Source organism: Mytilus edulis, chromosome 4 (assembly GCF_963676685.1).
Source record: "Mytilus edulis chromosome 4, xbMytEdul2.2, whole genome shotgun sequence".
Taxonomy (NCBI): Eukaryota; Metazoa; Mollusca; class Bivalvia; order Mytilida; family Mytilidae; genus Mytilus; species Mytilus edulis.
Window position 1 is genome coordinate 25,639,862 of NC_092347.1, and position 101,026 is coordinate 25,740,887.

Here is a 101,026-nt window from a genome sequence, read left to right on the forward strand (position 1 = left end):
ATAGGGGCTCGGTTAGCGGATATAAATATATTTCATAAGTTTCTTTTTTTTAACTATTGGCCGTATTTTGGGTTCATGACAATGATAGTAAATTGCATATTTCTCGTAAACAATGAAATATTTATTGATAACGTTAAAATTTTAAGACAAATTGACAGCGATACGACGAAAATTTGAAGAAACATGAATGTGTACCTAGTACACGGATGCCTCATCTACACTATCATTTTCCATGTTTAGTGGACCGTGAAAATGGGATAAAACTGTAATTTGGCATTAGAATTAAAAAGATCATACCATAGGGAAAATGTGTAATAAGTTTCAAGTTGATTTAACCTGAAGCTGGACAAACGGACAAACGAACAGACCAACGGACGAACGCAGGCACAGACCAGAAAAACATAATGTTCATAAATGGAGCATAAAAACATTAATAATACATATGAATATTCGGTAATCGAGCCCATGTGTATGGTTCCAGAGTTCCAGAGGAAGCAGATAAAAATCTTAATTTGTCTTGATATATGCAGGCGGAAACCCAGTTGAAATAGAACAAAAGAATTATAGCTCTTTGTAAGAGAAGGTGATAAATGTTTACTGTAAAGTATACTATAGTAACAAAATTTTTAAAAGTTATTAGAAACAAATATATAAAACGACAATTTTCTTCTCAATAACAAAGTGTTTAATTTTAAAAACACCATTTGCATAAGTTTTCAATTTATCTATTTCATAGTAATGCAGAACAATAAGATATCAAGTCGACGACATGGATACTATATAAGTTGGATGTAGAAAATGCATAACCTCCGATTTTTTTTTAACACAGACGGAGAACATATCAATCTATTAGTTCAGAAATGTTCGTGTCTGCTCAAGAAAAAATTCCCCAAAATAGGTAACGATTGTATCGAAAAGAGAAAATCGAGTGCACCTTTTTATGTTAGGGCGTGTTTGAGGTAATATATATTTTGTCTTTAAGGTTCATCATAACCTTTTGGCTAAAATGGCCGTATTTACACCCCAAATTTTACTCTGGGTACAGACTAACCTATACACCTGCAACAGTTTTAAGGGATGGCAGGAACTAGATATATAAATTTTAAATGCATTTTATGTTTCACAAAATTATAAAATTTTCTAGATTTTGCTATCCATTTTTTTTTTCCGTTCCTGCAGAAGGTGCAAAAATTAACTAAGTAGTGAAAACGATTGAGAAGCTCCCCTCATATAATCAATGTTGTGAGTAGTATTGATTTAAATGGACAATAGATGGACAATAGACACCTGTAAACAATAGGTTATTTAACAGGTTTAAACTGTGTAACTGAGTGGACCGTATCAAATGAAACTCGGGTGTTTGTTTATTTTGCCATCTTCTGCAGACTGGAAAAAAATGAACATCAAAATCCAGGTAAGTTTTTAATTTTCTGAAACGTAGACTTCATATAACTTTTATATATCTAGGTCCTGCCATGCCTTAAAACTTTCCTGGATGTACCAGTTTGTCTGTACTCATAGTAATTTTGGAGGTGTAAACACGGCTATATTTTTCAATTCCTTATAATGAACCTTAAAACGTACAAAGCAAGAGTATTTGATATAGCATCTCGCTTCAGATTCTATAGTCTATATCAAAGCTACAGGTTGACTTTATAACGTAAAAAATGACAGTACGAAAAGAAGAAATATATTGGTCAAGTGAAATACCTATCTGATGAATCACAAAAACAGAGTAGGTGTGTTCGAATAGCTATTTTTTTTTCTAAAAGCACTTGACGACAGCCTTTAAATTTGGATGATGAAAATGCATATCTTCGAAAAAATATTTTTGTGTCTGTGTGATAACTAGGGTTTATAATCTTCAACCACTGAACATTTTTAGTCTGCCCTTCCACGAAATATTTAATCAGATTTTTTTATATGTTTAAGAACTTTCGAAAATTCCACCTGACATCCGATTAGACAAAAGTTTGAAGTTGAATCAATGCAGACAAGATCATTAACTGATGCTCATTAGCTAGTAAATACATTTGTCCTTTAAAATACAACTGACATATAAGGATCGTACTGGTGCTATTTGGATAAAATCGACTTTCAAGAGCAAAATTGACAGCGCGTCATCCCTTCAATGGCTTCCATTTCTACGATTGTGAAAATGAACTGCCTGGCGTAATGGGGAGATAATTTTGACGAAGTAGAATCCTGACTGTATGAATAACATTTCTGTATATATACAAATTGACAACGTTCCCCCTTGTGATACGCTATTCGTACAAGACTATTTTAAGGATCTATTTTGCTGGAGTTCACCATCACTAGTTTAATCGTATGATATTTTCAAAATATTTTCTGTTATTTTATTTGCACGACAAAATGGAAGACGATATAATATCAATGGGTGTACATGCATTGGCATTTTTTAAAATGTGTATTTATTATACGTCATTAAAAGGAATCCAAGAAATTAAAAAAAATCTTTTGTCTTGTAGTTGGAGGCTGTGCACCGCATTTTTTTCATTATACTTGTAAGGTGTCATTTTTTCGCGCTTTTGTTGCATGGTTTCCCACTTGTTCATGTGCATGTCTTGTTGCAAATTAATTTTAAAAATTCAACCCTCTCAACTGTAAAAAAAAAAAGATACATATGATGAACTATGCATTTGAAGCACGTCTTAGTTTCTTCTACTTATAGGATAATACTCTCATATTAATACGTTTATACCAACACGATTAACTTCATTGGATACAAAAAGGTAGTTATATAAATACGGATATTTCTTAGAAATGACGGTCATCCTTTAAAAGTTACGGTCATCATTTACAAATTACGGTCATCTTCAAACCAATTACGGTCACCCTTGTTATGAATCGCTGATTCTGTTACGGTCATCTCGATTGTGATTTACGGTCATCTGTGCGATTTTTCAAATCGAAATTCCTGTTTCATGCACATTTCTCGGTAGTAATTAGTGATTTCCGTGTGAATCTTTTATAAATTTACATCGTTGAAATGTATGATTTGTAAAGAAAATGATATAGAAACACTTTAACAGACAATACAGATACTGACCTAATTTTTCATCCGACATCTTGTGATGACCGTGAATGCAGTTACGGTCATCAGCTTTACCCCAGTGAATATACTGAGAAAAAAAAAACTAAATACAAAATTATTCCAGCATTGACAGTACTATTGTGTAAATACGAAACGTTTTTTTTCTGTACATATATCAAAAAGTAAAATCACAAAAAAACTGAACTTAGAGGAAAATCAATTCGCAAAGTCCATAACCATATGGCAAAATCAAATAACAAAACGCATCAAAAACGAATGGACAACAACTGTCATATTCCTGACTTGGTACAGGCATTTTCAAATGTAGAAAATGGTGGATTAAACCTAGTTTTATAGCGATAACCCTCTCACATATGATTAATACCACTTCGCGAGTAAACAGTTTCACAGTATTTCTGAACACCCTCTTTCACTGCGGACAGAATTTTAGTCAATCTAATGGACAATTCTTTAGTGGAACATGAAGATGAGCCAGCAATATACCGTTATTTGTACGGAATTTTATGAAGCTTTGGTATCCAATACAAACAAGGTAAGTCCTCCGATTTGGTGTTCAACGTAATGTTTATTGAAGCCATGAAGGATTTATGATTTGCTAAAATCTCCTCCTTGTCAAATGATATGTCTTTGTATGTGGGATTACATGAGTGCTCCTTTATACCAAATTCTTTTACAAGACATTCGTAGTAATGCGATTTACATAGAAAGACAATATTATTTGAAGCTTTGTCCGCAGGAACGACAACCTACTTATCATGAAGAGATGATAGACATTTCATGGCCTCTTTGTCTCTGAAAACGGACTTTGGTCGATCGTTCACAGTTTTTCAACTTGTGAATGCGACGTTTTATCAGAGACTTGATAGTTTTAACCCATTCTGATAAAGTGTCCAGTTCAACTTCTTCTCGCTTATCCCATGCGCTGGCGTAGTTCTCAATGGAATCAATAATTATTTTGAAGTTATGGTTCCAATTGATGTGTTGGGGTTCTCTAAACTTTGGACCATGAGAAATCACCTTTCGGAGATTTTCATGTTGAATTATGTTTAGATCCCCAGTTATAACATGACCAGAGGGGCTGTAATTATAAGGCGAGTAGGAACAGTCACATGTCGGAGGGCTTTTTAGGTATTGTTCTAAGTCAAGGTCCTGCAATGCTTGTTTATAGTTAAGTATTTTAGGTGCAATGGTTTTGGTGTAACTGTAGGATACGATAGGAACAAACTGATTTTGAAAATAAATAGGAATTTTAGATGTTACCTCCTTGTGATGTAGAACGTTGCAGATATTGATTGCCTCAATTCTTCCATGGGCAAAATCAACAGGAAGGAATTTCCTCTTTTCCTCATGTAAAGGAACTGTATTTTGTGTTAAATGTTTAATGTAGCCTCTGATGACTTTAGTCATTGCACATGGTTACCTTAGAAAACATGTACCCATCATTATGAATGAGGAATACAGACACGTAAGGAAATAATTATTGTCTTTATTGATTACAGTTACTCTATCAGTAGTTTACAACATGACAGATTTTGTAATTAATTGAGGGAATGTGTGTTTGCAATGCTGGTTTCCGTTGCAAATGATGTCAATGAGTAAGAAACATCGACAGTGTTTTCTTTTCTCTTGCAGAGATATGTAAATGATACATTTTTGTTTTGTCTAATGTAATATTTACTTTTCTAGATTGCGATGATGGTTTTTATGGCGATTGGTGTAACAGGTGCGTGTCTCGTGGATAAATAGTCATCAGAAAAGGTAATCTTATTTTAAAGGACATGGAAACAAGTTCATGTCTTCTGAAAGTCTTGTTCATGATAATGTTATCTTATCTTACAGCCGTATATGCTACATTTTTGGGGTAAAAATTTGAAATTTACTCTTCCAGATTGTGATAATGGTTATTATGGCGAAATATAATTTGTTAATTTGCCCCTCTTTTAAAGATACGAAAACAATAAAAAAAAAAAAAAAAAAAAAAAAGAAAGGAAAAATACCGAACGCCGAAAGGGTTCTTAATAATAGAAATTGTCAATAGAAAGGTAAAATAAACCTTCAATGCAATAACCATAAAATACATAAACAGTCTTTTTACTTCCATTGAGCGCAAAAAAACAGCAGGGTGAAAATATTTCATAGGGCATGATGTTATGCATAATAGATTTTATTTGACCGAATTGATGACTTTGAAGTCCCACCCTTGGATGCAAGTTATTCTAGAGAAGACGAAAATCAAGTAGCATACGAGAACAACACTTTGTTTCCTTTCTGATACATGGGCTATTGGCAGGGTCTAAGAGAAAATAAATAGTATCACCAAACAGGAAACATCCAAGTTTTTACGTCCATCTTTATGGAAAACAAACAAGCTTAGCAAATATTGTAAGCCTGGTTACAGAGTAAAAAGACAAGACCAATTAGCTATTCAATGTTGTGCAACACCGCCACCAGAACAAAGTGACTTATCGAGTGCAGAAGACGTTCTGTTATTGAAACTTTGTGAATGGATTCTGGTCAATAACATTGTACGATACCGGTACATATTTTTTGCTATTGGACTCATTACATTATTAAATTAACTATGATGTTCCCTTGTATAACCAATCAGCCTCATACAAAGAATGATAGGGTTACAGATTGTAATTTTTTAATCTATCGGAAAATGCTCTTGAAAAAAGTTAAATTACAAATCATTACTTTAAGGATTTACTTAGGTGAGGTTTTAGATAAGTGCCAAATGTTCGGACTCCTTGGTGTTTTCAATACGAAACAAGGTAAAATATTTAACCCATAACACCTATTTATCTTTAAACATAAAGACTTAATAGCTGATAAAAGGTCATTTGACAAAATTTAAGCAGATTCTTGATTTTCTTTCTTTTAATTTGATACCCAAATAATACCAATGCAAATATAAGGTAAAAGTTCGAGTCAGCCTTTTCCCGCCATATTTTATAAACCAAATATCTCAGAAAGGAGCTATATAGCCTTTAAATATTTTTAGCTTATCTTGATCCTTAACTTATACTCTTCCAGCTTAAAGTGTCAGTATTTATTTAATTTTACCGTATATCACCTAAGTACATCCTTAAATAGCCAACGAAAAAACGTTTATAAAAACCTCTGCAAAACAATAATCTGTCAAAATTTTCTTTTTAAACGTAGGGTTGGTTTAAAGTTGAGTCTCTTGTGGAATAGCTTCTCTTGAGTCGTTGCTTGAATAAGATTCTTCGATAGACCATCATAATCTTTATTTGGTTGCAAGATGTTTTTCTTTATCCCGCTATGTACTCCCCGGTTATATACCCTCAAAAGGGATAAACAGTCCATACATATAAGGTAGAAACACAATATACTCATGATAGTTATACCGGTTGCACCTAAAGCCATTTTACTCGTGTGTCTTTCATAAACACTAAATAACATTCTACGTTGTTTGGATAAGGTTGATTTGTCTACAAGTAAATGGGAAAAATTGCCATGACCACCATTTGGATCATACTTCCAGTCAGCAACTGTAATAAAGAAAGAGAAAATCATTCATGCCATTAAGATATTTCTTTCTTCTTAAAACCCTTTTCATTTCGTTTGGATATATTTCCATTTCTAACATTAAAGACGTATTGCCTTCTATGTTAAGAAACTCTTTTTAATCCTGATACCTTTGATAACTATTTATATGTCTTCTTTATAATTTCTACATTATATCCATATTTGCATTATTTTAATCACCCAATCATTTTATTAAATAAGGTAGTAAGTCATGAACAAACGATGCTATCAATTCGGAAGGAGCGGCTTTTCCTGGTCGTTCTTTGTGGAGTCTGTCGATTCATTACCATGCACTGTAGGACATTGTTCTAAAACATATTGCCCTTTCCAATGTGTATTATTCATGTAAAAGTAAAATAACAAAAATATCGAACTCTGGGGAATATTCAGAACGGGAAATCCGTAGTCAAATGGCAGTTTAAAATCAAAAGCTGAAACACATAAAACGAAAGGTAAACATTTATCATATTCCTGACTTGGTAAAGGCATTCTCTTATAAAGAAAATGGGGATTAAACCTGGTTTAAAATCTTAATACATGTATTGCCTGTCTCTCTACTTTTTGTAACTTTTCCAATTATTTTAATTCATGTGGTTGAATTATGAGGCATTGTTTTAAATTAAAGATCTGTTGGATTATTGAACATGTTTTTAATCATACTCTATTCTTAAGGATGTACTTAGGTGAGGTTATGTGAAAATTAGTAAATCGACAATCTAAAATTTATACTATAAACTGTTAGATCATTCGTTAAGGATAAAAAAATAAGCTTAAAATATTGATAGGTCATGAACCTCCTTTTCGAGATATTTGAGATTTAAAAATACGGTGGGAAAAGGCTGACTCGGACTTTTATCTTATATTTGCATTGGTATTATATGGGTCTCAAAACAAAAGAAAGAAAATCAAAAATCTTCTAAATTTTTTGAAAATGACCTTTCATGAGCTATTAAGTCTTGTATGAAAAAATAAATGGGTATTATGGGGCAAAATATTTTATCTTTTATTGTATGGAAAAACACCAAGGAGTCCGAACATTTGACACGAATTCCAAAACCTCACCTAAGTACATCCTTAGCATCTATTTTAAACAATTTAGAAGACACCTACGTGAACATACTGCCTTTGTTCCGTTCCATAACCCTGAGCTGTTACATAGTCTAATTGCATCACCCGATGACACTGCGTATCCTACGTCACAAACGACGGCTGACAGGTTGGAATAATAATAATCCTGCACTACTAGGCGGGAATTGTTTGGTATATCTGGATTACCACATACTATAACTAATAAATATTAAGGAAAGAAGTAAGTAATAAAAAACCTGTAAAAATAATATTTGTTTTAGATAATAAATTAACATCCAAAACAGTATCAGTTAAAATTTTGAAAAGAAGGAAATTTGATTAAACAAAATTGAAACATAATGCTTCTTTTGATAACTATAAGTTATTCTCGGTATATCAATTATGTAAGTTCAACATATGCTAATGAAATCATATCATTCTATTATACTGAAGAAATCAAACTTTCCGTCCGAAGCGCTTATCTGGATTTGCCTTCATGAGTATACGGGTCACAATGCAGCTTTTTATAAGATCGTTAGAGAGACATGTTATTGTTTGTTCACATACTTTAGAGCAGTACAATCAATTTTCGTTTGTCTTTGTTTTCTTAGTTTTAAATTGTAAAGTTTGGACACATTATACTAGTTAGAATACATTTTTGAATTCCAAGAGCAGACGAATTCATTACAAATGTAATGGTTATTGTTAAAATCATGAAAAATTACGAACGAACGATAGTTTAAACACATTGGTCTTTACAACACAAAAAGAACTGTAATACGATGAAATATTGTACGCTAAAAAAACGACGTCGCTGCTGTCTAGGCTACCAGAACAAACTGTAAGACGTGTCTCTAGCAACCGTGTCAACAATTTATACATCAGAATTACTCACTCATAAACATAACATAGCCAAATATGTATAAAACACAGAAACGTTTGAATATATGTTACCAGAAATATGCTGTGTAAAAACATTAAAGCAACACTACTTTGTAACTTGTTATCATATTCTGTGAACAATCTAGACAAGTAGTACTGTCACATAAAATAACATAATATCATTAAAAAGTTCGAATATTTTATACATGTTAAAATCAGATGAAAAAATGTTTCAATAGTGAGTGTCAAGAGGATTTGTTCTTTTGTATGACAGAGATACAGCATGAAACCAGAATACAAAACTACTTTTTTTTTTTTCTTACGAGTATCGCAGCATTGTCCAGTCCATCCTGCAGTACATTGACAGGTATTACTATAACTTCCGCCATTATAACAGAATTCATTACATGTCTCCTGCTCGTAGATCTGGCTAATAGTTATGACACCTTTACAGTTTACCCCTAAACATGTGAGACCATCAGTTCCGGTGGGACAACAAAAAGTACGATGTCGTGTACGAGTCCCTCCTGCACACGAAGCTGTACAATCGCTCCAGGGATTCCAATTAAAAATTTCACATATCGAATCACACGTCGATCCTAGTAAATTAACATATACGATATATCATACAACTACAAATGTAAAATGCATAGTAAATATTTGTATCCTTGTCTTTCCTATTGCTAGTGTGCTTTGTCTGTATATGTCACTTGGTTTTTTTATTAGTCGGCGTATGTGTTTGTTTTATAGTAGTTCAGATTATAACACCATGCAGTAATATTAATTTGATTAGATATCAGTTTATGTTTAATGATGTTAGATTAATGAATCTTCTTTGGTATTCCCTCCTAACAAATGTCATATGTTTGATTTGGTACAGGTATTTTCTTAAACCGGGGTTTTTAGCTAGCTAAACCCCTCACTTGTATGACAGTCGCATAAAATTCCATTATATTGACATGGATGTGTAAACAAAACAAATATAGCAGGCAAAATGTCAAAAATAGGGAAACAGCAGTCAACCTTGTGTAATAATCTTAATTACTATAAAACCAAAGATATAAGTCAACATGTAAAAACAAAAAAGCATATAGACAAAGCACATTAGCAATACGAAAGGCAAGAATACAAAAAATTAACTATAGTAACACAATGAGGGGATGTTAAGTACCGAGTCAAGTCAAATGGATATTACAAAATAATCTAAACGCTGAAAGTAATAATCTTCAAAGACAAATAAAATGATACTTTATCACATCATTAAGGTGATAAATGCGATGCGCTTTTCTAGATTTACCTTCATCATAAGGCATGTTAAAACCCACAAATATAAAAGCCCAATGATGTATAATATTCATGCTAGTTGTAATAAAAAAACATTGAAGTGGCTGAGAATTGCCTATTATTATTAATACTATTGTACAGATGCTGGTAGAATGTTGCCAATTATAAAATGGCTGTATTTATGAAATAGTGTATTTCAATATAACGGGATGAGCGATCAACAATATCACCAAACTGTTAACTGTGAAAGACAATATCTATATAGCAGAATATATTTCAAAGTCTAGTGCTAGCTTTCTTTTCTATTGTTTTTTCTTTGGAATCATTTGTAAGAGGTCTACATTATGGGCAAAATATGGAACAATCGGAAAGAATATGCCAGTGTTAGTTAGGATTTGTTTATTCTTGAAACATGGTATTTGTATTTTTGAACTAGTTCGTTTTTATGAGAGAAAAAAAAGCTTTAGTAATTCTAGTGATTTAAAATAACGAGTAACTTTGTAGAGAAGAGAGGTCAAATTGTAGTACTTATTTAAATAGATTTAGACAATTTGAATGTATGTGCTCTTTCAAATCTTTAGACTTGATACACAACATTAGTATCATTCCTATGATAAGTGATTTTACAGTTGCTGTGAATCAATTATGTCGTCTTTTTTTTTTATAAAGTTACCAATTGCAAAAGTATGAATTATTCGAAATACGAAGGATTTTTTCCCCAATCATAGAAGTCCTTAGCTGTATCTGGCACAACTTTCGGAAATTTTGGGTCATCAATGCTCTTCAACTTTGTACTTGTTTGGCTTTCTGACTATTTTGATCTGAGCGTCATTGGTGAGTCTCTGTAGACGAAACGCGTCTGGCGTATAAAATTATGAGTCTGGTATCTTTTATAACTATTGTAAGCAGTATTAAAGATTTTTGCTGTTATTAAAAATAAATACTTTACCACCATTAGATAAGGAAGAATCTTTAGTGAGCATCACTCCTTGTATTGTAGTCTGTCCGCCCCCTCCGTTCCCTCCGCCCCCTCCGCCCCCTCCGCTCTGTCCGGTCAGCGTATAGTCGCCTGTAACGAAAACTGACATTTAATTATGTTTCTGAAAAGTCATTAAAAAATTAAGAAGGGAACAAATTGATTTCAAATTATGGTAACTGTGAGCTTTGTTTAATATTTTATTGATATTTATCATATTTGGTATCATTTGTAGTTGTTCATTTGTCTTCTGTTATACCCGAGACTACTATGTGTTCTAGTAGTCTAAGGTTATACAGACACTTTCAAGTTGAGTTTTTTTTCTACTCTGGTTTTCAGCTATAAAATACCACAGCATGACAAAATGTGAAACAATTGAAACGAAAAAAAAAATCGCAACTGCCTTTTGCAATACCGTTACAGGAAAAAAGAAAAGTAAAGATTTATAGAATGTCCTTCAAATGTTGGTTATAGGCTTAATTGTTAATCACTTGTGGAATGTTTAAATAACAGTTACCTCTGTAGCTATTCCATTACAAGCATTAAAATCTAAAAGTCTTCAATTCATACTGGCATTTAATATTATTATGTCTATTTCATGTACTTGAATATTTCTATAAGATCAAACGGTTATTCAGCAATACATGTTACTATTGAAGGCATTTTGATACAAAACTGAAAATATTACACGTTTTTGTTAAATTTAGCTTCTAACAACTTCACTATCAAAATCGAATTAAAGTGTATTCGAAAGACAAAACATAACTTTACTTGAAACATAATTTTGGTTTTTGTTAAGGATGACCTTCGTTAACAATTTTGGGATAAATTCTCAAAGTCTGATAGATTAATTCAAGGTTGCGGTTTTTAACATTTATTATGTGTTTATTGTTTGAGGGCTCTTAGTATGACTGTTCTGTATCCTAGATTTTTGTTTGTTTTATTATGGTGTTTGCCTGAATTTAAATGGTTATTCTACCTTGTAGAGTGTTTAAAGTTGGGTCGCACAATTCAATCGAATCCTCTAATGTTCCACCCATCAAAGAAGTGTCGTAGAATTGTATACAAGTTATGTCCCCTGTAAATGGCTGTTTATTGTCCAAAGCTTTTCCGATAATGATATCGCCATGTGCATCCACAGAAACTGAGTTAGTTCCGAGGCCAAAGGTAGAGGTCTTAGGTTTGCCATTATGAAAGTAAATTAGATCAATGTGATCATCATTTGTCCATAGTTTGTTGAACGTAAAACCGATGAATACCCAACTTCCATCTACCGGTATGGATAGCTCACTAGTAAAGGAATGTGGCGCATTATTTGTGTCTAAAAATGAGACAAATAATTCGTTTCCATTAATACCGAAGGTAAAACCAGGTAAAGCTGCGGAACCTGTGTATTGCAAAAGAGTTGCTGTCTGAGGTGACGTCATACGAACATAAAATACCCACGTCATTGCGTCATCACCATCCATGTTACCGTCTATGTTTTGGATAGTAATGGAGTTCCCGCTATTTACTTCCACATAACCAAAATCAGGAGAACTGTAAACACCAGGAACTCGAATAGATGGTCCATTCAATACAGCATACCTGTGAATATATTTAGAAAGTGTATATGTAACATTTGAAAATTAGTCTTCTTTGAAAAGGTTAATTTTATATCTGCTGTGATGTGAATCTAATTATGTATCCTTCCCACGCAAAGTAGTTATACATTTTGCAATGTTTTGGGTATTTGTAAAATGTTAAATTGTTATAAAATTAAAAGCTTTTTTTAATGCTTTTACCTAAAACAAATTAGTATACATTAATAGTCTTAATAGCAAAGCTGCAGAGACTTGCACTACCCTAATTTGTGGTCTGTTGTATTATTGCATTATTTAATGATTGTAACACATATCATTGTACAAGAGTCCATGAAGATTTCATATTTTGAGCTAATGTACAGTAATAATGTATCCTAAAATGTTGTCCTAATTAGTTATCAAAGGTACTACTAGGCTTATAATTTGATGCACAAGAATTATTTATGCTTTTGCAAACAGTTCATTCATAGAAATGACAATATGTCAACAGCGAAGTGCTGACTACTGGGCTGATCATACCCTTTGGGACGAAATAACCACCAGCAGTGGCATCGACTCAATAGTGTAATAGTTATCAAAGGTACCATGCTTATAATTTGATACGCCAGACGCGCGTTCGTCTACATTAGACTCATCAGTGATGCTCAGATCAAAATAGTTTGAAAGCCAAACAAGTATAAAGTTGAATAGCATTGAGGACCCAAAATTTTAAAAAGCTGTGTCCAATACGGCTAAGGTAATCTTTACCCGGGATAAGAAAATCCTAGTATTTCGAATAATTTTTACTTTTGTAAGTAGTAAATTTTTAAAAATGATAATATATTTGATATTCTTGTCAACACCGAAATACTGACTACTGGGCTGGTGACACCCTCGGGGACGAAACATCCCCCAGCAGTGGCATCGACTCAGGGATGTAAATAGATATCAAATGTACCAGGCTTATAATTTGATACGCCATACGCGTTTTTCGTCTACATAAGACTCATCAGTGACGATCAGATCAAAATAGTTTGAAAATCAAACAAGTATAAAGTTGAAGAGCATTGAGTACCGAAAATTTCCAAAACGTGTGCCAAATACGTCTAAGGCCAAATATGCCTGGGATAAAAAAAATCCTCATTGTTTAGAATAATTCATACTTTTGCAAACATTTAATTTATAAAAATGACCATATAATTGATATTCATGTCAACACCGAAGTGCTGACTACAAGGCTGGTGATACCCTCGGGGAAGAAGGATATATGTTCAATTAGATCAGGATTCCATATTTCAGTAAAATAAATGTAGGATTTGATTTTACTGTAAAACTATTCCCGGATATACTTAGAATACAAAATGAATTTACGGAGTATGAAGGAAATTACTTTTAAAAAATTGTATGGCCATCAAATTATACATTTTGCTTTACTCTGACATAAAGAACTACAAATACCCTTTTTTGAAAGTACAATATATAGGAAACAAAAGAAACTTTAAATGGCACAATTTAAGCAATGAAGAAAAAACAGTCATTCAAGTGATAGGTCTAGTTAGATATATAACCAAGTGTAATCCAAAGAATGCCTGTACCAAGTCAGGAATATGACAGTTGTTTTCCATTCGTTAGATGTGTTTGAGCTTTTGATTTGCCGTTTTAAGTTTCCCTTAAAGTTCGGTATTTTTGTTATTTTACTTTTTTTTAATTAAAATACATCTAATTGCATAAACAAAAGAAATGATACCATTTTTTTTTTTAATCGTTTAGATAAAGACGGGATATCATATTTTTGTTTATATTTGACATAAATTTTGTTTGCCGTGCACTTCTCAACTTCGTGAATAAATCAATTGTAAACATTTATTATCTATCATTGATTAAATAAATAAGTTTGACACATTGGTTGTATGGTCAGTCATTTTGAAATCTGTTTTGTCTACTCATGGAAGTAAAATTAAATCAATGTTAAATTTCCATGGTCTTCTTAATTAAATGTACAATAGACGTTCATGTTTGTAACACATTCAAACTTAATAATACTATTAAACCCAATTTGACATTACTTCAGCGACAAGTTACTTGCAAAATGTTATATATATATGACCATCTTTTTGAATATTAGTCAGACCGTACGCGTACGGTCCGACCATATGAGTATTTTGAAAAAAGTACGCATACGGTCCAAATACTCATACGGTCTGGAACATATATATAACATTTGCTTATATATATATATATATAGTGTCTAAAAATAGCAACAATCAACATTCAATCTATCTAGGTGTGGATCAGTTTGTAAATAAACTGTTTATATATATATATATATATATAAGTACGTCTGAGTCAGTGACAACCCTACAACAGATGTATCCATCGGATCGCCATCAATGATGGTGATACATGTCTGTGTACATAATGTATATACAACTCGTCTAAACATCAACCCAACAATGTTAGATCTGTAAATTTGCTTTCGCAAATTTTTGGTTCTTCCCTCGCCGGGATTCGAACCCATGCTACTGTGATATCGTGACACCAAATCGCCTGCACTGCAGCTGACTCAGACGTACTTATGAATATAATTATTTTCTGTGACTGTATCTTACATTAATTTGTAGGATCCTTTACTATAGATAATTTAGCTGATCTGTAACAATAACATCTTCATGCCTTATATATCATGTACTGTAGTACGCCGCTAGATTAAAACTGACGTGGAAAGGTAACACATGCCCACCGAAAGCTCTTTTTTTGAGAGCCCAGGTGGTCGTGTGGTCTAGCGGGACGGCTGCAGTGCAGGCGATTTGGTGTCACGATATCACAGTAGCATGGGTTCGAATCCCGGCGAGGGAAGAACCAAACATTTGCGAAAGCAAATTTACAGATCTAACATTGTTGGGTTGATGTTTAGACGAGTTGTATATATATATATATATATATATAAAAGTCTATAAAAAAAAGACCAACCAGCAAATTTACTATGTACCGGATCGTCTAAAATAGGCAGTACTATGCAGTTAAGGAAAAAATTATATCAGTCTAAAGATTTGCACAACGGTACTGATATAAGATGTTATATAATATGACACTTGTGACACTTGAAGAAGGCCATTTGTTGAGCCGAAATATTTGTCAACACGATTTAATAACAACATTTTCGTATTATAACATCTTATATCAGTACCGTTGTGCAAATCTTTAGACTGATATATATATATACAACTCGTCTAAACATCAACCCAACAATGTTAGATCTGTAAATTTGCTTTCGCAAATTTTTTGTTCTTCCCTCGCCAGGATTCGAACTCATGCTACTGTGATATCGTGACACCAAATCGCCTGCACTGCAGCCGTCCCGCTAGACACGAGTCTAAATTGAAAAATACGTTCAAACCTATGATTGCGTTGGATAAAAACCGCAATTTTTATACGTGTGCATGTAAAACAAATTTCGTTGTAGAAGGGTCTAAAAACAGCACAAACAACATTTTCCAAAAGACCAAAAAAGTGAAAAAGTATATATTTAAACAAAACGCATTTGACTAATAGGTCGAACAACTGATGTTCTTTAACCCTGCTGACTGCCATTGGCTATATATATATATATATAGAGAGAGAGAACTTTAAGGTAACTTTAAGGTGACAACTCCCGAAACGAAAGCTTATTTTTAATACAGTACAGGTTCCAGCCCCGGCGCCGGGGAGGAAGTTACGAATCAAATCTAGCCTTACATCGTTAGGTTGATTTTCTAGGCACTTTATATATATATATCTATATATATATATATATAAATATATATTGTCTATTACCACTTTTTATTAAAGCAATCACACAGTAGGTATAGTGTCCGGCTAGGATCGTGGTTTTTCGAGTGATTTGTTCGGGCTTTTTCGAGTGTGACCACTTTTTTCGAGTGAATATGATAAAAAATGTAAATAAACGGCAGAGTTCATTTCTGACAAGACGGGATATAAAAGCTTGAGATTAATATACAAGGTTATATAAGGTATATTAGTATTTGAGATAAAAAAAAATATATTATCATTCTAACATTTTTTTTTCGTAAAACTTTAGTCTTACAATGCTTTTTTTTTCCAAAAAAAACCAGAATAAAGCCATTCTTATACACATACCAAGGTAATTGTCGACGGAAATGCATACATGGAATCTATATATGCTTAGATATACAGACACTTTACAAAAAATATTGTTATTGCATTGAAAATGCTATTTTGAGACTTAATTCATTTATTCATGTCCGGGCTTTTTCGAGTGTGTCTTTTTTTTTATCGAGTGATTATACACATTTCTTATAGCTAAAAGTGTTATCTGTTGGTGTATTTATGTTTAAAACGATAAAATAAAGGTTCAAATTAAGTATTTTCAATGCACATGGCACAAATATTAACATTTGCGTTTTATAAACAAGTATCGTTATTCTTTTTCTCACATTTTATAAATTGCATGTACAGTATATATTCGTGATGTCAACAATCTAATGTAAGTTACATGCATATAGACAATTTGGATATATAAATCGTCTGCGTTTTGCTAATGCTTGTTAGATATATTTAGCTGTTCTTCTTGGAAAATAAATTGGAAATTGTATTAATTGTTCACAATGTGATAGTGATGAAAATGTTTCTTTGCCTGTACTTGTATGCTCGAGTAAAGTTCATTACGGAGTTCATTATATAAATCACAGCTAATAAGGAAATGAATTTCATTTTAAATTTCAATTTTGCTACACATTTTACATATTCTACTGTCCTCAGGTTCGCCACTAAAAAGTCCTGTTTCAATTCTTAGAGATAGAATTCTACATCTGAATTGAGCCAACATCGACCGTTCTTTCTGTTGTAGGTTAAGGTATGCGTATGCTTCAGCAGAGAAATTATTTTTAAAAGTTTTGTATGTTGACAGTTTTGGGTATTTATTTAAGTATTTAATTATAAAAAAAAAGAAGATGTGGTATGATTGCCAATGAGACAAATCTCCACAAGAGACCAAAATGACTCCGAAATTAACAACTATAGGTAACCGTACGGCTTTCAGCATTGAGCAAAGCCCATACCGCATTATCAGCTATAAAAGACCCCGAAATGACAATGTTAAACAATTCAAACGAGAAAACTCACGGCCTTATTTACTTATCTGTTCTTATAATATAAATTGTAAAATCTTCATATATATGGAGGAAATAAAGATAATCAATAAAGTTATACATGAAATTTTATTCAAATTTTATTTTAAAATGGAGTGGATTAAGTGTGTGTGGGTTTTTTTTAATTTTTTATTCATGGATTTTTTTGGGGTCGGGGGCAACCCTCTTCTAGTAGAATATCTTTCATTACATTTTTCTGATTCTTCTCTGCTGTCTTTTAGGTTTCTTACACATTTTTTAAATCTCCGGGGTTAACCTCAAGAAATATTATTAACTGTAAAATCAAAAGTAGCATGAAATGAAGTTAAAATGAATATGAGTTCCCTATACTATAAACACTGGAAAGTAGTTGTAAAACGCTCTCCGAACAGAAAATTTGCATTAAATTGAAAAAGCTTACTTTTGATCCACGAAGTAATATGTTTTTGATGATTAATTGGGAATATGTGATATTGTCCTTCACTTTATTACAGCTATATACTAGAAAATGTCATTTTTAAAAGTCTATAATACCTTTTTTCTTATTCAAATTTCTGTAAAACAACCCGGATCATTTGTTTAAAAACCCGGACGATTTCACAGTTGCTCTCGAAAAAAACCGGACAATAACAAACACTGAATTATTTGGTTAAATACAAGGAAAGTGTGCTTCTTTGTTGATCAAAACTTGTGTAGTATTCAATATAAGATGGGTAGTAATGTAAAAAACTATTATAATTACAAAAAATAGCAGTTAATTGAACTTGTCGCATGTTTTATCACTCGAAAGAGCCAGAACTACACTCGATAAAAACGGACCGAATCACTCGAAACACCACGATCCTAGCCGTACACTATACCTACCGTGAATCAGTAGAAAAACACAAAACTTCGGTATATCTTAAATTTTCCTCGTATAAATGTCATGGTTCTCGTACATCTTGTTGCCAAATATATACTAAAAAAATATCTGTTTGTTTTAAGTTTACCTCTGTCTTATTTTCTCAATTTGGTAATACTTGTACACAGATATATTATTTTTATCAGTCAATCATGAAATTTTCATGAAAAACACCGCATGAATTTCAATCAATCTTTCATGAGAATATTCGAGTTAGAATGTTCATGTTGATTTTACCGACAGACGACTGACTGACCAAAGATGTAAATATATAACGTGAATACCACTTTGCAGCCACGTAGCAAATAAAATATTAGCAAATACCATTGCTCCAACAACCCAAAACCTTTTATTGAGGATTGAACAGACGCAAATTACAAAAAAGAAATATTCAATAAAACTTTTAAGATTGCAATAATAAAATGCGAGCTCACCTTCAATTCGGCAACAAAAGGTGTACTGTCCAAGTATATTAGAACAAAAGACATACCTCCTATTAGACTGGGTAGTCGTATCGTGTAGATTGTTGCTGATTGGCCAAAATGAAATTGGGGAGGGTGGTTCCCTCGATACATTCAGAATGTTGGCCCTGTGACTTTTGGCATCCAACACTAAAAAAGTTAAACATGATGAGAAATAAAGATGATCGATACGTAAATTGGCGATCGCAGATAGAAGTACAAAGATATTGAGTGAACATTAATTTTATTGCCTAAAAAAATATTGTTTGACCTTGAATTATCTTTTTTCAAAAACCTGTTCATTTTTCGAAATGTACATGGCGGAGCTGATATATGCAGGAAAGGAAATTAGTGTGATATCGAATATACGTATTTTCCCCGAAATTGTTTGTTTCGTCCGAAACAATTTCATATAGGCAATTATAACTACATCTTCGACTGATGTCAGTTAAAAGGATGTTGACAACTAAAATTTCTCAGGTTTACTCATATCAGATTTATAATGGTTCTCGTCATACATGTTTTGCTAAGTGTATCAATGTGTTATACTTAAAAACATTTTTAAAAAAAGAAGATTTCGATGTACAATATATATCGATTGTTCATTTCAAACTTTTAAATTAATTGCTGTATGTATAGATATCAACTACGACCGTTCATAATTTGGACATTAAAGCAAGTTTATCAATAAATCTTGGTCGATGTCATTTGATGATTAAACTTGTACGTCTATCGTTTTCAAGCAATTTAATTATGAAATTGGTTTGTAATAAAGTATATACTGTTGTTATTTTATAAAATATTTACAACATGCACGGTACCAATTGTATTGTTTTCGTGAGAGAAGAAAAACATGCATCAACGAAATTGAATAACAAAGGTTGGTCTGTAAATTTTATTAGTGTCATTGAGTAAACAAAATAAGTCAAAATCTGTATAAATTTAATGACATTCAATGAACGTAATTAGTTTAAATCTGTATAAATGTCATTTGATGGACAAAATTATTCAAACCTGTATTAATGTCATTAGATGAACTTAATTAGTCAAAATCTGTATCATTGTCATTGAATGAAATAAATTAATCAAAATTTGTATTAATGTCATTGGATGACTAATTTAGTCAAAATTTGTATTAATGTCATTGGATGAACGAAATTAGTCAAAACATGAATTAGATTAGTCAAAATCTGTATTAATGTAATTCGATGAACTAAATAAATAGGTCAAAATCTGTAGAAATGTCAGTCGATGAAGTAGATTATTCAAAAACCTATATAAATGTCATTCGATGAACGAAATTAGTCAAAATCTGTATTAATGTCATTGGCAATGTTGGTTGAAGTCAATTAGTAAAAAATCTGTATTAATGTCAGTAATTGGCTGATCTAGGTTTATATATAATAATGTAATGCTCGAGGTCAAAATAGTTGAAAATCCACATCTTATAAAAAATATGAAGAGCTATAAACAAAAAAGGACCAAAAAAGTATAACCAAAGCTGGACAAGGAATCAGAGCTTCGCTTGAGGGAGAGAGAGACATTCTTTAATTCTAAATAATTTTAAAAATTAAAGAATGTATCGCAAATTTTATTAAAATCAAATTCGTATTTTCATGCCAATAACAAATCGTATTTCGACAAGCAATATCTCTTTAGCGATGCTCGAGGCCAAAATATTGGAAAATTCAAAGCCTTTTAAGAATATGAAGAGCTATAAACAAATGGCACAGGACATACTCAAAAAGTTCAGTTAATATAACTCAGTCCTGCATCAATGTCTTAAGATGAACTTGGGTCGTCATACATTATCGTTCAATTTCATCGCCATGACTCATAAAAGAACATGGCGGTAAAATGCAGATTTTTTGCTAATATCTATGAAACTAAAGCCTTTAGAACAAATCTGACAGGTTACAAATGTCCATCAGGTGAAGATCTATCTGCCCTGAAATTACTTGGCCAAGTTAAACCAAACTTGGCCTAAATCATCCATAGGGTATATCATTTAAAAAAAGTATCTGATGGCCCTGCCCACCAACAAAGATGGCCGCTATCCCAACAAATATAACATTGGTGTAAAATGCAGTTTTTGGCTTATATTTGAGTTATTATCTTTTAAAGTAATTTTCTGCAATTTATTGGTAATTCTTTTCAAAACTCTTCTACTTTTTATTTAAGTTCTGGACCAAATTTAACCAAACTTGACCTCAATCATTATTTGGGTATCTATTATGACTTTAACCACATTTTACATGATTTCCAAAACATAAGATACAAGTGAGCGAAACGGCTCTTGGGAGCTTCTAGTTCTATTTATTGTCTCAAAAAATACCTAAGGTTAAAATTTGCAAACAAGAAAAGTGTTCATCTTTATTTCAAAAAATTAACCGGAGTTACATATCCTTCATACAACGTGGCTCGGAAATTAAATATGATGTACAGCTAACAGTTGTGTCGAATTTGAGAATATATTTGAGAAAAACAACATTTTTATAAAAAAAAAAATATAAAGCATTTTCAAACGTTAATTCAAGTTTGATAGTTATGTTAATTGGGTTTTGTCAGTTTTTAACCGCTGATTTATAGTAAAACTTACCTAGTGCATGTATGAGTATCAGGAGGTGTGACGTTCTCCTCATGGTTCGCTAGACCTGGTAATGAAATTCAAATATATCTTATAGAAAAGAAACAGAAAGCAGGTTTATTGATACGTATTTGTTGTACTAACGGGCAACAAATAAAAACTTACTGAAATAGCACGATATAGTTCTGAAAGAGGCGTTAAACACCAACCGATCAAGCAACCAATCAATTGTATCACAGTGGAACTGACGATGAATTTTGATTTATTTTTTTTACCACCAGCTGCCTTACACAATTGAAAATTATTATTTACCAGGCACACCCTACATAATAACAAAATAATTATTGTAATCTCTCTTTTTGTGGAATATGATTTTAAACATAAGAATGGTCCAGCTTGAAAAATAAAATATACCTACCATGCTCCTAGGCTGTATTGTACGAATGCTAATTGAATATAGAGATTAAATTATATTTATATTGATGTTTCTAGTATTTGACCAGAGTAATACCATTAAGGACCATGGTTTATGTTGACATTGCAAAGTGCATTTAAACAATTTAAACAATATATACAGCAGCATTTACGTCACGTCGCTATAGTCGTACTTGTAAAACCATTTATACTGCACTCGTTCTATTTGAGCAGTCAAAATGCGTTGACTGTATATTTCTATGTCATATACAGTCACTGACCCGATATCACTTTTCCTCATGAATATTTAAATAGAAATTGCCGAAATAATATTGAACTATTCATACGACCTCTTCAACCTGTTCTTGTTTCAAATGCATACAACGATGCGTGGAACGACTCAACATTGTTTCTTTTGTAATTATTGGAAACATATTTAATTTGTTAATATTTTTTGTTTGCAACCTATAAATCATTATGTGTTATGCTTATGGTTGATATTTAATTCCATACTCAAACGATTTCGTTCACCATCGAGTGTTGGTTTCAACAGGTAAATGTAAATTTCATTGTGTTGTATATTTCTCCGCGAGCATGATGTGAGGCCTTTTTAAAGGATATTTCCCCCTGATATGAAAAAAAAAGTTAAATAAAAGATTGTGTTCATGGCAACCATAATTTTATTCAATATGTTAATCATACCAACTCTTTTAGTACAAAAAAATGTGAAGCAAAGAGTTTTGTTTAAGTAATGATTTACACATATTATTATGGTAAAAATTGGTTGGGTGTGGTGTGTTGGAAAAGTGGGATACAGTACCAAAGTGTCAAAAGAGGGAAAATATTGTGGATAAGAACAGCCGGGAACAGCAAGAAAGATGAGAAACAAAGAAAAATTAATGTATCATGTTTATGATAAAAGTGAATACTGATAGGAACTTTATTGAGCTTATTACATCTTGCTGATAGTTTGCCAAATCTATTCACATATTTTCAGGCTTGAAAATGTCACCTTTTTCAGCGGCACGTCCTATCACCTTGTCGATTATTGGCAGAGCCACACATCCCTGTGCTTGATACTATCACGGTTTTCCCACCAATGCGCCTAATATGATTTAAAAAATAAAAACAATACTGTATGGAATGCAATACTTGTACAAAATATTATTCTAATATTGCACAACAGTGTTGCGATCGACAAGAAGAGGCGGCCGGGGTTGTGCTCCAGATGTATCAAATAGTTTACTCAGAAAAGGGGAAGCTTGGTACTTATTTTTCTTTAAAAGATTCTTTTTAAAATAAGAAAAAAAATTCAGACAGTAGGATTTTAAAAAAGACAGTCTTATTCTTTAAAAAAAAAAGGTGCCCTTTATTATATCAAAAGAGAACTTTTTTCAATACATTTCTAACATTTGTTTTAATTCAAGAAAAAAAAGAAAATCTTCCAACTGTGTATGGCTCTTGACACAATACAATATATCTCTTATGGAAAACTTAAAATGGGCTGTTATATTGGAGAGTATTTGAATTAAGGAGATCAGGAATGAATATTGATACATTTTGTACCGGCAAGTCTAGTAAATAATTTTAGAATTAATTCATATAATGCATATGTAATTTTATTTTATTGTGCATTCACTATATATATTGTTGTTGGCTCTGATTCTGACCAATGCTAATAAACAAAATGTGCACTGTGGTGTCTATTGTTGTAATAATCAATCATAGCAAACATCTGATGAGTTTATGCCCTTCACGGTAATTTGGGAAATAAAAATATTCTATTCTATATTCTATTTCATATGTATTTTTAATAATTTTTCAAACTACAGTTTAAAGTATGGACTATCGTTTTTTGTTTTTATTTTTAAAGTTTTCTCATTTTTTGCGTGTTACCAAATGTGGAACGTCCAAAAAATCAATGCGGAAAATATCTCCTTCTCCGGGCATCATTTATATTTAGTTATTAGCTACTTCCGGTTGTCATGACTTTTTGGGTTTCAACTTTCTATTCATAAATATAACAGATTATCGGGTAGGTGTTTTAATAGAAAATATTGTTAAGGACATTTAACAATAGTGTATAGTCTTTCCTGTAGTTTTGAAGGTTCAGGAATCGGAGAAATTGAGAAGATATCCTTAAATTTGACCAAAATATTTGGACTTTGTCTTGGTCCTGGTCACTGGTGTCAGCTTGACAGACAAATGACTCATGATCACTGATTATTTACAAGTATGCACGGTCTTGCACGGATAGAAACAGCCAGCCCTCATATTAAGATCAGAAATACGTGTCAATGGAGTGGTATGCATTATTGATAGTACATTTATTTTATATATACATGCTACATTTAATATGTACATGTACATGTACAGTCTTCCCTTGCTTTAATTTAATGATTAACTGGTCAAGAGTGGTTGGTAGCTAAAGGTTTTAATCCCTTTTTGAAATTCTATATCTGAAGCAATGTTTTAATTTGACGGACCACTGAACAAACCTGTAGTCACATGAAACAGTCAAGAAAATTTAAAAGAGTTGCCACACCTCAAATCAATGCATGTACATGTACATGTGTACATGTATGTGTTACAAACTCGTACAAAATACATTTGTAGGCCTTACAAACTATTCACATACTCAGACTATTAAAAGATTTATGAAGTTATCTTCAAGATGTTATTTGCAAAAGAAATATGAATATACAAAAATGTATTTACAATCTGTATTTTTATTGAATTTCTTAATTACATACATGTTTGTATGAACACGTATAATTGCCCCTATTTTCCAATAATGTATTATTTCAATATTTGCTTTACTTGTTAAAACAGGGTCAAATTCTTACAAGTCGTCTGATGTCTCCTCCAGCCAAGCAATTAATTATATAATTAACAGAACAAAAAGCAAAAAATTGTCTTGAATTGGTTCACACTGCTACAAATACATGTATCCTCAGGCAGCAACCATTTGATTTTCTGGGGGGGGCTATGTTTTTTTTTTCTGGACAATCTATTTTTTTCACGACAAGTCGAAAACAATTTTTTTCTTTCAATTTTAGCATTACATATAGTGGCAGCTGAGGGTGAAACAAACAATTTTTTTTTCTCGAAATCAAAAACAAATTATTTTTTTCTCCAAAAACTGGAAACAAACTTTTTTTTCCAAAAACAACCATAGCCCCCCCCCCCGAAAATCAAATGGTTGCTGCCTTACTGCAGAGAATTAAACATTTGAAATTGTCTTATATTGTTTTTGTTTTTTTATTACACCGTTATTTTACATTGGACTAGTACTCCCTTCTGTATATGTTATTATGACTAAATTATTGTTGAAACATTAATATTGTCATGGAGGCCTGAGGTACCTTTTTTGGAATAAACTTATCTTAATTGTATATGCATCAGACATGGGAAAGATGTCCTACATGTACATGTATGATTACTGCTGAATACTGTCACATCTTCTGTTAACACCTTTTAAATCATCTGAACACTAAAATGAGAACATAAATATACATGTACATGCACTTGTTACTACCTATAATTACACATCCATCTAATATTAGTATCAATACATTGTTAATAACCAATGCAAATATCCAGCGACTTCACAGTACAGCTTTGATGGCCATGTGTGTTAATGCAGTATTTCTTATGTTTTTCTCTAATTTGATTTCAAATCTGATATAAATCTACAATGTATCTACATGTACATGCAATATACTTTGTAAAATTGATATTGTTTTCTCGTATCTGTGTCTATATGTGTTAAGTTGATCTTTGTCAGACTTCCTTGGATAATATAATCATAAATAAAGAAAACTTTTTTCCAGCAGATATTAACAAACAATACAATGTACATGCATACCAATGCTATCAACATTTAAACGATACTAAATACATTATCCTAATTAATTTAAGTTTAATTAAAGCATTCAAGCTTAAGGTTTATGTAAAATTTTACATTACTCTTTTGCTCATTGAAATTACTATAAATCGTAAAAATAATTCATTGATATCTCTTTTATTTTCTAAAATATTACTGATTTAAAAAAATCCTTTAGAAATTATTCAAAATTAGATGAACATTTGTTTTGAAAACACATTAAATTTGCAAAAAGGGTCAGTGTAAATATGGCAAGTATGAATTTTAAATGGAGGTAATTTGTTGAACATGTATGTAGCTCAATAAATGTAACAAAGCCTAATCTGACAAGCTATCTAAACTAGAAATTGCAGCGTTCCCCAAGTTTTGATGACAAATATAATATTTGGTTAAGGGTTATGTGGTATGATCGCCAATTAGACAGCTGTCCAACAGAGACCAATAGAATATGGATGTAAGCAACATTTGTTTTTGGAAAGATTGGAACTTGTTCTAAATCTTTCCTTAGGCACTGGCCTCCCTAACAACACGACAGGTTAATTAGCTACTATTACTAAATGTATTTACACTGAAATATAGTTCCCTATATATAGTTCTCATGTACATTGTATATATATGCACATAATATACATATAAACTGTAAACAAATGGGTATATTTTTAGAGCAGTTCATTCAAGAATGTATGTCATTAAGGTGTGTTGATGGAAAGGCATCTTTTTAAACATATTGATTAGGTAATTGAGTATTGATACAATACTAGATGATTGACAACTGTCATTATCATCAACCATTCAGGGACAAGGTGGACCTTTAATTACAATGCCCCACCTCCTAAACTGTCAATCAAATTGACCACATTACTTATCAACCTCAGTCTTACATAATTATACAGACCCTATTACATCTATGCTTCAATATACATCCCAATAAACAAATATCAATGAATATTTGACCTCATAATTGAATACACAAATGTATATATATATTAGATGTTTGATATATAAGGATGATAGATTTATTTATTGCCTATTACTTTTGATCTACATTACATAAAGTGAATCTGTAAAGTATGTCTGAATGATTAATGATTAATTAAGGATTTAATAACAAGATCTTTAAAAAAAAAATGAAATATAAATATAAGTACATGTATGAATATATAAAAGGTATTCAAGTAAGGCCTATGATTTATTTGATAAATTTTAAATAATCATCTGCAATTAATCAACAATTTAGGTTAAGTTCACTTATTTATTTTTTATCAGTAATTGGCTTGAAACAGTTTAAAAATTTTAAAACTTTTGATTATAACAAACCATTTTTTAGTAGTTTATTTCCCATCAATCATTATGTCTATAATATTTTAATCATTTGAATTTTTATAAGAAGTGAATATATATTTTTGCAATCAAGAAAAAATCCGCATTTCAATAAAATAAAGTTTTTTAATTTGTTTACCTTGAAAAAGTACATTTTCAATGCCCTGTTCTGAAAAATATAAATTGATCAAACATGTCAAAAGGCACTCTACAACTTTTAATCTTCAATGTCATATAACCTATGTTTTAACTTACAAAATGCCCCAAAACAACATTATAAGATTATTTTTGTTGACACTTTAAAGTTCTTAGCTTATGTCTTATAAGAGTAGTTGGTAACATTTACTAGAAGAATTTTCAGCAATAGTGCTTTATTTATGTTCTTTTGTCCCCACCATACCTTAATATGAAATAATCCAAACTGCTCTTCCAATTTTTCCATGAGTGATATCCATCACTTCGATTTCGGTCTACTACAAAATGTTAACTTTTTTAAATGAGAAAAATCAATCACTTGCCTGATTAAGATGTATATAATGTAAAACCTATATGTTTAAAATTTTGGTGTAAAATGACAAAATTTCGAATTTGCTACATGTACTTAAATAAGTGATTTTTAATCACTTATGAAATTTCAGTAATTCTCCTGATTGCTTAATGTAAAATGTTCAAGAAAAGTTTACAATATGGCTTATTGGCAAACACCATAAAGAAGAGACATTATATACACAGATCAATAAAACATACTGATTTACCTGGTGTGAAATACAGGGCATTCCAAAGCATCTTTTTTAATTTTTCTGTATACGTTTTATTTTCAGGATGACATGACAGAGAAGAAATCCTTTTTCAGACATTTTCAAGAAGGGGCACACAAGATGTCTAACTTAGCCTGTACATCTGTACGAACTGATGATGTTGATGTTCCGTGGTATGCCTCTATAGTTCATAACTGTATACACGATGATAAACTAAGCAAGCTCAAAGTCACACTACGAAAATTTTCTAAACAACAAAGGACAACCATTGTTAATCATAAAATAAATGGAAGTGGTGCCTTGTTCATTTCTAGTCTGAAAGGTCGGGTTCACATAGTAAATTATTTACTAGACGATTGTGGAGCAGATAAGGAACTGAAAGGAATTTATGAGGTAGAATTAGATCATTCTCGACATGAAGTATCACCTTTATGGTGTTCAGCAGTAGCTAATAAATTAGAAGTTGTGAAAGCTTTAGTTGAGCATGGTGCTGATATAAACAGTGCTTCAGATACACAATCAACTCCTGTTAGGTCAGCTTGTTTCATGACAAATATCTCTATCGTAAAAATTCTTGTCGAACATGGGGCTAACATACATAAACCAAACATAAATGGAGGCACTTGTCTGATAAACTCGGTACAAAGTGAGGAATTATGTGTGTTCCTTTTATCTAAGGGAGTGGATGTGAACGCCAAGGACAATTCTGGTAACCTTGCTTTACACTATGCCATTAGAGAAGGAAGACTAGACACAGTCAAGGTGCTTCTGAAGTACGGTTCTGACCATACTGCTAAAAACGATTTTGGTGATGATGCTCTCCAAACTGCCGCTTTGAGAGGTTACAAGTCTATTGTGAAATATATACTGGAAACAACAGATCAAACATTGGAAAAATCTGCCCATGCCTATGAATTGTTAGGGGCTAATCTGGTTGATGAGGTCCATGATATTGTAGGTGGCTTAGCTATGTGGCAAGAATCTATGAAGATTCGTTATCAAGATGAGAATAACCCACTCCTCAAGGAATTGCCATCTGATACAAACTATGCCTATCTGCATGCTCGTGAACCTAACAGTCTCCAAGAACTTCATCGTATCATTGATCCTGATGACGTGTACATGCAGGCTCTATTGATAAGAGAGAGAATTCTAGGGCCATGCCACAAAGATGTTACTTTTGGTCTGATGTACAGGGGTGCTGTATATGCAGATACTCATCGGTACCAGCGGTGTGTAGATCTATGGAAGTATACATACATATTGAGACATCGAAAGAATGACCCATTGACACACGAATGTTTGTTCACTGTGCAGGCTTTGGTAAAGTTATTCTGGGAAATGCAAGTGGAGTTAGAGTCAGGAACTACAGAAGAAAAGGTAATTTAATTAGCTTTCTGGGCAGATGCATTTTTCAAGATTGCATCGTTTGATTTATTTGGTCTCAACTGCAATGAGAGCTACTTTAAAAAAGAGGCTTTTTATTAAGATTTTTGCAGGAATATTCAATCCAAGTTTTGTTTTTGCTATTCATCATGTACATGTTAACCATGTTAACATTGAAACATTATAATAGCCTTTGTATTTTGAAAAGAATGTAAGAATTTGTTATGCATACAGTGTCAGTATTCTGGTAGCTACAATGTAAATTATTTTTAGCTATGGCCTGTAGAAAAACTTTGGTTAACTAATTATATATACATGTACATGAAGGTTTGTTTTTTAGTCAATGATAAACTTAAACATGAATAATTTAACAAAACTAACATGTATTTCAGAATTTATTATGATTGCAATATTCAAATTTGAACAACTAAACTACATCACTATTACCATAAAGTATACACCAAGTTTATTATAATTTAAACAATATTCAAATTGCATTAAATATTACAAAAATGTTTATGATTTGGTTTGTAGGTGAAAGTAGAGGATGCTCAAGAAGTATTTGAGATGTTGGTAGCACAGATAATAAGTGGACAAGAATCTTTAAAGAATTCTAAAGGCAATAACAAGGGGAATGAAGATTTCCAACTATTACTTCAACTTTCTCTTCATGTCATACATCTTATGGCCAGACTAGACAAAACATCACCACAAAATTTTGAGTTCAGAAAAGCAGTTCATCATTTAATTCTACAAGACCCAAGAGGACAGGAAGGTGGAAGTCTACTACATTTGTCTGTTGATCCTAAGATTTCTCTGACTAGTGAGGAATTTTATTCCCCCTTTCCAACCCTATCAGTTGTGGAGATTTTGATATCATGTGGCATTGACATAAATGCTGTTGACAGTAAGAGAAACACTGCTCTTCATAACAGTATCAAGTTTTTAACATATTCAGAGCTCCAAAATGAAGGGATTTTAGATTGCTTGTTACAGAATGATGCTCATGTTGACATTCACAATGCTGAAGGTCAAAGTGCTCTGATCTTACTGCAACATGCAGGTCTCCCAGTGTGTCCTCTACAATATCAAACATTAAAATGTCTTGCTGCTGAGTCTATCATGAAACATAAACTATCTTATGAAGGGGAAGTCCCTGTTTGTTTACTGCCTTTTATTCAAATGCATGGATAGCAGAAAATAAACTTTCTTCATTAATGAAAATAACATTTTAACAAAAGCATATTAGAGCCAAGATAGGTTGAAAGTTTTTTCAAGATTGACACATGTACAACTATATAAACTTATAAAGATAAAATTTGATTAAGGGATGTTCATAAGTTTTAAAAAATCACATTCATGAGATATTTTTGACTCATGCTTGTAGTGTATTGCGTTTTCTCTAAAGAAATTCCACCAATTATTTTGGTCAAATTTCAAATATTTTTTAAATGGAAGAGTTTGTTTGTATACTAGAAGTTTTTCAGTTAAAAGTTTCTGGCAATGTGTTTCCATGCCTTCCCTTAGCATGCTTAGTACTTTGTTTTCTACTCTGTATATGCTTAACGTTACCATTTTGTGTCATATGGCATTACAATGTATATCATATGATAGATGAGAAGAAATACTTTTGTGATGCTGCTATCAGGCATAGTACTAGTACATACTTCCCTGCCCTAACAGAATAATCAAGTTGCATTTTGTTATTATCAGATTGAGCATTTTATTTCAGAGTAGAACCTAATTATCAAACTTACCACATTACTAATCAGAGTAGAACCTAGTTGTGAGACAAAACCCTTTTCTTCAGAGTCATGAGAGAAGAATCTTTTTGTCCATGTTGTCAGGCATAATCTTTTACCTCAAAATAGAATCTAGTTGTCAGGCATAGCCTGTTCTTCAGAGTGTAGTCTAGTTGTAAGGCATAACTGTTACTTTAGAGTAGAACCCAGCTTTCAGGCATGACATTTTACTTCACAGTAGAACTTAGTTGTCAGACATATTCCTTTCTTCCAGAGTAAAATGTAGGTGTCAGACACAACCCTGTACTTCAGAGTAGAACCTTATTTTCAGGCATTGGTCTTTAACATTAGAGTAGAACATTCATGCATCCTTAGAGTTAGTATATACCCAGTGTTCCAGCTAGCATGAAATGGAGGGGCGCCGCGCCCCGCCCCCGAAATTTTGCGCCCCTCTGCCTTTTTTAAGCGCCCCTGCGCCCCTCTGTGCCCTTTTGAAAAAAAGTTTAAAAAACGATTTTTTTCCTCATATCGTCGCCATTTTGTTGAGTTCTTTATACACACACTTCATTAAGACAACAGATTAAAATTGTTGACACTTGTTACCTGTATATAATCACCTATTTGATAAGTCAATTACTTAAGCAGGTGAAATTTACGACCCTGTCTAATCCCTTTGCCCTGAAGCACCAAACATCTAAGTTAAATGAATTGATTATTTTAACACCTGACGATGTAAAATATAATTTATAAAATAAATGTGAACGGTGTTCATTTCTAATGTATTTGTTATTTATAAAATAACATTCATTTAAAAAGAATCATTCCAATAGGTCAACACGCAAAATTCCGACGAAAAAAAGAAAAATTGACCAACTCGGAAATGACAAGAAAAAAATATCAAAGACTTGCCAGTCTATTACATCTTTTTTCAAGAATAATGACCATCAAAAGTAAAAAAATAATTTAATTCTTTACCTTTATGAAAAATCGAGAAGAAGAAAGGTTTCTATCAAATATCGCAATTGTTCTTCTATTGTGAATTCCGCCGATTACGGAGCACTCGAAAGTCCGATTTTTATATCATTTTTTCTTAAATTGAAATCCGTTTTGACTTACTTTAATATTGATATTATTAAATACGCTCAACATGAAGTAAACGGAGATGCTTGTTGAATTGATAATAAACTTACAAAATTGAATCAATTTATTATTGTGCCGATTACGGAGCTCTCGAAATCCTGATTTTTGTATCAATTTTCTTATTGAAATCACAGGCACTTGTTTCTATCCATTGGAAGACCCCCTATCAACGTTTATTTCCGTAAATATACGTTGATAGGGGGTCTTCCAATGAATAGAAACAAGTGCCTGTGATTGAAATCTGTTTTGACAAACTTATTGATTTTATTAGATGCGCTCAACATGAAATATACGGAGATGCTTGTTGAATTGAATTGGCTTCAAAAAAAGGAACATTTAAGAAGCACATGTAACATTACTGACCCACCCCAGTATATTTTGACACTTAAGTCAAAGAGTGCTTTCTCAAATTACAATGAATTAATTGAAAATATAACAGTTAGATTTAAGAATGCTAACACAATCGAGCAGTTGGCCATTTTAGACCTTACATGAACAGACAACAGTGAAACAATGTATGGTTATACAGAGATAGAAGCTCTGGCAAGTACATTTGACATGGACCCTGAAACTCTTCTTATTCAATGACAGGACTTTATAGCTCTTGTGTCATCAGCAGAACTTACAGATCGTTCTATATCTAGTCTGCTAGAGCTATTTCATTCACCTTGTCATTAGGATAAAACCTATTATCTATGTACCCTCTTGTTGCAAAACTATTCAGTGTTGCAATATGACATGTACAACCACTCAGTACAGCAGAGGTGGAGAAAATAATCTCTCAGGTCAAATTGATAAAGACAAGTCACAGGGCAAACTTGAAAACACAGACATTAACAAAAATATTAACTGTAAAATTAAACTGTGATGAAACTAAATTTGAAAAAAATATTGATCAATGTGTGACAACCTTCTTCAAAAAGAAAAACAGAAGATTTGTCATTGTTGTTTAATATTTATTTGCATTTGAACTCTTCTTTGAAAAAATCTGTAGTTCTGAAAGAGAAATGAATATAGTAATGTCTATTATTGCTATCAGTTTGATTTTAACTTGTATGTTCTAAATAAATGATTTTTAAACTTGTATATAATAGCTATTTAACTTAGCTACATGCTTGCTAAAATATGTCTTTATGTGGTAATATTATATATGTATTTGATTTTTTTCAGTGAGAACACGCTAAAGTGCTCTTTTTAAAAACGCGCCCCTCTATTTTCAAATCCTAGCTGGAACACTGTATACCTGTATTATAGAAAATCAAAATAGATATTCAAGAAGTAATCTACATTTCATGTGATCTAGAATATGTGTTAAACAATCACAATGCATTTTCTTTTGTATGACTATTGTTAATGATTTGTTTTGTGACCCTTAAGAAAAAACGGAGAAATTCTGCATGATGCAATTATGATGGTTGGTAAAATTAAATAGACATGATGCAGAAATCAGCAGAATTTGTTTTTGAATAATGCTGAACACATTTGAAATGTAATTTATTTTAGTTGGTGACAAACATTTGAGTAAATATAAATTTTATAAATGTGTCCCAAGTTCACTTGTTTCATTTGTAAGACAGTTTTTTATTAAGTTTATTGAATCATTTTTGCAACTTTTCTAGTGCTTTGACTAAACCATGGCCAGGCAATTTGGTTTTGTCATTACAAATTCTAAGCATAAATCCTTAAATGGTATTATATTTAGTGCTTACTTGAAAGTTCTTCCACTTTTATTCAAAAATACATGTTTTCATAGAAGAATAGATGTTGCTGGACTGTCATTTTGATGCTCAACTCAAGTGCTTACTCATTAATTTTCAAGTAAAACTGTGCTATCATGTCAATTGAGTCTTGCATATACATGTATTTTAATTTTTATACATTTAAATAAGTGTAACAGTAACTTGTGTGTGTTATATTATATTGAGCCATACATGTACATGTGTTTTTACTATTGAAGTTTAAAAGTAAATTTTGTGTGCTATTTATTAAGCCATACTTATACATATACATGTATTAACTTACTTTTCATTTAGTGTAACAGAAACTCTTGTGTGCTATACATTGAGCCAAACATGTATTTTCATAAGTTAAGTGTAAAAATAACTTGTGTGTGCTATATATTGAGCCATACATGTACATGTGTTTACTACTTTTAATTTTGTGTAACAGTAACTCTTGTGTGCTATTCATTGAGCTATATAACTTGATTTATTTCACTTGACTGGGCGGAGTTTAACCGGTTGGCTCATTATAGACCAGTCTATCTATAGACAGGTGTTTTGGAATAAACTCATCAATGAAGTGTCCAGTTATGGTCATTGATCTGGTTAAAATATGTAAACACTATATGTTTATTTGCAAAATAAATAATGAGATGCAACCGTTAATTTTCTTGAAAAGCGAAGTTTAAAAACAAGTAAAAATTCTTACATTTTAGAATTTGTGGATATGAAAGTAAAACCATAACAACAGCAGTTGTGAAATCTGAATATAACATTATTCTATAATATTTTTACACTGATAGGTGATTAGAAATCAGTAATATAAATTATAACGGCAATCATCCTTATCAAACATATCTTCAATTAGACTATCCTTATGCATATTGAAACGTAAACTCCACCCAATCAGTTGAAAACACATTGGTAATAACTGTACATGTAAAAGTAACTCTTGTGTTCTATATATACATCGAGCTATAACTGTACATGTATTTTCATACATTGAATTTAGTCATGTAAGTGTAAAAGTAACTCTTGTGTGCTCTTAATATTTTCCAAGTGCTGGCTAAGTTCTTTTTAAGAAATGTAAAAATAATTTAATCTTGTTAAGAATCAAAAGTCAGATTTATAAAAAAAAATATGTTCTTATATTTTACAATAAGTAATGAATATGTGAAAAAACATTTTTTTCCCCTTTCATTTTAATGGATAAGGAAACTTGATCCTATCTATCAGATATAATGTTCAAGCTTTAAACTGAACAGATAAAACTAATGAAGAATAATCACCTAATGTTTAATTTTTTTGGCTTTTAAGCTTTATCTTCCCCCCTGTCCCAAATCAAATCATGACACTATCAATAGAAACAGGTCCAACAATTATTGATTATATATAATTAGTATAACTTATAAAGAAGTAAACTTAAGAAATCAACCAACTTTAAAATTGTGTTCTAAGTACCAATATACACTGAGATAATTAAGCTATAAAACGATCGAGGTGGATGACATTGGACCTCAGTAAAATGCTTTGATAAGAAAGTTAAAATTGAAAATGTTTAAATAATACAAAAATCTGTATTAATACATGTATGTAACAGTTGTCCTCACTGTTGTCAAACATGTAGCCTGCGACTCTTTTTACCAAAAAATCTTATGATTAAAATTGATCAAAAGTAATACTGAAATGTATATGGCTTGATAGTATTTTATTCTAAAGATTTTTTGGTGAAAAGAGCGGCTGATACTAATAATAGATACTTTTAATATAGAGAGGTGTCAAGTGATTAAGAATGAGATCAACTTTAAAGTGAATGTATTTTTAAGTTCTTTGTTTATTGTTGATACTCCATTACATATAATTATCATTTATAATCATGCATTCATTAGTTAATATTTGAGTAAAATAAGGATTAATAATTCAATTTTACATTGTTTCACAGTGTAATGCTGTGTGTTTCCCAGTGTGAAGCTTGCATCAGATATTTGTAACTTGTACCTGTTTGGAATCAATATTGCTTCATAAAACTAAAACCCAAGAAAAGAATTACGAAAGTCAAACAAGTCCACAAAACTCTACACAGAAAACTAGAACTTGAAACACAAAAAACCAGGGTTAAAAACAGGTGCTCCAAAATGCTCATCCTGCTCCACTCCTGAACATTCACTGCTAGTAAGAGTTCAGTTATTAGTTGCATAATCTCTTTAAGGTGGTATGGGTGTCTTTTGCCATCTTTGATTGTGGAAAACAGAGAATCTAAGGTCCAGATTTTCAATCAAGTTAGTAAAATTTGATGCAGGAATGCAGTAAACAAATGTGAATTTGAATTAAAAAGAAGGAATTTATAAGATTATAACTTATAATAATTAATATTTTTACCAGTGTAAATTATTTTAGCTTGATTTTTTTTTTATGTTTTTTGAAATTGCATTTTAAGGGGAGGTAACTCTGAAAAAGTGCATTTTCTGAAGGAATCTACATGGAATTTTGCTATTTTGAATTCTAGATGGAAAAAAACGCATGGTGACCCTATCTTTTCTTTTCATATTCTTAAACCATTTTCTAAAAGCTATCTTCTCGTATTTTATTTTACAATTCTATTATTTAGTATAGCTTCTAATCACATAATGCTGTTTTTTCCTGTATAATCCATACGAAATGTGTCATTTTTTCATGACCTGTAACTTGAGAAAATGCGCGGAGACCTATCATTTTTATTATATTTTTGAACATATATCAATAGATACTACGTTTTGGCAAAGTATGAACAAATTCTATCATTTTTAATTTAGACTCCCATACCACCTTAAAGGGGGATGTGTTGTTGCTACGGAGCATACATGTGATCATCTGTGCCACAGATACTGCATAACTGTCAACCAAATCATGATGGCTTTCCAAATCTTTCAAAGAAATGATTTAAACTTTACCATTCAAACCAATTAGTGTGCTTATAAGCAGCAACCCTCTATCAAGGATAACTTAATAGGAAATGCAAGCCCCAAAATAAATTTCATCTGGGAGATTCTCTTTTTCAAAACAATTGCTTAAATTTCTTTGTTTTTTAGAAAACCTTCATTTCAGAAAATGACCTCTTCATCACATGCTTATCAATTCTATATTTAAGAATATTAAGTATTTTGGAGAAAAAAAACTTGAAGTCTCACATGGTCATGGTGTTGTTAAAGTGTATACTTATTAAGGATTTGATTGAACTTTTACCAGGAAGAAAGTATTATTGGACATATTTCCCATGTATTTGAAAATTTAATTGTGAAATTATCTGGTCTTGTCTTGAAACTGGTTTTAGGTTAATTGTTTTAAAGTGTTAAATAAAAGCAAAAAAGATTAAGATATGCCCCGAGTCCTTAATCTGTGTGGTATTTTGCTTTCAAGATTGATGAAATGATCCATTGTTTTTTTTTATTGTGGAAATCAGAATCTGAAAATTTTGAACATTTGAATATGGATATTACTCTTAAATGCAGGAATCTTTATATAGAATATTCAGGCAATTGGTATAATTCTTTTTTGTGGACTGACACTAAAGGAGATTGTCCTATATCGTTATTTCATTTCATCTGTTTTCAAAGGGCCAGCTCAAATACTTTTTGTTTATGATGCTCATTACCATTTTCACACTTGTTTTTATGCCTTACCTTTTGTTCTGGTGCATGCACCCTGGCCTTTTACAGTAACAATCTACAATGTCATTTAACGTGTTGATGGGTTTTTTTTGTTTAAGATTATTCTTATACTAAGATTGAGTTATCAAAAATAAGCGGATTATCTTTTTTTTTGTGTAATAACATACATTTGTACATGTGCAGTTTAAGTATTTAATAGGAAGATCACTGATATCAATGAAAACAATCTGCAAAGAACAGAGATTCAAAATTAAAGTCTGTTAGAAAATTTCAAATACAATTCAGATGTTGACCAATTTGACCTAATGACAATTGAATTTTTATTTTTATACCCCCGCTTTAAAAAAGGGGGGGTATACTGTTTTCCCTCTGTCTGTCCTTCCGTCAGTCCGTCCGTCCCATGAATATTTTTCGTCGCATTTTTCTCAGATCAATCTGAAACACTTGACAACTTCCTGTTTACCGAACACTTGTATGATTTTACACATGATAGCCAAGTTGAAAATTTTCGTCACATTTTTCTCAGGAACTACAATACAAGGATTTCTGAAATTTGGTTTCAGTATTTATATAAGTCAGCTATACAGTGTGATGCATTTTCAGATTCATCACTCGACAACTTCCTGTTTACCGAACACTTGCATATTTTTACACTATTAATATTATCCACTTGCGGCGGGGGTATCATTAGTGAGCAGTAGCTCTCAGTTTCACTTGTTATTTCTATATACCTTTTAAAAGTATAAATTTTTTGTAACACATTTTTGTTTTTTTTTGGATGAAGGGATTGGTGTTGAATTGCTCTTTTTATTGAAATACACAAGACAATGTAAGACTGAGTACTATTATGTATGCATACAACATATCAACAGATATTCATCTGATACCAGGTATTCATCAATGTGTATGCAGTGATTTAATTGTTTTTACAAATGAGTATTTAAATTATTGTTCTATCTTTTCTAACATTTCTTTGTTTTGATTGTTGTTTTGCTATATAACTGTTGGATGTTATTTATTATACCATACATTTATAATCCATTACATGATTCATAATAAAGATAAAAACAATTATGAAAATTTGTTCTTTCAAGAATGTTTGTTTTGTTCACACATCATTGTCAATAAGATGGAATTTTATTTGACTGTCATACAAGTGAGAGTTTTAGCTAGCTTTGAAACCAGGTGTAATTCACCATCTTCTACATAAGAAAATGCTTGTACCAAGTCAGAAATGGAATTTTATTTGACTGTCATATAAGTGAGAGTTTTAGCTAGCCTGAAACCAGGTGTAATTCAACATTTTCTTCATAAGAAAATGATTGTACCAAGTCAGAAATGTGACAGTTGTTTTCCATTTATTTGATGTGTTTGGGCTGTTGATTTTGTCACTTGGTTGTGGACTTTGTTTTGAATATTCTACGAAGTTCAGTCTCTTTGTAATTTCACTTTTTGCCACCTCACATTTTAATGATGTTGCATACCCTCAACATTTAAGCATTCAAAACAATGTAGAATATTTTCAACAAAATATGGAGATTTCCCCTTTTAAAACATATATTGTTTGATTGTTGGTTGCTAAACATCCATCGATACAAATAGGAAAATAAGCTGTGTAAATAATGGCCGTAAATAAAGCATAATGTTTTTAAATTGAAAAAATTGATTTTTAATCTTAAGCAAAGGTCAAATATTAATTCTGTACGTGTTTAAGATTTATTTTATTTTAAAAGAGGAAATGGAAAAAGTGCACTTGGACAAAAATCAATAAAAAGCCAAAATAAAACACACAAAAGACTCGAGATGCCGATTCCATGAAGTTTTATAGATATGGGTTTAAATCTTAGTAACACAAAATTATAAACTTTAGATAACTATGAGTACTCTTTTGAGTCACTTATGAGAAAAAGGATTACAATATTTGACATACGGGTTCGCTTATACGTCTGCACGTCCGTTTGACACGGTTATCACCTTATTTCGTGAATCATTGATCAAGGTAAAAGTTTCTTAGTTCCTGCGAACAAAGCTTCAAATAATATTGTTATTGTATGTAAACTGTTCTACTACGAACGTCTTGTAAAAGCATAAGACACAAATGAGAAATTGGTTAATCGCACATGCAAAAACATATCATTTGATAAGGATGAATCAGTCCATTCGTTTTTGATGCATTTTGTTATTTGATTTTGCCATGTGATTATGGACTTTCCGAATTGATTTTCCTTTAAGTTCAGTATTTTTGTGATTTTACTTTTTTCATTACTTCAATGAACATTACATTGAACAGGGCATCCCATGACTTGCCGTGTGTCTATTGGATCCCTAAACTTCACAAAATTCCATACATAAACACGGTACATTGTCTGCTCATGTTCTACAAAGGATTGTCCAGTAGACTGACAAAAAAGGTATGTCCGTAATCAAAGAAGGTTTTAAAAATACTGTGAAACTGTTTACTCGCGTAGTGATATTAACTACATGTGGATTCTAACTTGATAATTTCAAATCTCGCTTTTGCTCTGAAATTAGTTCTAACAAAGCCTTTGATTTATCAACCCTCATATCATAAGTCCCGAAGTCTAATAATTCACGATGCTTTTCAATATAAAAATGGTAGTCGATTCGCTTTACATTTATCGCTTTAGTAGAAAACAAATAGGTAAAACATGCTATACCAAGGAAAAAGTTATCAGTTTGCTGAACTTGGAGGTAGATTTTTTCAGTAAGGTCTAGATCACTCACCTGCTGATAGAGCACCTGCTGATATAGCACCATCAGCTGGCGATACGGCACATTTTTTGGAAAATTTGGTTTGCCTCCCTTTGCACAGTGCGACTCGTTTCTTTCTATTAACAATCCAAACTTTTCTGATTGGGTTCCATAAATAGATCCTCCAGAACTAGAATTAGAAAACTAGAAGAGACGACTGCCTCATTGTTGATATTTTTACATACTACGTCTTTTATTTGCTCACGTCTTTTATTTGCTCACACAATGTTGTCAATATATTGAAGTTATATGCTGTTGTAATACAAGAGAGAGGTTTAGCTAGCTATAAAACCAGGTTTGATGCACTATTTCTACATAAGGAAATGCCTGTAATAAGTTAGAAATAAAACAGTTGATTTAGATTCGTTTGAGCTTTTCATTTTGTCATTTACCACGGGCTTTCCTTTTTTGATTTTCCTCGGAATTTCGGTATTTGTGTTATTCTTCTTTTCATTTTTAAACTTGTACCCCTAATCTGACAATAGCGGTCATCTCATTACCGGAATCTATGACCAATGAGACGAATGTTGACTGCTGTACCCGAATGTTTGACCTTTTAAACTCTTATATCTGTTTGCCTTGTTCACACATTGTTTTCAAAATAATACAATGATATGCCAGTTTCATAAAAGTGAGAGGTTTAACTAGCTATGAGTCTGCTGTAATCCACCATTTTCTACATAAGGAAATGCTCGACTTAGTCAGGAATATGACTGTTGTTATCCTTTCGTTTTTTTGTGTTTAAGCTTGTATATTCCATTTTCATTGGATTTCGTTATTTTTGTAATTTTATTATTTACGTGATAATGTCCGTTTCTCAGGTACTACAAGCAGTAGGACAACTATATGTAGTGTATAAATTGATCGAAAGAGTTACAATATAGTTTGTCAGGTTTGGCTGAACTTGACCTCATTTTCATGGTTCATTCATCATTGTTAAGTTTTAAACCGGATTTTTGTGACCGAAATGTCGGTTATTGATTTGGGGATGTACGGCGGGCGGCCGGTCGAGCGGGCGGCCGGTCGGGTGGGCGGCAATCAAATGTTGTCCGTGCATTAACTCATGAACCGTTCAACCAAAGCTTTTAAAATTTTAATATGTTGTTTCTGACAACTAAATGAAGGTCAAGTTCAATAATGGCGATTTTAACTTTTACCGTTCAGGAGTTATGGTTCTTGAAAGATTGAAAAATAGAGTTTCCAGTCGTGTCCGTGCATTTACACATGAACTGTTCTACCAAAGCTTCCCAAATTTTAATATGTTGTTACTGATGACAAAATGGAGGTCAAGTTCAATAACGACGATTTTGACTTTTACCGTTCAGGAGTTATGGTTCTTGAAAGATTGAAAAATGGTGTTTCCAGTCGTGTCCGTGCATTTTCATATGAACCATTCAACCAAAGCTTTTGAAATTTTAATATGTTGTTACTGATGACAAAATGGAGGTCAAGTTCAATAATGACGATTTTCACTTTCACTATTCATCAGTAATGGTTCTTGTGATATTGCCAGGACACAAATAAATGTTAATAAATATGTCGTTGTGACAGACACTTTCTAATCACACCATACACCTTATATAATTCCACCTATTGTTTATATTAAAATCATGATAAACCGACCAAAACACAAACACGTTACATTGACCAATGACCAATGTAAATTTGATCAAGTAATACTTGTGAGGTGTATATGTCTGTCTGACAGGGTTAATCTGAAATTGACCTCATTGTCGTGGGTCACTAAAATGATAAGTTAAGGTGATTTTTATAGTTTGCCGTTTATCGTTCAGACTTAAACATAAACACCAATGATCAGTTAAGCAGGTGACACATTCCAGAGTGTCCACTCTTGTTTTTAATTAAGGCATTGAAGCTTTTTTCATCAATATTTAAAAAAGAAGTCCATTGCAAATAAAAAATAGGCCATGTTACCAAATACTAAATAAACTCATCATAGATACCAGGACTAAATTTAGTATATACGCCATACGCGCGTTTCGTCTACAAAATAGTGACGATCGAATCCAAAAAAGTTAAAAAGGCAAAATAAAGTACGAAGTAAAATATCAAGTAGTTCAACGTTCTGTCTGTCTTACTTCCTGGCTTGTTTTTAAAAAAAGAATTTCTTGTTATAGCAATGCTAATGCTTTTGTTCTGCAAAATTTAGAAATTTTATAAAAGATCTTCAATATTTACTCCAACCAAGTTTGGTTCAAAATGGTAAAGTAGTTCCACAGAGATGATGAAATCATGGTTTTACAAAGTTTTCAATGGGAGAAATATATTACTAAAAAGGAAAACCAAGAAAGCATAAGAACCGAAACAGTTGCAACATAACAGCATAACCACTTGTATGCTAATCAATTATCTCCCTAATACATGTTTTATAAGGGAAAAAAATACCAAGGAAAAAGTGCATCTGGTATTCGTGTTTTTCAGCATATCAAACAAAATTACGACTATTTAAAGAAAACATGCTGTTTCAATTAACCAAGTATATACGGAAAAAGATGATAATACAGTTTTCTTATGTTTCAACGAGAACCTATGTGTCCTTCTTGTCGCCGTCAAGGTTATTCGATCAGCACTACTTTAGACATATGTAGAGGTCTCTCAGTTATCAAGTCTTTAAAGTTTGGTGAGAAAAATCAAATTAATATTCAAAGTTGAATTTAATTAGATGGAAAAAAGAATTTTTATCAAAATAAACGAAAATATAATACAAGATAACCTTACTTTTAATTGTCAATATCCAAATGTTCTTTGGTTTATTGTTAAGTAAAACAAGGATTAATAACACAATTTTATTTCATTTCTCAGTCAAAATACTGTTTTTAATTGACATCATATTATTTAAATTTGTACCTGTTTGGAACAATACTCATTAGTTTAAAAGTTAAAATTGCAGTAATAAGTGGCATTTGGTTTGATAACAATCTTGAAGAGGGTGAATTTGTGGTGGCTATGACAAGTGGAGCATATATATGGTCATCTGTGACACAGATACTCCATAATTGTCAACCAAAACATGATGGCTTCTAATATTTATGTATATCATGATAGGAAATGTAAGCCCTGGACTAATATTTCATCTGGAAGATTCTCGTATTCAAAACAAGTGATAAATATTTTTTTTTAGGAAACCTTTATTTCAGAAAATTATTTTTTCTTCATTATGCTTAATCTAATGTTTAATATAAGTTTCTTGGGAAAACAAATGTTAATAGTCTCACATGGTCATGTCATAAAAATGTATACTTATTAATAAGTTGAAAGTCTCACATGGTCATGTTATAAAAGTGTATACTTATTAATAAGTTGATCGAACTCTAACAGGAAAGTACTTTTTGGCATATTGCCAATGGATTTCAAAATTTAAGAGAGACATGTTTTAGTCCAGTCTTGAAACTGGTTTTTAGTTATAGTTTAAGTTTGTTATTTGCCAAGAAAAACCATGGTCTTTATGTTTGGTTTTACACAAACAAATATATTACATATATTTTGATGGCTCAATCTCGGTATAAGAATAATTTGAAAACAAAATTGTTGCGACATTAATATAAAGCACAACTGCCGCCAAAAGTTTGTTTTGTCAACAATCAGATAACATAAAAAAGTTTTAAAATACATACTTAAGCAATGGAAAATATCCCATAAGTTTTGAAAGTAAAAGTTACTTTATATACACAAAAAAACATATATGTCTTTTAAAAAGATATTAAACATATAAAGCAAAGCATTTATATTAAAATTGATATTCTTATTACATAATAATCAAAATATCCCATAAGTTATGAATCTAAAAGTAAAATTAAACAACTTCAAAATGTTTTACACGTGTTGCAAAACAAGTGCCTTGCTTTTGTCTTGCAAATGAAAATACTGACACTGCAGACATGAATTGCACGTAACACTGTAAGATGTTGAATGAAGGAAAATTTCACAAGTTTTGACAAGTTGGGGATATATGCTGCTTGTCATCTCAAATGCGTTCGGCAATTCGTAAATATATATAGTTGTAAGATAAAAACGAAGATACATGTTGTGATGAAACATTTCGATTAACCATTGGGTGAAGAGTTGTGGTCTTTACGCCATGAATACATCAGTAATTTGTTTGCATCATAGACTAGATCATTAGTTTTCATAAATTGTATAGTCCTTGAATCACGTTATCCTCCGTTGCATATATTTTTCCTTTTCAAATTGCTCTTAACCAGCTTTAGCTCTTCATGTGGAAGTATTTTGTCAATAAAGTGTAGTTTGCTATTTTCGAACGTGTATGGTTTCAATTTGAAAAAAAAAAATCTTTTAGTCTAAAACATATACCAGACTACGAAACGAACAAAAAACCAACTAAAAAAACAATTTCCAAATGTAACTCTAGTTCTAGTTTCATTCAACATCAAAATAATAAAACTTCTTTTTGTTTTCACAAGTATCTCCCGAAGCAGTATACATTGCCATGTATTCAGCAGCCTTTGTGTTATCAAGTGCCTTGTCTGAACGTTTGTCCTGACTATCAGACATTGGAAGGTACACAGGGTTGTCAAGGTTAATAAACGCAGGTTTCATTGTCATGTATTTCATTGCATTCCGGTCAATTAACGCCTGATATCCACAGTCGCCTCCATCTTTAGCCAGTCCTTGGTATATGTCCTCCGATTTCATAGCTTTGGTTCCTTTGACCTTTACAATGCCATTTTTAATAGAAGTCTTCTTTACGGAGGTTTTGTTCACAGATATTGCACTATGTATTTTCGAAATTTTGCTGTTGTTTTCCCCCTTTATGTCAAATGGGATTTCTTCGTAAAGGTTTTCAGGTCCATCCAATGCTGTCTTCCCTGACCAGAATTTTTCTTTGCCTAAACGAGCAGTTACCTTCGCCTTTCGTCGTTTTCGGCCCTTGATGTACCCATCTATCAAAATGATAATTAAAATCTGTACCATAAAGAAGACGCCGATGCCACTTCCAATAATGATATATAGACGCATTGACGTTTCTTCTTTTGAGACGCTATAACCTTCAAAAGACATTATAAATGAATGAGTTATATAAAAAAAAATACGTTTCCTGCTATCCGTCTATTTACATTTAAAATTGAGGATGAAAATAGGGAATGTGTAAAAGAGACATCAACCTAACTAAAGAAAGAAGAAAACAGTCCAATTGCCAACAATGAGTTTTAAGCATTGAGAGAAAATCCCGCACCTGGATTACAATTATGTTCGTTCGGATTCGGGATGTGTGGTTTTCAAAAATCCCTAACTGTTAATAACAAAATTGAATTATTTCAGATATGTGATTAAAATTATAATACAATTTTGACTGCTCTTCCCCTACTTTGACATTCTAAACTATTATGCATGTTTGTTTTGTTCATGCATTGTTGTCGATACAAGTGAAAGGTTTAGCTAGCTATAAAACCAGGTTTAATCCACAATTTTCAACATAAGAATATGTCTGTACCAAGACAGGATTACAACAGTTTTTATCCCTTCGTTTGATGTGTTTGCGCTTTTGATTTTGCCATTTGTTAATGGACTTTCCATTTTTAAATTTCCTCGGAGTTCGGTTTTTCTGTTATTTTACATTTAAACTAATAACATTTACATACACTATATTTGAACGTTGGTGGATAGTTGCCTCATTGGCAATCATTCCATATCTTTTAATTTTTATGATAAAGGTAACTAGTTGATATATAGACATGATATTGCCATTTCAACAAAACCATTATCTCCATTTCCTTAAAAAAAAGATACATTTGTCTGGTGACAAGAATTTCAGAAGTCTCGAACCTTTTTCCGTGTCCTTCAAGACTAGATAATCGTACCCGGTGAAACGACTTGCAGAATACGTTCAGTTGTTTCCATGTCCATGGAGACATCAAAATCTTACCTGATGACAAGACTTCCATAAGGCATGCTCCTGTTTCCATGTCCATTTACACTAGATGACCTTAGCTAATGAAAAGACATCCAGAATACAAGTACCTGTTTAAATGTCCTTGAAGACAATATAACCTTACCTGAAGGCAAGACTCCCAGAAAAAATGAATTATTTCCATATCCTTGAAGACAAGATAACCGACCCTGATTACAAGACATGTACCTGTTTCTTGTCCATGAAGGCAAGATAATCTTACCTGAAGACAAGATAACCATAAAATTAAAATTGAGAATGGAAATGGGGAATGTGTCAAAGAGACAACCCGACCAAAAAAAAAACAACAGCAGAGGGTCACCAACAGGTCTTCAATGTAGCGAGAAATTCCCGCACCCGGAGGCGTCCCTCAGCTGGCCCCTAAACAAATATATACCAGTCCAGTGATAATGAACGCCATACTAATTTCCAAATTGTGCACAAGTATACCTGATGACAATGCTTCCTGAAGACAAGCACCTGTTTCCTTGTCACATATTGCGTCTGTTTGACAATTGCAAGTAGAGTTACAGCCATCACCAAAATAACCATCATCGCAATCTGGAAGAGTAAATATCACATTAAACAAACAAAAATAAATGCAGCATCAACAAAGCTCAGTACGATAAGAAAAATAATTAATGTTTCTTACCTAATGGACAACATTTGCCTCGAAAACAAGTGTTGCAGACATACATTCCCTTAAATAATCCATATTTTTTGCTTGTATTATTCCATACTATGTTCTGTGCTTGTAAATTACTGATAGGTTTTTTTTATAACGACAATTATTTCCTGCATGTTTCTGCATACCTCCCCAGCAAAGACAGGTACATGTTCCCAAAGGTTACCATGTGCAATGACCACAGTCTTCAGAGGCAGTAAAGCGAAAAAATTCAAAAGAACAGCAACTGAAACAACATGGCTTTCGATAGATATACTGAAAACAAATGACAGTGTTTACACAATAACACACAGTCAATTTTAAAACAATTTTGTACATTGTATTTTGTTTGGTTTTTTCTCAATAGATTCCTTATAACTCGAACAGCTGTATACTACTGTTGACTTTATCTATAGCCTTTATTATATGGTTGGGTGTAGACAATTGAATAGCATTGCTTTAATACATTTTTCAGTACAATTTCATGATTAAAATGAGCCATTCTCTTAAAATTAAAACTACTATAATATACAGTGAAACCTGGCTAAACCGATTCCTGCATAAACCGAAAACCTGTCTACACCAAACATGTTCGTAAGCACCGTCATATCAAATTATGTGCGTTGTGAACCTGATAAAACCGAACATCGGCCGAAACCGAACAAAATTCTAAGTAACGAAGAGGTTCGGTTTAGTCAGGATTCACTGTATATGAATAACGCCCGATACGGAACAACTATAATCAATCGGGTAGATCACCCAATCACCATTTTCTTGATGTTCTGCATCACAGGCACTTTGAAACGGGAAAATAGAACCATATGTTTTAGTAGTTTCTATATACGAAATATTTGTAATGAAATTTCTTTATATCTGATCTTATTCCTCTTTATTTTAAAAGTATTCAAGCACATAAAATCATGAAACACATTTTATTTGCTATTACTGAGATAACTATCAAAGTTAATAAAGGTTATTATGTCCATATTGCTTATAGAATATAAGTTGACTAATGTCGATTAGTATAGAACTGAATGCTTCTTTTGTAAATTATTTGGATGTAAAAAGAGAGTAACAGTGGCTTTCATAAGAAAAAACGGAAAACTACAAATTTATAAGTGATTAATTTAAAAGGCATTCTTATATTTACTCTATTTTCGATCGCTTCCTAAGAAGATTTATTATAAAATATTGAAAACAACACGTTTAATAATTTCTTACGTATTTAAAAGTACTGTGATAAACGCATGAAGATGCAAGTCTCTGTCAAATTTGATCTTTTAGAGACTTTTTTTCAATTTTCAATTATATTGATCGGGTAAATACTGTTATGATTAGTTTACTGATTCATTTCTTGCCTTAAGAGTTCATAATACAATAACTGCGTTAGACTTTTCTTACTGTTAAGAAATTATTAATTCATGCTACATTTTTCCCCAAAAAAATTATGCTAGTAAGTTGTTCCAATGACAAATGTCCACATACTATTATTTCCATATGTTTTATACTTACTGGTCTCACAACATCTTCCCGACCACCCAGGTTTGCATTGGCATGTCTCGTTATATATACCGCCATTGTAGCAATCGAGATTACATGATCCTTTCCCAACTATTTCACTAAGATTGACAATGCCTTTGCATGTTTCTCTAGCACATGTATGGTAGTCTATTATCTCTGGACAACAGACCTCCCTGTATCTTATCCTCATACCTCCCCCACACTGCTGATCACAATTTCCCCAAGATCCCCAGTATCGTAGTTCACATGTTGGACATTCACGTCCCTTTGTACTATATAATAACAAAAAGACAGAGAATGTTTTGCACAGTATCATACTTCTGAGTATCTGCAACGGCTGTATGAATTTTTAAAGCATCTTTAAGTTGATGCTATCTTTATAATCGTTTACAGAAATAATGATAACATTGATAAGTGTCCCTTGTCGTATATTCAATTGTATATACAACACATTCAACTTTGTATTGTTTTAAGTTGTGTCAAGAATAGGTTTCCTGATGTCGATCCTTAATTATCTATTGTGGACAATTGGTGGTTCGGGTATATACTTTAATATCGGGAAATCATTTTAAATAATATAAGGTTTGAAAACTTGTTAGCTGAGCTCACATGTCCATTATCTCGTTCAGTTTTTTTTTTTTGGGGGGGGGGGGAGGAGGGGGGTCATAGAGCAAAAATATTTAGTTGCACAGTTGTATTTGGTACTGAAGATTGAACAAGATGGTTTTTGAAATCCGGTCTTTAATAATGTCAGATGCAAACATAAAAAGTATATCTTATTTTGAACATAACGAAATCTCTTGTTTTTAAAGAGGGATCTAATTAAAGTCTAAGATTGCAAACTAGGAGGAGATAATTACATTACATTGGTAATGTCTTTTGTATATTTTGATGGCAAACAAGTTTCAAAGTCTGAAAAAATTAATACAATTCTGGAAAAATCCATAATAGCATCTTGTTCCACTCTCTTGTCCTGTCACGACACAACTTCAATATATGCGTAATTTTTCTGTGAAGTTTCAGTGATCTAACTTGAAAACGGTAAGATGAGTACTCCGAGGAAAGATAAACAGAAAGTCCGTTATCAAATGGTAAAATTAAAAAGCTCGAACACATCAAAAGACTGGATGACTGTCATATTCCTTACTTGGTACTGGCAACCCTGTCAAACTATAATATAGATATAAGATGCTCTGGTATAATAGTCGAATAGATCAACAAAAGACAAGGATGTTAACAATTACTGATAACGGTACCGTCAACAATGACCCCCAAAAATGCCGAAAAAAATATCAAAGCCCTTTGTTACAAAAAGTGAAACAACTCAAAAGAGAATTCCGACGCTTGATCTATTTTGAATCAATGAAGGAATCAAATTATGTACATTAGGACACACTATGATTAACTATAATCATACGGTGTAGGTTTAACATCATGCATGTTGCTATTGAAATCCCTATTTTCAATGCATGTAATCATTTGAACCAGGATTCCACACGAATATAACCATTACAACATATATATCATAGACTCTAATTTAAGATCATAATACAATGTTGACAGGTGTACCCCTATTTTGTACATTTTTACCTGTTATTTCTGTGTGTTTTGTTCACATTTTGTTTTTAATATATATAGGAATTTTAAACCACTATTATACAAGTGAGAGGTTTAACTATTAAACCAGGTGTAATCAACCCTTGTCTACATAAGAAAATGTCTGTACCAGGTTAGGAATATGACAGTTGAATTTTTTACTTGTTTGGCTTAATGAATATTTTGATATGAGCGTCACTGATTAGTCTTATGTAGACGAAACGCGCGTCTGGCGTAATAATTTATAATCCTGGTACCTTTGATAACTAATTATCGATTCGTTTGATGTGTCTGAGCTTTTCAACGGATTTTGCAATGAAATATCAAAATTACCAGGTTTATAATTTTAAACGCCACCGCGCGTTTCGTCTACATAAGACTCATCAGATAAAAATATTTAGAAAGCAAAACAAGTGCAATTTAATTAGGGACTTTCTGTTTTGAATATTCATCGGAGTTGAGTTAGATAAACTACAAAATTCAAAATACAAATAACTGAATGACGAATGACACAAAGTAACAACCTAAGAATAATGGACTTTTGATTGCTTAACATTCCAACCTTAGAGTAAATACAGTTTAAAATCTACTTTTAAGCCTATCACACATTTTCACAGAAATATCAATTATATCACCGTTCTGTACTTCCAGAACAATCTTGTGAATAAACCTTCGTTTAGAACGCTCAAATTTACATCTTTAAAATGCCAGGCAAGTTGTGTACATAAATACTCGATGATCTTTATGACCCTAGAAGGGAACTAGTAAGAAGTCCTATCAATGTTTTCAAATATCAAACAACAAATCATTCTTTTTAAACGAAAACAAAGCAAAAATCAAATTGAAGAAATAAATCGTGTACTCCTTTGAAAATACAAATTATTTTTTTTGGCGCGTGGGAAAAACTAAGCATGGATAGCAACAGATAAAAATAAACATTCTTAATCATGTCATGTTGAAGTTCTCAACATATGGTTTTGTAAATCGTGGCATTTTCGACAAACATTTTAACAACTTGCTATTTCTTTAAAACGTGTGTGTTTCTAAATTCACATACATTAACAAGGCAATACAAAAATATCTGAATCTGATTATAGCATTGATTATGTTTTGGTCCACCAAAAAATAGTTATTTAAAAAAGACCTTCCCTATATTACTCCTGCAAAGTTTTAAACGGTCAAGTTGTTGTTTTTTGCTGTTTCTATTTAATGATTTCATAGTTATTCTTGTTTTGTGTCGTGACACAACTGTCTTAGGTAAGGGGTAGAGTTTGCGCCAACAAACTTTCTAAATATGCCTGTCCATAGTCTGTTATCAGTGTTTGTCGTTTGTTGCTGTATATCATAAAATTGAGAATGGAAATGGGGAATATGTCAAAGAGACAACCCGACAAATGAGCAGACAACAGCAAAAATCGTTTTGTTTTTCGTTTATATTTTTTACATAAATCAGGCCGTTAGTTTTCTTGTTTGACTGTTTACGTTTTTCATTACAGGGCCTTTTCAAGCTGACTATGCGTTATGGGTTTAACTCTTTGTTGTTGACCTATAGTTGGTACTTTCGGTTATTTGGTCTCTTGGAAAGATGTCTCATTGGATATCATACTACATTTTCTTTTTTCCATCAGTAGTTTCACCATGTACACAGAAACGATAAATCAACAGTTTTTCAAATGGTTCAATGAGGAAATATATTGCAACATAACAGCATAACAATATGTACGTCAATCAATCGACAGAGGTGTACTATTCCAATTCTATTGAATATTTAGAAAAAAAGATAGACCAGAGAAGAATTACATCTGGCGATATGGTAACTATTCTCGCAGAAAGTTGCCGGTATAATCTATTAAATATTTTTTTCTTAAATTGTCTTATATCAAGTCAGGACTATCACAATTGTTTCCAATAAGTTCGTTTCAATGTATGTTAACGGTTTTTTGTTAACTTCAGTGTTCGGTTGTTCGTTTGTTTACCTCTTATAGTTGGTGTGTTTCCCTCGGTTCTTGTTTGTATTCCGTATATAATGGGTTCTGAATAAAACAAAACATTGTTTAACGGTGAATTGAAAATGTAAAGGTTACCAATCGACCTCCAGACGGGTTCTCTACAAAATGTATAAGCAAAATTCTAAATCCAATTCTACAATTCATGGTCCTTATACATATTCTAGGGATATTTTATGAAAATGTGACAACTTTATTTCCTTTCTTGGAGTTAAAAATCGAAAACTTGAGAAAAAGCTAATGCTGGTTGAGGCATGAGTAATGTGGCTGTCACTTCATCAACCTTTAAACCATAGAATGATTTAAACTACTAGTATAATATCCTATGTTTCCCAAGTGCATTCTAATTCCTTTCTATCAACTGAGGCACACACTTATAAGTAATCAGAAAAATCAGACATTTTGGCCAACACGGTCTGTTAAAAAAAAATCCGAAAAAACAATGACGACAAATTTTACAGCCAAAAATTTGTATTTTTGCTCGTTTTATGAAACGTAATCGTTCTGAAACCCAGCAGATGACTATGGTCAATATTGATACCAGGATAATTTTATTATGAAGCATAACAAAAACAGAACAAATATACAATTTTCTGATTGAAACAATTTTCAAATGTAACTCTCGTGCTAGCTTTATTCAACATCAAAATTGTAAAGTTTCTTTTTGTTTTCACAAGTTTCTCCAGACGCATTGTACATTGACATGTATTCTATCGCCTTAGTGTCATCAGTCATTGACATGTATTCTGTCGCCTTTGCGTCATCAATTACGGTCATGTATTCTGCCGCCTTTGTTTCAACAATCGCCTTGTTTGAACTTTTTTCCGGACTATCTGGCATCGACATGTACCCAGGGTTGTCAAGGTTAATAACTGCAGGTTTCATTGCCATGTATTTCATTGCATTCGGGTCAATTAACGCCTGATATCCACAGTCGTCTCCATTTTTAGCCAGTCCTTGGTATATGTCCTCCAATTTCATAGTTTTATGTCCATTAAGCTTGACAGATTCCTTTCGAATAGAACTCTTCTTCATGGAGGTTTTATGTTTCATCGATTTAGTAGTTTCTTTTTTCGCTATTTTGGATTCGTCTTTCCCCTTTTTGTCAAATGGGATTTCTTCATATTGGTTTTCAGAACCATCCAATGCTGTCTTCCCTGACCAAAATTTGTCTTTGTCTAAACGATCATCCATCTCCGCCCTTCGTCGCTTTCGACCCTTGATGTAAGCAACAACCAAAACGATTATTAAAATCTGTAGTATAAAGAAGACGCCGATGCCACTTCCAATAATGATATATAGACGGGCTGATGTTTCTTCTTTTGAGACGCCATGACCTTCAAAACACATTATCAATAAATTAGTGTTATGATTTTTAGTAACGTTTCCTGAAAGCAGTTCTTTTATATAAGTACTATTTACAAATGTGTTTCATTCAAGTACGGACAATTAATGAACTAAACAGCGACAAACTTGAAAAATGTTTAATCTTGGGTTTTTTTTATATACAAAGCCCTTTCTTTTCTATTTCTGCAGGTGATTGAGGTTCGGTGATTAGTGAATTTTTTTCAGAAGCCTCCATTTTATGTTGATCGTTATGTTTACATGGCATTTATGGTAGACACAAAGTTTAACTCATAACAACAGTGTTTTTATTTGAACTTTACTAAAAATGTGTAATTGTTGTTTGGCATCGTCTTTTGCTAGAAGAATATAAACGTGATTCATTGATTCTTGTTATGTGGTTTTCAAAATTCTTCAAGCCTAAACAACAAAGATGACTTATTTTAGATTCATTTTAACGTAACTAACGATATTTGAGTGATCATAAACTGATTTTGTTATCTAGTGTTGATTGGATTGCATACACAACGGTTATTTTGTCAAATAGGGACAGCCATAGCATACAGAAATATTTTAACAATGTAGACAACGATAAATAACAAATGCAAAATGCAAAAATGATTATCAGACTAATTATCTGACATTGCATCATTATACTTAGTATATATCATAAATTATCCTGAATGTTTGTATTATGTCAACAAGCTATTAATAAACTGGCGAAGTCTATATACAACTTATTTTACCACATCAACAAAAACTAATGCGTTTTTGAAAAGAAGATCACCTTATCTAATGACAAGATTTTCAGAAGACATGCACGTGTTACCTTGTCCTTGCAAAGAAGATAGCCTTACCTGATAACAAGACTTTCAGAAGACGTGTACCTGTTGTCCATGAAGTCAAAATTACTTTACCTGGTGACAAGACTTCGTGAAGATATGTACCTTTTTCCTTATCCTTTAATACAAGATAACCTTACCTAATAACAAGACTTCCAGAAGTCATGTAGTTGTTTCCATGACCGCAAAGACAAGATAACCTTACCTAATGACAAGATAACCTTACCTGATGACAAGATTACCTTACTTGACGACAAGATTACCTTACCTGATGACACGATTACCTTACCTAATGACAAGATTACCTTACCTGGTGACAAGATTACCTTACCTAATGACAACACAAGATAACCTTACCTAATGACAAGATTACCTTACCTGATGACAAGATTACCTTACCTAATGACAAGATTACCTTACCTGATGACAAGATAACATTACCTGACGACAAGATTACCTTACTTTGCGACAAGATTACCTTACCTGATGACAAGATTACCTTACCTAATGACAAGATAACCTTACCTGATGACAAGATTACCTCACCTAATGACAAGATTACCTTACCTAATGACAAGATTACCTTACCTGATGACAAGAGAACCTTACATGATGACAAGATTACATTACCTCATGACAAGATAACCTTACCTTGATGACAAGATTACCTTTCCTGCTGACAAGACTCCCAAAAGTAATGCACTTGCTTCCATGACACTAAAGACAAGATAACCATACCTGATGACAAGGCTTCCTGGAGACAAGCACCTGTTGCCTTGTCACATATTGAATTTGTTGGACAATTGCATGTAGAGTTACAGCCATCACCAAAATAACCATCATCGCAATCTGGAAGAGTAAATATCATATCAAACAAAAACCTTAATGTATCATTTACATACCTCTTCTAGATAAGAAATCAAAAAAATATGCTTCTTACCTAATTGACAACATTTGCCTCGGAAACCAGCGTTGCAGACACATTTTTCCTCAAATAATCCATTATTTTCACATACAGCATTACATAATCTTTTCTGTACTAATGTTTGACAACAATTATTTCCTGTACGTGTTTGATTGCCTCCTCCACAACGATGGGTACATGTTCCCCAAGGTGACCATATGCAATGACTACAGTCATCAGAGATAGCAGAACAAATGAATGTAAAGAACAGCACGAAATACATTTCTGTCGATAAATGAACTGCAACAAATGTTTCGCGTTTACACAATGGCATTGTCAATGTTGGAATAATGTTGTATTTTGTTAATTTATTCATTTATTCTAAACATTTCCTCATCGGATTTCCTCTGCTTTTGATTTGGACTATTGACTATTATTGTTTTAAAGCATTTTAAGTACACTTGAGTTAAAAAAAGTATTAATGATTCTCTTATAACGGAAAACTACATTAACCTATATAAATTACCCAGGAACAATTTGATAATAATATTTGGTCAACCCAAGCACTTTGTACCCGATATATCAGATTCACAGGCATTCATGGTAGGGAACCCTGGCATGGACCCCTTCCACTTAATAGCTTCTGTTATAAAGGTATTTCATTGAGATTTCTTTATATTTAATGCACATACAAAACTGTGTACCTCCATACATTCAAAATAGTTTAGTGCTACACATTATTCTTATATCTCAGCCATCAAAAACATGCATTTAGGCAGCAACCATTTGATTTTCTGGGGGGGGGGGGGGGGGGGGGGGGGGGGGGCTATGGGTTTTTTTGGAAAAAAAGTTTGTTTCCAGTTTTTGGAGAAAAAAATAATTTGTTTTTGATTCTGAGAAAAAAAAATGTTTGTTTCACGCTCAGCTGCCACTATATATGTAATGCTAAAATTGAAAGAAAAAAACTGTTTTCGACTTGTCGTGAAAAAAATAGATTGTTTTTCGCCGCAGGCGAAAAAAAAAAATTTGTCCAGAAAAAAAAACCATAGCCCCCCCCCCCCCCCCCCCCCCCAGAAAATCAAATGGTTGCTGCCTTATCAAATTAAATCATTTCCTAAACAGACAGGCAAATACATCAGTTATAAACTGACAAGGCAATTCTATCATTTTGTCGTTTGGGGCTCTTGTTCCTATATTAATGTGTTATGGGTTACTATGAAGCCTATATAGTAGACGACGCTGACACAGCCAGAGCACATCGCTCAAGATCTGTTCCTTTTGGACTTCATGCGATTCTCTCATGCAGTTGCTTTATCTTGGTTTGTATCTGTAGTATTCTTAAGGGAATTAAGAGATTTTATGTTATGAAATCATCGTTGCACTTTATTTACTGCTTCTGCATATTTAATTTCAGTGACATTAGAAAAGACTGTCCAATCATTATCCGCCAATACAGTTACTGTATTGGACTTTCCTTAGCGACCTTCAGATGCTCATGCAACCCTATTTTAAGTGGTCTTTGCTGGTTAGTTCAATTATTCCAATAACAAATTTCCAAATATTTTTTTCTATACACTTTAGACTTACTGGTGTCGCAACATCTTCCTGACCACCCAGGTTTGCATTGACATGTCTCGTTATATACACCGCCGTTGAAGCAATCGATATTACATGGTCCCTTACTAACTATTTCACTAAGATTGACATTGCCTCTGCATGTTTCTCTGGTACATGTATGGAAGTCTATTATCTCTGGACAGCAGACCTCCCTGTATCTTATCCTCATACCTCCCCCACACTGCTGGTCACAACTTCCCCACGATCCCCAGTATCGAAGATCACATGTTTGACATTCACGTCCGTCTATAAAAGACATAAATAAAGGCAACAGTGGTATACCGCTGTTCGAAAGTAATAAATTGATTGGGACAAAACCAAGTACGGGTTAAAAACTAAAAGCGAGGGAAACACATCAATTATATGAGGAAAACAACGAAACCACAGAAACACTGAAGTGTACAAAAAACCCAACGACAATGAACACACACACAGAAACAAACTATAAGATAACAACTGTCATTTTCCTGACTTGGTACCGTACATTTTAGGACAAAACGGTGGGTTGAACCTGGTTTTGTGGCTAGCCAAACCTCGCACATTGATGGTGATATTAAATATAACACTAAAATGACACCATTTTATGACAGGAATACAATACAAATAAATGCAAGAACATTCATGACAAAGAAATACACAAATAAACAAAACAATAGTACATTTCGACATGCTAACTACAGAATAATAACAAGCACGTAAAACAACATAGGACAGCACACTAAACACAAAAACCACGAACTGTCTTTCACACGACTGGGTCAACGCCACAAAATTGACGTCACATGTAAATTTCTAAAAATTTTGATACTGTCAGTCTGTCCAAGATCAGGGTTGTGTTCAACATCGTAGCAGCTAAACAATGCTACGTAGTGCTACGTAGATTGATGACTATTGAACGTGTAGCTAGCCTAGCTGCTATCAATATCTACGTAAAAGCTAGGCTAGCTACAAGTTCAATAGTCATACATCTACGTAGCCTTATGTAGCCGCTACGATATTAAACCCAACCCTGGTTTCTAACTTCATCATTTGATGTATTTTACAACAAATTCAAGATTATTAATATAGAATTGTGTTAGTAATTAGATAATTAATTGTTTTATCTAGCTATGTCGGCATTTCTTTCTAAATCAAACTAAAACAAATAAATAGTGTACATATTGTTGCTTTAAACTAAAATCTTAGAAATGAACTGGGTGATTAATTATCTTTACTTTTACATACGAATAGAAAATTAAAAAAAAAAAGTAGAATTACAACTAAAAACGATAAGACATTTAACAATTTCCGATCAGAATTACAAACATAACATCATAACTAAATACATGAATGTTGGATAACAAATACCGTGACATGTCTTATAGCAATGCGAATAGTCACTCAGGAAAATGTATTTTGCATAGTATCATACTACTGAGATTCTCACGGTTTTATGAGGAGAAAAAAATTATAAATCTAAGGCATTTTTATTATTTTAGTTGATACTGGGGATCTTATGGAAGTTATGACCAGTAGTGTTTCGGATGTACGTGGTTTAAGATACAAGGAGGACTGTTGTCCAGAGATAGTATACTACCAAAGTACTCAGGAATAGATTACCTTTGCTGTTTTTGGAAAAACTTTTAAGAATTGTTTGTCCTCAATGCTCTTTAACTTCGTACTTTATTTGGCAGTTTAAACTTTTTTTATTCGAGCGTCTCTGATGAGTCTTATGTAGACGAAACGCGCGACTGGTGCAAATGATGACAATATTTCAATTTTGGTATCTTTGATGAGTGTATGTTAATGTGTAACAGTAAATTTGGTCCGGTAGGAAAATTAGTCCGCCGGACATTTTTCCCTAGGTAATCAAGTCCATGGCCATAATTTTACTAGGAAAATAAGTCCTAGGACAAATTCTCCTAGGAAAATAAGTCCATAGCTAGTAAAATAAGTCTGGCATTTATTTTCCTAGGAAAATTTGTCCTAATACATGTTTTTCTAGTAAAATTATGATCATGGACTTGTTTACCTAGAAAAAAATGTCTGTGAGCAAATTACATTCTGGAAGCAAAAGAAAATGAACACTTTTTACCGGATAAATGGATAAATACAGTGCAACAGATTGACTATGAAAAAATACAACTTTTAACAAAATGCATTTTAATTATCAGTTGCAAATTTATATACATATATATGTTTATTTGAAGTCAGAAAATACATGTAGATGTTTTATCGGTATTCATAAATACTGGAATCACGTCTTTTTCTTTTCCTTTCTTTTCGTGATTTCCTTTCTACTTGACGTTCAGCTTCGGATTCTGAATTTATACTGGATTGTGACAAATTAAAATTACTTGCAACTGCATTATCATCTGTTGTTTCATCATTTTCCTCCATGAATTTGTTCTGGGTTAGAAACACACTGTCATCTTTATCCTCCCCTCCGGCATCTTCACAATCCACATCCTCCTCATCCTGTTCTGTACTGTTACCAGTCTGGTCATCACCAGTCTGGTTATCCTGTTCATCATCTCCGGTGTTATCATTATTTTCGCTTTCTGGATTACTTATCCACAGTTTAAAATTCTTCTGGTTGTGAGGACCGACTGTCTTGGACTGTTCATTGTTCCAAAGAACAAAATTCCCTTTGCCTTTGTACTGTATTATTTTGTATGGACCAATATATTTTCTCTGTTCTATAGTAGCCATACCAGCTTTCCTACGAAAATTTTTCAGCAGAACATATTGACCGATTTCATATGATTTAGTGTCAACATTATGCCGTCTGTCATATGCCTCCTTCTGCCTTTTTTGAGCTTTATCTACATTTTGTTTTAATTTTTCACCGACCTCTTGACGAACAACTTCCAGATTTGATATAATATTCTCAGCACTATTTTCTACAGCTTCATCACCTACATTTTCCACATAATTATCTAATGTCTCATTAGGCAGTACTGCCTGTCTCAAATACATGACGTAAAATGGTGTGAATTTGGTTGAATGATGGTAGGATGTTCTGTAATTAAACAGACATTTTTCAATATGTTGATCCCAATCTTGTGAGTTATCTAAAATTGTCTTGTTAATCATTCCCTTCAAGGTCTGGTTAAACTTTTCCACCATTCCGTTAGCTTGTGGGTGGTACGGAGAGGTGGTAATGTGCTTAATTTTTAGTGTATCACAAATATATGTTATTAATTTGCTATTAAATTCTCCACCTTGGTCAGATACAATTTCTCTCATGACCCCAAACCTGCAAATTGTACTATATAACTTGCTTCCAACTTCAGCTGTGGATTTTGAATATATAGGGAAAGCTTCAGGCCATTTTGATGTATAGTCTACACAGGTTAATACATACCTACAAAAGTAAGAAAAAATCAATAAAAACATATTTGAAGGAAACTTATATGTTTAAGTATATAAAGTATATAGCTATACTTAGCCACAGGTAATGTTGCATCAAAAATAAGAAATTATTTTAAGTCTACCGAATCAAGCACTCATAGTTCGTCATTCCCATGTTGGTCGAACATCGAGCAAAAATAAAAAAGATGCAGTATGATTGCCAATAATACAACTCTACAAGAGACCAAAATATCACAGAAATTAACAACTATAGGTCTCCTTACGGCCCTTAACAATGAGAAAAAGGCCATATCGTATGGAACGCCACGACTGCCTTATGTTAATAATCAGCATTATACGCAGTGTTCACAGCATTATATGAAGTGATCATAGCATTATATGTAGTGCTCACAACATTATATGAAGTGTTCACAGCATTATATGCAGTGCTCACAGCATTATATGCAGTGTTCACAACATTATATGAAGTGCTCACAACATTATATTAAGTGCTCACAACATTATATTAAGTGCTCACAACATTATATTAAGTGCTCACAACATTATATTAAGTGTTCACAACATTATACGTTTTTTGTTGTATGATGAGATTGATGTATGATGAGATTTATGAATGATGAGATCATTCGGTAAACTTCGTTTTTTAGCGGAAATTACCGAATCCATAATTGGTAAATTACGGTAAATTAATGCCCAGCAAACAAATTTAAACAGTTATTATTATATATGTGATCATTTAGGCAGTATACAATATTTAAAACGGATTGAAATAAGTAAATTAAGAAGTATGATCAATTTAACCCAAGTTTATTCCACACCAGGGCATTTTAAACTTATTTTGAGGATTAGTTTCACCATATTCACAACTTAATATGTATATATATTTACTAGAACACATCCGTGATATCGCGGGTCTGTGACTGAATTAAAGAATATAACTATGCGTAAGCCTTATTTTAGTATTGGTATTGTCATCTGATAAAGTCATGCCGATTATAAGATGAAGTTCTCTCTGCTTTTAACATCTTTCTGTTTGAACCCGTCGACCTGGAACTTGTCAATTTAATATTGGTATTATTGATTTTGTTTGGAAAACAAAAGTCTCTGGAAAGGAGTATTTTTTAATCAACAGTTTTGTCCTTTATGAGTTATGAATAAAATTGAATCTTTGATTCGCTGTTTTACGTCTAACAAATTGAAAACTGTACATGCTGTACCTATACGCCTTATTTTAAGTCCAGATTTTTATTATTCGTATTGTCATCTTAGAAAGTCATACTAATTAAAGTACTACAATCGGGAACAATGTGACAATGATTGAATTAAGTAGTTTCAACCCTGTGATTACGACCCGTGTATATAGCAAAATCTTAAATACAGCGTTTCGTGGTACTCCTGTCAGATGCGGAACATACAGATAATGTAATAGTAACAGGTGAATATATTATTGGTATCGATTCGACCCGGAACTTCTTAATTATTGGCAATATTAATTATGTGGAAAACAAAAGGGTCTGGAGTGATGTTATTTTTAATCAACAGCATGGTACTATATTAGTTATATATACTCTCAGATCAGTACTCATAGTGTCTTTTTATTGTTGGGATATACAAGTACCCGCCCACATGCACGTTCACTCTATTTTCTTGTTAGATCATATGTATTTATATTTGTACCCATCTAATGAGTTAATATAAAAAAGAAGATGTGGTATGATTGCCAATGAGACAACTATCCACAAAATACCAAAATGACACAAACATTAACAACTATAGGTCACTGTACGGCCTTCAACAATGAGCAAAGCCCATACCGCATAGTCAGCTATAAAAGGCCCCGATACGACCATGTAAAACAATTCAAACGAGAAAACTAACACGCCTTTTACAACTGATTTTCATAGTTCGTTCTTATGTTGTTCTGTTACGCCACTGTCCCAGGTTAGAGGGAGGATACCAACATCCCGCTAACATGTTAAAACCCGACACAATTTGCATATATGTGGCCGTCCCAAGTCAGGAGGAGCCTTTATTTCAGTGGTTGTCGTTTGTTAATTAATGTGTTATATACATGTTAGTTTTTCGATCGTTTGTTTGACTATCCGGTATGGGCTTTCCTCATTGTTGAAGGTCGTACTGTGGCCGTTTAGCTGTTTAAAATTTCTGTGATGTCATTTTGTCTCTCAGTGTGGAAAGTTGTTTCATTGGCAAGCATACCACTTTTATATATATACATGTATGTACCGTGCAAACTGACGAACAAACGTAGTAAACGTTTTATTCTTCCCCACAAACTCAATTTTCATAAAAGATGATAACTTTAAATGAAAATGTTAAACAGGGTCTTGAAAGGGTAAATTTTTCTATGAAAGTTTAAATTTCTATATAAGACTGCTGATCATATTTAGAAGACAATCTTAGTACTTGCCGTGCTAAAAAGCTTGTAAAAAAATGGAATAATTAATGTAAAGTTATGTTTAACACCTACAGTGAAATGCTTTAAACTGCATTTTCCATATCTGTTAGATACTTATTCATGTAAAAATGCCAAATTCTGAAAATCGATGCCAAAAATGACTCTATCATGACATATATAAGCTAGCGTAATATGGCACCTATGTGTTATAGAAAGCTGACTGTTTTATTTAAAAGGTAATTAAGCTTTTTAAAACTGAGTACGGACTATAAAGTGGCACCTTGCTAAATTTCTTCAGTAGGAAATGAACTCGAGAATATATCATACAAATTTTCCTAAGATATTTCATTAAATAAACTTTTTATTATTTAACTTACATTTTGCCATTCGTATTTCTTACGACGAACAGAACTACTTCAATCATTCACCTCTCAGTTTCATCTTTTCCTTACTTATTTCAATCAGTTTTAAATATTGTATGCTACCTTATGATAACATGATTTTAATAACTTTTTAAATTTGTTTGCTGGGCATTACCGTAATTTACCAATTATGGATTCGGTAATTTCCGCTAAAAAACGAAGTTTACCGAATGATCTCATCATTCATAAATCTCATCATACATCAATCTCATCATACAACAAAAAACGTATAATGTTGTGAACACTTAATATAATGTTGTGAGCACTTAATATAATGTTGTGAGCACTTAATATAATGTTGTGAGCACTTAATATAATGTTGTGAGCACTTCATATAATGTTGTGAACACTGCATATAATGCTGTGAGCACTGCATATAATGCTGTGATCACTTCATATAATGTTGTGAGCACTACATATAATGCTGTGATCACTTCATATAATGCTGTGAACACTGCGTATAATGCTGATTATTAACATAAGGCAGTCGTGGCGTTCCATAATATCGCATAGTAAGCTATAATAGGCCCCATGCACAATGAAAAATATAATGGAATTTAAAAGAGAAAAATACTAACAATAATGCCTCTCACAGTACAAGGGTGCCCCATCCGCAATATTATTATCTATGTTCTTTGGACCGTGACAATTGGGTAAAATCTCTAATTTGGAATCAAAATAAGAAAGATCATAAGATAGGTAACATGTATTTTAGTTTCAACTTGATTGGACTTCAACATCATCAATAACTACCTCGACCAAAAAATTGCACCAGAAAAGGGACAAACAAACGGACGATCGAACGGACGCAAATACCAGAAAACTTAATGGGGATTTGATTGTTTAATAAAGAATTCATATTTTGTCAGGAGGAGACGATGTTGACCCTCCAGGACTTCCCCTATATTTCTTTTTATTTGTTTAATTGACCAATGCATTAATATGTATATGGTTGCGGTTGGGTATCCCTAGCGTTTAAAAATTTGTAAAAAGAAGGGGATGGGGAGTCTCTTGAACTTTAAAAAAAAATCTATATTTTTCTATAGAAAACCCCTACCTTCTTGAGTCCCCTCAACATACATGAAAGTAAACCCCAATACACAAAGGAAAGATTAATAGCTCCCAAACACATTACAGTTTAATATTTTCTGAAACCCAAAGTAAATCTAAGAAGGTTTGGGAGAGCCTTTCTTCATGTTCGTCTTTAAAACGACAAAAAAAGAAGAAAAAGAGGAAGAATAATTCAGTAATAACAATATGAACATCAAAGACAACCAAACTTCTGATTTAATTCTAAAGAATAATTACGTTTCAAACCGTTTGCGAAACGAGAAAGTCTTTTACAAGGATTATAAATTATTTATTTTGTGATCAATTTCAAAGAGTACACTTTAAAGTCTTATGTTCTTGAATTTCTTTCATGTACTAATGTATGTACTAGGACTTCTCTTGAACTGAATTTTAATGTGGGTATTGTTATGCGTTTACTTTTCTACATTGGCCAGAGGTATAGGGGGAGGGTTGAGATCTCACAAACATGTTTAACCCCGCCGCATTTTTGCGCCTGTCCCAAGTCAAGAGCCTCTGGCCTTTGTTAGTCTTGTATTATTTTAATTTTAGTTTCTTGTGTACAATTTGGAAATTAGTATGGCGTTCATTATCACTTAACTGGTATATATTTGTTTAGGGGCCAGCTGAAGGACGCCTCCGGGTGCGGGAATTTCTCGCTACATTGAAGACCTGTTGGTGACCTTCTGCTGTTGTTTTTTTTACGGTTGGGTTGTTGTCTCTTTGACACAATCCCCATTTCCATTCTTAATTTTATGTACTTTGGCGGAGAGGTTTTGGAATAAGTGGCAAATGTCCTCAGTGTTTTTCCATACGATACAAGGCAAAATAGTTTTCCCATTACACCTATTTATCTTTTAACATAAAACTTTATATCTCATAAAAGGTCATCTGACAAAATTTAAGCAAATTATTTATTTTCTATATTTGATTTAAGACTCAAATTAATAATACCAATTCAAATATAAGGTAAATGTTCAAGTCAGCCCAATCCCGCCATATTTCATAAATTTTTATCTCGAAAAGGTGCTTCATGACCTATAAATATTATTTAGCTTATTTTGATCTATAACTAATGATCTTCCAGCTTAAAGTATCAATTTTGAATTCCTGATTTACTTAATTTAACCTTAGGTCTCCTAAGTACATCCTTAATTTAACAATGTAGTTAGATTAGGTATTTTGTGCACCTTTCTAAAATTGGTCCTTATTGAGGTCCAACGTATAATAAATGAAACTTATTTATATTGTTAACATGTATTGTCGAAATGCGCATCTGGTGCAAGAAAATTGGTACCGTTAATTTTTTTGAACATTGTTTTATAATTATAGATATTGAATCTATCAATGTATTTATAATATTCAAGATATTGGACCATAGTCACATGTAGAGGTTTAATTCCAAAATAATAATTTATTTTTCTACGTTTATTTTGTGTCTTAAAGAGTCAATATGTACCATAGAAAAACATGAGTGTGAATTTTTTTTTTGGACGGGTTAATCAATAATGAAAATGAGATAGTCCCATAATAATTCAAATTTAGCAACCAGTTGGGTTCAAATGCGTACGTAATCAGACCTTAAGTTTTTTTATACACAACATTTTACGATAAATACACAATTTTTTTAATATTAATAATAACTTACCGATAACCATTGGCTGATAATGGTTTTTTCTTAGAGTTGAGAAACGGCCCAATAAGGTCAATTCCTATTTTCTCCCAAACTCTTTCTGGTACTGGTACTGGTGTCATTTCTGATACAGATGTCTTTGTTTTCTTGTTGTTCCTTTGACACTCCTCACAGCACTTTAAATAATCTCCGACATCCTTAGTTATTGTATTCCAGAAATACCTACAAAAATTATACCATTTATAGTAAATAAAACTTCCATTATGAACAAGATGAATAACTATAATATAGTGAGGTATTGGATGCATATTATCCAGTGGCAAATATTTCATGCATATACTTGTATCCATAATAACAACAAATTGATAACGAATAAACTATGAACGTCTTGTAATAGAGATCAACTATAAATGATTGATTGTTGGTTGCTTAATGTCCAGTGGCAAATATTGCATGCATGTTCTGGACGAGAGACCAACTAGGATGAAGGTCATATAAATTCGTTAGTGAATCAACAAAATGAGGACGTGATCGTGGTTATTTTAATATTGATTATCTATTTATCTATCCATAGATTCTATTTGTTGGCTCTAGCGTTGTATTCAAGATAATAATGTGATTTTGATTTTGAAAAATGTTGTTTGATTGCTGCATCAATAACGTTAATAAGTCTAATTGAATATTTTGGCAGACAACATATTTTGCAAGATGTACAATAATTATTTTCTATTCAATTACAGCTGATTTCCTAATGCTTGCAATGTAAAACTTTGGTTGGCTTGCTTGCTTTGTTAATATAATTGTTTATACAAGCTTTGTAAATAAGATTGACTCATATAGGCATAATTTAACCTGTATATATCATATTTGAATTTCATTGGGTGTTATCATAATGATTGTACAATATACAAAGCAAGCAAGGTAACCAAAGTTTTGTTCTACATGCATTAGGAAATTAGCTGTAATCGTAAAATATACTGATACATATTATTTATTCTTACCTTTCTTTCACTTTATGGTATGTTTTGTCACGTCCTAAGTGTGAACCACAATCTACATGGCATAACCTCAATACAGATTTTAATCTTTCTTTGGTAACAACTTGCTTCTTTCTACTGTCTTTGGTGTAATATAAATTGTCATGGCTTCCTAACAAAAAGTTCTTTGATTTTCTTCTTAAAATCCGTTTTTCACTATCATTTTTACCATCAACGTACTTGTTCTCTTTGAGGTACATAAAGATGTCATCGAATTCATCTTGTTCCATTTTGTTGAATGATTTACTTTGAAACAAGTGTATTATTTATATTGAACTTGTTAAAAGAGTTCACATAATTTTTGAAATTTTCTTGTATGAGTTCATTATCATGCAATGTGAAGGGTACTAAGTGAGCTTCAGTTCTATATAAAACTATAATAGAATCATGACTGGTGATTTAAATATTGATTATCTTAAAAACAAAAATCTCTACTAGAAACAATGTTATGATGAAAACTATTGAATAAACAACCCCATCTTAGTTAAGAATTGAAAGTTTTGATAATATTTTCCAATTAACATAAAGAAAGTGGACCAAATTTCCTAGGAAAATTAGTCTTAGGAAATATTTTATTTTAAATCTAAATACATAACTCTTTAACAATATCAAAACAACACTTAAAAATAACAAACATGGACGTTTCTACCTAGGAATAATAAGAACATGGACATGATTTCCTAGAAATATTAGTCTGGGGAAATTTTTTTTTCTTCATAATATCAATACACAATTCTAAAACAATATTAAAACAAGACAAGCCATGTTAATTAACCTTTAAACATAATTATTATGGGTGTCTTTATCGAGGAATAATAATGACATTAACATGATTTCCTAGGAAAATTAGTCTGGGGATATAACTTTAAAAAATATTAATACATAACTCTAAAACAATATTAAAACCATTTATGTAAATAAACCTTTGAAATTAAATGATATGGATGTTTTTATCTAGGAATAATTATAACATGGACATGATTTCCTAGGAAAATTTGTCTGGGTACATATTTTTTTCATATAATATTACATAACTCTTTAACAAAATCAAACATGAAAGGTACTGGAAAAAGTTAGTTTGGTTAAAAATAAGTTTTAAACCTTAATTAAAATTATAAAATCATGGACATGATTTCCTAGGAAAATTTGTCTGGGTACATATTTTTTTCATATAATATTACATAACTCTTTAACAAAATCAAACATGAAAGGTACTGGAAAAAGTTAGTTTGGTTAAAAATAAGTTTTAAACCTTAATTAAAATTATAAAATCATGGACATGATTTCCTAGGAAAATTTGTCTGGGTACGTATTTTTTTCATATATTATTACATAACTCTTTAACAAAATCAAACATGAAAGGTACTGGAAAAAGTTAGTTTGGTTAAAATTAAGTTTTAAACCTTAATTAAAATTATAAAAATCATGAACATTTTGCCCTATTAATATTAATAACACGGACATGATTTCCTAGGAAAGTTAGTCTGGTTACTTACATTTTATCAACATGGACATTTTTACCTAGGATTATTAATGACATGGACCTATATTCCTAGGTAAATTAGTCTGGGGACAAAATTTACTAACATCAGACTATATTTACTAGTAAAATTTGTAACCATGGACATTTTATACTAGGAATTTGGGTCCGCCCGGACATATTTTACAAGGACAAATTTATCGCTTACAAATGTACCAGAATAACATGCAGAGGCAATGTCAATCTTTGTGACATAGTTGGGAAAGGACCATGTTATATCGGTTTCGTATATAACCAGAGATGGTAATGCAAACCTGGGTGGTCGAGAAGATGTTGTGAGACCAGTAAGTCTTTTAAAGATATATAAAAATAATAATATTTAGACATTTGTCATTGGAACAATTAACTTTACTATCTAAATAGTTCTTTAAAAACAATTACAATTAAATTGATAAGTGTCACTTATTGTTTATTTAATTGCATGTGAAACATATTAAGTTTGATTGTTCTGCTCCTTGTGGGCACTTTGGTTGGCAATAAATTAGTTGTTTGTTTTGTTATAACACTTGAATTGATTTTGAATTGTTTCGAGAATTGGTTTCCTGGTGTCCTTATATCTATTTAAGACAATCCGTGGTTCCGATGTAAACTTTTATATGGAAAATCACAAATGCATAACCAATCCATATTATTTTGGGCCAAATTTTAATCAAAATGTATTTAGTTCGAAGAAAAAGCTGCATAGTTTCATTAGGACGTTAAGATTGGAGAAGATTTTGTTGAAATCTAGTCAGTCGTCAGTCGTAATGTTAGATGCAAAAACAAGAAGTATATCTAATTTGAACATATAAAAGTCATGTTTGCAAAGGGGTATCAAAAAATCTTTGAGAGAAAAAAGACAGAAAAGAATATATATCTGTGTCATTATCTGAAAGTTGGTATTCAATCAGATTCTCTGTTACGAAAAAAAATATGTTTTTTTTTACTTTTTCTTGAAATATTATGCTGCATGCTTCGATATGAAAAATACTGATATTCTTTCGGACGAAAAATAAAGTTCGGTTTTTTTACATAACCGGCTGAATTTTAGTCAAATGTATGATGATATCGTTTTAAATTTAAATGGTATATTTTAAAGATGTAAATTGTATTATCTGGTTCTGTCCTGACCTTTTATAGCATTTTTAATAGTATTGAACAATGTTGTTTTCTTATGTGTCTCAAATTTATATCTTATCTTATGTACTTGTATGTAATGTCATGAAAGCTCTTTATAGGGCCCTTTAATTTGAAATAAAATATTCTTATTCTTATTCTTATTGTTTTATGTTTTTTTCATTCCGAAATCCCCCTTACCTTTTGTTTTAACAACAGACTCACGTAGGACACATTGTCCAGAGTTCTGGTCACATTTCAATCCCTCTGCGCACTCACAACCCTGGCTACAATTCCCTCCGTGTATTTGGTCTCCACAAGCTGAAAGTAATAATGTTAGAATGTTTGTTTGCTTCTATTTCTAAGGTGTAACTTTCTATTTTTCATGCAGTATTGCATTCTGTTTGTGCCTGTTCCACATCTACGGACTCTATATTGGCAGCTTACGTCGTCTGTCCATTAGAGACATTCTTGTCAATGAAGATGATTTTTTAACCAAAAAAAACTTGCGATATATATTTGTAACTGGGCCTATCAATAAGACAACAGAGTACAGTTGGGACTGTCAACAATAAAATGACATAGAGATTGGTAGTCAATAAATAGTAATAGTCAATGAAACAATGGTATCATATAGCTGAGTAATTTTCTGTTTCACTAAAACCACCTTCCATAGTCTTGACATTTATCTAGACATCAGCTTTAATGACGACTGTTTTTTCTTCCAACCGTGGCGAGTAACAATTGTTTGTTTCACAAATACTAACAGTCTTTTGGTTTGTTTTTATGAGCTTAGCCGGTTATGTAAGCTAAGGAACTTATTGGTGTACACGTGTAGACGTACATGAGAAGAACAGATAAAAAGATTAAGACATAAGATATAATTTGAAGATTGGTCTTTAAAAGGTCCATATAATATGTCATTACAAATGAAAAAAGGACCAATTCATTGGTACATGCTTCACGTTCAAATGCAAATATTTCAAGCATTTCTATGACGAGATATAAAGTTAACGAAAATGCATTATAGGAAAGTTTTGCAGGCACTTGTTTCTATCCATGGAATGACCCACTCTCAACGTATACTCGTAAATACAACTTGATAGTGGGTCTTCCCATGGATAGAAACAAGACTGAAGTGCCTGTGTGCTGTGTGGGAAATTGTGCCTGCCACAGATTGAGGTAGGCTATGTTGGATATGGATATAAAAATCACATTGCAACAATGAACCAACAACCCCCTAAAAGAGTTGTTGTAATGTTTCTTCTATGTACAGGGAGAGTAGAACTCACCCAACACATCGGATTTGACGTCAAAATTTCGACTGTACTTGAAAGTGAATTTATCCAAACAAACTTCTCGGCCAAATTAGAAAGGTTTTATAGTTGTAGGGAAAAGTAACGGATTAACCAACCTTCATTTTCAATTCATGCAACCTTCTGGACAAAAGAACGCGGTTACTGACTTGGGACAGGCACATAATTTGACATGGAAGCTATGACTCTTTATCAGTGAATCAGCAACCTTCCTGGGTTTTATTTCATCTTTATCAGTAAAATAACAAAGGATACCAGAATGAAGTACAATAAAAATTAATGCAGATAGAAATAAATGAGGCCCCTCATGGGGGGGTCCTAGTAATCACATAATCACCATTTTTTTGCCAATATAATCACATAATCATTAAATATTTGCTTATCTTTAGTAATCAAATAATCATAAACTAAAAATACAGTCCTAGGTAATCAAATAATCATGAAATATTTGGCTTAATAATCAAATAATCATTAAAAAAACGGCCAAGTAATCACATAATCAAAAACCCCACGAGGGCCCTCATAAATCAACTCTATAATATCGTCATAACACCAACAGACAACATAAGCAATGGTTAAAGAATGAATGTTTAATATTAACATACCAAAGAATGCCTGCAGTAACCGGGGACAATATCAAATTAGTTATTATTCTACTGATAAAATATGTTAGTTTTCTTACACTTTAATATCAGCAGACATACATCTGAAAGATTTTATATAACAACGCCACCAATTGTGGAAAATAAAACATTTCAATATTCAAAGTAAATGTACACATAATTTTAATATGTTTTATATCTAACTTGACCAAATTATTTGATGTGCAAAGATTTTACTTCAAGAAAATTTTATAAAAATTCAAAAAAGAAAAACTCGTGTGATATATGTAATATAACACTCCAAAATTTTGAAAAATACCAGAAAAAAAACTTATAATGTTGCTGATGCTGTTATCAAAACATTTATGAAATTATTGAAATTGTTTTTGAAGAACTCGATTGACTCTTTACTAAATTAGAAGTTGGAATATGTTTACGCCGTAAAAGTGTGATACAAATCAAACATCCCTTAATATATAATTAGTATTTGTTAACATGAAAAAAAAATTGATTCCATTTTTTCCGGCCGTAAGAAAAAAAAATGTAATTGTTCAGACTGGAGAATTAGATCCACCTACACATTGGTAACTTTTTCCACAAATACCGAACTTCAATAAAGTGAGGGAAATATATATAGCCCTGTCAAGGACGCTCAGGTCAGTATTTGACCAGAATATGGTACAACAAATGCCATCTTTACCCCTTTATACCCGTATTTCAACTATGTTAAGTATAGGCAAAAGGTTGTCTATTTGCCTTATACATATAATTTAAGCGTTGTAATTGTTTTCTGATTTTCAATTGTGACAGAAATAAATCAGGTTAGGTATGACCGGTAAAATGCGTCAAATTATTTGATTGCAATAATGGTCTTATGTAAGGGGAATTCTTATCCCCTCTACTTTATTTTTAAACAAATGAAACATAAGCTGATAATTACTGTAATGTTTAGTGAAATTCAAAATGTATAAAATCTACAAAAGAGGATAAATTCTGTTAATGTGTGGAGAGTTGTCTCGTTGACAATCATACCACATCTTCTTTTTTACATTTAGCAGACCAATCATACCGTATGTCCCTTGTTTGACATTTACAGAGATATGGAACACAGCAAAAAACTACCACTGAGTTGAAGGACCTTTACTTGGATCAAGCATATACAGGATGTGGCTGGGTTAAATATGTTAGCAAACACCAACCCTCCCTTAACCTGGAACGGTGGTGCAACAGCACAACACAAAAACGAAACTACACAAAAACAATAAACGAAAACATGTATGATAAGCAACAACCAACGGAATAGGCACATATAAGATGTTTCGGGGTTAAACTGTTTTGCTGGTGCTAAGCCCTCCCTGTACAATAAGCTATGACCATCAGTGGAAAAGGGTTTAACTTGTGAAGATAAGCTGCATAGCTTTCGGAAACAGAGTCGAGAAATGTCGGTGATAAGCTGACCCCTAAAGAGAAGTGTCTTATTTAGACTAAATAATGTTTAACACCCAGAATAAAAATATAGACTTTATCGCACACTTTGGTGAAGACTTCTTTAAACGGTTGTTGTTAAACAATTTTTGAAACGTTTATTAGGGGGTATACATTTTGTATAAGCGTTTACATTTCTGTATCAAGATGTATTAGAAGAAATGATGACACTGAACATTTATACAAAGAGTATTCATTATACCAGGTACATTGATAAGTTGAAGTCCTTAAAGGCACTGCTGTAAATAAACATCGTTAACTTTGTATTAACTTTATACCCTTTGATAATTTTTTTTTTTAAAACATTGAATCCTGGAGATTTTAAAGGACTTTTAATGAATAACCAAAATGAAAATAGGGAAAGGCTCTATCCATACTTGGCTATTGTCAGAAACCATCCTGATTCAGAAAAAAATAGCACAGAAGCAGATAATACTTTACGGCTACAGTTTTTAATAACACAAATAATTCGCCCCCTCCTTTTCCTCCGCCTCGAGATGAAGTCGCCGTAGAGCAGCGGATTATAACGACTAAATTATTATTAATTGCTGATGACAAAAAAATTGCCGCATCAATTTTCAAAAAATTGGAATCCAATGGGCACCAATTGTGCGCCGTTATACTCAACTTTTAAAGTGTTGCTGACAAATAATGATGTCGTGTATTTTGTTTTGTTTTTTTCTTCTCCTGAATGTAAGTAAATGTTCCCAGTGATTATAATATTTCATTTTAGTCATTTCTACTTGTTGGAAAAAAAACAAAGAGCCGATTCAACATTAATACAATCATATTTATAAAATCAATGCTTCTCCTCCATTTTACTTCTTCGTTATGCTTGTCAATAATACTTACGAATTCCACAGCATCTGCCTGTCCATCCAGCTCTGCACGTACATCCTTCAATATAAGTTCCTCCATGAAGACAGTGATCATTACAAATAGCCGTCTGGTGTGTGTCATTATATGTCACAGTACCTTTACAAAGACTATCTAGACATGTGTCATATGGAACTTCTGGAGGACAACATACTGACCGCTGCCGAGTAGTGATACCGCCACCACACGATTTTGAACATTCACTCCATTGATGCCAGTCACTTAAACTGCATGTTACACAAGCTCTTGAGAAGGGTAAGCTTGCGAAAAGACATAATAAAATTTTGAATTTCGTCATCGTTAGTTGATCATTTGATAAACTGGGCAAACAACAAGGTTATCCCAATCTTATATTCATGTTGATTTTATCTATTTTCTGAAAAATGAACTTTGTTCAATTGTTTCAATTGTATTCCAACTTCCTTGACTCAAGGTTAGCAAAGTCATTGTTAAAGATACTTAGATATGGTCAAGTGTGTTTGGGAGGTAACAAATTGATACAGTAGTATATACAAGAAGTACATTGGTTACACTATTGACTAGCATTTTTAGTCTGATATAAATATTCCCCAGATGTGTTGTCCTATGTGAAAATGGCCAAGAAGTGTCAGTAATGATACAAGAAAAGTTCTTTGTTCTGATGAAAATCATTCCGATATTAAGAGAAAAAATGGAGTGTTACACTATTTGAATGCTGCATAGTTTTAGTATATCAATTTTTTAAAATCTGTTGTTCTTTTTTTTTTTTTAAATAAAACCGGACTTGTTTCCTACGAAAACTGAAGAAAAGGACAGTTTTCAATCTAATTAAAATATATATATCTGATTTTGTTAACCTTATATGTGCATGTGAGTTAAAGTGGATCTAAATTTGAACCAGATAGATTGGAACGTTTATCAAATTAAACTTTTTACTAGAAAAACTTGAGTTTCATTAAATTCATGACTATACAAATACAAATAGTTGTAATGCTTAAACTGGAGAAAATATTATGTAGGAAATTAACTTTTCAAGGAACTCAGGAGGAAAATATCATTAATTATAGTAAACAAAATAAACTAAATTGTGTCAAGTAAATCAATTTCCCAGGAGAGCCTACATATTATTAAATTTACGCAAGCTGTTAAAATTAAAAATATTATTATTCATTAGTTCATTGAATTTGGTCACTTGATTTGGTTTTTTCCTCAGTAACTGTTTACGATCATATAAAAAAAATATAATGAAGTTTATCTCAAATATCTCCAGAGTAACACAGTAAGGTTTTTCCATTTTCTCTTGCAATATTTCTCATATATATATATATAGTCACTAACTCAGACGTACTTATAAATATAATTATTTTCTGTGACTGTATCTTGCATTAATTTGTAGGATCCTTTACTATAGATATTTGAGCTGATCTGTAACAATAACATCTCCATGCCTTATATATCATGTACTGTAGTACGCCGCTAGATTAAAACTGACGAGGAAAAGTAACATACGGCCACCGAAAGCTTTATTATTGTGAAGCCCAGCCGGTGGTCGTGTGGTCTAGCGGGACGGCTACAGCGCAGGAGATTTGGTGTCACGATATCTCAGTAACATGGGTTCGAATCCCAGCGAGGGAAGAACAAAATATTTGTGAAAGCAAATTTACAGATCTTACATTGTTGGGTTGATAGCTATTTACCAAGCGAGGGAAGAACAAAAAATTTGTGAAAGCAAATTTACAGATCTAACATTGTTGGGTTGATAGCTATTTACCACTCTTAATAAGACATCTATGAATTCCTGTTCTCAACCTTCATATTGTAATAATATTTCTATTATCTATTTTTTTTAGAATAACATTAAATTCTATATTGGTATTAATTTATACTAAACCCCAAACGGGAGGGATAGTGCTTGGTTTTCATATGATGAAGACATAATCTTTTAAGCAGTTAAATTGATGTCTGTAGCTGAAATGACAGTACTGCTAGTAGCCCTTTCTTAATTTATATATCATGTGTCATTTTGCTAAGTTTCTTTTGTTACCTATTATAACAACTGATTTTTACTGCGCTTATTGTTGTGTACTTGTTTTTCACCACATTGGCTAGAGGTATAGGGGGAGGGTTGAGATCACACAAAAAATGTTTAACCCCTCCGTCTAGTTTGCACCTGTCCTAAGTCAGGAACCTCGAGCCTTTGATAGTCTTGTATGTTTTTTAATTTTAGTTCATTTATATGTTTTTGAGTTTAGTATATGTATTACGTCCATTTATTTCTGAACTAGCATAAATTTGTTTATGGAACAGCTGAAACCCGCCTCCGTGTTCAGGATTTTCTCCCTAAGTTAAAGACCCATTGGTAACCTTTGTCTGATTTCTGTTCTTGATCGCCGGGTGGTTGTCTTTTTGATATGTTCCCCATTTCAATTTTAAATCGTATTCAGTATACATACAATGGTTTATAAAGCTTTATGCTATGCTAGCTCTTTAGTGTGCTATTTCTGTTTGAATTGATCAAACATATTGTTTAACAATAGTATTTAGCCATGTATCACTTATAAAATATGGTATTATAATATCCCACATAAATGACAAATTAAACCAGATTGATCAAGAATGAATTCAACAATTTTTAACCAAGTAATATCATTTCTATATTTATACCCTGGGTACTTATTTTCAAAAAAAGTAAACCATTATAGGTCAATGTAAATATAAAACAAAAGTTTTAATGTATCACAAACCAGGAAAACATGTTGATTGTCATTGTATTTGAATGGGCAGCAACTTGAAAGTGTTAAGTGTTATAAGTACATAGGAATTGCGAATCAATTGCGTTTGTATCATTTTGTGTATAAATCTAACAGTGTGACAATAATCTAAACAAGAAATGAAAGCTTGTTATCGTTTACAACAATGCCTAGCTAGTGTCTTAACTTGAATGTATCTTTATGACCATAAATTAAAATTACTACAATTTAAACTATTTTAATGTATGACAGTGAAATATGGGGCATGTTTTAAACCACTTTAGTTAATATAAGAAGACCGATTTCATTTTAAAAATGATTTATTAAAAGACATATCTGAAAAATCACACACAAAATTTATGAAATATCATTTTGGGGTTAGCATTACACATTAGACATTATTCTATTATACAAATCATGGGCCCTTGTCGGGCAAGATACAAAAACATCATAATACAATGATTATATAAACATTAGTTAAATACACAATACGTAATACACAAATAATAAAGTGATAATATGAGCAATGTAGAATATAATTATGGTAAGAGGCATTGAGTGTAATGAGGCCGATTTAATATTAAAAGAATATGATATAAATATAAAAAAGAAGATGTGGTATGATTGCCAATGAGACAACTATCCTCAAAAGAACAAAATGACACAGACATTAACAACTATAGGTCACCGTGCGGCCTTCAACAATGAGCAAAGCCCATACCGCTTTAAAAGCTATAAAAGGCCCGATAAGACAATGTAAAACAGTTCAAACGAGAAAACTAACGGCCTTATTTATGTAAAAAAAAATGAACGAGTTTATTAATAGGGAAACAAAAAAAAAGTAAAAATAGAACCAGAAATATAGTATCTCATTCTGCAGTAGTTCTCCTCATGACCAATGCACAGCAGTGAGGGACTTATACATCACAACAATGCAAAGGTCATCATGGAGAGATCCTTCAGAACTAGCTACAGATACATGAGATATGAGAGATTCTCCTCATGACTAATGCACAGCAACAAGGGTTGACATTGCTACTGGGCAATATTCATCAAGGGAAGGTGCTTTAGAACTCACTATAGAGAAAATATAAAGTTCAAATTACAAGTAGTAGAGGGAGATAAATCCCATTAAAACTTTTCATATTTCTTAATGAACATGCATAATTCTGATTATAAATTCTCATCTTCATTATTAATTAACCATATCAGCTTTTGGGTAGGGTCAAGATTTTTAAAATTCTTGCAGCAATTATTTATCATTGTTATCATGTCTTTCCTTTGGTCCGATAAACTAACACAGTTGAAAAGAAAATGTGTTTCATATTCGACCGCATTACTACAACATCTCTTACATATTCTATTGTGTTAACAGAAAAGCAAGTAAGACTTCGGGGTTCAACATTAATAGTAAAAAAATCCGATAAAAGACTTTGAATGTATATGATATGAACCTCCGAAGCCTTATATTATAGAACTATTAAAGTGAAAAGTGTATGTTGCTTCTGTAGATTACCCGTCTGTAAACAACGGTTGGTAAACAACAGTGTCCCGCCGTACTTTGTAAACTAGTCATAGTACATGCTTTCTTTGAAGTCTCAAACAAATGTCAATTATATAAATATATTTTTTGTACACATAATTTACAATTTTACTTAGACAAACAAGTGAATTACATATATAAACCTTATATTTGTAAGTACCGTATTTGTGCACATAATTTGAATATAGTGACAGGAAGATATTATAATATTGACAGGAAAGATAGATTATGTATTTATTGTAATACAAGTTCCATTGAAGACGAATTTCATTTTTTATTGGAATGTAATAAATATGCTGACATTAGAGAAAAATATATCAAACAATATTATTTGAGACACCCCTCTACTTATAAATTGATACAATTGTTATCTGTACAGAATATTAAAGAACTGAACAATCTTGGTAAATACTTAAAATTAGCGGAGAAACTACGCTGCTAACTTTTATTAATTTTATGAATTTCATACTCTGCGTTATACTTGAAATTGTATTGTATACAAGTAATTTAATGTATCTCAATGTAGTTAACATTTGATTATTATATGTCTGTTTATTTAATATGGTGCATGTATAATTAATTTGTCAAAAAATGAATGTATATCCTATAAGCTGTACTTGCTTTTGGAATAAAGTATTATTATTATTATCATATTTTTACAGATAGGTGTTTTTTGTATGTGAGAGAGCTGTTTACCTATTCCATTATCATGATTAATGTTCTATTTTTGGTCTCTGGTGGAGAGTTGTCTAACGTTGGCAATCATACCACATCTCCTTTAGTAATATTTGTAAAAAAATGAAGTATCTGAACAATTTCCTAGCAAATAAAGTCCCGCGCATATTTTAGAGACCGGTCATTGACATTATTTATCAGTTGAAAGGGTCGGAGCATTGTAGGGGGCGTCAATCATAACTAATACACTACCACACCCTCAACGAAAGATGAATGATCAGTGCTTTAAGCTATAGAAACAATAAACTACACGTATATTAAAGATTTAAAATGGCCCAAACTGTTAAAACAGCCAAAGTTTTAATGTGTCTTGAAAACAATCTGCATTATTTTAAAGTACAATTTTTAGAGACGAAAAAAATACAGTAGTCCACCTTCATCAACTGAAATCTTTAAACTAGCATGAGTATGGTGAATATAAAGTGTATTGTCCATCTGTGTGTTATTTATGATAACAAGAAGAATATTGCAACTGTGCCCTGGAGCTAGTTAACTAACATACATATTTAGTTTTAAGTCCTAGTTGTGACCTAATCTGTTAAACCATAGATTTTTTTTTATAGAAATCAAATCAAATAATTTTATTGGTGTAAATTCCTATACAGAAATGATACCAGCTGACATTTACAAAATACAAATACAAAAATAAACAAATAAACAAACAAATAAACAAACAAAAACATATTTTCTCAATGATAAGAGATACATATTATATTTACATTGAGCGGAGGTGTTATTCATACAATATTATTAATTCAAGCTATTACATTAAGCTTTAATACTATAAAAGCTCTTTACAACATTATGTTTGCTTTAAATGAATGTTCAAATCATACATATCGCTTATTCCAGCTACACATACTATAGTATACATGTCACTAGTAATTTAATGTACTATTTGTACACGACAAATGATGGGTTGCTGCCTGATTGAAATTCACCCAAATTTTTTTATCTGAATATTTCTTTGACAATCATCATAAAGTTTAGTAGCTGATCATCTGGGACATAATTATTAGTATAAATATTCCCAGGTTTCATCAAATTGTCTTTGGCATAAGTTTCCGAATTATTTCAGGTGTCAGACCACCAATTACTCCCTCCAATTTAGTAGTGCTTTTGATGTCATTGTTTACTTAAATTAACCAACAAATTTGCAGAAATGAAACTTTTGGTGAAAGGGAAATATATTTAGACCATTTTGAGCCAAAATTCGCTTGTCTATGAGTTTGCATTAAAAATTCAGGATTAATGCGCTACATAGTACACTAATTTAAGATTTCCAGAAAACCGGGAGTTATTTTGGTAGTACCTGTCTTTTCAAAATCAGAAATTTGTTACAAGACTTTAAACATTGGTTGAAAATTGGCATGTAGGAAGGTGATACCTGTACAATTCAGGATATACCTGGTTTCCTTGAAGTTAAACTTAAGGTAAAATATTTAGAAAGCTGTGAAAATTGCAAAATTTGGTTGAACAGATAGGGATTTTTAATTGGTGGTCTGACACCTTCATTTCCGGAATATTAACCGATTTGGTTGAATATTAGTACTACCTTCAATTTCCGGTTCAAATTTTGACCTTTTTTAAAGTCAACAAAGTATTTAGTACAAGCCAAGGTAGATTGATTTTCTGTATCTGTATCTGTATGTAACATCCTTTCTTATAAAAGTTTAAAATCTTTGGAAACAAACAGTAGTGTGAAAACAAATGTAAGCACTCAATAGCTGTCATTAGTTTAAAAGTGGAAGTAGTAAGTGAAGTGTATAAAAAAAAATTTAGAAACACAATTAAAAACATTTCGATGTGGTGAAGGCCATAACAAACTATTTGCATACACGTAACAACAAAAGTAACCAGAAAAAAAGAGATCAAGTACTTGAAACAATAAAAATAAATAAGAAGATGTGGTATGAGTGCCAATAAGACAACTCTCCTTCCAAGTCACAAATTTATGTATTAAAAAGTTTTAAAAAAGTAAACAATAATAGGTCAAAGTATGGCCTTCAACGCATGTACAAATGTACAGAGTATTAATTTTAATATTTTTTGATTTTTCATGCCTTTCCAATAACCTAATTAATCAATTTTTTGTTTTTCACTTGATACATTTATATAGTTCTATAATATTTTTAAAGCGCCATCTACAAATGTACAATACAATAAGTACAAAGGAGAAACTACATTAGTGAAAATAATTTTACAAGAGAGGATAATTCACAAGAGAGATTACTCTGTCATCATGACAAAGATTGAAGACAGAGCCTTGAGAGTAAAAAAAAACATTTATAGAAATTTTAATTAATACAATTTAGAAAAATATATGGAGGTTATGTACAGGGTATTTTTTCATATTATTGTTTCAAGCATTTGTTTAGAAGTTTCCTTTTCAAGATGAAATGCTATATTTTGACAGAATAGGTGTTATTGATGAGAATATATAGTATTCTTTTAAATCCTTGTTATACCAAGTAAGAGGAATCTGTTATTGTAGCTATGGATGACCAGTGCTATGATCTCTGTACCAAGTTAGTATCACAAAGTTACATACAACAAGGAAAGCAGGCAAAACTAGTCCACCAGAAAAGGATTAAACATCTTCTTCAACATGTAAGTGGGCAAAACATTAATCTGATTCGTACTGGAAATGTTGATGGCTATATTGCCAGATGTTCACAAAACTTGTTACAAATGTATGTGTGTTAACCTATTATTTATCAAACAGATTTGAACATGAGTAGGATGTTTCAGTTAAAACAATAAATTAAGAAAGGGGTACATATCATTATAAAGTTCAGACTTAAACCTTACAATACATTACTTACATAAAATTTCTAAACAGTTTTAATAAACAGGAACATTTTTCTATGCTTAGTGTTATTATGCATATTATACATGCATTGTTGTAGAGAAAGATACCAGAGGATGGATGGACAGATCAGACAATTGAGTTATTGTTACAAGAATTGTCTGTCATGGATAGTAATAATTTCCCAGACAATTGTGGAGTTGGGGAAAGAGAGGCCAGAATATTTTCATCTTTAGTGGCAACCAGACATTACAGGTATAAAGCCCTTTTAGAAGTTCGTACTGAGGGTTTGGATGGGGTTAAATGATTAAAGAATAATGCCCTTAAAAATGAAGATTAGAGAATAACGGGCAAAAAAAATGAAGATTAGAGAAATGTGTGGTGTAATTTTTTGAAGATTAGAGAAAAAAGGGGTTAATTTTTTGAAGATTGGAGAAAAAAAGGTTTAATTTTTTGAGGATTAGAGAAAAAAGGGGTGAAAATTAAATGTTTACAGAATAACAGACCACCCCCCACCCCTCCATCCAGACCCTCAGTACTGACTTTAAAATGAATAATTTACATATATGTTATTCCCCTTTCTTCCAATCCAATAGTAACCATTCTCTGAATAACTATAGAAAGTAGTGGATATGAAATTGTTTATTTCTTCATTTACCAGTATACAAAGATTTTCAGCTTATAGTAGAGTTTGGTTAGTAGAACTTTGAAGTACATGTCTGTTGGAAGTAAAAACACCATTAGTAGTTCAATGTAGCAAGACACTAACTTTAACTTTTTATTACTTAAGAATAATCTTACTTATTATTATTGCTCTTCATTGTAGATAGAGAATTAACTGGTATCAACTATTAGTTTTGAGTAATAGTCTGGGATTAGAAAATGACTCGCTGGAAATGGTTGTTTTGTTGAGTCTGCTATATTTTGGTCTGGGTACTGTGGAAGCAAAAGCCTTGTACTGATATGTATTTTATTCATATTGATACGACCAGATTTAACAAAAGTCCAAACTGAACGGAATCATTTTCTTACTCCAGTAATAGTTGTTATATTTATAATGTAAAATTAAACTGCCCAAATTATTACTAAGTCTTTGTATTTTTCTTCCAGATTTGGTCATGGAATTGGAAGATCAGGGGAGATAACTGCTATTCAGCCTAAAGCTGCTGGTTCAAGTGTTATGATGAAACTGACCAACAGTTTGATGTTAGATGTGATCAAAATATCAGGTTTTTACAGGTGTTTTATAAAGTAGTAACCTGCTTTGCTTATTTTTTTTTTACTGTGCTTCTTTATCAGTGTATTATTTTATTGATTGTCAAATGTCAAATGAATCTTGGTTCTTGCAAAATTTTCATACCTATATTATCATAGAAATGAATATTTTTTGTATTCTTAAAAGGGTTCTTTTTCATGCATTACTAGTTTCTCATACAGAAAATCATTGTTTGTGTTTTTTTTTATTTATAACGATATTTAGTTGGAATAATAATTTACGTTTTGTTTAAAATTGTCTTTTGTGCAGATTTGAAATTAACCTGAGTTTTGCTGCTTCTGCAAAGAAGAATATCATGCATTCTTATTTTTACTGTAAAACTTGACTGCTATTTGATCAAATCTATTTCCAAATAAAAATGATGAAAATGTAACTATTTTTTACATGTTATATGTGGTAACAATTTAAAAAAGTACATTTTGTATTATATAATTAATCCATAAAGATGAACCAGTGTTGTAGTATTTAAGTAGAGACTCCTGGAGTGGATAACTTGGTATGGAAGGTGGTAAAAAAATTGAAATGAATGCAAAACTAAAATATTTGAAATTGACAACAATACATCAAAGTCTGCAATTAAGCTGATCGATGTGTCTGCTTCTGTGTATCCATGTATTTGTCACAAATACTTTTGCTATATGAATTTAAATGCATTTGGAATGAGCATATATTTCTATAACTTCTAGATAGTGTAGCTACAAGGAAGAATACCATATTCTGAAAATCAGGGTTAAAGGCTTGGTTAAATGCTTCTATATCTGTGCATATATACAAAAATCATTCTCCTCTCTTACTACAAAACCCATTGAAGTTCTTGAATAAATCTTGGCATTGATATTCACTAGTGTGTCAATTACGCAGTAATAACTATAATATTGAAAGTTGGATAAGTTGATAACACTTGTTGAATATATAACAAATATAAAAGGTGCATAAGTAAAGCTTTTGTCCTTTTGCAGCAAAAGCTTTTGTTGAATAGCTGATTATTTCTAAAATTGAATCCCAATTTACCTTTTTACATGAGGTAGGCCTTAAGTGATGTCTCCATTTTCTCTAGTTGCACTGTCTCCTTTCCTGTTTTAAAATGGATAATTCTTTTCATCATGCTCAAGATTCTTTTGATCTGAAAAAATATCCATACCAAATTTTCATATGAGGTTTTAGAAAAGATTTGATAGCAGATTACAGCTATTTGTTTCTCAATTTATGTAGTTGTAGTATAATGATGTTCAACAACATGAAATTGTGACTGTTTATCTGTTACAGGAATTCAGTCAGTAGCATCATGTTTTATTGTTCCCATGGCAACTGGAATGAGTTTATCTTTGTGTATGTTGACCTTTAAACAGTCAAGGCCAAATGCCAAGTATGTGATATGGCCAAGAATAGATCAGAAATCGTGTATAAAATCTATGATAACATCAGGTAACTGTTTCTATCTTATTTCAATGTTGTATAATTCTTCAGTTCCAAAGGCTGAATCTAAAATAATTCCAGTATAAGACAAATTATGTTAGCTCACCTGGCTGAAAAGGGTCAAGTGAGCTTTTCTCATCACTTGGCATCCATTGTCGTTCGTTAACTTTTACAAAAATCTTCTCCTCTGAAACTTCTGGGCCAAATAAAACCATACCAAATTTGACCTAAATCATCTGTAGGGTATGCTGTTTTAAAAACGCATTCGATAACCCCAGCCATCAACCAAGACAGCCTCCATGGCTTAAAATAGAACATGGGACTAAAATGCAGTTTTTGGCTTACTGTATATCTCTGGAACTAAAGCATTTAGAGCAAATCTGACACATGGGTTAAATTTGTGCATCAGGTCAATATCTACACGATCTATCTGTCCTGAAAATTTCAAAGGCATCAGAATACCTGTAGTTTTTATCTTGTAAGTTATTATCTTGAATAAAATAGATAGAGATAAACTGTAAACAGCAAAATTGTTCAGCAAAGTCATGAAAGTAAGATCTACATATAAGTCAACATGGCCAAAATTGTCATTAGACCCAATAAAGATTTACTGCATTTAAAAGTAAATTTTTCACAATTTTCGTAAATTTTTGTAATCTTTTACACTGTGCTTGAACTCTATGCTTGTGTAATGGAGTAATATATGACTTATTTTTACAAAGTTCTTAATTATACAAAAGACAAAAATGATGGATATAAAAAAAAATTTTTTTTACATTTACTAAATAAAAGTTAAATTTAGATATGGAATAGTATGTCAAGTACTCAGGAAAAAAACTTGTATCCTAAGAAAAAACTGATCTCCACCCAGATTTATTATGATAAGATCATCTATTTTTTGCTATGAGTCATGTATAGAATAAGGTTATAAAGAATGAATGGAATTTTATTTTTCTCTATTTCCTGTAATTTCTTTTGTAAACAACAACCTACACCATGATTTATTATTATATTATATGGGAATATTCACCAAGTTGAATGTGGGGAGTACATGGAAGCAGATTATGATAAGATCTTTTTTGTTTGTTTATAAAGATTGAAGGATAAGCTTCTTTTTCTGAGAAGTAAAGCTGATGAAGAATAGGGTTTTTTTCCAAATGTTTCCTTGTAACTCTATATCTGAGGGCCTCAGGGAAGATAAGAATAATATTATGGCTAACTGTGAAACCCTCTTTAAATAAAAACTAATTGTATTGTTTATATAATTATTATCATTTCAATTAGTGTTTCCAGTAAATATTTTACAAATGATTTAGCTACCGGTATATAATGGTGTTATTTTGATACTTAGAATTTGATGTTGTCAGGGTTTGAGCCTGTAGTGATAGAGAATTGTACTGAAGGGGACGAACTGAGAACCAACCTGACAGCAATCCTAGAAAAAATAGAAGAACTAGGTCCAGACAATATTGTATGTGTCATGACAACTACCAGCTGTTTTGCTCCAAGGGTACCTGATAGGTGGGTTAAAACTTAGGATAACAATAAAAAAAAAAAAGGCAAAATATATACCAAAGAGATATTCAAACTCACTAGTTGAAAATAAACTTACAACGCCATGGACAAAAAAAAAAACAGACAAAGAATAGTACACAAAAATAAGAAATTTTGCTTGATCCATCCAAAATTAACATAAAAATGATTTTCAAGTATTTGGACATATGTTTTATGTAGTAAAATGTATGGTCCTGTAATCCATTTTCTTCTAATTTTTCACTTTTATAGATTAAATTAAAAAAGGAAATGAATTCATGAATTCAGTTATACCAAGCATACCATATCTTAAAGTTTTGTAAAGTAGAAGATATATTTAAATTACAGTCCCACTTGATGTAAGTATTAAAAAGAATATTTCATTACATTTGCTTTTTTTCCTGTTTTCAGAATAGAAGAAATCTCAGAGATTTGTAAGAAATTTGAAGTTCCACATCTTATAAACAATGCTTATGGTTTACAATGTACAAAGTGTACACACCTTATACAACAAGTAAGAATATGTTTACAGTATGTTAAAAGTATGAATTACAGAACATAATCTATACAACGATTTAGATACAAGGAAATATAATACACTTATGCATATATGCAGTTGTTTTTATGTTTAGACCATAGACATACTGTAATGATATCTTACGTTAATTATAAAAAAAAAATACATAAATAACAAAATTGCTTATTGAAACATCTACCAGTATGTCAGCTTCAAAGTTCAGTAAAAACAGTATAAATGTCAGTTATGTCAAAATACACCATGCTTCACAAGTTAGAGCAACAGTTTGGTTCACATTTATATAATTTATCTTTTTTTAGGCAAGTAGAAAAGGTAGAGTTGATGCTTTTGTTCAGAGCACGGATAAAAATTTCATGGTTCCAGTCGGGGGATCAATTATAGCAGGGTTTGATGCTAAATTAATAGAAAGTATCAGTAAAGCTTATCCAGGTAGGACTTTTTATGTACAATGTATAGGGAATATCTAAAAAGGAGTAGGTCCAGTAAGACCCCTTTTTGGCCCCAAAATATAGCAGTTTTACAAAATTGTTAAAATGTAAACTTTTAGTTATTTATTGGAAAGTAGAATGCTTCTGCTACATAAATATGGGCTGTTTTTGACAATACAGTGAACATATATCAGGTACCAGCATCATTAAGTCATGCTAAATTACGGAAATCTTCACAATTTAAGCATTTTAGTTAAATTTTAAACTGTTTCCGCATTTGTGTTCATTCTTAATATTGAAATGTTAGTTGTATTTGATGATAATACATAACATATTTAAAGGTTGAGGATGAACACGGATGTGAACACAAGAATCAAAATATTTGAAAAGTGACAATTTTTTGCATATTTGATAGCTTTTTCATATCTAACCTAGAATCGGAGAATTTTTTAATGAGTAAATCAGTTAAAATCTTCTGAAATACAGACATAAGTGTTTAAAAAGTGTTCAAAATCTTTCGTCAGATGAATATAAAATTGAGGCCAAATTCGGCCCTTACCGGACCTACTCCTTTCAAACACTTTTTCACAATGTTGCAAAGTAAAGTATCTGTGAGCATTCTTCTGTTCTAAAAATGTAAATTAATTCTTTTTGGACACACCCTTTTCTAGTCAAAACTGTGTTACAAAGGAAATTTCAAACAAAATTATTTGAAAAATATGCGGATTTTGATTTAAAAACCTCCTTCCTACAACATGTGTTCTCTTTGATCTCTTGATAAACCTTAAAGTACATTTATATTGGTATAAGAAAACCTCCTTTTCTAATTTTGGAGTTTTTCTGGTTTTCAGAAGGTACTTGAATGTTCCGTTCCCTCTTCAGAATTTCTTATGTATATCACATGGTCACATAGCTGCGGAACAGTAGCTCTTAGGTCCTTATGTTATTTTTTTACTATTTGTGGACCGTAGTCTATGGTCCGCAAATAGTAAAAAAATAACATAAGGACCTAATAGCTACAGTACCGCAGCTAATGGTCATATGTAATTCAAAAATTTTTTAAGTTGGTTAATATAGCTTTTCTTATTATTTTAAGTGAAAGTATAATATCCCATAATAATTACATTTATACATGTATGTTTCATCAAAATCTGTAATTTTCATTGGCTGATAACAATTGTAAGGCAATCTTGTATCATATTTTATTTCTGTATAAAATACAACAGCTACGACGGCATATGCTATTCATGGAAACACTTTTTAAAATAATGCATTAAAAAAAAATACAAACACAAAGTTTGACTCTTAATTTCATGGTTCTAGTGTAAGAAAGGAGTTAATAGAATTGAATGCTTCTTTTGATAATTTGATAGGGTTGTAAAAGCCTTGATCATGAACACAATTTTAATATGATTCTGGGCTTTATTCAAAATGTGCTTCTGTCAACGCTGTTCTACCCAGATATAATAATGAAAAGAAGCATTGAACCCTTAAATAAATTGTTGCTGCATACATTTTATAGGAAGAGCATCAGCAACACCAACTATGGACATGTTTATAACCTTTTTAAGTATGGGCAGTCAGAAATACAAAGATTTACTGAAGGAGAGGAAAGAAAACTACCAATATCTGGCATCAAAATTATCTGAAGTAGCATCAAAACATGGAGAGAGACTTCTTCAAACTCCTCATAATGGAATTTCAATGGGTAAGACAATTTTCTATTGAAAAAAGACACAGAAGTTTTAAAATGAAATAATTATTATTTCAAGAATTAGTAGTTATGACATTTGTTATTTTTTCATTTCATTGTATTAGACTTAAAAGGATGGCAATACTCTCAAATTATTGTGATTATATCAAAATAATTCTAGGAAATTTTCATACATGAGTGATTGATTAATAGATTGCTTTAAAATTCAGAATCTTTAGTCTAATGTACATTGAAGCTTACGATGTTCAAAGATATATTTAACTCAATTGAAATAGGATGGAACACAAAATTAGCAAAGACTGACACTGAACAAACATGGAAATTCTGCTTGGTCAGCAAATTTAACCTCCTAAAGACACAAGGCTTTCAATATTATAGTTAACTACCCTTTAAGATTTGAGCCACTTAGTGCGTCACTGGCCCCTTAAAAGGTCTCAGGGCTAATAAAGTTACCTTGAATCTGTACCATGACATAGACAGAAAAGAATAATAGCCAGTTTATTACTCTTTTTCTTGAAACCTCCAATAAAAAATTGAGATTTTTTTTATATTTTACAGGAATGAGTTTGTCATCAGTAATTGTTAAAGATGATAAAGATGTGACGGAAATAGGGTCCATGCTTTTTACAAGATTTGTATCTGGGACTAGGTAAATTGTGCATTAAATCCTGTAGGAATCTAATGTATACTCATACTGTCTACAAATATACCGTATTAAATTTTATATAAAGAAATAATTGGATATAGGTGTTTGGTTACATTTGTTTTGTTTGAATGTTTTTAAAATAAAAATTATAGGAATTTGATCATCTGCTGGGTCAAACAAAAAATTTTGAAAATAGTTTTTGTTTCCTGTTCATGCAGCATTTAGAAGTGACAGCAATTATTTGTTGGCTTAGAGTCAGAATGATGTGTCCAGCTAGGGTCATATGTCTTCTTGCAGACTGCTACCTTGTGAATAAGCTTTGTATTAAATCTGGTTCAGCATGTTGTACAATGAAGGCTTCTTACTTACTCTTTATTAACATGTACTCATCATAAAAATGCATTTAATGACACTGGGCATTAAACAGCCACCAACATTCTTCTTTTGGGAACATATTATTTTCAGTAAATTATATTAGATAGTACTTAGGATTCATTATTATTCATACAGCTTGTTAGGTTTGATAATAGGAGAATTAGTTCTTTGATTGTCATGTTTTACATATATATTTGGTGGCTCTTACTGTTAAGCTATTTTTATTTGAATTATTTTCTAAAACATGTTATTATTTGGGATAACATTGTTTTACATATATGTTTGGTGGCTCTTACTGTTAAGCTATTTTAATTATGGCCCCGCAACAAAGTTGTCGGTGCCATATAGTTTTACCCTTGTCCGTAATTACAAAATTTTGTAATTCTGAAATTTTGTATTTCCGAAATTCCGTAATTCATTCATTCCGTCATTCTGCAACAAACCATTACGTAGTTTTTTTGTAAACGCCTTCAGATATTGGGCTGATGAGTTACAGATCAAGTTTAATTTTTGTTCGGCTCCACTAATTTTTGCCGAAATTACAGGCTTTGGACTTTGAAAATTGTTGAAAAATCACAGTTTTACAGACTTTTTTTCTATATGCCTCCACGTTTTGAGCCGATTTTTGATATGGGAGACTACCATCATGTTTGTGTCCAAAAATCACAGTTATACACACTTTTTTTCTAAACTCTCACATGTTGGGCTGATTTTTGGTATGTGAGTTAACCATGATCAAGTTTAAGTTTTGTTCCGCTCTGCTAATTTTTGGGGAAATTACAGGCCTTGGACTTTCAAAATTGTTGAAAAATCACAGTTATACAGACTTTTTTTCTATACGCCTCCACATTTTGAGCTGATTTTTCTTATGTGAGACTACCATCATGTTTGTGTCCACATGTGTTATTGAAATTGCAGATTTTTCAACTTTTTGAGACAGGGCCATTCATGTCACTTTGACACATCTAGTTTGAATTATTTTCTAAAACATGTTATTTTTTTGGGATTACATTGTATTTGAAATTAGCAGACATTTTACCTGGATGAATTGATGGCTTTTGATTATCAAAGGAAGTTTTCATTTTCTACAGCCATTGTTATAAAATATACATGTCTTTGTCCATAAATCTTCTTTATATGTTAGTTATAAAATAACTTTAGAAATCCTCTATGAATTTTGCAGGGTTTTCACTGACTTCATTTAGTGCTAATAATATGAACACCATTTCAAGAGAAAAACAAATAGTCTTCTCTTGTCCAAACTAAGTGATCAGATTTTTGGAAGAATATGGATTTTTTCTTATTTTAGTTATAGTTGAGTACTTATCCTTCAAATGTATTTGCTAGCTTATCTTGCTTTTTATATTTTCCAGAGTTATAAGCAATTCTTCTACAGACTCAACAATTAACGGACTGAAAATAACAAACTTTGGAGCCCATTGTGATAAATATAACTGTCCATACCTAACTGCAGCAGCCTCTATTGGAATGACCAGGACAGATGTTGATACATTTATAACAAGACTCGGTAAAGTGCTAAAAAAATATAAGTCAACTGTTGGCTCTGATGTCCTGTCTGTAGAGGGAAAAACATCCAATGATATTCCATGATACAAGGAGAAAACATCCAATAATATTCCATGATACAAGGAAACACAAGGATACTGCAATAAACAAAAGGAGAACCTGTTATATCTGGTTATAGGACCAACCCTTTTATCTTGCACCTGACATTATTTTTTTAATCATGTGTATTAGAGATCTGAAAAATGCATGGTGTTGAAAAATTATTGACAATGAAATTAATCAGAATAAATAGACAGCAAGTTTTATTTATATTTTTAGCTCACCTGACCGAAAGGCTAAGTGAGCTTTTCTCATCACTTGGCGTCCGGCGTCCGGCGTCCGTCGTCGTCCTGCGTTAACTTTTACAAAAATCTTCTCCTCTGAAACTACTCGGCCAAATTCAACCAAACTTGGCCACAACCATCATTGGGGTATCTAGTTTAAAAAATGTGTCCGGTGCCCCGCCAAACCAACCAAGATGGCCGCCATTGCTAAAAATAGAACATAGGGGTCAAATGCAGTTTTTGGCTTATAACTCAAAACAAAAGCATTTAGAGCTAATCTGACATGGGGTAATATTGTTCATCAGGTCAAGATCTACCTGCCCTGAAATTTTCAGATGAATCGGACATTTTGTTGTTGGGTTGCTGCCCCTGAAATGGTAATTTTAAGGAAATTTTGCTGTTTTTGGTTATTATCTTGAATATTATTATAGATAGAGATAAACTGTAAACAGCAATAATGTTCAGCAAAGTAAGATCTACAAATAAGTCTATATGACCAAAATGGTCAGTTGACCACTTTAGGAGTTATTGCCCTTTATAGTCAATTTTTAACCATTTTTCGTAAATCTTAGTAATCTTTTAGAAAAATCTTTTCCTCTGAAACTACTGGGCCAAATTTAACCAAACTTGGCCATAATCATCATTGGGGTATCTAGTTTAAAAAATGTGTCTGGTGCCCCGCCCAACCAACCAAGATGGCCACCATGGCTAAAAATAGAACATAGGGTTAAAATGCAGTTTTTGGCTTATAACTCAAAAACCAAAGCATTTAGAGCAAATCTGACACGGTAAAATTGTTCATCAGGTCAAGATCTATCTGCCCTGAAATTTTCAGATGAATCGGACATTCAGTTGTTGGGTTGCTGCCCCTGAAATGGTAATTTTGAGGAAATTTTGCTGTTTTTGGTTATTATCTTGAATATTATTATAGATAGAGATAAACTGTAAACAGCAATAATGTTCAGCAAAGTAAGATTTACAAATAAGTCAACATGACCAAAATGGTCAGTTGACCACTTTAGGAGTTATTGCCCTTTATAGTCAATTTTTAACCATTTTTCGTAAATCTTAGTAATCTTTTAGAAAAATCTTCTCCTCTGAAACTACTGGGCCAAATTTAACCAAACTTGGCCATAATCATCATTGGGGTATCTAGTTAAAAAAATGTGTCCGGTAACTCGGCCAACAAACCAAGATGACCGCCATGGCTAAAAATAGAACATGGGGGTAAAATACAGTTTTTGGCCTATAACTCAAAAACCAAAGCATTAAGAGCAAATCTGACAGGAAATAAAATTATTGATCAGGTCACGATCTATCTGCCCTGGAATTTTCAGATAAATCGGGTAATCGGTTGTTAGGTTGCTACCCCTGAATTGGTAATTTTGAGGAAATTTTGCTGTTTTTTTGTTATTATCTTGAATATTATTATAGATAGAGATAAACTGTAAACAGCAATAATGTACAGCAAAGTAAGAACTAAAAATAAGTCAGTATTACCAAAATAGTCAATTGACCCCCTAAGGAGTTATTGCCCTTCATAGTCAATTTTTAACAATTTTCTAAAAATTTGAAGATTTTCAATAACATTTTCCACAGAAAGTACTGTTATAGATAGAGATAATTGTAAGCAGCAAGAATGTTTAGTAAAGTAAGATATACAAACACATCACCATCACCAAAACACAATTTTGTCATGAATCCATCTGTGTCCATTGTTTAATATTCACATAGACCAAGGTGAGCGACACAAGCTCTTTAGAGCCTCTAGTTTTTTAATTATGATGTGTTTATAATTTGTATGCAATAATGTTTGAATTTCCTTAAACAATACTTGTTCATATATGTCATATATCTAAATATATACTACTAAAATAGCTAGGTCCAATTTGTTAGCCAGCATGGTGTAAAACAACGAAACAAGCATTCAACTTAATATATAACTATCTTAGGACAGTGGTGTTGATTAAAAAATTCATCCTATGGGCCCTTTTGTTTACCACATAATTAATACTACCAATAAATAACAAGTTCTGGGTCGAATCAGATACAGATAACAATAGTATATATCACATCGTCGCTGGGCTTCCAAAATGTTGTATATGACTTTTTTGGCTAAAAATACTTTTTGGCACCAATGATCTGGGAGGGAGGAAATATTTGGTATTACAAAATAGCATACAGTTAGACCAATCAAAACGTTTGAAATAAGACATATTACAAAATTGCCAATGTCAGTTGTTTGTATTTGTTTGCTTCCAAAATTTTGTATGAAAACTTGAAAATCGTTGTATAATGGCTTTGGGAATAAAATAATTATACATTTATTTATTTCTGTGAAAATAATTTAAGTTCTCGTATAATCCAGAAATGTCAAAGTTTTTATTTCACTGCTATTTACCAAAATGTTCAAGTTCACATACGACAGTTTGTCAAAATTTTCAAAGCCTGTTTGTGAGATATTTTTTTCTTGAAAAATTTGTAATTTACAACATTTTGGAAGCCCATCGACGACATGTAGTTTTCCATTTTTTGTTAGACAACAAGAATTGGTTCAAACGGAAAGATTTTGAAAGCAGAGAAAACTTTTCACCTCATAATCATTATGACTATCATATCAAGGCACTTTATAGCCAACTATGTGATTTGGGATTTCTCATTGTTGAAAGTTGTACAGTTGCCTAAAACTACTTACATCCACTTTATTTGATATTTGGTGGATAGTCTCATTTGCAATCATACTACATTTCCTAATTTTTTGTATGAAGTGAATGGAAGTTTGTATTTTTTTACTTGAAGCACATACACTTCCAAAGATCTAAACTGCTAGAGGGCAGTCTATGGTAGATAACCATAGTTTAGTTCCAAGCTGACTTTATTGAAGTTTTAGTCACCTGTACTTAATAAATGTAACAGAATATTAGGATGTAAACCCAGCAGGGGAGACACTAGAAACTATTATACTGATAAGATATGGTAACGTATAATTGCCAGTGAGACAACTTTCCAACAGAAACCAGCTGACATAAAAGTTAACAATTATAGGTCACTGCATGGTCTTCAACAATAAGCGAAACACATACTGAGCAGCACCAAAGCCTTATATTATTTTTAGAAGGTATAATACATGGATAGTTCAAATCTTGTATACATATGCCTTATGTTCTGGAGTTAGCATCAGGAATATATCTGTTGTCCTTGACTTCATTTTCACGGTTCAGTGGTTGCTTAAAAAACTCTTTCTTTAAGTCTTATTTCATTATTTTTGTACTCAGTTTTATAAGTATATATAACAGCTATATCTGGTATATGGAATCATTACAAGGTCCATCCAACTGGGTTCACCCGAGTCAATTTCCTGGATCAGTGTTCAGTGTTGAGTTTTTACTGCATGTTTCATTTCCCAGTTACTATAAGCATAGGTCAAAGATATAAGTCACATGTATATATGTTATGATTGTCATTCTTATGGTTCATTGGTCAACATTGAGTTTTTCATGATTAGGTCTGTGTATATGTCTGTTTTACAGGATTCAACTGACCTTGGCCTCTTTCATGGATCAGTAATCAATGTTATACATTGGTGATTTGATCCAGTCCTCAGATACTATAAGCACTCACCAAATTATATTTAGTATACAGAAATATTGTTAGGTGTTCATGCTCTTCAGGGCATATGACTGACCTTATTTTAATGGTTCATTAGTCAACGTTAAATTGGTCAACATTTTCTTTAGTTTTCATGATTTTGTCCGTTTTCAGAATGAAATGATTTTTAGGTGTGCATGCCTACCTGCCAGAGTTTACTAGTGGCGACCCCATTTATATGGTTCATTTGCTAACGGTGAGGTTCTCATTATTATGTCCATTACTCAGATACTATAACTATAAGTAATATATATATATATATGTCAACGGTATAAGTCTATGGAATGAGTGTGTTAAAGTTTTTTCTGTAGGGTTCATCTGACCTTGACCTCATTTCATAGATCATTTGGTCAACGTAAAATTTTCTTAATTGAGTCTGTGTCACATATACTCTCAGTAAAAGGCCAACAGAAATTGGTATACTAGGACGAAATAATTGTAAGAAGCACATTGTCCGGTCGTTTTCATATGACCTTGAGTTAATTTCATGTATAAATGATCAACTTTAGGTATTGGAATTATTGTAAGGTGTATATATGTTCATCTGGCATGGTTTATCTGTTGTTGTCTCTTTGGCACATTTCCCATTTCCATTCTCAATTTTATTTATCTGATATTTACCTCATCTTATGTATATAATAAGATCGTGTGATATCTGTGAGTGTCGTAATTTCGTAAAACATATTGATGTTAAAGACTCACAAAATTAAATTCAATTACGACCAGGCTGCACTGTTGTTATGAATAAATACCAAGGAATAATGATAACGAATACATTTTTGGTAAAATAGCTTTTAATATTTTTAAAGATATGACCTTTCTTGACCATATGATATGACCTTTCTTGACCATATGATATATGTATTATATTAAATACAATCTTTCCGTGGTTTGACTAAGTTGAAACGGCAGTTTCATTACCATTACTGCTTAAGTTTTTACCATTTTGTCACATCAAACTCCCAAGTCAATCACTCACTCTGAGACAACAATAGAATAATAGTAGTATTAGACTCACTGCAGCTCCGTCATTTTACCAAATCACAACAAACTGGAAACCTATAATTTTTCTTCGCTAAATCAGAACAGGAACGTATATTGACATTAATAGATTTACTGTTCCGAGATCAGAACAATCAGGAAACCTGCGGAACGATTCTACAGATTTGTTTTTTACTCAGATTATTATGTCTACCACAAACTTTGATCCAATGAATCAAAAATTTAGTTGCTGTTAAAATGTCATTTAGGACGATCCAAGTCGTTAGTTCATTATGAGTCGTTGTTGAGAATTTTGAACAGAACTGGTAACAAAAACAGGAAGACTGCAACAGAAAATAAAAGATAAAGGCTAGAGGATTTGTATGTATTGATATAAAAGCTATCTAAACAATGCATGGGGAACAATATACCAAAGAATAGTCGATGTTCATCTGTATACGTTATGTATATTGATCTACTTTCGTATAATTTTTTGATATAAAAAAAGGGTATAAACAATTGAATTTGTTTCAGAAATCATCAATTAAACATTCTGAAGTGAACGAATCAAAGTCTGTGTTAAAGTGGATACGTGGAACTATAAGAAACGAGAATATATTTAAATTTTAAAAGGGGATTATTCCAAATGTGTACTCATTTTAGAAAGATATCTTTAAATATTATTTTCAATTTTATTTCCATGGTTAAACATACTTACTTAGAAGAGACTGGCCTGATTGTAAACCTAACGGGCTTCCTGCTACGCCTCCGAGACCTCGAGGAGGAGCACTGATAGGGTGTGGTACTGGGTAGGCTAAAGGTACTGGATGAACATTGCCCAAATAATTATCATAAAGGCCATCAGCTTTGATGCTGCATACGGAAATCATGCCGATTACAGCAATGATAGAGACTATTCTTGAATTCATCATTTCTGAAAGTGTAAATGTTGAATCATTAACTAGATGGAAAAAAATACATAGGACGTAACTTTAGTGTATCTAGATCAGTCATTTGGAATGTTCAAACCGACTCGGAAATCTGGAAAGCTAAAATAAATGTTAAACAATTCCAATCAAAGCCTTCTTAGGGTCTTTTTGATCAAACTAAATTTTACAAACTACATGTAATTGTACTAAAAATACGGAAATTCCACCAAAAAATAATGAGAAAAGAAAATTTAAATAGTAATACACCCCCTCCTTTGAAATTATATCTCGGGATAATTGAAGCTTTTTTTAAAATACATTTTCTCAAGGGAAATTTCTAAAGAGCAAATTATTACTTACTTCTGTGTTTTCTGGTAAACTTGTAATGAACTGATTTTTTAGGTTAACCTGTTATGAAGTATGAAAGAGAGCAAAACATTTATATATAAATTATTACAGAATTTTGTATAATTTCCGACGACGTCAAAACATGGTTCCGGTCATTTCATGTTGTCCAATTCAAAGGAAAAAGTAAATTGCACCATTGCATAAAGTTATGTGTCTTGTCAATGTAGGCATGGCGGTGATATCTGACACCGAGACGTGCGTTATTTCACCTGATCTGAACTTACATGGTGTTGGCATTTTACACTTAAAGTTGAACGGAGATTCTTTCACTTGCACAGAACTTCCAGAGATGCTATATTAAATACGATGGTCAGATTTTTTGTCGGTTACAAATGTTATTACCGTTTTTCCAAGTCAGAACAAAATGATTATTGGTTTAAAAAATAGGAAACTTGATGTAGAAATAGTTTACCATCAAATAACATAATTCCCTATATGATAATTGTCTTTTTACTAAGGTATAATCATTTCAAACTTGTATGTGAAATCCATAGCTCAGCCTTATTTAAGTAAAGAGACAGGGTTTTGTTACTGTATGGGTTTTATACATACTTAAATACCATACCAAGCCCGCTCACAAGTTCATAACTAAATGCACATCTTTGCCTTGCGCAATATATGGTCATATCTCTCGGTAGATTTCATTATTTAAACAAAAAATGAGAAAATAAGACGATCTCGGTCATTATTTCTTAAAGGCATTGACAAGTTTTAAAGTCTTGTTAGTTTCCGTTTAGTTTCCAAAGAGAAACCTGTCTTGATTAAGATCAATATAATAATAAGTCCTGCAGGGATTGGAAATAAAGTGTATATTCTGAAAAGGTCTGGCTGATTGCTAAGTTTGTCTCTGTAAAGCAGAAAGTTTTAACTTTTAGGGACTGTTAATTCATACATTATTCCCGTTATACAAATAACAAGGACTAAAATATAAATGTCAACGAATGACGAACTCTAGATATAATACCCACACTGTTAGTCTCGCCATTTGTTTTGAAGCGGTTGAGTTAAGAGGTAAATTAGGATGCTTTTAAAAAGAAAGGAGTAGGTCCAGTAAGACCCCTTTTTGGCCCCACAATATAGCAGTTTTACAAAATTGTTGAAATGTAAACTTTTAGTTATTTATTGGACAGAAGAAAGCTTCTGCTACATAAATATAGGCTGTTTTTGACAATACAATGCACAAATATCGGGTAGTAGCACCATAAAGTCATGCTTAAGGTTCCGTGTAAAACGAAAGTGGCCGCATTCGTGTTCATCCTTAATATTGAAATGTAAGTTGTATTTGATGATAATACATAACATATATAAAGGGTGAGGATGAACACGGATGCGGCCACTTTCATTTTTGACAAAAACCATCTGAAAAGTGGCATTTTTCGGCATATTTTGTAGATTTTTCATATTTGAGCTTGAATCGGATCGTTTTTAATGACTAAATCAGTTAAAATCTTTCACACAAACTAATTGCATCAAATGAAATAGACACTTAAGTGTTTAAAAAGTGGTCAAAATCTTTTTTTGTCTTTGGTTTAATGAATTAGAATGATATTGTGAGGACAACACACTATCAAAGTTTCTTATGAGGTCAAATGTCTTTTTCAATGATGAGCCAAACATGCAATGTATTTTGCCTGTGGCACTGTAATAACATGCATTGGAATGTATATTTTTTACATGGTAAACTTCCTGTTAACTACACATAGCACGATATTGCATTCAAACAAACGTTAATTAAAGATTTTTAAATTATTTTTTTTTCATTATTTTGTGTTCTAAAGAAAAAAATTCTCACAAGTTCTTGTCAGAAGTCATCATGCATGTACTATAACTTATAAGTTCTCTGCAAGATTGTTCCGGTGAAAGAATTTACAGCCACAGTGTCCAATATCAACGACATACCAATGTACACTGACAAGACATATAACTTTACGCAATGGTGTATATCAATTACTTTTTAATTGAATTGGATAAGATGGAATGACCGGAACCAGGTTATGACGTCGTCGGAAATTATATGAAATTCTGTAATAAATCATATATAAATGCTTTGCTCCCTTTCATACTTCATAACAAATTAACAGATAAAAATCAAAACAAGTAAGTTTAATTTTTTATGAGATGTTTACTTTTAATATTTATCTAAAACTTGAAAATTATTGCATAAGACAGTAAAGTAATGTGTGGATTAATAGAAATTACAAACTGATTAAGTATAATCTCAGTACTTCTAAGTGTCGAAAAGCTTTTAGTTACAGATATAGAAATAGCGAAAGAAATGAAGAACGAACAACCTTAATCTGCATATAAGGGTTTTTGTTGTATTCTTGTATAGCGAGAATACATGTTTGCCAGTACAACTCATGAATCATTTTGGAGTAAGAACGAAGACTGGTTGGCTTGGAATTAAAATATAACTAGTACTATTATAGTCTGAAATGGCATATCTTCCTTTAGATTGTTACTTTGTAAACGGAAACCTTTAAAATCCGGCTCATATTGTGGCATATTGTGGCTAAATACAAATCAGTTTTATCGTTTCTAACATATTAATAAATACGTTCTCGTTTTTAAAATATGTGTCACTGGACGTTTAACACTATCATATATTCATTGATTAGATCTATTTATTACCCTTTCAGAGATGAAGACCTCAGGAATATGCTCTGTTATTGCTGCAATTTGTGTAATTTTTGTTTGCGGCACCAAAGCTGATGGGCTTTATGATAATTATCTGGGCAATGTCCATACCGTATCTTTAGCGTACCCTGAACCACAGCCTATCAGTGCTCCACTTCAAGGATTCGGAAGTATGGGAGGAATAAATTTACAATCAGACCAATCTCTTCTAAGTAAGCATGTTTAATGAATCAATATTGAATCATGTGTTTTACAGACATGAATATGAATTATTTGAATATTTTTTTTTTTCATGTTTATCAATTCGAGTGTGAAACTTTGGCAATTTTAAAACGTTGACTAAATTCGAAATTCTTATACCGGCAAATGGTATAAAATGCATTAACATTTCTTAAAGATATTTGTATTTCTGTTACATTTAAAAAAAAAAAGACTTGCTAGGTTTTTTTTAATCAATAACAAAAATTCTCTTATTTACCACGGAGTAAATTTATTTTATTTTCTGTTTCAGTTTTCCTGTTTTTGTTACCAGTCCTCTTCAAGATTCTCAACAGAGACTCATCCTAATAGACTTACGGTGTGGCTCGTACCAAATGACACTTATAAAGCAAACCATTTTATTTAGACTAGATTGTGATAGACTTAACATCTAAGAAGATTATGTTTTTGGAATAACTGTGAAGTGATGTTAAAAATGCTTCTTGTAGTGTATGTAGTGATTCGGTAGATTGAAGGAGGTGCAGTGATGCTGCAGTTTATACAGTGAATGCCATAGTAGTGACAAAATGATTTTTCTGAAGTGTTAAAAAGGAAGCAGTATTTGTAGTGAGACTGATATTACAACTTAGTCAAGCAATATCATAACTTAAACAATAAATGCTGATTCGCCAAAAATATTTTCTCTATTTGTTATCCTAAGTCTAATCATAACAATTGTCAAATAATGGTTCAATACACATACATAGTAAATACGGATTTGTCTATTATGTATCCTGTATTTCTATTCCTTGTATATTCGTACAAGAGTGAACACGCTGAAATGTCTTGCCTTCTTTACTAATCATTGACATTGTGTTGATAGTCCTAAATATAAAAATTTATTACAACTGTCACATAAACTTTAGAAAACTAAACATTGACCAATGAACCATGAAAATGAGGCCTAGGTCAAGTATGCACATATCAAATATAGTTATCCTATTACATATAATAAGAGAGGACTTAACATTACAAAAAATCTTAACTTTTCTCAAGTAGTCACTGACCCATGAAAATGAGG

General features: G+C 31.9%; 5 protein-coding genes and 1 long non-coding RNA gene across 10 annotated transcripts; 3 read left to right on the forward strand and 3 right to left on the reverse strand.

Moving 5' to 3' along the window:
- Positions 1-5,761: 5,761 nt before the first annotated feature.
- On the reverse strand, positions 5,762-21,612 carry LOC139519295 (uncharacterized). Its single transcript, XM_071311268.1, has 7 exons — positions 21,512-21,612; positions 18,942-19,062; positions 11,821-12,428; positions 10,815-10,934; positions 8,905-9,180; positions 7,742-7,918; positions 5,762-6,594 (listed from the first exon to the last, which is right to left on the reverse strand). Exons 1-7 carry the CDS (start codon positions 21,552-21,554, stop codon positions 6,221-6,223), a joined length of 1,719 nt encoding a protein of 572 aa, XP_071167369.1. The 5' UTR covers positions 21,555-21,612; the 3' UTR covers positions 5,762-6,220.
- A 2,253-nt stretch (positions 21,613-23,865) lies between these two features.
- Positions 23,866-31,193, forward strand: LOC139519296 (protein fem-1 homolog C-like). The gene is made up of 3 exons (XM_071311269.1): positions 23,866-23,948; positions 27,941-29,257; positions 29,798-31,193. Exons 2-3 carry the CDS (start codon positions 27,947-27,949, stop codon positions 30,455-30,457), a joined length of 1,971 nt encoding a protein of 656 aa, XP_071167370.1. The 5' UTR covers positions 23,866-23,948; positions 27,941-27,946; the 3' UTR covers positions 30,458-31,193.
- Positions 31,194-43,012: 11,819 nt separating this feature from the next.
- LOC139519297 (uncharacterized) lies at positions 43,013-48,880 on the reverse strand. Its single transcript, XM_071311270.1, has 3 exons — positions 48,391-48,880; positions 46,665-46,775; positions 43,013-45,312 (listed from the first exon to the last, which is right to left on the reverse strand). Exons 1-3 carry the CDS (start codon positions 48,713-48,715, stop codon positions 44,684-44,686), a joined length of 1,065 nt encoding a protein of 354 aa, XP_071167371.1. The 5' UTR covers positions 48,716-48,880; the 3' UTR covers positions 43,013-44,683.
- A 3,644-nt stretch (positions 48,881-52,524) lies between these two features.
- Positions 52,525-73,997, reverse strand: LOC139519298 (multiple epidermal growth factor-like domains protein 11). Of its 2 annotated transcripts, XM_071311271.1 has the most exons (5): positions 73,529-73,997; positions 69,475-69,594; positions 56,679-56,954; positions 54,926-55,036; positions 52,525-53,338 (listed from the first exon to the last, which is right to left on the reverse strand). In XM_071311271.1, exons 1-5 carry the CDS (start codon positions 73,848-73,850, stop codon positions 52,635-52,637), a joined length of 1,533 nt encoding a protein of 510 aa, XP_071167372.1. In that variant the 5' UTR covers positions 73,851-73,997; the 3' UTR covers positions 52,525-52,634. The 2 variants fall into 2 exon arrangements, with proteins under 2 accessions (XP_071167372.1, XP_071167373.1); XM_071311272.1 differs by lacking the exon at positions 56,679-56,954 and having other exon boundaries at positions 73,529-73,939.
- Positions 73,998-80,126: 6,129 nt separating this feature from the next.
- On the forward strand, positions 80,127-91,126 carry LOC139521780 (O-phosphoseryl-tRNA(Sec) selenium transferase-like). Of its 4 annotated transcripts, none has more exons than XM_071315396.1 (11): positions 80,127-80,205; positions 81,054-81,169; positions 81,469-81,623; positions 82,479-82,597; positions 83,911-84,069; positions 85,428-85,581; positions 86,005-86,107; positions 86,431-86,560; positions 88,082-88,267; positions 88,832-88,922; positions 90,668-91,126. In XM_071315396.1, exons 2-11 carry the CDS (start codon positions 81,056-81,058, stop codon positions 90,903-90,905), a joined length of 1,449 nt encoding a protein of 482 aa, XP_071171497.1. In that variant the 5' UTR covers positions 80,127-80,205; positions 81,054-81,055; the 3' UTR covers positions 90,906-91,126. The 4 variants fall into 4 exon arrangements, with proteins under 4 accessions (XP_071171497.1, XP_071171498.1, XP_071171499.1 ...); XM_071315397.1 differs by having other exon boundaries at positions 80,134-80,178; XM_071315398.1 differs by having other exon boundaries at positions 80,138-80,271.
- Positions 91,127-99,078: 7,952 nt separating this feature from the next.
- On the forward strand, positions 99,079-100,643 carry LOC139518407 (uncharacterized). The gene is made up of 3 exons (XR_011663336.1): positions 99,079-99,207; positions 99,750-99,959; positions 100,259-100,643. It is a non-coding gene; the product is annotated as an uncharacterized lncRNA (long non-coding RNA).
- Positions 100,644-101,026: the final 383 nt, after the last annotated feature.

Bases quoted from the DNA above. Each gene is read 5' to 3' on its own strand.
- LOC139521780 (XM_071315396.1), top strand. From the start codon at position 81,056: ATGGATGACCAGTGCTATGATCTCTGTACCAAGTTAGTATCACAAAGT. The intron at 81,170-81,468 runs GTAAGTGGGCAA...GCATTGTTGTAG, and splicing joins TTAAACATCTTCTTCAACAT to AGAAAGATACCAGAGGATGG. The intron at 88,268-88,831 runs GTAAGACAATTT...TATATTTTACAG, and splicing joins TCATAATGGAATTTCAATGG to GAATGAGTTTGTCATCAGTA.
- LOC139519298 (XM_071311271.1), bottom strand. From the start codon at position 73,850: ATGACGAAATTCAAAATTTTATTATGTCTTTTCGCAAGCTTACCCTTC. The intron at 69,595-73,528 runs GTAAGTATTATT...TATTACTTTCAG, and splicing joins AGGCAGATGCTGTGGAATTC to CTTGTGGAGACCAAATACAC. The intron at 56,955-69,474 runs GTAAGGGGGATT...TGTCTTTTATAG, and splicing joins GTCTGTTGTTAAAACAAAAG to ACGGACGTGAATGTCAAACA.
- LOC139519296 (XM_071311269.1), top strand. From the start codon at position 27,947: ATGACAGAGAAGAAATCCTTTTTCAGACATTTTCAAGAAGGGGCACAC. The intron at 29,258-29,797 runs GTAATTTAATTA...TTTGGTTTGTAG, and splicing joins CAGGAACTACAGAAGAAAAG to GTGAAAGTAGAGGATGCTCA.
- LOC139519297 (XM_071311270.1), bottom strand. From the start codon at position 48,715: ATGATACTGTGCAAAACATTCTCTGTCTTTTTGTTATTATATAGTACA. The intron at 46,776-48,390 runs GTAAGTATAAAA...TTACTCTTCCAG, and splicing joins GGGAAGATGTTGTGAGACCA to ATTGCGATGATGGTTATTTT. The intron at 45,313-46,664 runs GTATACTTGTGC...TGTCTTTTGAAG, and splicing joins TCAGGAAGCATTGTCATCAG to GTTATAGCGTCTCAAAAGAA.
- LOC139519295 (XM_071311268.1), bottom strand. From the start codon at position 21,554: ATGAGGAGAACGTCACACCTCCTGATACTCATACATGCACTAG. The intron at 12,429-18,941 runs GTATGTCTTTTG...ATATATTCACAG, and splicing joins ACTACCCAGTCTAATAGGAG to GTATGCTGTATTGAATGGAC. The intron at 9,181-10,814 runs GTAAAGTATTTA...TTAATTTACTAG, and splicing joins TTCTTCCTTATCTAATGGTG to GATCGACGTGTGATTCGATA.